This window comes from Pezoporus wallicus, unplaced genomic scaffold, assembly GCF_028554395.1.
Source record: "Pezoporus wallicus isolate ANWC-B61680 ecotype Strahan unplaced genomic scaffold, APGP_CSIRO_Pwel_v1 contig_5524, whole genome shotgun sequence".
NCBI classification, from domain to species: Eukaryota; Metazoa; Chordata; class Aves; order Psittaciformes; family Psittacidae; genus Pezoporus; species Pezoporus wallicus.
In genome coordinates, this window is record NW_026636622.1 from 246,048 (window position 1) to 364,545 (window position 118,498).

At 39.1% G+C, this 118,498-nt stretch overlaps 2 protein-coding genes across 6 annotated transcripts; one reads left to right on the plus strand and one right to left on the minus strand.

Annotated features, from left to right (window-relative positions):
- Nucleotides 1-22,151: 22,151 nt before the first annotated feature.
- Nucleotides 22,152-59,349, minus strand: KIF20B (kinesin family member 20B). Its single transcript, XM_057400999.1, has 33 exons — nt 59,291-59,349; nt 57,812-57,968; nt 57,230-57,316; nt 56,997-57,113; nt 56,665-56,803; nt 55,074-55,258; nt 52,915-52,963; nt 52,158-52,352; nt 51,925-52,036; nt 51,404-51,475; nt 50,825-50,971; nt 49,384-49,546; nt 48,327-48,563; nt 47,465-47,604; nt 46,767-46,911; nt 45,941-46,208; nt 45,149-45,210; nt 44,885-45,004; nt 43,253-43,415; nt 38,272-39,472; nt 36,812-36,950; nt 35,781-35,903; nt 35,351-35,411; nt 34,398-34,523; nt 33,998-34,134; nt 32,834-32,989; nt 31,700-31,879; nt 30,971-31,135; nt 28,264-28,467; nt 25,941-26,018; nt 25,069-25,213; nt 23,386-23,528; nt 22,152-22,363 (listed from the first exon to the last, which is right to left on the minus strand). The coding sequence occupies exons 2-33, from the start codon at nt 57,965-57,967 to the stop codon at nt 22,286-22,288; spliced, it is 5,493 nt and encodes a 1,830-aa protein (XP_057256982.1). The 5' UTR covers nt 57,968; nt 59,291-59,349; the 3' UTR covers nt 22,152-22,285.
- A 6,155-nt stretch (nt 59,350-65,504) lies between these two features.
- PANK1 (pantothenate kinase 1) lies at nt 65,505-108,414 on the plus strand. Of its 5 annotated transcripts, XM_057401002.1 has the most exons (9): nt 65,505-65,576; nt 69,187-69,282; nt 74,202-74,314; nt 89,375-89,727; nt 98,069-98,322; nt 100,544-100,720; nt 101,127-101,250; nt 106,153-106,278; nt 106,896-108,414. In XM_057401002.1, the coding sequence occupies exons 2-9, from the start codon at nt 69,278-69,280 to the stop codon at nt 106,953-106,955; spliced, it is 1,212 nt and encodes a 403-aa protein (XP_057256985.1). In that variant the 5' UTR covers nt 65,505-65,576; nt 69,187-69,277; the 3' UTR covers nt 106,956-108,414. The 5 variants fall into 5 exon arrangements, with proteins under 5 accessions (XP_057256985.1, XP_057256984.1, XP_057256983.1 ...); XM_057401001.1 differs by lacking the exons at nt 65,505-65,576; nt 69,187-69,282 and adding an exon at nt 70,327-70,588; XM_057401000.1 differs by lacking the exons at nt 65,505-65,576; nt 69,187-69,282; nt 74,202-74,314 and adding an exon at nt 80,022-80,432.
- The last annotated feature ends 10,084 nt before the right edge of the window (nt 108,415-118,498 follow it).

Consider the following 118,498-nt stretch of genomic DNA (forward strand, 5'->3'; position numbering starts at 1 on the left):
ATTCCTGGAGTGATATGTTAGAATGCTTAAACCTTAAACCGCGCTGTCTGTTGCAGTTGAAGTTTGAGCAGCTGCTGTACTTGCTGCTGGGGTAGCTGCGCAGTTCATTGCAGCCAAAGTTTGAGTAGCGACTGTCACTTTGCCCTCAAATCCGCTGACATTCTTTTCCTTTTGAAGGTGCTGGATAGTGTTGAACAAGGCCCTGTAAGCATAGGCCAAGCCCCAGCACGTTGCCGTGATTTGTCCATCTCTGGTATGGCCAGAATGACCACACACCTCATTTAAGTGTTTTACTAATTCTTCTGGATTTTGCAGTTGTTCGGTAGTGAAATTCCAAAGTACTGGAGGGGCCCACTGACCTAGATACTTGCCCATACTATCCCACACACCCTGCCACTCATGGCTGTCCAGCCTCAGGGAAAATCTCTCGGTCCTCCTACATTGTCGTTTGACCCCAGACAAGACCCAAACCTGAATCTGCTTAACTCTTGAAATCAGTAGTGGGCAAAACACACTCTGTATGCGCGTTAGCATGGTGATTCCCATCACCATCAGCAAACAAGTCTCAACAGCATTAAAAGGCCATTCAAAAAATTCAAAACTCTCAAATGTAAATGGTCTGGGGGGACGACTAGGAGGGTAAAAGGATGTTTCCTTCACAGGTTGAGCACCTGAGGAGGAGAAAAAAGATGTGTAATTGCTAAGCACCTCCATCATATACCTCCCAAAGTATAAAGGTGGTGACCACACTGGGAACATAAGCCAGATCAGTTTCATGATCAATGATTCTACTGTATTACAAGTCATTACCATAAAGTACAGTGGGATAAAAACCTTAGCCCAAGCCCCACACTTGAAAAACACTAATACAGCAAATACCGGATGGATGTAAGATATGATATACTCAAACTGTGAGATCAAGAGGAAAAACCTTGAGAGCCAATAAATCAGCATTGTGACAAGTGACTATCAATCCAGTCAGATCTGTTCTTATCTCAACCCCTCGTGCCCCACGTTGGGCGCCAAAAAGAACTGTCGTGGTTTAAACCCAGTCAGGTAACTTGTTCACTCACTCCCAGTGAGTGGTGCCGAGCTGACAACAATCGAGGTCCGTGTCCGTCTCCCCCCTCCCCGCACCGGGGCTCTCCCCTTCCCCGCTCCCGGAGGAACGGGGAGGAGGATCGAGAGAGTGCAACTCCTACGGGTTGAGACAAGAACAGTCCAGCAACAAATCACCACCGCTACTATCAGCTAAAACAATGATAAGGGAAAATAACAAGGGAAGAGAATACGATACCACCGGCCAAGAAAGTGAGTTCCACCCGGAAGCCCTGTCCTTCCGGGTAACTCCCAGTTACCCCCCACCCCGGGCATGACGTGCTGTGGTATGGAATACCTCCCTGGCTAGCACGGGTCAGGCGCCCCGTCTCTGCTTCCTCACAGCTTCCCCTCCTCCCTGGCAGAGCATGAGCCTCACAGAGTCCTTGGTCAGGGTAAACATCACTTAGCAACAACTGAAAACATCGGCTTCACCAACACTGTTCTCAAGCTAGAAGTCAAAACACAGCACTGCACCAGTTAACACAAAGGAAAAACATGACTGCTACTGCTGAACCCAGGACAAAGTCTAAAAATGGATGTCAGTTTCCCATTTCAACTGGCTTTGGCTCTGCACTCCTAAATACTGATTCAGGTCTTGCATTTTTCATTGAACTCAACATACCGTATCATGGTGTCTGATATGCAACCCTGCAAAGGTACTCAGAGGCACTATATTTCAGAAGCATTATTCCCTTCTTGTAAGTGTGACCTTGCATGCATTGCTGCTAGGTGCTGAAATTTGCAGCTAAAACACATTTCAGCTGAATGGGCTCAGCTTAGCTCTGACTTACCTCTGAAAGCAGCAACCTAAACCTTTGTCAAAGATTTCATATACCTTTGGTTTTTATAAAAAACATTGATCTGTATCAGACCTAACACTTGTTTTTACAGTTTCTTTGGAAATACTGCTGTTTAACACTGATTTTCAACTAACAAGGACTTCTGGGGATTTGCCAGTCCATACACCTTTCTCATAGGCTTTGATATTACAATGCTATTTCATTTTGGGTGGGTGGGTGGGTTTGAGTTTATTTTGTTTGAAAAGTGACACAGTGAAGCCCATGGATACTTAGAAATTGCTAGAATGCCCTTGAGAAACATTAGCTCTGTTTACCGTCCATAACAGAAAGTCTCTTTCTCAGGATATTCTCTCGCATAAAAGCATGTGGGTGTACTACGATGTCAAAATGAATAAACAAGGGGCATCTATAAACTCCCTCCTTAAAACATTTAGCATTTAAGTGCTGCTACCACTTGAACTGCTGCTTAGGGCTGAAATTATCATGTGAGTCCTGCAGGCACTTTAACAGAGGACTTTTCACCTGATGATTATTTGAGTTTCATGACAAAGGAAAACTAATCAGTGCAAAAGGATACAGTTGAATCTCTGTGCCTGACACACTGGCTCAAAAATCAGTGAGGTTTAGCCAAACACGGTGAGATCAGGCTGCTGTGGGAGAGATTAGACTTAGACACTATGAGATACTGAGCATGGGAACCCAGGGCTGGAGCACATCTGTAGGAAAGAAATCACATTGCTTCGTAAACAGACTAGGGTAGCTTTATCTGATATGATAATGTGCTCAGACATCCATGTTTGAAACATAGTTTGAGAGACTGTCTATCGACTGTAAAGAGAAACTGCTGACTGATCAGAGACTGAATTCACATGCAATTTTCCTCTAATAGGAGAACTTGTTTTATAATCACATATCAAATGGTATTAGATAAAAGATGCAAACTGTTTGGTAAATTGCCACCATATTTCCCCTATATTTGGTAGATTATGGTGTTAAGAAGTATAATAGCCCTCCAAAACTAATAATTCCTCAGTGTTCAGGATGGAGTCAAGAGTGTAATAGCCTTCTGCACCCTCAGCCCTGCTAGAGCTTCGGTAGACCAGAAAAAAACAGTTTGCAATAGGGCACCTTGGAGTGAATGAAAGAACTTTTGGTTTTGGCCAAACACTCCATAGTTCTGATAGCAAGGCCAGCAGAAGTCTGCATGAGCAATATAGTACCAGCATTCACCTATTCTCTCCCACAGGTGATTCATTTCTGTGGCAGGTTCAAATCTAATTATTTTCCAGGAAAAACATAGCTATACCTGGAATTGAGGATGTAAGACCAACTCAGTTCCAAAATTCTCAAATTCAGTAATAAACTGCCAAGTACCAGAAAGTGGGAATTTCAGTGGTTACCATAAAAAAAAAAAGGAACCCTAACCCAAACCAATAAAAAAACAAAACAAAGAAAGAAATTAATTTGGAAAAAATATGTAATTTTCAGACTCAATGTAAACTATAACTCGCAGTCATGCAGTTACATCCCCTTCCTAATCATCTGCCCCTGACTTTGAGTTCAGGCTGCTTCTTCCTATTCTCCATGTCACAGAAGGAAATACTCCTGAAGATCCAATTATTCCATACAGCGTAGTAGCTCTAATTAAGATGAAGCTTCATCTGTGCTCTGGATTGTTTAAAAGATTTGTGAGCAACTGGCTTAACCGAGAACAGCTGTAAAATTATGCTAACAAACCAGCCAGAGCAAAGATTTGGGTACTGTAATAGAATTTGAAGTTTAAGTCTTCTTCCCTAAATGCACAACCATGTACATTTAAGTTTACCTCTTTCTTAACGCTGAAACATTCTGAGAGGTAAAAATGAGTTTCATAAAGTCTGAATTTAAAGAAAATTCCAATAAACATATTCATAAACTGCCTCAGGTTAACTCCTTTTGACACATCAATATTTTACAAGAATCCTTTCTTCCAGTCACTAATGGAAATCAGGACGCTCAACTCTGTGAAGGAGAAACTTTGGCTTAGGGCTGGGATTCTCCTAGATTTTTCAAAAATAACCTCATATGGCTCCTATAGGAGTTTTATCATAGAATCACAGAATAGTTAGGGTTGGAAAGGACCTTAAGATCATCAAGTTCCAACCCCCCTGCCATGGGCAGGGATATCTCACACTAAACCATGTTACCCAAGGCTCTGTCCAACCTGGTCTTGAACAGTGCCAGGGATGGAGCATTCACAACCTCCCTGGGCAACCCATTCCAGTGCCTCACCACCCTTACAGTAAAGAACTTCTTCCTTATAACCAATCTAAACTTCCCCTGTTTAAGTTTTAACCCATTATCCCTTGTCCTATCACTACAGTCCCTAATGAAAAGTCCATCCCCAGCATCCCTGTAGCCCCCCTTCAGATACTGGAAGGCTGCTATGAGGTCTCCATGCAGCCTTCTCTTCTCCAGGCTGAACAGCCCCAACTTTCTCAGCCTGTCTTCATACAGGAGGTGCTCCTGTCCCCTGATCATCCTCGTGGTCCTTCTCTGGACTTGTTCCAACAGTTCCATGTCCTTTTTATGTTGAGGACACCAGAACTGCACACAATACTCCAAGTGAGGTCTCACAAGGGCAGAGTAGAGGGGCAGGATCACCTCCTTCGACCTGCTGGTCACACTCCTTTTGATGCAGCCCAGGATACGGTTGGCTTTCTGGGCTGCAAGCGCACACTGAAGCTGGCTCATGTTCATTCTCTCATCAACCAACACCCCCAAGTCCTTCTCCACAGGGCTGCTCTGAATCCCTTCTCTGCCCAACCTGTAGCTGTGCCTGGGATTGCTCTGACCCAGGTGTAGGACCTTGCACTTGGCATGGTTAAACTTCATGAGGCTGGCATCAGCCCACCTCACAAGAGTGTCAAGGTACCTCTGGATGGCATTCCTTCCCTCCAGGGTATCAACCGAACCACACAGCTTGGTGTCATTGGCAAACTTGCTGAGGGTGCACTCAATCCCAGTGTCCATGTCAGCGATGAAGATGTTGAACAAGACCGGTCCCAACACCGATCCCTGAGGGACACCACTCGTTACTGGTCTCCAGCTGGACATTGAGCCATTGACCACAACTCTTTGTGTGTGGCCATCCAGCCAGTTCTTTATCCACCGAGTGGTCCATCCATCAAATTGATATCTGTCCAAGTATGTCATGTGGGACACTGTCGAATGCTTTGCACAAATCTAGGTAGATGACATCAACTGCTCTACCCCTGTCCATCAGTTCTGTAGCCCCATCATAGAAGGCCACCAACTTGGTCAGGCAGGATTTCCCCTTAGTGAAGTGCATGTCACCAAGCACCTTGTTGATTTTCATGTGCCTTAGCATGCCTTCCAGGAGAATCTGCTCCAAGATTTTGCCAGGCACAGAGGTGAGACTGACTGGTCTGTAAGTCCCTGGGTCATCCATTTTCCCCTTCTTGAAAATGGGGGTTTTATTTCCCTTTTTCCAGTCGTCGGGATCTTCACCTGACTGCCATAATCTTTCAAATATGATGGCCAATGGCTTAGCAACTTCATTTGCCAGCTGCTTCAGGACCCACAGATGGATTTCATCAGGATCCACGGACTTGTGCACATTCAGATTTTTAAGATGGTCTTGAACCCAATCCTCTCCTACAGTGGGCGCAAGGTCTTCATTCTCACAGTCCCTGCATCTGCCTTCCAAGACTTGGGTGGTTTGGTCAGAGACTTTGACGTGAAGACCGAGGCAGAGAAGTCATGGAGAACCTCAGCCTTCTCCAAATGCAGGGTAGCCGGTTCTCCTGATAACTTCCAGAGGTGGCCTACATTGTCCCTACTCTGTCTGTTATTTGCTATATACCTATAGAATCCCTTCCTGTTATCCTTAACATCCCTAGCCAAGTTTAATTCTAACTGGGCCTTAGCTTTCCTAACCTGGTCCCTAGCTTCCTGGACAACATCCCTGTACTCTTCCCATGCCACCTGTCCTTGCTTCCACTTTTTATAAGCCTCTTTTTTCAATTGAATTTTCCTCAGGAGCTACTTATCCATCCAAGGAGGTCTCCTGGCCCTCCTGCTGCACTTCCTTCTGGTTGGGATGCAACACTCCTGAGCTTGTAGCAGGTGATCCTTGAATATCAACCAACAGTCTTGGGCCCCTCTGCCCTCTAGGGCTGTATCCCATGGAGCCTTCCTAAGCAGGTTCCTGAAGAGGTCAAAGCCTGCTCTCTTGAAGTCCAGGGCAGTGAGCTTGCTGCACGCTCTTCTCACTGTCCTGAGGATCTCAAATTCAACCATATCGTGGTCACTGCAACCAAGGCTGCCCTGGAGCGTCACATTTCCAACGAGCCCTTCCCTGTTGGTGAGCACGAGGTCGAGCATGGCACCTCTCCTTGTCGGCTCCTCTATTACTTGCAGAAGGAAGCTGTCTTCCACACAATCGAGGAACCTCCTGGATTGCTTGTGCCGGGCTGTACCGTCGCTCCAACAGATGTCAGGGTGGTTGAAGTCCTCCAGGAGAACAAGGGCCTGCAAGTTTGAGGCTGTTCCTATCTGTCTATAAGTTTCCAACAACCTTACACAAACAGCCCTTTTACTTAACAAAGTGGCCACAGAGCACAAGAGGAAAAGCTGCATTCTATGTTCTATGCAAGCAGTAGTGGAGGAGTCATTATGAGGACAGAAGCTTTTCTTTACAATTTGCATAAAATAAAACTTTTCTTTTACAAAATTGTATAGAAAGCAAAATAACTATATATTACTATTCCACCTGCCATTTGACATGTAACTGTCACTTTGATGTATACTTCGTCCCAAAAAGGCACATAAAGACAACTCCTGGATTGCTTGTGCCGGGCCGTACCGTCCTTCCGACAGATGTCAGGGTGGTTGAAGTCACCCATGAGAACAAGGGCCTGAGAGCGTGAGGCTTTTCCATCTTTCTATAGAGTGCCTCATCCACAGAGTCCTCTTGATCAGGCGGTCTGTAACAGATCCCCACAGTAATGTCTCCCATAGCTATTTTCCCTTTAACCCTGACCCACAAACTCTCTGTTAACTGCTCACCTGTCCCCAGACAGTTCCATACTCTCCAGCTTATCCCTAACATAAAGGGCAACTCCCCTTCCTCATCTGCCAGGCCTGGTATCAGATAGAAGATGCAAGCTGTTTTGGTAAATTGCCACCATATTTCCCCTATATTTGGGAGATTATAGTGTTAAGAAGTATAATACTCCTCCAAAACAGGTGATAATTCCTCAGTGTTCAGGATGGAGTCAAGAGTGTAATAGCCTTCTGCACCCTCAGCCCTGCTAGAGCTTCGGTAGAAGAAGGTACATCACCTCCCCATGTGGAAAGGTGTAAGCAGCACACAGGACACCTGCCATTTTGGGCATTTCCTCACCGACAGGAGTTGTGCAGACTTTCTGTGCCCTTAAAATAAAATCCAGATACTGCAAGGATAACAAATGGTGCTATATTACACCACACTTTTAATCTATTTTTGACTCAAAGATTGATTTTCTCCTATTTTTTTGTAAGTTTTCTAAGAGGAAGATATTTACCAAGGTTCACACCTTAGCACAGATCAGATTGCATGAAATTCAAGCCAAAAAATGTTTTGTACATAAACTGTGTGAAGAAAGAGATAAAGTAAGCTTCAAATCCTTCACCAATGCAGGGCTTTGCACCATAGTTTTATTTGTGTATCACCTAATGTCAGCTTCTAAAAGAGAGATCAAATGGACTAAGATGGAGGTAGAGTGTATGATCTCTTCTGGAGTACTTCTGCTTGCAGAGTTAAGATAAGCGGCTGAGGTCCACATTAGGGGCAGTTGTTCTACCCATGTGAGCCTTCAATTTAGCATTGCTCCTTGGGTGTTAATATATTTGCCTTTTAAGTCCTCAACTCAAGCAAACCAATAAACCAGCATCTGGGTAGAATAGGCAGTCCTTGGCTTAACCTCAGAGTAAGGCCATAGTAAGACACTTCAGCTGTCCTTTCCACTGCTCCAGCTACCTCTTGGTACAAGCAAGGAGAAGCAAAACCTGAAAACAGGTAGAAAAAGTAGTATATCTGTTCATCCCCAAACACTGTAACAGAACAACTTCTCAGCCCACTGTTATTAGGCAGTGTCAGCAGGAGCTTCCTTGCTTGTTTACGCTTTCAAATACCTCAACTAAAGCAAAAACTGCATTTGAAAGAAAGGCTTTTCTTTGCAGAGTTTAGTGCAATTTCTCCCTCCTTATGTATTGTTGTGAATAAGGTAGCTCAGGAGACAGCTCTTGATTTATGGTCAATATAAATTAAAGAAGGAGCCACTTCAGGGCTGCACACAAACTAATTTGTCTGTGATCCTCTAAAGAGTTTGCTAAACACTAGAAAATTAGCAGTTCTCACTTGCTGTAGTGACAAGAAAGAGCCTTCAGCACTGATAAATATTGAGAGGCTATCAGCTGCTGACTGCTTGCTGTGTTTCCACAGAACTGTACAGACTAACCCCATAGAGGGTCCAAGAGGGACACAAGCTTAAACTATATAAAATCTGGGATTTCAACAAAAATGTTTCAGTTTTTACATGAAACTTACTGAAATTCTTGTGTGAGTCAACTCAGATATCCAGATAGAGACACAGAGACAGGAAAATAAACACAGAGATGAAAATTAAACTCAGCCTGGCAAGTGGGAAAAGGGCACAGGCAGATCATGTAATAACTTTCCAGGGTAATACTATTTCCATTATGTTCAATATACCTGATCCACGCTAAGAGGAGACTTGTAACACTGTAGAGGGGAGCACTGGTTTTCACAACAAACATGGCTAGTACAGGGTAATCCCCATGTTCTTTCTCCCCTCTGGCTCTTTCATCCTCTTTAGATTTGAGGCCATTTGCTCCCTCACCAGACTAGATAAGGGTGGCTAGATGTGCCTCTGCTGCTGACTGTAATAGCTTTTTGAAACTGCAGCTTTAGTTCAGAAGCAAAGCTCAGTACTAATAAACAGGAAAAAATATCTTAACCTTCTTCCCCTGTGCTCCAGGCTAAGCCTCTCTGTTCTCTTATATCACATGCGGGGCCCTGTCACCAGCTAATCCTGCCCACTAAATCAGCAGAAAGCCATGCAACAGTGCCCACAGCAGACTATTAGCCAAAGCATCTTGAATCTCAGGCGTGACAAATCCAAGATTTGCTTTACAGGAGCACACTACAGCTGCCCAGGAACATCCATAGCCCACTGTATGTCCTGTTTGAAAGCAGAGGTGGGAAGTTTGTAATGCTCTCCCATCACTCATCCTCAGCTGAAGCTGTTCATTGAAGTGGAACCCTGTGGACCAAGACTTTGACATTTGTAAGACAAGTGACCAGAATTACAATTAATAGAATAAACTTTCTCTGTCTTAGAAGAGTCTGGAGACAGCATTTGCTGAGAACTAATTTTTTTTTTATGAAAAAAAATTCTTCAGTTTTATCTGCTTATATAGTTTATATTGGAGAACTATGGCTGGAACACATCTTGCAACAATTCTTTTTTATTCTCTCTACAGAGTAAAATTATGCTCTGGTTTACACAAAGAAAAATTCACCTCTTGATCAAAAGAATTATGTTCATTTATAGATTTTATTTACTGTTATGTATCCCAGGAGAGCCTGGAATCTTGTTGCTAAAAACAGATGAATATTACTTTCTTAGCTTTTTCTTTGCAAGCACATAAATCTCATTCCACGTAGCAATTATTTGTCTCTAGAGAAAACGCATTTAAACTTCCTTTGAGATTACAGAAGCTCCGCTAAAGCAAGAAGCTATTCTACCACATCCAAAATTGACATCTAAGTCCATCCCACTCCCCTGTGAAGTGGCCAATGCTTCCCACGCCCTCTGAGTTTGGCCAGAGCCCCTGATGCATCACAGGGCAAGACATCACCTCAAAGGCAAGACCTTGCCCCTACCCACAGTGTCAGGTAAGGGATTACAGTACCCTGTGAAGAAAGGTGCTGGCAGTCACCTCCAAATCAATTAGCAAGTGCCAGTAACAAGCTACCAACATCTGTTGCCATTAAGTATTTATGTCAGCTACTTTTGCTGAAGTTCAGGTTGAAAAAGAGCACAGATTAACTACTGTTCCCCAACAGAGCTGAGCTGATGGATAGGCTGAAGGCCACATGGACCACTACTCCCACCCCACATGGTCTCTGCATCCAGCTGCATCCTCCTGCTCCTGTGTGCTCCTTCTGCAGCTGTGTCAGTTGTCTGCACTCTTGCCAAGCTAATTCCCCCTCCTCAACCCACAGGAAGATCAATTTGCTTTGTTCCTGGGGCAGTTTTCTGTTGCCTGACTGGGTTTAAACCATGACACACCCCAAATTGTCTGTTGGGTGCTGGTATCAGCGCTAGAAATGGGAGCAAGAAGAGGGATGGAGGGGGCATAGGACTTGTGTGTCTGCCAGCAATGGGCCACTAGATGAACTCACCTTCATCACTGAATCCTGAGCTCTGTCATAGCGCAACTGTGAAGTGTGCATTGCGGTGTCAGCAGAGAAGTTGTAACCCTTTCTCACCCAAGGACTTGTTCAGCCTTTAAGGAATGAGAGCAGACACCTGGCCAGTGAAGAGACCTTTTCATTTCTGAGAAAGTGTCAGAGGCACTAATTCCCATATGAGGGAAAAACCTACAACCAGTTCCTGAATAATGGAGATTCAGCAGCTTCTGACCTTATCACAAGATGAGTGGATCAGGCCTGTCTTTTCTGTTTTGGTTGGATTTTTCACATTTTACCTTAACTTTGCCTGAGCTAAGAGTAATTTTATTGTAACTGAATAATAAGAAGCCATTCCACAACCATGGATCCGATAAATTTACGGAGTGGTCACAACTGGGCACAAAAGCTCTACATTTGAATGCAGGACAAGGTTTACAAACTGTCCTGCTTTCAGCAGTAGCAGTCATTTTTCTTCTTCTTAGTAGCTGGTGCAGTGCTATGGTTTTGACTTTCAGGCTGGGGACAGTGCTGATAACACCGATGTTTTTAGTTGCTTCTCAATAATGTTTACTCTAACCAAGGGCTTTGTGAGCCTCATGCTCTGCCAGGGAGGAGGGGAAGCCAGGAGGAAGCAGAAACAGAACACCTGACCCAAGCTAGCCAAAGAGGTATTCCATACCACAGCACGTCATGCCCAGGAGGTAACTGAGAGTTACACGGAAGGGCTGGTGCACTGCTTGGTCGGGCTGGGTATTATCGGTCCGTGGGTGGTGAGGTGTTGTATTCTCTTCCCTTGTTATTTCCTTTATCATTATTATTATTGGTGGCAGCAGCAGTGATTTGTGTTATACCTTAGTTACTAAACTGTTCTTATCTCAACCTGTGGGAGTTACATTCTTTTAAACCACGACACAAACAGAACAGATGTCACTTATTGGACTAACCTGTACAAAGGGAAGAATTAGACTGCCTTTGGACATTTAAGCCTTTCTTGATCCAATAAGGACAAGTACCTCAGACCACCATGGCTACCACAAATCTTGTATGTTATGTCTTGGATGGTATACATGAAATATATATTTTTTGCATATGGATATATATACATCTATGTATGTATCTCCATGCCATGATGTAGCATGAAAGATTAAAAAAAAAAAAAAAGCAGTATGAAGCAGTAACTAAAAGTAAGGCCTGAGTCTTTGTGTCTGATCTTCCCAGAAATACCTGTCAGTCTAAAAAATACACCAAAGGCATTGCCTCTATTTACAGATCTTGTACTGTCTGTGTCTTTGCTCCACCGTAGCTACAGGAAAATATCACAAGTTTTAGCACAGGCTCAATATCCCACAAACTATAACACGCCATGAGGACCTGAAACAGGTAGAGCTGGGGCAGGAGAGGGGGAGGCCTCTTTCCCCAGGTGAGAGCACTGGGTTGCAGCTACTGTTGAAGTTAAAAATTAACTTTATCTAGAGTTGAGTTGTACTATTCTTCTGCCCTTTTGTCATACCTCTCTAACAGAGGTGACACCTGACAGCCTGCAGACACCATTAATCTCTATTACAGACAAATTACATTACTGACTGTAGAAAGTCTTTTTGCTAACGGGCAATTTAAATAATACCACCTCAGAATTTTAGCCTCAAGTTCCTGCCTTGACTAGCTTCATGGATAAATTCACAGCTTTCAAGGAATGGCATTGACAGAATACAGATCAATCAGGGAGAATTCTGACATGCTGGTTTCTGTCCTTACCGGCCACTGACGATGCTCCGCAAGGTTCCTCTGACCCCAGAAGTGCTGACACCATTACCCTGAACAAGAGAAAGTTGATCTTAAGTTGTGAAGACAGATGTGCAGAACTGCTTTGTGACAAAAGGTTCGTGGTGTTCACTAAAGGCAGGAGACTTAAAAATATGGTAATTTAATTTTTTTCATCCCTTCACTGTTTGCAGTGGCACAAAGAACCACTGCAGAGACTAAGCACACACTGATAAAAAAACTATTTAAAATACCTGAGGTGGTCTAACCTTTATACCTCTGCTAATTTTGAGGCTATGGTCCCAGCAGCAGCTGCTAACAACTTCTCCAGCTCCTTTAAATAAAATCACCTTGTCAGCATTTGCCCGTCAGTGAATCTCTCATAACGTCACCAAGTAATTCAGTGCTTTAGGAGTTTTTGTTTGACCAGTGTCCACAGAATGGCAGCTCTTTGTTGTTTTAGCAAATTCTGTCAAAGATTTCTTACTTTTCATTCATAGCCCACAGGTTGCATCTCCCCCATGAAGCTAAATTCTGTTTGCAGGCAAATTTCCACTGAAGCCAACACAGCCATGTACAAATGCATTTATAGACAGTTTTTGACACACTTCAGTTAACAGTAAGGGCAGTTTGAATAATGCAGCAGCTAATACAGACATTCTATTTATCACACAAGCAATTTGTTCCAATTCAATTTACAAATTAAATCACCTTCCAAGCTGGGACAGGACACTGACAAAAAGGTAAGTATAATGATGTAGTCTTCTCTTTCTGTTTTAATACTTAGCATATAACTTTGAATCACAGCATTGGAAAGCAAAGCTGTGAGGTATGAAAAAAATAATTCCATTATCTAAAATTTTAAAATTGATACATTCGCATATCAGTATTCTCTGCAAACCCAGTGTGCCAGTCTCATAACCAAGTACGTGATGTTCTGCTATGTCTCAGTTCTGAATGTGGTTTGGGGGTTTTGTCCATCACTGCATCTGTCATGAGCTGTTCCAAGTCATCTGTAATTCACCTTACTATCACATGTACTCATGTTTCAACTGCCTTTAGCTAATGCAAGAAAAACTGACAGCAAGCAACAGAAAAACATGTCAAAAGAAAGAGTAAAAGGCAGTTTTCGAGTTCTCTGCCCACCACTAATTTAAGTCACTGTTGTCCCTCTGGTAATAAATTAATTCCTTTTTAGTCATTTAAGTGTGGATGCTAGAAAAAAAAAAATAGAAAGCTTTTAGTGACTCACAGCATCTGAAATCTGGTTTATTATTCAAACAGTAAGATTTTGTTAATGAATACAGTTTAAAACATCTGAAAAATTTTCTGTCAAGAAGATCATAGAATCATGTAGGTTGGAAAAGGCCTTTAAGATTGAGTCCAACTGAAAACCCATCGTTGCCAGGTCCACTACTAAACTATGTCCTTAAATTCCACATCTATACGTCTTTTTGATAGCTCTAGGGGTGGTGACTCCACACTTCCGTGGAAAGCCTGTTGCAATGCTTGACAACCCTTTTGATGAACAATCTAATCCTCCCCTAGCACAACAAGAGACTGTTGCTTCAACCAGCAAAAACCTGGTACCAGCTCTAAATCTAAGACTAGTCCAGATGAACAATTTGCAGACAGTGGACTCAGCAATGCTGACAAGCAAATCTCCCCACATGCTGAAACAGATTCCTTAATGCTGTTCCATCAGGTATTTGGAAATACTTGTTTTATGAATTTCTGTAAATATAAAACCACTACCGCTCACATCTTTAAAATGTTAGTGCAAAAAACAGGCCTTTACTGTCAGCACTAAGATAAAGTAACATTCAATAAGAGAAGCTCTCTGAAGATCCAGCTTCTGCTCCCCACATCAAAGACTGGCAAACAGACCTCAAGTTCCTACTGCTAGAAGCACAACTCCAGACATAAACTCAAGAACTATTAATATAGTCAAATTCAGAAGTCGTTGCACACTCCTATCAAGCTATAAAGCACCACAAGGTATTGTCATGCTTTTGACTAGGTCAGGCACTGCGTCCTTGAAGCCCACAGACAAGTTGCTCAGCTGGTTTAGAGTATGAGGAAGAATGAGAGTCAACCTGAATAAAACAGCACATAGCACACCACTTTTAATCTCTAGGAAAGGGACAACAAATGCAGTGATGGACATTAGAAAAATATATAAACATCAAGACTTAAAAGTTAACTATAAAAATGACATAAGAAGCAAAACAGAAACCAGAAGAATGAAAAGCAGTGAGACAGAGTAGATAGCAATACCTCTAAAAGGTGTTCAAAAGATAATATTTAATTCAAAATATAACCTTTATTAGAACATTCTTGGCTAGATTGAAGAGCCCTGGTTTTCCCCTAACTTAATCTGTTCACTGCAGAGGTTAAGGATTCCATAACCATACCAGTTAGTGTCCACCTTACTTTTTATCTGTAGAGCATTGACCTACAAACAACATATTTTCACAGTGGCTTTAACATTAAAGCAATGCAGGGATGAGGAAGGTAACTTCATGAGGTTTTTGTAAAGTAAAAATGAAATTTCAGCATCTTTGAGTTGTTGCATATTGCAAATGTGTTTGAATCAAGCGGAATATTTCATTTCTGCAAATCACAAATTATAAGCAAATATATGGCTTACAAAAAGCATATATATCTTCTACTGGAACATGGATTTCTCCCTCCCACAACACTGAAACGTTTAAGTTATGAAGCACTTAGTATTTTGGCAATATCTGTATAACAGAAATACCCTCTTTCATCAGTTATGTTTATTTCATTAGCAAATAGGAGTCACTCCTTAAATAAAATTCACCTTCAGGGTTTTTCTTTGAAAAGCTGTCATGAGAGAGCAAAGAGACTGACTGTACTTGCTACTTCATTTTTTTTATTACTCATTTGCATCACTAAAGTCTGACTATATTTATAAAGTTTAATTTACAAGAAAGGAAAACTTGCATTCGTGTGAGATTGTCCAAGAGATTTCCTGCTGGGAACTCAGTGTTCCAACTTGGTTCAAGCAGCATCTGCAGGAGTAAGCGCTTCACTGGGCCTGTTTTACATAAGAAGTTTAGCAGTCGATATTAATAACTAGAGCATCTACCTAATTATCTTAGCATTATTAATAAATGCTGGAGGAAATTAATGCCATGTGGCATTTCACACATCGATATCATATGCTTAAAACAACGACACAAATTAAGCTCAAAGCATTTTCTCCAGAGTTTGCTTCAAAATGGATGAAAACCTGGTTTGAAAAACAAGGATTACTCAAATTTATTACCTGGAAAGCTACCTGTTTTAGCTGGCTATACTACTTGGAAAGACAGACATCCAAAACATTTTGCATGTTGACTTTTCATGAAGAAAACGCTTCCCTGATTTCAGAATTATTCCAACCACTAAGACTAAACAAGCCAAGACTGTTTCTTAGTGGCTGTGGAGGGCCTAGTGCTCTGAAAACTGCCTACCAGGTAATTTACACGTCTTACGCGGAAAGTATAAACAGGTGACTGGAAAGTAGACTTTCTCTTGAGCTCCCATCACAGACAAGGAAAGATAGACTTTAAAGATAGAGAAGCCAGAATGTGTACAAGTGAAGCATTTCCTGGAACTTTCTTGTTGTGTATTTTCCTAGAAGGAATGCATCTTATTTGCATACCTTCACAAACCTCACAGTCAATGACATCAGATCAGGTCTAGTGACATTCCTCCCTGCCAGGAGAGGAATAAGTGACTTTTCCAAATTCCTATGAAGACAGAAGTGTATCTATAAAACCACTTTCCTTAGTAATTCCATCATAGCCTTTATTTCAACACCTACCACCTCAAAGCCACAAGATTGCTCCAAAGCCACTTTTCCAATGGTTTCCTGTTACAGAAGCAGCAGGCTGTTTCTGTGGGAACTAAAGGCCTCTTCTTTATCAGCATCATAAGTCTCAGACACAAAGATACAGATAAAACCTGTTCAAATGGGCACAGGTCATCAAGCTGGAGTTTCTTGTGAGAGGGAGGATATCAACCTGTGCAGAAGCATCTCAGCTGCCACTGAAATCTATCAGCTCTCACAGATGATCACAAAACCTTCCAATAAGGAAATACTCAGATCATGATTGTAATAGCTGTTTCAATGGAGGAATTTGTGACTTCATGTGTGTGGAGCAAAGTCTGAGACCTCCAAACACCTCCCACATTTAGAAATCAAAGAGCAGTTTTGATTTTCTGATTTTTTTTAAAGAAATTATATTCAAGTCACTGAAATCAATGACACGGTATAAATAATTCATCAAAAATGTGAAAAGTAACATTGTTAAATGCTGAGAGGCAGGTGTAACTAGCAGTGAGGGAAGGCAATTTCCTTCCATTATCACTGGACAACAGGGAGCTCAGAGATTTGCAGAAGTGACAAGCCAGCTAGTGTATCTGTTCCTTAGCTTGTTGTTATACAGTCATCCAAAGCCCAGCCATAGGCACAATGCTGTAGCATCCCAGAGAAGAGCCAGCACTTTCTAGCTTGCTAGGAACCGCTAGTAGGAAGAGAGCAGTGCTGAAAGGAAGTTGTGTAGTAATAACGTCTCTCTTGCCCTCATCACCCCACAAAGCCTCAGCTCATATAGAAACCACTGACAACATGGTGTTTTAAAAATGTTAATAGCTTTGTAAGATACCCTATTGAGTCCCAGTGTTTAAATGTCAGAGTTGTCAAAGTGATAAAATTGCTATGCTAAATGTTTCAATGATATATTTTTTAGGTGAAGCAACTTACTGCCCGTGCCTGCTGTGCATTATGAAAACTCACAGAAATAAGTCTGAGACTCACCAAACACTGTGACATTTTATAAAAGGTCAATTTCGTAGCAGGAAAGCACAAGACTAGCACAGTAAGTAAATCACTACAGTAAAAAGCGGTATAATATACTGGGTGGTTTTTTGTGCAGTGAAAGCTGGCAATTAGACAATTGTTCTCATGATAAAAATGATGTTTAAAAAAAAACAACCCTGTGCTTCTGTAATGCAATAGCGTATTATAAGGTATTTGATACAGATGAAGACTCCCATATCTTATTTACCCCTACTTGCCTTTACCTCTAATGTCACATGGTCAATAACCTGCACATTTCTGGGATACAAACATTTGCAAACATGCTGCCAGCCAAGAACCTTTCAACTAGCTTCTCTGGCTACACCTGGAGTTTTAAAGGCCACTGAGGGGAGAATTAATATTTGGGGTTTTGCACAGAGCCTGTGCAATCATTTCTGGTGTTGCTTTGAGGCATTAACACATGTCAAAACAGAAACACTATTTAAGGGCTATTGATGATAGATGGCATCTAAATCTTCCTTGATTAATAATGCACACAAAAATAGCCAGCTAGCTTTCTCCAAGCATGTAGTCAGAACTATCCACTTGAAGTGAGGCCTCCAAGATAAAGTATACCTGCCTATGAGGTAAGGCACTTTAAGGAGATCTAAAATACATGCAGTGTTTAATATACTGATTTTATCTACACATGCTGCCTTTCCTTTATCCACTTGTTTTAACTCAGAATTTTCTACTCTCTCTTACCTGACATGAAACAGCAATAGTGCAACAAATTAGCAATTTCTCTCTGATTAAAAGGACTCCTTTTTAAGAGCAAAGCACTTTGAACAGTTGAAAATGAACTGAAAGAGGTGCAAGCTCATTTTGCCTAAATCTTCTAGTCATTTAAAGAACTGGAAAAGCTGGTCTTTTGGTTCAACTCAAAAAACCTGTCTTTGTTCCCAGAGCAGATTTTCATAATTCATCTTTCAGCAGCAACCCAAGAGTGCATGGAGGCCTCAGTGCACAGCAGGAAAGGTACAATTTGGCATTTTTGTGCTGTAAAGTAAGCCACAGCTTGCTTCATAGAATATTCATTATTCTCATAAATTATCCAAAAATAAATCAATGTTATAGCACTTACAGCAAAATGCATTCTAAGTCCCTATGGCAGAATAGTGATTTTGTTTAATGTCAGCATCTCAGGAGTGAGGTGAGGGAACAATGGGGAAGTCCAACTTTATCCATCAGTGCAAAGAGCTATAAATACCTAGAAACTTTGGAAACAGCTCTTGGAAACAAACTCTTCCTTCACAAATCTGATCTCATGCTCCTAAGTCTTGGAGAAACCCCAGCTCTGCCTAGTAAATTGTTCAATGGGAATAGCTTTGATCTTTGTTAGAAAAGAAAAGCACACTCTTGTGAAATGTTAGCATGCGGAAATTTATGAACGGTTTACAGTAGACACCAGTGCATATAAACCAATACTACTTCTCAGAATCCTGATCTGAGAAACGAAACCATCTGTGACAGGGCTATATGCTGATTGCTCCTGTGCATGGGTGACATCACTGTAGCAGGAAAAAAGATCTGGAGAACTAGGTTTTTTCCAAGAGAATAGTCCAGCAATGCTCCATTCTGAACTTTTTATGAAGCTTGGCTAAATGGGATGAGAAGTGAATTAGTTTAAAACAAAGTAAAACACTTCAGTCCCTCCAAGCCTAGCAGCTGTAGTTCTCAGTGGTGAGACTCGAGATCTCGGGCAGTGTCTCAGCGCCATCTCCTGGGAGTTTTGCAGGCGCTGGCAGCACACCTTAACTGGCTTTGTAGAGACCAAAGCAAGCACGTTTCATTTTTCTTCTCCCACAGCACCAATCAAGTTTCAAGAACGTTCAAGTACTTGCATCATTTAGGGAAAAATCACCCCCAAAATATTCCGCTCCCTTTTCTCACTTCAACTCCCGAGTTACCCTTAATTCATGAGCTGTCTGATCAAATAGTGCCACTCTTCCTCTGTGTTTAGTTTTGCCAAAGAGAAAAGTTTGACCTGTATGAAGTAACGCCTTCTTGTTTTCCATCCAGAAGCCTTCATTAAGGTCTGTAGTTGGAGTGTCATGAGGATGACAAAAGAAAGCCTTCACCCCAAATGACCTGAAGTTGTGGAAGGAATAGTCTTTTCAAGATGAGCCTTAACCATTAGAAAAGTTGGGTTAGCTTGACACAAGTACAACACAGGCTATTTTCTAAGAATTATGCCTCACAGCATGACACATTCAAAATGAACTATTCGAAGACAATGGCATTGCTGTACAAGGCAGTTTGCAGGATTCAGGTGTTACACCAGAAATAAAATTGTTTCATATTACAAAAAAAGTCTCCTTCCTCATGTAAGAAAACAATACACTAGAGAAGCGAGGCCATATTTTAAAAGAAAGGAGGCCATGGCTTAAAAGTCTGTTATTAAAGTTATAAGGATCTAAGCTTATTCTCTTGGTGAAAAGGAAGCTTCATTTTTAAGTATCAGAAGTTTTCGATGTATAGACTAGATTGATACTTTCTGAAGAAGTGAAAGTAAATATGTTCCTTTCTTGGATTATTTTTTTATTCCCTTTCTGCTCAGGAAATAACTGGAAATCCTGACATGGAGAAAGGAGATACATAAAGTATGACCCATTCTCTAGGCTACCAGCATAGACAGGCTCAAACTTCAACTGTAGGAAGTACAGAAATCACAGTCCCTTGATCAAAACAAAAAGGAACATGCTTTATTTCTGTAGTAAAAATTTGTAACCATGGAGTCTGATAACCAAGCCTACACCTAAGAAGGAAGTTAATTCAGTATGGCTCTTCCAAATGCAAAGGCTAATTTTAAGGACAAAAAATGAACAAGGTAAATTTCGTGCATGTATATATAGCTACTCTCATGCTCAGGTTATAATGAAGACACCCATTCAAATGGCTTCCAGAAAAAACAGTTTTCATAGCCTTTAGATAGCTCAGCAACACTGATGAAATTTTAGTAAATATAAGAGCCTAGAAAAATTGGCAATACAGCTTAAGTGCAGTAGTATTCCTAAATGTCAGTGACTTGACTATACTGACTCTACTTCCTAGTTAGCTGCACAGATAAGTTGCAATTTACCAGAGTAATCAAAGTAATTTTGTCAGTTAACCATGAAATCAGGAAGAAGCATATATTAGTTGAAACTATGAAATTTTATATTTGATAAAGAGAATAAACACTATCAGCAATTTCAGTTAAATGAAATAGCTGAAGATATTTCTATTACTTTCCACACATTTAGATCAATAAAGAACTCATACAGGCAACAATTAAGTAATTCAGTGCTCTTTTAATCCTCCATTTACCTTGCATGTTTTCTTGTTAAACAAGAGCTGTAAGGCCATTTGGTGATTTAACGACAAGCAATCAACCTGTCATTCAAGGCAACATGATAACATGAATTTCACTGCAGGCAAGTGCAAGGTTGTACACAATGGAAGGATCAATCCAGCTAAACAGGCACACACTGATAGGTTCTAAAATTAACTGGAACTATTCAGGAAAAAAAAAAGGGTCAAGATTGAAGCTGACTGCAAAAGAACATCTGCTAAACAGACAAAATGTTAAGGCAAAGAATAAATATCCCAAGTACTGTCCCATTGTTTAAGACTGTTTTATCATAGAAGCACAGGATGGTTCGGGTTGGAAGGGATCTTAAAGATCAGCTAGTTCCAATCCTCCTGCAATGGCCAGGGTACCTTCACCTTGCACATTTCCTGCCTCCATCTATAAAAGACTTCTGTAAAATGAACAACTTGCATCTACATCAGGTAACAATCTTCACTGGTGTGCTCTAGAGCCCTGAAAGAGACCAGTCCAGGTATCTGGACTGCAGATAGCAGAAGACAGGAAATCTTGAGAAAGACAAAGTATAAAATCCTACCTGTGAAGAGATATTAAGTGACATCACATTTAGTTTTATTTAAAATGATCTGACCATACCTGCATTTTACATTTTTCTATTAGAATGAAAAGAGGGAAGAAAGAAAATGGCAATACCAAACATGAGCTAATGAAAAGGAAATCTGAGTTCACACTCACACAAACAGAAAATGAAACAAAAAGTTAAAGAAATGAAAGAGGTGAAAGATTTGTGAATCAGGCTCACTTTGTCACTGTCCAGTTAGAAAAAAAACAAACTATCAATCTTTCTTTAAGGACAAGACATGGAAGAGCGTAAGGGTACAACTCCATTTCCAAGTCAAGAAACTGGAAAAGCAACTTAGTATGAGAATCTGATCTTGCAAATCAGGATCTACAGAACTGAACTATGTGTTATCCTTACAATGAGACATTTCATGCTCAGACAATCTACTGGAGAAGAGTAAAGAAAGCCTGTCGTGGCTTAAACCCAGTCAGGTAACTCGCTCACTCACCCCCCCCTTCTTTCCCTCCCCCTACTCCCGGAGGGACGGAGAGGAGAATTGAAAACAATGTAACTCCCACGGGTTGAGATAAGAACAGTTTAGTAACTAAGGTATAACACAAATCACTACTGCTACCACCAATGATAATAATGATAAAGGAAATAACAAGGGAAGAGAATACAAACACCTCACCACCAGCTGACCGATAACTCGCCCCCCCAGCCCGACCAAGCACTGACCGATACCTCCTCCAACCCTGCAGTCTCCCCAGCCCTTCCGGCTAACTCCCAGTTACCTCCTGGGCATGACGTGCTGTGGTATGGAATACCTCTTTGGTCAGTTTGGGTCAGGTGTCCTGTCTCTGCTTCCTCCCGGCTTCCCCTCCTCCCTGGCAGAGCATGAGGCTCGCAAGTCCTTGGCCAAACCAAAACCTCCTTGTTATCACCTCTGTTCCCAGGCCGAAAATCAAAACACTGCACTGCATCAGCTACCAAGAAGGGGAAAAATGACTGCTACTGCTGAACCCAGGACAAAGCCATATACAAGTTTTGATGTGTAGTCAATTTTTTTTTTCAATCGTAGGTATACTGGCCACCTGAAAAAGCGACTATTTCGAACAGGCATCGTACTTCCTTCATAATGGGTAAGTTATGAACACTTCCAAAGACACCATTCCTAAAAAAACATAAACAAAAATAAAATGGACTCAGACACAAGCTTTCTTGAGCAGCAATTCAGTTTTAATGAAGTCAAAAGTTAATAACATCAGAACAATTGTATACACCTATACACACACTTCAGAGCTTAATGAAATATCAATTACTTCCTATGTACAATCAACTGAAATAATATAATGGAAATATGACCTAAACAAGGAAATACAAACATGCTGTTGCAAGATTATTTAGCTTGTTTTGATCGAAGCCGTCGCTTGATGATTAGATGATCACTTTCCTTCGCTTTTTCTTCTATAAGAATCTGAAAGATTATATTTCAAGAGTTACTCAGCATTTCTTCAGAGACAAATTACAAGCACTTCTAGACGCATGTAACCAGTAACCTGTTCCCCCCCCCCCCCAGAAGTTGTTTTCAGAATGAAATTTCCTTATTATCTTTTAGCCAGAGGTCCCCACTACAGAAAATCTCTTGTTGCATCAGAATAAACGACAAATACCAGGGACATACAAAATCACTTTATTTTTTCCTGAAAGAAATACCAAGGTCCAAAGCAAAATGTGATTTGAAACCAGCTCTCACTTCTAAACTCTAATACTCATTTCATGAAACAGGAAGTGTGTTCAGAAAACATATTTTCATCTTAATTTCCTATAGCTATCTCTGCTATCCTGGGATTTGGTCTGTCACTTCCTCTTTTAATTCCAAGCTTCTTCTTTTGCTCTGCATTTGTTGTTTTCTTCACCCTTCTGTGAAAAACATTTTTGTTTCTGCTGTATTCATTCATACAATTTACAGAAAATTCAATAGCACATCTCACTATGGGCAACCATAGTTACTGTCAAAACCATCTACGTGGATTTCAGAAGTCATAAATCAAGCTCTGGCCTAGAAGACTTGTTCTAGGCTGACTTAGGGCGACAGAATTTAAGCACACACGAAGGCTATCTAAACTGTGCTTTGAAAAGCATGGATGTACCATCATCCTACAGTAACAGATATCAGCTGGGCATAAATGGAATTGGAAGTTACCTTTGGTGCTCACTTGCCCTGCAAAGTTAATTGTACTTGCAGACTTTTGTAGCTTTAGTATTTCAATTATGCTATTCCAAATCTATGGACAGGTGAGAAGACAGAGAAAGTAAAACAGCAGAAAGAAGAGGCCAAAAGCAATGGCTAGGTAGAATCAAGAAATAAGTATTTTCAAACTTCTTCTGCAACTTGATTAGACCGTCACATTTGTTCTGTCCCCCTAATAGTGCATTTTAAGTCACTATTACAGAAGTAGATCACAGTGGACAGAACAGTAACCTGTAATCACTTACCGAAGAAGCAGGAATATCTAGAGGGCAAGAAATGTCAGTTGAATACAGCTTTCTCTTAGCTCGTTTTGGCTTCGGCTCATTTTCTTTTATGCTTTCTGGTTCTGCAGAGTTAGGAGAGCTTATTGTTGCAATCAGCTTCTTTGCTAGATGAAAATATTTAATCATAAATTAATGTCTTACTGTGCTTGTAAACCTCAAAACTAATGAATAAAGCAAGCCTTATTAAAAACAATTTAAAAATTAAAGAGATATTGTCTGAAGTTTAAATATAAAAATTCAGATGTGGTATTTGACTACCACAGTTTTCTGTGGCTGGAAAAGTTTTTCCATAGCTTCAGGTGCAAAAGCTTTAATGTGCTATTTAAAGGTATCCTTTAAAATCAGTTAGGATTCAGATTTCACTGGAAAATAAATATTTAAAAAAGTTGAACAACAGGCTTAAAACTTCTTTGTGCTGACAGGAGCACAGGGTAGAGTCAATTTTCTCTATGTATTTCTGTAGTTTTACCAAGGCAGGACTAGCTCTCTAAAGAGATGACTGTATGCATATTATGAGCTAGAAAAGAAGACATCCTGAACAACAGCAAGTTACGTAAAAGACTAAAAATACAGGACATCATAATAAAGGTTACAAACTAGACCTCATTTGTCCAAATTATGTATTTTCAGGGTGAAATTCTGAGTACCCTGAATTTGGCTTACATTGATGACAATGCTGTCCTCATGGAGACAAATCTGACAAGGCTGGAATGTTTTAAAAATCCCACTATCTTCATCTAGACTGTCTTACAGCAGGTAAAGTGTACTCTGTAGCAAGTCAAGTTTTTCAGTTGGTATAGAGATCTTAATTTTAACCACCCACACCGAATAATGACTGATCTTGTTTTAACAATTGCATCTTTTAGAATTTAACACAGGCAATTCCTTGTGCTCACTGCTAATTTCATTTTTGTTTTAAACACAGTAACTCAGAAATTATGTTTTAATACAGGAAAGAATAACATGTTCTTTAGTAGAAAGTCCCAGCAGTTAATCTTCCCAAGGCTATGCTTAAACTTAGTGAAACCCATTAATCGCTTCATAGTCAGCTTATTGAAGTCTTCCAAATACTTTCATAAGACACCAGCTTTTGGGTTCTTTAGAACTCATTTTTTCTCCCACATGTGTACATAAAGAAAAGCATTAATACAGTTTCCACAGAAACAAAGTGGTGGAGAGGTGGGGTGTGGGTAAGGAGGGATCGCTTATAGAACAAGGTAAGATTTAGAATCTGGATTCAGCGCTTTTTCTCTTTAGAGCAGCAGGACAAGTCCCTGAAAGTGCCCTTAACTGTTTTACTGTAAGCAAAACGAAAGTAACTCCAACATGTTGAGCTTAAGTTATGTCTTTTATGATGAATTTATATGCATATATTCCACACTGCATCCTTTCATTCCATCCAGTTTACCTTTCACAACCTAAACTTCATAACCATGTGGTCTTTGCAGTCAAGACAGCCTTTTCTGCTCTGCAAGATTTAATATAGCAGGCCCCAGTTCAGATTCCTTTATTTCATAAACAAAACAGCAACTTAATGAAGCAGACTTATCATTTAATAGTATATGTATTAATAGGTTACAGTAGAAAAAAGCTATTCTGCAATGCCCAGAGAATATGCAATAAGACTATTTGCTCTGTACAAACCTTTAGACTGAATAATAGTAGGAGAACTTTGGAAGAAGTCTCCAATTTTTTGTAGTGTTCCACCATTCTTCTTAGCAGAGTTTTTACTTGAAGTGGATTCTTGCTTTCTTAAGGGGTATGGTTTTCTAGGTTGTATAGTAGACACCTGTACAAAAATACAAAAGTCAATTTGCAACTTAAGCAATGCTCATCTTAAAGTTTAATTCCATTTTATTTTACCTCAATGTTATTTTCAAGCTGACATTTTGAGCTTTCCTACTGACACCTCTGTTCACTGTACTAATGACACTACCACAACAAAAAAATATAAACAGCCTTGTTTTACACCCAGAATTAAAAAACATTGTCAAAGTTTCACAAAATACATTTAAGGGCATGAGAAATATAGAAAACAGTTCCTTAAAGAAAAAAAAAATTGGTTCAAAGTTGTAGGCAATTTCATTAGACCAGCTGTTCTAGTTATAACTAAAACAAGAGAAAACTGGTGGGGAAAATGAATCTACTACCCATCCTCTGAACCCACCCAGTTTACTACTAATGCCTAAAATAATTTTCCTGCATATAGATGAAATAAACCCTGCTTTTACTTCAAAGGCATTGCCTATAACATTATGTATATTAATAGTATGTTCAATATTCAATATGAAAGTTCATTCCCTATGAATGATTGTACAGTGCAGCTAGTACACATTATTGGTAAATACAGACTTACTCTTTTTGGTTAGTTTATTGAGTTTAGGAAGATAACATGTTTAGAATCCTATTCAAGTACATAGATAAAGATAAGATACTGCTGCATATCTCTGCTCCTTTCACAAGTCCACCTTTACAGAAAAGGCCAAACTAACTTCAAAAATAGAATAAAATCAAACCATTTTCTTGTTGCTTGTAGAAGGTGAATTAGTCATAGCAGGTCTTGCATTTTTTGCGTTCTCACTTTTCACAAAATCCTAAGAAAATAAATATGACAAATTTTACCTAGGGTTCTTCTGGAAAAAACAACAATTTTTTATATTACAGAAGCAGTCACTGTTTAAGTGCTGAGACCAACAGTAGGGAGCCACTGGCTAACACTGGATAGAAGTAATTATTCAAATGTGAATTGAATGCGAAACACTTGTGGAAGGGAACTAGAAATACCTGTTGTCAAAACATTCAGACATTTATTATTTTCTTCCTTCTATTGTTTCCTATACTTCTGGCTTTAAGACATTTGAGAAGCAGATACACAAATTTAAGTTAACTCAATACATCTAAATGAAAATTCAGATTTACAGTGACAATTATAAAAACGTGTCAGTGACATAGACAGCTTAACATGACAGCGTTAAGCTGCCATTAAAAGATGACTTTTATCTCATTAATTGGTGCCAAGAGATTTCAGGTAACCAATAGCCATACCAACTGATAACAGCGTTAGAAGAGAAAGAGAATTTTGTTCTTTGCCTAATTATAAAGAGTCTCAGCAAAAGATGTGGGTTTTTAAAAACCAAACCCAAACCCCCAAAAATTCCAACCCCAAACTACACCACTTTTTAAAAAAAAAAAAAAAAAGGGAGATGAGCAATATGTGGTTGAGCACCACAGGTTTCCCCCCAGCCCTTACTTTTACGGCTGACAACATGCTTTTCTGTTTCAGACGATTTAAAAAACAAATTGTGTCTTCAGTAGACTTGTGACATGTAAAGTTGCTGAATCCCTTTATAATATATTTAGCATACCAAATTAAGAGTCATATTTGGGTGAACAGAACAGCAAGATACTTTTAAATTTAGTTTCATGTTATTGAAAAATTACTTAGCTAAATGTTCTCCCATAAGGATATGAACACAAACTACACTGAAAGGATTTAAATGAATAGGTAAAACAATCTCTAAAAACATGGAGGTCCTTTCCAACCCTAACTATTCTATGATTCTATAACTACATTAGATTAAATATCTGTAGAAAAAGTTTGGTACTTTTTCAGTGCCTTCAGAATGATGGTTATTTTTCACCTACTTTGCCAGCAAGCAGAAAAAAAACTACTCTCAAAAGAAAACTGTTTCAAGCCACAAGAGACTTAAATCAGCTCTGGACATGCTTCCAGAATGAAGTGTTGAATTCCAGATGAACTAACTTACACAGTTTTTAACAGATTTAGCAAAATGAGTTTATTGAAGCCCTGTTGCACAGTAATCATGGAAGTGATTATTTATCTTAGCTATTTTATTAAGAGATTAAAAAACATATCACTTAGGAATGATTGAGCAAGAAATGCTAGAAAAGCATCAGATGCTTCACTCTTCAGCTGAGACAAGTTCACTCACTAAGACATCACTTACTACCTATCATCCACAATCTCACAGTCACCTGTCAGCTTCAGAAGTCCTTAAAAGCATAGAGATTCATAAGCCCCACAAGTATGATTAAAGTACCACCACAATGTGGTCTTATGGTTTCAAGGCCTTCTTAAGTGTCTTGGAGAAAACTGTCTTGACACTGATAGAAGGCAGAGGGATGGAACATGCAGTTCAGGTAGGAGAAGTGAAGAAGTGAAGATTTTTACCACCTTGGACTGCTGTGAAGCCTTTGTCCCACATGTAAACACCACAGCACATTAAGAGGGCTGGAGTACATAATCTAGTACAACTGAAGAAATTAAAGAGGTATTAAGGCCTACAGAAAACAGGGAGGTTCAGGTGTTGGTACATAGTCCCTTCAAGTACAAAAAGATCAAAGAGAACACAAGCTGGAGGAAAAGTGGAAGGAAGTGGTATTGAAACTTTGAAATGCACTGATTAAGCTCACAGACTTAACTTGTAATTGACCATTAGAGGGGTTTATAATTGACATCAATAATTGTCTAAATCAAAAGAAAAAATTCTATAGAACTGGTCCACAATCCCACATATATCACAGCTGGAGGCAGAAGCAAACGGTGCTTGTAGGGAGAGAGAAATGTAAAAGGTGAAGAGAAAGTGCAAACCAGAGACAAGGGGCCAGAGTCTGGATAAACTGAAGTCTATCACCTTATTCATCACAGGCCAGAGATTCATTCACTTGACTGGGGGGAGGACAGGATGATGTTTGAAGAAGCTTAAATATACCCTACATATATCTTTTGGGTCTCAGTGAGAATCAGGAAGATAGGATTTTAACAGAGTACTAGAGAAAAGCTGCACAACATAATATGTCAGCTGGTCTAGGTCATACCTCATCCATCTCTTCACTTTTTCTTTTCTTTCTTGGCTTGAGCATTTTAACTGTAACTGGTATGGAGCTACCCTGGTGCTTCACCTCCATCTTACTGGGTTGCAAAGGTGTGAACTGGATTTCCATCTCTGGTTTTGGGAACCGATCAGTTTTTCCATTTTCTGTAGACACTTCAGACGAGTCAAGCACAATTTCAGAATGGTCCTGCAAGCATAGGAACATTTTAAGAAAACAAACTTTAAAATAACTATGACTTAAATGATATAATACATATCCTTCTCCAGTGGATTGCAAAGCAAGCATTCCTTTTTCTAGCAGTCAGCTTTTGGAACACTTCCAATAAAAGCAAAGAAATCTACTTCAACTACAGCAGAATTCAACTCTTATTTTCTAAAACTTTTGTTAAATTTTAAAAAGTTATCACTTCCATACATGATCACAGAACTTAGTCTTGCTTGCTGAACTCAGCCTGACACTTTGTTTGCAAGTCATTTTCCTCAAGGGCAGACAACTAGTCAGTTTTCACAGCTAGCAGTAGTAGCATTGACATGATTTTACTCATGTTAACTCTGCTGCTCTTTAGGAACTGGGCAGTAATAGGAGCTTGAGAGAAAAGTATAGTCTTTTTCTAGCTTGTTTTCAGGGAGCTTTCCCTCCCCCTTCTACACTTAGAGAAGTTAATTGTGCAAGTAACAAAGTTCGACTGATTCAAGCCAAATTAAACCGATGAGGACTTCCTCACTCTGCTTAACAATCCGCCACTTTATAAGTCTCAGCAACAGGTAAGTTTTCAAGAACATATGATTCAGGTCAGATATATTCACATGATTATGTGATACAGCTTTTATTGCTACCAAGAGCAACAAAACTAGGTGATCTGATCATCAAGAAAGATTTACAGAAGAAAAAAAAAACAACCAAAAACCAAACCAAAAAAAAACCATGAAAAAACCAACCCCAAAACCTTTTAGAATTGTTTTGGCAACAGGAAACAGGACATTTTGAATCACTAAAAATCTATTCATGCTAAGAGATTATAAGAAATGTCCTGCTGGGTTTCACCAGCAGTCCATCTAGTTCAGTATTCTGCCTCCAACGGTGGGAAAGGGAGATGCTGTTATTGAGGGATAAGATGTGTGATCCTGGCCACCTTGTCATCTGTTCTCTCCATACTCACCCAGCACTCTCAATTGTTGCATTACAGGGGTCAAAGGATATACCTTTGCCTAATCCTCAGAGTACCCATTTGTGAATATAGTTATGAATTTCAAATACAAATTTTTCTACTCCCTGTTGATAGTACCTGTTTTCAGAAGATCATTACTGGCTTCAGATAGGAATAAGTTACTTTAATTGTTAACAGCTGCCCAGTTCTTGCAGGATTTTAGGAAAGACAGTTTTGGCTTTTGCTTACCCACCGCAACCATGATTTTGTAAACCTCAGCTCCATAATTCTCCAGTAGCCTTAACCTGTCCTAATCAGAGTGCCATCTTCTTCGCCTCTTCTCAAATGGCAGGAAACATATCCCCTTGAATGCTTTAGTTTTTATTCTTTATCATCATAATGTGTATCCCAGGAATTATTTGACTTCTCCCCCCAAAACTTTACCCCATTCACTTCAACATCAACAGAAGTTTCTCACATGATAATCCTCCTAGACAGCTCCACTTACCCATAGGAGCAAGTATTGTCTCTACTTCCTTGAGGTAAATATGTCAGCCCCAAGTGTTCACAACAATTCTTCAATAACTACTTTAATAGCAAAAAAAAAAAAAAATTATGGTGCTCTCTTACCTGTTATTACAAAGCTGTGTAAAGCAGTAGCCCTTCTGAGAGCTACTCTGTCCTCCCTCATTCATCACAAGCTTTATCTATATGGCACTAGCTGAACTGATGAACTAGCAAGAATCTAGCCAGACAGTCTTATTTGGCAGTAGACAGGAAAGAGATGAAGAGATGAGTTTTGTCATTCATTCCAGTTCTGTAGCAAGAGGAGAAATGCATGTTCTAGCAGCCAGAGGAGGGATTGCTAGGAAATCCACTTTCAGCCTTGTTAACTATTAATTAGCAATAGAGCCACACAGAATTAATTCAGTTTAGCAGGAGAACTATATCATTAAATACTGTTCAAGTTAACATGCAAGGGTTCAGTCAGAATTGGAAGTCTCAGTATAGCTGCAAGCCTTTCAATTTTTCCTTCCAGAAATAAACAAAGTTGATATTTTCTTTGCATAAACATCAAATATTGTTTTGGTTTTGTGTGGGATGCAAGATACTGTTTTATTCTTCTTTATTCTTCTGAACCTCCATATAGGTTGGAAGCTCCTATTACAGAAACATCTCTATTACCACAGTAGAGGCAATATCACAAAAGTTTTGAGCCGAAATTCCCTGAGCATAATCAAACTAAAATGGCACTACAATGTCTTCAAATCTCTAGAACCTGGATTAGTTAACTACTTTTCCCCTCAGGTATGTAAGTTCTACAACATATCGAGAGATGGTATTCTATTAATGTAAGTACCCTATTTCTGATAGCAAAAGTGGGAGATGGAAAGAATGAACAAGAACTCAGAACTGAAGACAAAGTATGAAGAACTATGAGCAATAAGTTTTGTCAGATTCCCAATGTGCTGAAATATAGAGAAAACAACAAAAGTTATTAAAAACTTATAATTAGTACATACTTTCCATAACAAACCATACCTCTTTGTTTACAGACTGATCTATTTCATCTTGTCCTTCTTCAGGTATAGGTACTTTTGCCATAGACGGAAGACTTCCATGGTTAACGTGCCGTTTCAGTTCCTTTATAAAGTCATCTTTCTCAGCCAGCTGTTTCCTTAGTTCTTCTATATCAGTTTCCTCATCCTAAAAAACATAGCAAAAAATGCCACAAATTGCAGGATTGGCAAAAGAAAATATACACACAAGCATCATTACTTGGAAGCATCAGGTTTAGAACTGCAAGCTAAACCAGTCAGCTATCCAACAAAAAGCCAACAATTTCATGTATGAGTGGTCACTATTTAAAGTGAAGGGAAGTCATGTAACACCCAGGGAAGATGTAATGTAAATTTTTTTTACTCTACTTATGTGGGGTTATAAATAGTTCACCTCCCATTTGCTCATTAAGCCCCTGGGGCTGCGAAAAAAGCAGCAGCTATGATAACTGTTTAAGATCTCCAGTCCAACTTTGCAATCAAAGGATCAAAAAGACTTTAAATATACCACTAAATGTTTTGAAACTTTGGTTACTGTTATAAATTCAGTTTCAAACAAAGCTTCTATTTTTAATGAGCTGCTAATGGCTTCAATATGACAGTAAGAAGAAAAAATAGAGCCAAAACACAGAAAGTATTGTGTTTTGTAGAATTAATGAATAACAAAGTAAAAAAGAAAAAATAAATCCCACAAGAACAAGAGAGAGAGAACCTTTCTCAAATCCTTTAGTGCAGCCTGTTTCAGTTCCACTATTTCTTTATCTTTTTGTGTGGTGTTAGAAACCAAAGTCTTGAGCTGCATTTCCAAAGCTTCTACTAATTTATCTCTTTCTTCACGCCACTTTTGAAGATTGTTGTCCTTTTCTATCAGCTGTGCAGCAGCAAGTCTTTCCTAAACAGGGAAAAAAAAATAAAAGATCAGAATTGAATGCCAGTTCTACACACTATCTGAACTGCTCTGATAGTTTGGTTTCACATAGTATTACTATTTTATGGCCCAAGTAAACTTGAAAGCCTCTATTGATCTTACAAAGCTCACATAGAACTTTTTTTACAAAAAATATACAAAAGCAAACTACACTTCAATTAGAAAATATGCATCTATATTTATACTCTTTGTTACTAATAAAATCAGAGCGAGCAAGTCTCAGGCAAGCAAAGTCACAGATAATGTTAAAGTAATCTTAAGCTCCTAATACCCTCCTGTACTGATTGCAGGTCCAGAAAGTCATTGCCAACTATATCTGGATACAAATACAGTTTTAGATTGGACAGATTCATTTAATAATCTTATATACTCAAGAAATACAACCATGATGCAGTCTGGTGAACAGGTAAGGTATTTACCTTGCTATTAATTCTCAGTTGAAGCTGATACAGGAAAAAAAAAACACTAGCATTTTAATCAAGTATTTTTATTCTAAATCTCAAAAGAAGATTTTTTGTTAACTTCTGCTTTTAGGAAAAAAAGCCAAACAAACAATCCTATTTTTCAAAGTATGTTTTCTTAGCTTCAATTAAGCAGCAATTCATGTAAGTGTAGGTTACCGATTAGTGTTTTACACACAAAATAATGTTTGAAGAATTCAGTGAGGTGGTGATAGGATAGAAAGGAACAGGCACGGTAACTTCTATTACATATTAAGCTCTTTCATTTTGTGACCCTCCTATTCTTCCCTTTTCTTAACAAGATGGTCTCATCTAGGTTTCACCATGTGATAAAGTGAGGGGATTTTGACAAAGGTCAGCTACCCTCAAGCATCCACACTGTTAACACTTCACATGAGATTTGCTCTGTACTAAAGACACTAGAAGATTCAATATACTAAGACCTCCAGTCACTTACAATTTCTGCTTGTTTCTTTATGTGGTGCTCTCTTTCCTCCTCAAATTTTCTCATTTCCCTGTTGTGAAGGATCTCAGCTTCTTTTACTTGATGTACGAGTGCCATTTTTTCCTCCAGCCACTTCTTTCTATCATTTTGATACTTTGCCTCATTTTCCTATTTTAATTAAACCAGAAATAAAACCATAGGTAGAGCTTAAGAAATAAAAATCTCAAAATCCGGATTACCATTAAACGGATTTCTTTCAAAAAGATAAAAATCCTAACACAGTTTTACTCTAGCATATTCCCAAGTGCAAGTATTACACTCTCATATGTTCCTCAGTATTAAAAAAAAAAATGAACGATTTTCAGCAAGTTTTATTCAGACTGACACATCTTCATGGAACCTTTTTTTTTTCCTCATCTAAAAATGTGCTGAGTGAGCACACTATAAAAGTTACACCAAAAGTAAACAGACTCTAACTTACAAATTCCCAATCTTTTACACTGCCTTGCAGGACATGTTAGAAAACTTACTTCTACTTCAAGACTGAAAGGCAAAGAGTACAGTACGGTTTGAATAGTAGGCAGAGATAGGGCATACCAAAGAATGTTGCTTCAATCCACAGCAACTTTGCCTCCTTTCCTATCACAATCAAAGCTCTTGTCAGACATCCATCCACATAAAACAGAAGGCACTCAAATAGCCGCTTGTGGGGAGAGAAGGAAAATCTCTCTAATCCAGTGAGAATTAAGTTTAAATTCTCAGCCTAACAAGAAGGGGTTACAGGTCATACAGCAAGTGCAAGATCTTGAAAGAGTTTGATTTAGTTGCAAAAGCAACTGACAGAAATGAGGTTTGGAATAGCTATCATAAGTTAGATTAGCTAAGACAACTGTAAGAAGCCTAGCTATGAAAAGACATCTATGGTAGCATAACATAAGGACGAGTGCAGTTCCTTACAGGGCATCAGTGATGCTGTATGTTACAAAGATATTGCATCCAGACTTTGCTGTACTGGTGCACAACAGTTTATAGAGGAGGTTTCCTTTACTAGTGTAACAGCTTGCCATATGATGCCCTAGCTCTTGAAGACAGTGACACAGAAAAAAAAAAAAAGTAGATTTCTAAATGAAAGTTACGGCTTTAAAACTAAGTATGAATGACGTCACCATATTTTACCTTCAGTTCTTTTTGCAGCTTCATTATTTCCTCATTTTCACTTATGTTTTTCTCCTCATTTTTGCTCATCTTTTGCTGCCAGTCACTATCGCTCTGGTTATTCAGCTCTCCAAATTTCTGCTTCCATACTTCCAGTTCTAGTCAGTACACAAAATGAGGTTATATAATATAGAGTTTAAATGCATATTTGAGCACATTCACATCCTTATTCTAAAGTTGCTTGAATTTATCAGCTGTGACTGCAAAGGGACAAAAGAGCCTTTAACTGTTAGAAGTTTGTTATGTACTACATAAAATTAATGCCTAAATAGCAGTCAACAAATAAAATCATAAATTTAAAGTATCTAATCACAATAGATCCAATATAATTTTGCCTCCCTGCTCCCTTTCCATAGATTACCCCAGACTAATCTGTTGTTCTCTTCTAGTTTGGCTTCAATCACTTCTTCTTGTTCAATCTGCGTCTGTTCTTGTTCTTCTAATGTCATCCGCATATTTTCAATTATTTTTTCCTTTGCACACAGATCTGAAGATTTGAAAAATATTTACAATGAGCCCTATCATGTTTTAACTTAGTTCAGGTCAGCTGTCCTGGATGTGCTCCCTCCCAGCTTCTTGCGCTCCTCATCACTAACTGAGCATGAGAAACCACTACTTAACACACCAATGTTTTAATTGTTGCTTTCAACATTAATCTTATACTAAAGCCAAAACACAGCACTGTAGCAGCTACTAGGAAGACAATTTTATCCCAGCAGAAAACCAGGACAGGCCCTCTCCTTGTTCCCACCATTCTCTCCCAAAGGGCCTTTATTAGAAGTCATTTCCCCATTTCCCAAGATCAAAAGCTCTATTAGAAACAGTGCAACTCTACTGAACTATCTGCATCCAAAATTCTTAAGTGACTCTCATGAGCTTGATTTAGGCAAGCATTTCAGTTTAACATCAGACTGTGGCTTGTATTATATGGGAAACTAATAATTATTCAACTGCTAGATGTTTGTCAAGCCTGCAGAAACTGTTACTGTGCTAGTTAGTGTTTCAGTGTTCCAATTTGTTAAAATGACTAATAAATACCAACATTTAATAACCTGACACTGATATCAGCAAATTCACACTTACTCTGAGCGCATATTTCTTAATGAGACTGACTGCTTTCAAATGTGCCTGCAAATAATGCCTTAATAAAATTTAGTTCTTGACTGTATAATTTTAATGCCCTGTTTGAAGTTCCTAGTTTTTTTTTAAATATAAATATACAAAACTGTCCCAAGTTCATTAACAATATGACAACTCATTATGTTGTCATTCCACACCAAAGGGGGGGAAGTAATAAAACTGTCTTTTTCTGACCTTTACATGTTTTCTCATACTCTTTGGAGATTTCTTCCAGTTTCTCATTATTCAACTGCTCCTAAAGCATTTAAGAAAAACAGTCCAGCATAAATTTTTTATGTGGTGTTAAGGACCATTCAAGTTGACTAAAACCCAAAAAGGTTTAGAGGAAAACATTAGTGACACATAGACGTGTTAGTAGTAATCAGAATATCTGCAAGTATTAAGTGTGTATTAATTAGGCAGATTGTTTAAAAACAATTTGACAGTGGCATGCAGTGAGAAATTCTTTAAACATCTCTTATCCACCTATTAATTTCAAACTGTCTACTCTTATCTTTACTCCAGTTTCTGTAAGCTTTTTCCTCCTGCTTGCCCCATTTAAGGATTCATCAAAAAAATATTAAGAGCAGTAAAAAAAAAAAAAAAAAAAATCAAAAAAACCAACCTTTTTAAGTTGCAGAATTGTGCGCTGTTTGATCCCTAATTCTTCACTAAGCTGGTTTTTAATTTTCTGAAGTTCATTAACCTTGTTCCTCAGTGATTTCTCCTCAGATCGCATTGTACCCACCTGTAACAACGCACAAAGACATCAAGGAAAGCTAGCATTTTGTATAAGCCTCTTACAACCTAATTTAGTTACCTAAATAACTAATTATTTTAATTAAGAGTTAAATATCTGCAAACAGCTAAATTTCAGGGGCAGAGGGTTAAAACAACAAAAAAAAAAACAAACACAAAAGAAAAAAAAAACTACCAGGAAATAACCTAATCAAGCTACAAATTCAATTCCTTGCTATTTCTCAAACAGGGGATTATACACTGAAAATTTAGTAGGTATAGGTCCTCAAATTATAGGCTGCTGGGGAAGACATTAATACTTCAAGTCTTAATTTTCAAGCCAAACTCTTGCAACACTCTTTTGGATTTTAAGTTCTTGTAACATCTCATGAGGTCCTAGTGCTTGATAAGCAAATACTAACAATTAACATTAAAGCGATTCCATGCTTTCATTTCTTCTCCACACCTTAATAGGAAACGTAACTCAAATTTTTAAAAGTTGATTTTTCTGAAAAACCCATCTCCTCCTTCCAGATATCAGTGTTTTCCCCCTGAAACATCAGCCTTTGAAGTCAGAGCAAATAACATAAGGCTACTGTTGTCATAAAGATTATGTTTATAATTTACTTCTCCATAACCAGATTAGCCATAGTTTTTACAAACCTTTTTCAAATACATTAACAAAATTTACATCCCCCCTTCAGTATCTGTATTAATCTGTGTTTTGACGTCTGGTATTATCTTTAGCTTACAACTTTAATGGTAATTTAATTTAAGATTCACTATTATGCTAAACGCATCACTTGAAACAGCTTTATTATTAATCACGTAACATTCATAGCTTGAAATTTGTGAAAACAGGTTTTAATAACAGAACCACAAACAAACTTGAAGAAACATTTGGCCTATATTACCAACCTCTTCTTGTACTTGCTGAATTTGTTTCTTGGCATCAGAAAATTTCTCTTTCAAATCTATATATTCATCCTCTTTCCTCTGCAAGTCTTCTTTCAAACTCCGTACAAGGGCAGAACTCTCAGAAAGATCATTACGTAGCCTTGTGTTCAAAATTAAGAAATGTAAATGACATTAGTATTACATATCTCAGAGAAACAGCTTTTCCACATTAACTCAGGCTCTATGCTGGTTTTATTCATTAAAAAAAAAATCTTAGATTTATCAGATTGATGCCAAGCCTTACAATTTTACTTTTGAATTTCAGCCTATTATATGATCCTGAAGTAATAAACTGATCAGATTCACTTCCGAGCACTGCAATTTATTTTTAAGCAGACCAGAGCAACCATTTTTATCATTAGGTGTCCTTACAAAGTAAGAAAAGGAACAAGATTAATATCAAGTAAGTTTAAACTTGATACCTTGATACCAGACCTTATAAGGATCAAAATATGTAAAAAGAAGAATGTGGAAAAAGTAATAATATTGCAACAAGTACTGCTATTACAAGGGCTACAAAATAATTTAGAAGTTTGAGTTAATTTTTAAATGATCATATTTATTTTTAAAAGTTTACAGTAAGACACCTTGGATTTTTACTTTAAAACTAACAGAAGTTTTTTTAGATTCTATAACTGAAGATACAAAACAAGGCCACACAACAGGAGAAACACCTTTCAAGGTGGGGGATCCCCAGACCTTCATGTTAAGTTGTGCATCAGAGTATATGCAGGTACCTACAAATATGGCACAAAAGAAACCCTAGTAAGAAGAAGGGCTACACAATATCTTGAAGCCATTTTTGTCTTGCAATTGCCTTAGCATATAGCAAATATAGTCTGTCAGATACATTTAATCTCTTATTTCTTAAAGATTTAAAAAGTAGAAGGGGCTGGGGAAAGTTCTATCCTTCTAAACCTGTTATTCCTTCAAGTTCTTATAGTAGGCTCTGTTCACCTAGAATAGCTATAAACAAAACCAGCTGTTTCCCTAAGCTCTTTTCTTGTTTTTAACTTTCTTCTTTTCCTTTTTAACATTCAGTCCTTTCCAAAAGAAAACATTACCTGCTTTTAGACAAGTTACAGGATATAACATTAAACTATGTTATTTCCTCCAGAAAGCGTATGCAATATAACAATATTAGAGATCCCCAAAGAATTCTTTATTTTCTTGCATGCTCTTGTTTCCCCCTACAGTAGTTCCACACTATTTAGATGTGTATTTATGAAGAATATACAAACAGGTGAGGAAAACATAGGCAGCAGAATATGCAACTGTAAAATAGTGTATTAAAATTTCTTAATTAGTTTGGTTAAAAAAGTTGATACACATGCAAGTGTTATGTCAAAATAAATTTATGTTCACAGAAAGTAGCTTTGAGTCTATTCTCAAAGGTCTAGAAGTTCTCAGTATTTACTTACAATTCTATAGATTGTATTTGCTCATCCTCATTTTTCTCTTTCGCCTGAAGACAGCATTTCATATTCTCCAAACTGCTCATCAACTGCACAATTTCCTCCTTCAGATTTACTTCTTTATCATTTAGCTCTTTAATGGTTAGGTCTGAATTAGCACATTTCTCTTGCAGAGCTACTGTATTAGTTTCTAGATTTAAAATAATAGATTCTTTTTCTTTGAGTACTTCTTCTAACTTTTCTATGCTGTCATCTTTAGCTTTAAAAGCCTCCAATAGGCATTCAAGCTCTCTTATTTTTTCCTTGTAGGTGGTAACTTCCTCCTCGAACTCAGCAATTACTCTGCGATCTTCTGCAGCCTGTTTTTCAAAATCCTGTGTTTTCTTCTGAATTTGCTCTTCTAACTGACTCATAAGTTCCTTTTCCTTTAAGGACTGATGATCTTGATTTGCAATTTCATTTAATTTTATTTTTAGTTGATTATTACAATTCTCAGAGTCATCAAGTCCTTTCTTTAAGTCTTCAACTTGTTGAAGTAGTTCTTGAATCCGCTGACTTTTTTCTGAAGAAACCCTTATAATATTTTTGCATTCTTCCCAGATGCTTTCAACACTGCTGTGAAAGAAGCCCTCCCATTTCTGATCTTCCGTAGCAGTAGTTTGGGACTGCATGTATACAGAACTTACTTGAGCTCTCTCTAGTTCACCTTTTTGAAAGTCTAATGAAGCTTTTAGATTAACAAAATCAATATCCATAGCATAAGACTCAGCTAGTGAGTGACATTCATACAACTCATCTACTTTAGACAGCACTGCTTTAATTTGTGACAATTTATCAATTAACATTTGTTTTGCACTTTCTACTTCATTATTCAGCTCAATAATCTTTCCTTCTTGTTCCTTATTTATAGTTTTCTGTTTGTCCAATTCAGAAGCAATCTTCTGATAATCAGCTTGACACTGCTTAAGTTCTTCACTTAAGCAAAAAGCCCTTTCTTCAGAAGCAGAAAGCTTGAGATGCAAGTTGGTTATCTGCTCGCTAAACTCTTTTTTATTCTTTTCTTCAAGTGCAGCTAGCTGACCTTCCAAGGTTTCAGTTCTTTCCCTCAGCGCTAATATTTCTGGAAGGTTCTCATAAGTATTTGCTTTCAAATATTCAGCTCCTTTTTGCTCTAGAGGGTCATATTCCCAACTCTCCTTTGTATCTCCTAAGCAAGAAAAATAACATAAAGGTCAGGCTGGTTAAAACAGATAGTACAAGTCACTAAGCAACACCATATGGCAATTACTATAGAGAAAGCAGTCACCATCTGAAAGCCACACCCTTATAGAATGGTTAAGGTTGGAAAGGACCTTAAGATCATCTAGTTCCAACCTACCCTGCCATGGGCAGGGACACCTCACCCTAGACCCTATCACCCAAGACTGTCCAACCTGGCTTTGAACATTGCCAGGGATAGAGCATCTGCCCATATCATTGGACATATTTTTGTCTTGAAGTAGTTAAAGCCCTCTGATTAATTTAAAATGCAGTAGGTGCCTGTTAGGCTTCTAAAAAGTTTGCAGCATGAGAAATCTTAACACTTTTCCATGGCTCTATTCCAGCCTCCTACTCTGTACCACTAGTAGAAAGGCCTTTCTAGTTTGACTAATATGTAGCGATACCTGTGAGCTACATACCATTCACAGTCATATCTAGTTTCCACCTTCGCCAGTTCAACAGTCTTTAATACAACTAGCAACCATTCATACCATGTTTAGAAAAGCTATGTCATATACATTTCTGAGAAGTTTCATTCATACTTGCTATCCCCTTAACTTTAAAAGTTAAGCTAAATATCCAGCATGAGTTTTTTTTGCTTAGTGTTGGGACCTTCCTTTCTTTTCAATTGGTTTCTAAACGACATATAAGGATAACTATTTACACATGCACTTAATATGTTGCACGTAAAGTTCTCCCAGAAAGATGGGAGAAATGTTCCACCCCAACCACAAGTTTTCATAAATATTAGCTTAAGCCAGTTTTTTTTTCCCCTTAAGTAATGAGCAATTCTAACTAAACTAACACACATTTCACCACCTTCAAAATTGACTCCAGCCATGCTTCACAGAATCATTTTAGAATCCAGCAGTGTCCATTTAGTAGCATGCATTCTATGTTTTAGTATTAAAATCAAGCCTGACAGAGGGTTCTTGCAAGTAACTGCAGCAAGGTGGAATTTGGCTGTCATCTTACTTTGGAAGGATTAAGTAAATAGGCACCGCACAGAAGCATCCTCCAAACAGATCCAACAAGTTTTATAGAGTTAGTAACAATAAATCATACTGAAACATTAGCAACAGTGTTCTCCATCTCAAATGAGGTTCTGATTTCAGTTTGTTGGGGTTTTTTTTTAATTATTTTTAGAGTGATCAAATTCCACAGGACATTTTGCCTTCCTGCTTTTCTGTACTTTTCTGTTCTAGGTAGACATATATCAAGTGCTCCTGCTAGGTCAGACACAACAGCAGCTTTACTTTGGCTTGTAAAGCCATGCTTTTGAATTTTACAAGATGAAAAATTCCAGGTAGGGATATAATTTCCTCCCTATCCAAATGCTACATATTTTCACATTGGACATGAGTTTTACACAGTTCACACTAAAAGGGAAAGGTGCCAAGGTACCTTAAGATACATTTTTGTGATGTAAGGTGGCAAGATGAAAAAAGTGGCAGATCATAGCCCAACATTTACAGTAGGGTATGATCATTCACAATAAGATTTAGAAATTATTTAGATGCATGGTACTGACAATCACAACCAAGCAGCAAAGTAAAATACTAGTGCAAGAAAACACAATATTCAGTCCAGAAGGTTTTTATGTAGGAAGTACTTAAAAAGAAAAAGCCCCACCCCAAAATATGGAAGGTAAGTTTTAAAGATGAATACAAAACCAGAAAGTTCAAGACAAGATAAAACTTATCTACTCCCAAAGTAAACTTCAGTCTTAGGCCATTAGTATATCTAAATACTATGAGAAAATGATCACAGTGTAGCTGCACAAATTGTTCTATTGCACATTTAACAAGAATGGTTAAATGTAAGCATATATTAATAAATGTCATAATTTTGGAGCTTCAAACAACTCAGTTTTAAAATCAGATGCCTTCTATTCTCAACACCCACAAAAGAAACATGTTTAACATGTCTGAATAGCCTGTTCTTTAAACAGAAAAATCTCGGTGCTTATATTAATTAGCACTGATAGTCAATTTTTTGTTTGAGTACTATCCCTTTTCTATTTTTGTTTGTTTAGATGAGCTTCAGTCATGAGATAACAAACCTACTACTATCTAGTATATCAATAAGTCTAAATGAGCTTCATTTCCCACCCTTATATAGACAGCACCATCAAATGGCCATGCTATGATCTAATATTCATCCTAATCAAAGATAGCAGAGCTGAATTAGACATGCATCTGGTACAGAGACAGAAATTTTCTGTAAGTGTGACGTTTATACACCTTCAAATAAGAGACTTCAAATGACAAATGCCCTACTGCATCACACACTATAAGTTGACATAGCCTAATATTTTACCACCTTTTTCTACTGTTGTTAGGTCCAGCCACTTCCTACAGACCTTCCCTAATACAGAACAATTGGGAGGGTTGAAAGAATATGGGACAGTATAACTCTGCTTAACCATTTCAGTATCTGTGTGTGGACCTATTGGCTGTTAGCTTGTCTAATCATTCCCGGAATCTGAGAATCACCTGCCTCTCCTACCTTCTAGTGCCGGAAATACTAGAAGTTCATTACCCACTGCATGAAGTGCTTTTTTCCATAAACTTAAACCGATCTTCTACTCGATCTAATGTTCCCTTGTTCTTTCACTGCAGGGTGTGATACATGACAGTCCAGCATTTGGTTTACTCACTATCTCTATCCACAGTTTTCTGTGAGCATGTGAATTTAACAAGTCTCCTTTTAACATGTTTTATCTCCTCTTTATGGACATGTTTTTTGCTTCCTATTTTTTTAAATCTTATTTCTACTTTTCGAGTCTATCCTCGCCTGGAACATTTTCTTGCTTGCATCTGTTCTCCAGGAGGAAGGCAAGAAAGTAAGGGACACAAAGGGAAGACACTTCATTCTGCTTTTCTATGTACTTTTCTGTAATTCTGAGAAACTGAAGGCCACCCCTGTCATCAAGTCACTTAGATGCAGGCAGATCTTACATATACCATTTGTACAATATCTGTCCCATAGCTCAACTCTCACTGATTAATAGATCTTAATGAAATAGATAATTTAAGTGCAGTGTCCTTTTAAGTTTCACGCTTACACTTGAAGGTCTTCCACTGTAGTTAGTTTATTCGCCTCATTCTAAGAGAACTAGTAAGCTCACAGATGAAGGAAGGAAAGTGAAAAGATTTAAGTGCAGACATGAGCTGCACACAATATGCTATCTGTGGACTTGAAATAATTTTACTTCCATTTAAACGGAAAGTTTCTCTACTTTGCCAGCACTGTCACGGTGACGAAAGCTGGTGTGTTCACAGCATGCATTTAGAATGAAACAAAGTTTAACAGCACATGCTGTATGACTGAAAACAGTCATTGACCCCTTTGATGATTGCTTAGAATACTTTAAAGCAACTTGAGTGGGAGTTGCTACTTTCCCAGAAGTCCATCAACAGCAAGTTCTGTACAAAACCAGCTGTTAAGAAATTTCTTAAGGACTACAGCTGAGTGTGCAAGTCCATAAAAAGATGAAAAAAAAGTCTAAAAACTAACGTTTATTTTAAACATTTAGGAGTGCACAGTATAGGATCTGCTGCACGACATGAAATTTACACAAGTTACTTCCATTTACAGTTTAAGACAGTAGATTTTCTCTTCATAACGCAATGTTTACGCTTCACAACTTTTAGTTTCTGTTCTAGGCTACTAATCAAGTTTTTTTGGGAGGCCCCCCTCCCTTGAGTGATGGTAGAAATTTTACCTTTCTTTGTAGGTGGCTCTTCTTCCACAGTAGGCCTATTTTCAAAGCAGCGTTTTCTTCCCAATCCCAATACAGTATCTTCACAATCCTTGAACTGACTGCTTTCAATCACCTGGTTAGAGCTCTTTTCTGCCATTCTTTTAAGGCTAGTTACAGTGTTGTCCTGTGTTAAAATAAAATCAATTACTTTTAAGTTTTACAAAGTGAGCACTTAAAAAGCTTATTAATCTTCTATAACCAAGTATTTTTACAAAATTATCTAATATGTTTAGGGGTTGTGAGAGGAACAAATCAGTTATAGATCAGTTACTTAAATCAAAAGCAGGTGCGCTTTCAGATGCAGTGCAAAGCATTGTGCTTGTCTGAAGTACAGAAGCATAGCAAGAAACTAGGAGATTACAAAATACAAGACTTGCATGTAAGAGGAGTTTGCTTCCCATCTAAAGCAGTGTCCAGTGTCATTTGTACGAATGGCAAATAGTCAGCTCTGTAAATTCATCACTTCCTTGTCATACTTGGTAGTTGGAAATAACTTAAAAGCCCAGTTAGACTGCATGTTTGATTAAGAAAGAAGTTTTACTTTCAAGATGACAGAAGTAACAAGACATGCTGGTTGCCAAGGACCAATTACTTGTCTTAAAGTACTTCCAAGAAAAAAAAAAAAAAGGAAATTTATTCAGATATGAGGTTTGTGGTCGTTTTAAGTTTCGTACCACACACTCTCCAGAAACACTGGACAGATTAGAGTCATCAAAACTCTTACACTCAGAACATCCAGTTTTGAAAAGCTAGGTTGCTGTGGGGCAGTAAAGGGAGCAGAAGATTAAGTATATCAAAGTCTTAAGTTTATAGTAGAAGAGAGAAATAGGTCAGAGCCCTGGCTAAGTTTAATTTGAAGGGTTCTCAGAACTACTTCAGGTTACTGGACATTAGGCTCAAAAAAACAACCAACCTTAAATGCAGATTTCTTTTTTTTTTTTCTTAAACCAGTATACATTTAGCCAAGCTAGTCTTTTGATATTCAGCAGGTGGTAGTAGACTAGCCAGTTGCAAGCTTTATTAATCACATCATAAACAGAGATACCCTGGCCAACCACTCCCAGTTAAAACTTTGTTCAATATATTCATATGTCCACCCTTTAAAAGGGTGTGTGCATGGTGGTGATGGTGGTAGAAACACACTTGATTTTTCTTACTCATTTATGCAATCACTACCCTTCCCACATTAACTTTTTGACTTAAATAAAATTTTACTTTTTACTGCAAAAAAAACTCCTTTTCTTCCTCTTCCATTCAGGCAAAAGTAAGGACAGTGATATAACCCCTCTATTCCTACTGTTTAAGTCCTCCCACTTTGAGTTGTTTCCCCACCCCCGCCCCCTTTTCTTTAGAGGGCCTTTTCAAAGTCTCATCTCCTGTTGCCAATAACTCCAGATCACTGCTTCTGAAAGTTCCATTTCTCCACACCCCCCACACATTTCACTGTAACTTTACTTTCAATGCCAACTCGCCTGCTACCATTCAAACAAGTAGCAATTCCTTACAGAAAAATTCAATTTTCTGAAATAGTTAAGCCAATATTAAGATAGATTTAGATCTTTGTATAAGGAAAATTGAGAAGCCAAGACTTACATAGTCTTTTATGGTTTCTTCTAAAAGGGATATCAAATCTTGTAGTCTCGTAATAATATCATCTTTTTGCTCCACAATGTCCATTAGTTCTTGAATCCTTTTATTCTGTGTATTCATTTTCTTGGAAATGAAAGAACAGTAATTCAGTCAGTGTTAAATCATTCAATTACTTGGAAGCAATATCAGTCATAAAGGAATTTTAAGCTACTGGGATACTGTATTAAAACACATAATTTTGCACAACTTTTTCCTTGAGAAAGTTACCTCAGCTGCTTCTTTAAGCTGCTCAGATGACTCAGCTAATTTTATCATCTGTGTTTCAACATCTGTAACAAGAAAAGACTGTGTCAAATAAGCAGCCAATATGTAGTTTAGTTATTGGTCTATTTTTTCCAGGTCTTCTGGTAACTCAGTAGCTTTTGAATAGATTGATTTATTTCCATGTTGACATCTACACAAGACATTTCAGAAGTTGCTTAGTTTTTTTTTTTTAAAACAGAATTGAGCCTTGCAATCCATATAAAATATAGATCATGCCAAGAGACGTCTGTTGAAATTGTATTATAAGGTATTGTTACTTTTTCCTCTATGAACGTTCCACAGGGTACCTGAAAACACGGCATCAGCAAAATGTAAAGCGCTGGGACTACAATATCACGAAATCAAGATTCAATTTTATGTTTTACCCCAGGATTCAGAAGCCTGCAATTGATAAAATTAAGTAGTCTTAGAAATGGAATAACCAAGACCTGTGAAATTGTTCAACTTGAACATACATAAAACAATTGGTTACCACCTTGATACATATGATTTGGTTCCAAAATCCTGCTTAACTGGATCATTTGTTCTACTTAGAATCATAGAATAGTTTGGGTTGGAAAGGACCTACGATCATCTAGCTCCAACCCCCCTGCCATGGGCAGGGACACCTCACACTAAACCGTGTCACCCAAGGCTTCATCCAACCTGGCCTTGAGCACCACCAGGGATGGAGTACAGTCAGTAGTCAGTCCTTTCTTGGTTTTGCCTTTCACATCACAGTTACACCCAGCTCACCCTTGCTTTTCTTTGCCAGCTCTCTTTCAGCTTTGATTAGTTCCTTGGTTTTCATTGTCAGCTCTTCTTTGGTCTTAGTTAGCTCAGTGGTAGTTTTTCCCAGTTCTTTTTCAAGCCAAGCTGTAGCTTCCCGTGGGTCCTCTAGATTCCCAATGTACTTGTGTGCTTCTTCTGCTTGCTTTTTGATATCTGCAATATCATCCTGCAGGGAAGCAATAACGCCCTCAAGATCAGTGTAGGTACCAGGCCCAATGCTACGTTTTTCATCCTGAAAGATAATTTATACCCATTTAGAAATGGCAAATAATTACCCAATAGTCATTATTTCTACGGAAAAATTGGAAGACCATTATGAATTCAAACATATAAGTACAGCTAATTCTTGCTTCAAAACCATCTTGGGGTTTCATTTGTTTTGATTGCCAGTTTTTGTCTACCTTTACACATCACTCTCCAGTATCAAGTCATAGCTGTTTTTCTTTTTTAAAACATCTAATGACCCACCACATTCCCTTTCACATCACCACAAAAGCATCCCCTCCAAACTTAGTGTCAGAGCAGGTATTTTTTCTACCAGGAGAACATTGACTAAATACAGCAAAAGAACAGACAATGCAGAAAACCCCAAAGATGCCTAAATGCACACCCATCCAAGGCTCAATAACTGTTATTAAATTGGATAAATACATCTTGCTGAGGATACAGTTACACAGCACATAATCTTTGAAACCACTCTTCTAATTCCCAAGACATAATGGCCATAATGAGTAGTTAATAAAAAGAGATGTTGGGGTATGGGTTAGGGGGTGTACACAGGTAAAAGTACCAGAGGTCCAGCTTCCTCACTGCTAGGCCCGTCTTTATATCCTTCATCTGTGTTTTTAATATAACCATTTACAAGTTCCGTGAAGATTTCCAGACGTCTTTCAGTATTCTCTTCAAGTCGTTCTCGTTCCTGAGAAAGGCACTCTCTATATAACAGGGAAAATTAGTCAGATAAAAGCTAGCCAGTATGAGATGCTAAGAAGTTATTAGTACAGCTGCTTATAAACAAAGTTGTTTATTTTAGCACAAGAGAATGATACACAAAACAGTGCTGCTACACCAAAATACAAGTATATTTCCCATGCCGCACAGCCCCAGAGAATGAGGGGAGACTAATATATTCAAAGATTATGGATAGCACTTATTTTTTTAGTAAGCTTCTCAAGTCAATATATCTGTCTGGAGTATCCCCAAGACTGCAGTAACTAAAGAACATGAAAATGTCCCTCTTTTTAATAGAAATCCTATGAAAAAAGCCTTTCTTGTAGGGAAAGCGCTAAGGGAACAAGCATCACTTACAGATTAGACATTTTTCCTGAACTCATTGTCCAAATAGAAAACTCATGTATTAACAAATGCAGCAAGTCTATCAGAAGGGTGTGGATGGTTTCTTTTGGCTGAGAGACAGGTTTAAGAAACAAGTGAATTTTACTTTTTTTTAAAAAACAGTAACTTTAAAACCACTTAAAGCTATCTTACTTGAAATCTCTTTCCCGTTTAGCAAAAAACTGTGTAAATTCTTCTGTGACTTCTTCACGAATTTTTAGTTCCATCAGTAGCTTGCTACTCTTTTCAGCAATAAGTTTCTTCTTCAAATCTTCTATGAGATTCAGCAGTGTCTAGAATTACCATAAGATTTCAATAAAGAAACAGTTTCCCACAAGTGACATTTTTCCCCTTTCCTCAACCATTACAGCACTTTGAACTGGCAAAAGTTCTTACAGTTCTTTTACTAGCTCATTCATACAACAGGAGGATTCATGAGTAGATTGAACTATCTGCAATTTAGAAGTTCACACAGAGTAGACATCATCAAACAACAAGCTTATTACAAGAACCCTGGAAGCTGTCTTAAAAAGACAGGCTTAAGTGCCATAGGAATTGGTTCTTGTTTTCCAGATCCTCATTTTGGGGCAATATTAATGAAAACTCCACAGAAACCTCAAGTCCCCTGTTCCCTCACCCTTGTCTTCCCTAGTATTGACCAAAATGCTCTTCCTTAAAGAGCCGTTTTCAGATTTTTCCCAAACATAGAACACAAAGGAACAGTCTCCTGTATTGCTAGAAAACAGGTAATATTACTTGCTGTGCATTGACCATGCGTTACCAAAAGGAGAGAAATAAAAATCTGCAACTCTTACTTCTCAGTCTGTACAGTTTTCCCACAGTAGTCACTAAGTCATGAGTAATCCCACTTTTAGATCTCAAGACCATATTCAAGTTGAATAATGGTGATCAGAAAAAAAAAAACACCAGAAAACCATGAGATGGGAAAATGAGAATACCGCTTTGCTTCAAGACTCCATTCTACACTAATTCTTAAAGAAACCTTAGCACATACCATATAGTCTTCTTTTCTCATACAAACTTGATTTGCTTCATGTTGCTGCACTGCTTCTTCTTTTGACATGTGCTGTTCCTCATCATCTTCAATCACATCTTCTAAGCTCCTATCCCATAGCACAGTAGTTCTTTTCCTTGGGATTGGCATTTTAGTGTCAAGTAGCGATGATTCTTTTGCTGATTTCTGGCCAAATGACTGAACTTGAGGAAGAATAGATGCGTCCATAACAAAGACCTACCCAGAAAATAAAGAACAAAGCCACCAGTATTTTTTAAACCTTTACTGGCACTTCCAGGAGACAGCTGTTGGAACTTTCCTATAGGTCTGCTGAGACTATTCTCTGTTCAGACTCACTACTTAGACTAGTTCCCAGCTAGGGTACCAAAGAGTCACTTTATAATCTAACCCTTCTTCTGATCCTAGGAAAACCAAGTTTCACAAGCTGAACAACCTACAAGAGGGTTGGCACCTCACATACCGACATATTTCTATTTTTCCTATACTTGGAGTTTCTAGTTGCATTACATAAATGTCATCCTACAAATTATGTTTTTTTAATAATTGTATCACTCCTACAATCTGCTCCTTCTGGTGTTGTACTTAACCTGCTAAGACAAGCCCACATGCCAAAGGCCTGGACCCCCCTCCACCTACCCACTGAAACCTCTATGGTCATAAAGATGACCATTCAAACTCTGGTGCTCAACCTATTTTATCAATATTTCAGGTGAGCAATAATCAAATTTAGATGGCAGTAGTACATGGGGAGCTAGAATTGCTCCTAAGTGGGAGCATATCATGACCACAGAAAAAAGTTTACCTAGCTCTCAGGGAATTTCTTCCAAATACAGCAAGCGTCTTGTTAGGCTGGACATTTTATAGGAATTAATTACAGATTTTCAGCAAAGTAGTAAAGCCTGCCTAGGAGTAATTAGTAAATATGATTCAATGAGACAAAAATCCAGTAACTAAGTTTATTCTTACAAGTGAAAATACCTGTCCTTTAAATGCAAATCAGAAGTACTAATCACAAGATGAAACACTACACACTTACTTTTTGTGCAATGGCTGAGAACTTTAGCACACTGAGTGTTTCATCATATGCTGACGCACACTGGCTTATATTTACTATCATATAGATCTTCCCCTTTCCACTGAAGAATCCTTGGAAGTAGTGAGTTAACTTACTTTCCCGAAAGGGTATGTGCTGCTGTAACCTTCGAAGACAAAAGAACAGATGACCAGAAAGTTAATAATTTCCAGCTAGTGTCAGAGCTATGCAGTGCAAGACAAACACTTAAATATTTATAAAAGTAGCTTTTCAATCAATTAAGGTTATTTTGGACTAGATATAGCTATTTGTGAAAAGATTGTGCGGCTGATGTGAACTGCTGCTTTAGCCATTGTCTCAGATCAGCTATAGCAATACATTTGGAGGATACACTGCAACCAACAGCATACTCAACATATAGCATCAGGTAGGTCACATGACCTTATGCTACCTCAAGCTATAGTCCCACCTCTTTTCCTTTCCACATTCATGGAAAGCATATACTTAGTTCTAGGCATGCAGTATCCAACACTACCAGAGACCTCTTGTTCAGTATCCTGTCTCTGAAAACAGACAACTGCAAGAAAACAAGTATACATCAAACACATGGAGATACTTTTCAGAACTTTTCCTAATTCCCAGCAGTTTAGCATTTCAAAAATCAAAAGCTGTGACCCTGAACATAACAGCTGGTGATGTAGTTTTTTTATGGTAAGAATTTTTATGAGAATTCCTAAGATATGATTAAAGACACTTGCCACTGAATAAGTTACCTGCATTTTGGACACACAACAGCTATTCAGTTATATGAACAGTAACGTAGAACTCAAGATAGTGACGCTCCTGCCAGAATACATGTACAGCTCATAAGTAGCTTTGCTGCAGGACTGAAACAAAACTCCTTTAAGAAAGTTACTGCTTCCAATCCAGCTTGCAAAGGGGCACATATTAGCATTTTAAGAGATCATGCTTTAGAGTATTTCTTCTATATTGTTAAAATTCAAAGTTAAGATCAAAAAAAAAAAACAAACCACATTCTAAATAGACTAACAGCTTATGAGCAGCTGCCAATAGAAGTATGTAGAAAATAGAGTTAGCTCTAAGGAATAACAGAAGGCTGAAAATCTGACTCTAACACAAGTTTAAAACACTCTTTTGCAAAGTTTGTTGGATAAGCCAAGCTCAGAAGCAAGTTAATTTGATAAAATCCATAACAGCATATCTAAAGGATGTCAGAATTTGAATGAGATAAGGAACAAAACAAAGCAAGTTTAACAATAGCTTTCCTAGATCAACACAACTTTACAATATAGACTTTACAAGTCTATATATCTTTTCTACCAAAACCTTAGTGAGAGCATTGTCTATTTTAAACAATAGCTTTTAAATGTTCTAGGCAATATTTAAAATCCACAACCAGTATGCAATTCATAAGAGGACTTACTTTGACTGTTGACAGTTCTTGAGTGCGTTTATACACTTGCCTAGAATCAGAAGGGAGGTGTTTATATTTCCACTCTCTTTCAGTCTATCACCTTCATTACGGGTCTTGGTACATCTTTCTGAACCAGCAAGATCACACAATGACAATCTGAAAGCAGATAAAGAAATCCACTTTATCTACCTTTGAGCATGAAAAAATTACTTGCTTTTAAAAACATTTTTCTTAGAGAAAGATTTCTTGCTGTTTCCCTAAACAAGTTTCACACTACTGCCTGCCAAACTCTTTCCCAACAGGTTTCCCCTTCCACCTCAATTCCTTTTGAGGACTTACATGAGTTCAGGAGTACAGCAGGCTAACTGAACCCTGTGTTGAATAGAGGGTACAAGATACAGAACAGCATTGCCACCTGATGGCTTGTGATGGAGGACCAAGTACCATATGAATTTAGAAAGTGGGGAAAACTCTGTATGTGCATGAGGCTCTACCAGGGAGTTCTGAGTGTATAGTGCAATACTAGTACATCAACATGCAAGATAACTGACATCATAAAAGAAGAGGGAGACTCAGCTCTGAACTTACTCATTGACTCGAATCACTTGCGGTGCTCCTGAATCTTCAATTTTCAATACTTTAACTGTGAATATGCTGTGACTAAAAGAAATTTAAATCAGTAGAGAAGTGAAAATATTTTTAGACTCCATCACGTCTGTTTAAAACACTGTTGACTCTGCCAACATACTTAAGCATATACCCTATCAGATACAAACTTTTGAAGAGATACTTATGTAGCACTTATTTTGCTTTTTTTCCTCAGACATTTAGATTGAATAGGAGCCAAGTGCTTTTCCCTGAAGGAGACTATTTGATTAAAACACTGTTCGGTTTAGTGCATGTTCATCTTATTGAAGGACTGAATCTTTTTGGCTTAAAGCACTGCTAAAGGATGCCAAACCCTAAACCTAGATATCTAGACCTTCTTCCTAAGCCTAGATATCTAGGCCTTCTTAAAGCTTCTTCCCTAGACCTTCAAGACATACTTTTGTTGCATGCTCCGTCCCACACACCATCCTATGCCCAGTGTTATTCAATATGTTTCTCACCTCCTGCTGGAGTTAGCATTTAGTTTCGTGCTTGCAATACTCTGCTGTTTCAACCCCAGTTTTAGAAGTCGAAAAGCTTCTTTAGAATCAGAAATCTGTACCCACTGCAGACCTTTAGGAAGAACAAACATGATAAATTTGTAAATATCAACAAAAAGTAAGAAGGGCTTCAGAGATAACATATGCACACCAGGAGTAATACTATTTGGCAATTTGCAATGTATTCCAATCACCTTTTACATACGAACATCCCTTGATGTCTTGAGCAAGGCGTAGCGTCCTTCTCTTCTTGTCATTTGATACAGGAATCAGGAGATCATAAAAACATTCATTGTAAATCTCAAAAAATGAAACCCAAACAGAAAACTTCACGTAATTTTTCACAGTTGGGCTAGACTGTTCCGGGTCTTTTAAGAGCTGTTCCAAATCTGCCAAGAACAAAGTATTACAAGTCAATATAGGCCTAGTAAAGTGAATTTCATTTAAAAAAAAATTAGTAAGTGAAAACTGAGCCTTCTAGAACACATGTCATAGACAAAAACAACTAAGATCCCCTCCCCCTTTTATTAAGCATCACATGCTTGCCCTACATAATTGCAAGAGACACTCTACCACTTCCTTTTCCACTAGCAAATTCTATCAAACACACACAGCTTGCCTGGAATTATTCAAGTCTCTCCAGTATCTTTAGAAGATTGAATTAAATCAACAAGTACACTTCATCCTGACTTTTTAAAGCAAACCTAGGTAGTTTTTAAGTGCGAGAATTAGATTACATACAGTTACTCTAAAAGCCTGTCAGGACACAACTAGGGCCCACAGAATAAGTAGTACTGTTTTCTGCACAGATAAATTGCTTACTACCCAATTCATAGGCATATAAAAATGTCAAGTAGTCACTTTATTATTAACATAGTCCATAAGTCATTTATTGACCTGATGAAAACTTCTTTGTGAGCTTCAATTACAATTCCTTAATATTAAACATACCATTAGAATCAGCCGGAGCTTTGTTGGTGGTGCCATTTTGATGGTCTACCTATAAAAGAGAACAGACTTGAAGATATATTGTTGACTGTACTCCACCAGTTACTCCTGTAGTAGCTCTATTGTCCTACTAGATAGGAATGCAGCACAGTTGTAATGTATCAATACAAAAACTCTACCTACATATTATGCCTAGTGCACCAGTAGACTCCTGTTGAAAGGATTGTTCTTACTTTAATACTCATTCCTGACACTTCTGTTAGGCCTTATCACAGCATACAGCACTTCAGCTTGCTGAACCAGAAGAAAATGAGCCACAGAAAAAGAGGGAAGTGAGAGCCCACACAGAAACAGGATTATTTAAACAGGATGATTTGCAGGAGTCCAGTTGCAGTTTACAATTACTCTTATCACAGCAAATGTAGAATCCTGATTATTTTTTATTATTGGCATTTTGCTAATCCAGAATTCCTTATTTTGAAGCTTATTAGGTCAACTCTCAGAAACAGTTAAGTGTAGAACATATGTTCAACTTAAGAAATTAAGTGAGCAATTTATTGCTTCGTGATTCAATTGTGAAAGGTTTCTACAGCCTGTAATAAAGTCTAGGTCTTAGGAAGAGAACAAAAATCTTCCGCTGTGCTCTTCAATAAAAGAAAACCACAAGTCTAGAAAAGACCAAAAGAACAAATTAGAGCTTATGAGGTTCATACACATGTACTCCATTCCCAGTTTTAGTTTTGGTTGAATGATTTTTGTTTAGAAACAGAACTGCCTAAGAGAGAGGAAAATAGGTGTGGTTTAGGTCAGTTGGGTTTTGTTTGGGTGTTAGGGTTTTTTTTTTTGGTTGGTTTGTTTGGGTTTTTTTTAATATTTTGTCAAGGTTATATTTCATTTAAAGTTGGAATTCTATAAAGATATTCCTGAAATAGTTAAATAGTTAAGTAATCAAAACTTTTAGGTTTGAACTTTATACATAAAAAACAGCCATCAAAATCTCTTAATATAGACACAAACTTTGCCACCAAATTTATAAGCTGAAGTATTGTTCTTTTAAGCACAGTTTCAGAAGATAGAGGGAACATATACATGTATTCAATGCACATATAACAGGCTTTTCTGAAATTCTTAAAGACTCTTAGAGCAAGATTTAAGATGAGCCTAAGCTTTTGAAGTGAAGCTTGAAGAATTTTGCTGCCACCTGCCTTCCACACTGGAGAAGTCCAGTTAACTAAGATGAAAAAAAAAGAAAAAAAAAGTCACATATATTCCAAGACACAACAGCCAGAATACTTCATTATAACCTGACATACTACTAGGGAGATAAATTGAACATTTTCATTAAAGATTAAAAAAAAATTAAAAAAAAACAAAAACAAAAAACCACAAACAAAAAAAAAAAGCCACAATAATCCCTTCCTAGTTCAAATTGCTAGCATACACTCAGGTTTCTTATTTCATTCATTTCAGAATTAAAAACATCAAGAAAAAGGGTATCCTTACATAACATACAAATCCCCTGTAACTGTAATTAGACTAAACAGCTTCAGAATTCCAGACAGCTCGTGAAACTGAAGTGTATTTCTGGACTATTCAACAGTGATCTGTTTCAGAAGGAAGCCCAGCAGAAAGCCATTTTAATTCAAATCTTTAGAAGTCCACTGGCTTTATAGCTCTGCTGTTAAAAAAAAAAAAAAAGAAAAAGGAAAATGAAATAAAAATTGCTTCTTTTGAGGATACTTGCCAAACAAAGAGGGGAAGAACCTCAAAATCATTAATTTCAGTCAAGTATCCTGAAAGACAGTAATTCTTTAAAAGAGCAGACCTGACAGCATCTCCACAGATGGGGATACTGTTAGTGTACAGTCCTTTTTAAGTATCAGCAACCCTAGAGGATAAATTGTCAGGTGCCCAAACTACAGAAAAAACACACCCTTAAGTTTACATCCTACCAAGTATTCAGCTACAAGACAGAAATCCACAGGAGAACAGGGTTCATCAGCTCTACTGGCCACTTTACTGCTCATCTGAATAGCTGGCTGACAGCAAATAGATATGTCCATGCTTAAATACAGTGTCTTTCTAGTGAGAAATGAACAGGGTAACACTAAGTTATCTAAAGATGTGCATACTCATCAGTACAGGAAGAAGCGATTCTCTACCTCTTTTGTTAGGCGAAGTATTGAATTTTTAATAGCAATTTCTTCTCTCACTTGGTCTTTAGTCAGCTTTATATAATCTCTACAACGATGGGGTTTGAGATCCATTGCTGTATATAACTTTCCTTGAAAGCTTTTAAACAACATATCCATAGTCCTTGGCAGAATACCAACATCATCTTCTGTCCCTGAAGGCAACATACAAAAGAAAGATCCTAATTATTACTGGGACCAAGGTAATCAGATACATGAAGACAAAAACAAGCAATCCTAATCTCAAGGGATACATGAGGAATTTGGAGGCCACTTACAGCATCAAGCAGTAGAGTTTTGGATTTTTGTCATTGTTGTTTGTTTGTTTTCTCAATATAACAGAAACATCATTTTTTTTTTAAATATTATCAGCTTTCAACAACTGCTCATGCTCTACACTTCTGACAATAAGGGGTAAAACATGACAAAAAACTGCTGTGGTATTCTCATAAGCTTAGCCTTAAAGGAAAAAAAAAAACAACCCAAACAAAAATACTACAACCAACAAGACATTTAGAGAACTGCAGTTTTTGAGATTGCATTTCACAAGGTGCTTTCACTCACTCTCTCAAGGAAGTAATCCTGAAATACAAGTCATTACTGATCTCTCAGCTGTTGTCCTGTACTAACTCCACAGACCCAACAAAAGTAGTACTAGAAGCCTTGTGGAAAGACACAGGCCTTTCACTGTCCCAGACCCTTTTCTCAGAGCATACTACTTTTGCTCCTGAAAGGCAAAAAGGAGACAAAATTTTGTGCACATTTGATTTTTCTGAATCCAGATGCAAGTTTAAGAAGGGTTCACTTAACTGATTTCTAAACAGACAGAATGTGATAGACTAGAAGAGAAACTACTGTTCTATCTCAGACTCTGAAAATAATATCTTCCAGCCTCTGACAGTTTCTGCTACTCAAGACAGATGGGCTTCTAAGAGTTATAGCACTAGCTGCGCCACATAAATCAGAACTTATGTAAGATCTAGGTAGCACTTAAAAACCAAACCAGGAACTAAATAACATAGGAAATTAAAGTACTGTTGCCTTACTTTTATTTCTCATCATTGTCTCTCTTCTCTAATCATTTCTTGTTTATTGCGATGTCATTTGTTAGTCAACTTAACATGAACAAAGTAACACTCGCTGGCAAACAATAAACAGTCTTAAAAAAAAAAGACACAAAAACCCAAACACTAGTCTAGTGTAGAGTAACTTACACACCTTTCATATCCTGGTACATAGAAGGTATGTTTTCCTAACTCCCTCTCCTCCCTGACATTCTAGATACTTCAAGGGGAAAAGAAAAATCAAACAACTGGTTGAAATTATTGTAACCTTACAAATCACTATATGCTTACTTTAACTCTGGGAGGGACTCCATCTGTTGGCAGCTTAGTGATATTTGTTATGGAAGGGGACTTTGAAGGTTATTTATTAATATTCAAGATAAGCCAATGTCTAGGACCTACACTTTAAATAAAGGAAAAAGCTATAATATTTCTGCTAGAAACAATGAGCACTCAAAAGAGAAATTTCATTCAAGGAGCCTCATTTCTGCTTATACCTCGGAATGTGTAGGTTTTCCCAGCATTTGTAACACCATATGTAAAAATAAGGCGATTATATCCATCTAAGAAATCCTGCACAGGTTGCCTCATGGCACCTTCAAAGACTTCTTCTTGAGTTGTTTCAGGTCCAAACACCTGAGCATAAACAAAATAAAGATATCTCTTGGTAAAGCGATCATTAGAGGCTTCTAAAGAATCTTTTAAATATTATATATTTGTAAACTTAAAGACTATTGACAGTTTAAAAATCTAGTTTGCTTAATATTAAATAAGTTGAACCAAGTTTTCCCGTGAATAAATTAAAAACATTTAAAGACAATTAATTTACTCTTGAAAAAGTGAACTTCTGTATCATCTGTCCAGCATTCTTTTCACTTAGTCGACTCAAACAGTTTTGGGGAGCCTTCAGTATGATGCTTGTTGAGTCTTCAAGTGAAACACAGTCCTATTAAAAGGAAACATAATCAAAGCAGGCATGAAAAGAGTACAGAGAGCTCAACTTACAGGGGAAAAAACACCCCTATACATTTAAAGTATTTTTAAACTAATTAAGTTTCACACCTGGAATTCATTCTCTCTTTCCAATGACGTAAATGGCCTAATACGCAGACAAACTTGTATGTGTCCCTTAGACTCCAAACTGCTCCTCTTAAGTAAAAAAAGAAAAAAAAATTGTTAGAAATTTGTTAAGATTCTTTGATAAGCAATTTTATTTTCAACAGGCTATTTTGAACAAACTTATTTGAAGACATGGGAAGCAAAAGGAATTCATTACATCAGTTTTTACAAGTGCCTAGGCCACTGCAGAATGTCACTGTCATAACTTAGTTATTAATCTAGCAGCACATGTATATACACTACATACAGGCCAACTAGATATCAAGAATGAAACCCACAAAAACATTCAATGATTAAGCTGCTCTAAACTGGCAATTAGCCTCATTCACAGAGGACCGATGCACCCTGCAAGGTACTAGTGCAGTGCCACACTACTTAGTCTAATCCTATGCATCTTCTCCAAATTAAAGACATACTAAAGATGCTTTTCATCTTCTATGTAAAGTTCTGATTATTGTTATCAATGAAAGGTCTAAACTCCTTTAAGAAGATATCCAAACAATGCAAGCATCAAAATTTTCTTACCTGGCTTGTATCTGAGCTTGAAGAAACCAAAGAAAATTCAGTAGAGAGATCTGCTTTAATATCTTCCACATTTACTGGTCCTGTTCTTTGAGGTGGCTCAATACTAGCAATATAGGAGTGTCTGAAAAGTTGCTCATTATCCAGCATTGGTTCCATCCTGCAAGATAAAACAAAACTATTTTTTGCTCTTTGATCATACAATGTAGAGCTCATGAAGTCCCTTAGAATACAGTTTGAAGCCAATAGGTTCAATTTCTCCAAGGAGAAAGTTTTCTTTATTCTATATGTAATTTACATAGCCAGTTTCTGATAGCTGGGGAGAGAGTCTGCAGAGGAGTTAGCATCATGATGAAACAAGAACAGCCATGCTTCCATTCTTCTTTTAATGGAAAGTAACTGCTTACCAGGAAAGGCCTTACACATATACCACAACTTTGCTAAAAACCATGTCTGACAAGGAAGATAAAATAAAATAAAAAAAAAAACAAACAAATTAAATTGCTCCACATCCACTTGTCCATCATCCCATTATAGCATCCATTTTGAATACTCATTGCACGAGTAACCAAAACACATGGTTATTTCTGCAGGACCTGAGAAATTCCAAAGACTAAAAAATACCTTTAGCTATTAAGGGGACACTAGAAAATTAGAAGACCTCATGTCACAGCATAAGTTAAAGTATTGCCTTTTAGTATTTTTCAACCATTTTATGCATCAGCAATTCATTTATAAATCCGTAACTTAAAGACTTTTGTCCAGCTCAGAACCTGGGAATTGAAAATTTGCTATAGAAAATGAAATAAATTAATTCAATGTTGAGTAGACAGGTAAATTTTAAAATAACTTTTTAAAAGTGCATTTAAAAATATTAGTATATTTTGTTGGCATTTTACTCTCTTACTGCTTTTTCCTGTGGAGTTACAGATGTGACTTGTCAGCTTAATTACGGATTGAGTTTAAAATAACTAACTCATTGGGCAATTGCTCATAGAGGATGGCAGCAAGCATTGTAGCAATTGGACACCTACTATATGACCTCCTAGTTCTGAAATGCACATGCAGTGTTCATTAAAGCAATGGACAGATCAGAGCTGGTTCAAAGCCCCTTTGCTCAGGAAGAGTCATGCCTATAAAGCAGTTGTAACTTTTTTGCTCCCCCAGCATAAAATCTGAAACACATCTGCACTTCAGAGCCAAAAAACTTCGAGGCTTAGTCTTCCTACCCAGCCTGTAAAAGGCAGACACAGAACTTCATTAAGTTAGGTAAACGTCACCAAGCTACAAATGAGGTAGAGTTAGTTATAGGTAAACCAAGCAGCAACATTTACTTTGTTTCTTCTAACATATAGTTTTTTCTAAGATATAGTTTTATTTTGTCAGGCCTGGTAAGAAAGCGAGGAAAACTTGGCCTGAAATACTATCACAGCTTGAACAAACACTGACCTGTAACTAAGCTACTACAGGAAACAAACATACCTGCGCTATCACCACCTAGAAGTCTTACTGATCAGATACAGAAAGTCACACTGTAAAACTTTTATCAGGACTTGACAGGAAAAATATTTGTTAGATAACTGACACCTTAGTTGCTTTAAATATAAACTTAAAACATGATTTGTGAAGATTATGCTCTTATTCTATACCTTTTTATGCAATTCAAAAAACACTAAGCTACGTTTGCAAAGCTGGAACTCCAAGTGCTCATATGAGCCCAGCACTCAAACCAGTAAAGTTCGGCCAGATAACATGGAAGACCCAAGATGCAGACTGTCCACCTCCACAGCGTGTCATACAGCACAGTAATTACCACAGGTATTCTTATGTAAACAGGTATACTACCTGGCTGTAGGCATCAAAGTGCACTTACATACTGGGATATGTTATTGTAACTCTGCTTATAGTGACAGCAGAGTTTAGATCTGCAGGGACCCTAGCAGAAAGGGATCCAGAAAGACACACACAGCAAACTGCAAAGTACACACACAGGCTGTGTAGCTCTGTTAAGCAGCACAAGAAAGGATAGAAAAGGCTCCACACAGACTAGCAGCTTGACATCAGATATTACACGAAAACAAAGATTAAAAAAAAAAAATAACATTTTCCCTCTGCAAATATCAACCTTTCAGTTCAAGGCTTTGCACTATTCTCCCGGTTTTATGGGACACTGGCACATTGCCTTGTCAGCACCACGGCCCTGGCCCAAGCATCACCCGCGGCTTTCAAGTCCGGCAGCCGCACCGAGCTTTCAGACTCCTCCCACCCCAAGACTTCCCACCCACCATTCCCAACCGCAGGCGCCAGCCACGATGAGCAGAAGAGGCCTCAGCACCACCCTCCGGACGGGCACCCACACTGCTGCTTCTCAACTTCGCCACCCGCGGGCCGCGACCACTGCCTCCTTTCCTCCTCAGAGGAAAGCCCAGCAGGCCCGCCACCCGCAAGATTTACCTGAGAGCCGAGGCCACGCTGGGCGGGCGTAGCCGCCAGCTCCAGGCGCACGAAGGCAGCCCAGCGCTCCACTCTCCCGGACCACTTGCCGTTACCACCGGTACCAGGATACCGGCACGGCCGCGGCTTCTTTTCAAATCCCACCAATGGCAGTGAGCGGCGCCGCGCGGCCTGCTGGGAGTGGGCGTGACTGGGCGGGGTATTAGCCGCAGCGCTACGGCCTGACTGGGGTAGCGGTGCAGTATGTGATGTGTGCTCAGGGTGCGACTGGGCTTTGCTGTGGTGGAGGGCTATGAGGGGGTGCTTACTGGGCTTCAGCTCTGTCCTCACCCAGAGCCACCGGGACCTGGCTCCTCCGCGGCAGCAGGAGCTGGGCTGCCACGGGAAGGCGCCCTAGCCTCGCCGGGCCTACCTTTACCTGCTCTCCTCGCCGCTTGCAGAGTCCGTGCTGTGCCTCCCTCAGGCCTAGCAGAAGGATATATGTAAGTTCAAGCTTGTCGATTTTGTGGGTGATTGCAGGGATGCTGTTTCCACAGGCGTTTTGCAGTTTGTGTATCAAACAGGATAATCACTGTTTGCAAGCGGTAAAAGAGAAAAGGCCAGATGAGCCGCTCCAGCTGCACGTGTCTTTTATCAGAGGAAGGATCAGCAGAACTGGGAAACTCCAGTTTTAAGTTCAGGCTGTGCTTTTTCTTTACGTTGATTTACAATACTGACAGAGTGACAGCTGTGGAAAATGCTTAGTAAGGTGCTTTTGCTTAAAACTATCCCCAGGTGGACAACACCTGGTTTGCAAGATGGGGATTTAATTTCTTAAACAAGGATGAGAGAAATCATTTGGCTTTATTTTCAAAATAGTATCATAATGCTAAACAGATCATCCTTTCTTAGAATGGCAGGGTATGGAAATATACAGGATTTGGTAATGAAAATCATCTTAAGTTTCTCTTTAGGGAATTCAGAGAGGAATTCATTGAACTTTAATAAGGAATGTCTGCCTGCTTTAATTTGAAATTAAAGGAAAAGTAACTTGAACATAGCCAGTAACTACCAAAACCAAATGTTTGGTTTTCATTTGATGAAAAGAATACCAGCCAGTGCAAGCAATCCTATAAAAAGAATAATTCTACACAGATCTTGTATCAGCTGCTTTGATGAGGTTGTTAATTTTAATATCAAATCCCATCATTCTTTAAACAGAGGCTGTGTCATATCCAAAAAGATGTGTACTTAATCTCAGTTTGGGTGCAGGCTATGTTGCAAGAGTGGGTCTGTTCTAACAGCAGAATATGATGCAACACTGGATTTGAAATTGTTGCCAAAGAAAACTGACAAGCTCTTGTAGACATGCTTTAAGACTTAGGCTTTTTAAATAAAAAGTATCTCAGTTTCTGACTTGAACAGAACAGTAAATACCAACTGTTAAACTAAGCTAATGCCAAAACAGCTTTCTCATACCAGGAGGGGACTGAGAATGGCTGTCAAGGAAATGGAAAAAATAGCTGCTAGAAGCAAACCTGAAAGTTGTTCTCTTCAACTTGTTGGAGTATTTTACAAGGTATATTCCTAAAAAGGTTGGGATCTATTTCCTGCATAACTTTGTTCTTGCTACATTGGAGCATAATAAAGCTCATGGTACAAACAATATTTTGGTTTTATTTGAATATTAAATTTCTGAAACTGTTTTTATAATATTGCACATGCTGCATAATTTAAACTAGTATCTCATTAAACCAGTATCTCAAAGGACTGCTAGCAGCGTACTGAAAGAGCAAAGAAAAACACAACCTAACATGTGTTCCTAGCTTCACACGAGCCATGATAAAGAAAGCATTAGATTAGCATAAACAATCCAGCCTGCTTTGGAGTGGGAGATGAAACTCTGTCTATGTAAATAACCTTTATGGCTTTCCACCAATATCATCTCCTTAAAGTGGTTTGTGCAAGCACAGCCAGTTGCAACAAAAATATTTCCTGCCAAAACTGTTAACTCCTTCACCCCTGAAATTTGTTTGTTTCTTTTCAAATTCTCTATAACTTGTGGAGCAAGGCTGCCACTGCCCAAAGCGGAAAAGATATTCTATAAATTACTTGCTAGAACTCTCACCATTACCCTTAGAATCTTATGCTCCTAGTATTTGGGACAGCATTCCAAAGTTGTGGATGATCTACTCACCTGAATGATGAGATGATGCCCTATGAGACAGCATAACTCAGCTAGCTTTTAAATTGCTGTCAGAAGTAGAGACACAGCCAACACTCCTGGGACTTGGCCCAACATCCTTCAGCACATCTGAGCAGCAGCCAAACCAGGAGTAGCTTCAGCTTCTCTGTACTCAACTCACCTTTCCCAGGGAATTAACAAAGTACTTCAGTTTCTCCTCAGCCCTCCTGTTTCTGCTGTGCTTCATGCTCTGACTGTGCTGCTTTCCCATCCTGGTTGCAAAGTTCTGCAGGGTTTGCAGCCGACTGTCAAGAAAACCCCCATTCCTTGTGCCATAGGTGTCCTGAAGGAAAATGGTTTATTGTGTTATCTTCTTGGGAGTCTGCCACATCAGCCCTTTTTCACCCCTATCTTTCAGGGCAATGCTTGTCATTTATCTTGTTGCTTGCAGTCCTGTGGATGCATTTCACACTTCGTTTAATTTGAGCATGTATAGTGGTACCCTCACTGTCCCACACCTGTCGGTTGCTTTCATGTGCCATTATTTCTGATGCATAAACAACTGATTTTATGAACTCATGACTTTGTAGGCTGTTCATTTGCTTATTTTTCTTTGGTAATACAGACATGTTTTCCTTTATCATCTGTTTTATGAGCTACTTTTCAGTCTCACATTTCCCAGTTTGTTCAATATTGGTTTTCTGTGGTTGACTTTTGAATCTTTACCTATTTGTTTGTTTTCTGCTTATGCCTCCTAAAACATCTTTTGGTTTTCTCTAAAAGTTGGTATTACATTATCTGAAACAGCAAGACTAGTTTTAAGGTCACGAAGAGAAAAATGGCTTGGGTTTGTCAGTCTAATTTAGCCTGCTTTAGTGTTGCATATGTTCAAGTTTTCCCTTGAACCATGTGCACAGAGGCAGTCCACCTGAAAGCAAACAAATGTTCATGTTGCCATCCTGTGCAAGTTGAATAGCACTGCGTTTCTTGCTTCAAACAGATATGAACACACATCAGATTGATTACAGGAGATGAGGTGGCGTGTCCCTGAGTGTGAGGCTTGCAGTAGTGTCCAAGGTTACTGCCTCAGCCCCACCACAAAGGTCCTTCCAGCCCTGCTCACTACACTGCACTGGGGAAGCCTCCTTGGCTGGGACTGAGACCACAGCTTGCCCTCCACCACCCTGACCCTGGTTGGTTCTCAGGCTAGCCCCCAGCAGAAGACTCCCAGTCTAGCCTAGGGGAACCAAGAGCTTCCGCAGGTGTTCCCTGGCTCCTGAGATTTTGCCCCGGGGCGGGTAACGGCAGCAGGGGTGGAGGATGGCAGCAGGGCTGGGTGATGAAGGGCAGCTTTCCCCAGTAGGAGGGCAGGGGCTTTCTGCTAGCCACAAATGCTGCGGCTGTTTCATGTCTGATTTGGTTAACTAATTGTGGGATTTCAGCTGGGGTGGGAGGAGATCTTTACTGGAAGGAGCTTGTGGATGGTTGTGAGGTCATCTGGGAGCACAAAATACAGTTTGACAAATGAATCATAGACCCACTGACAGAAAGGTTTGATGAGGAATCGTAGACCCATTGGCTTGAGGAGCACAATGCAGTGTGGGATATGCAGGTAGGAGGCTGGGGAGGAAGGAGGGGATTGCTGATGAGCAAGCTGGAGGCAAGCTGGAGTGTCTGATGCTGGGCCTGGGGCTTGATTCCTGGCCTCTGGTTGATTCCCAGGACGAGGGCTGGTTGCTTCAAAAAGTAAGGTTATGGTTGTTTAAAAAGTCATTCACTGAGAGAAGAGACAGGGAGCTCACAGCTGGAGATGTGGTTGTGTTAAGAAGGCTTGTTTAGGTATTGCCACATGTGTGCTTCTTGTAGATGGTGTGAGGCCTCCTGGTCGCTTGCCAGTGTTTTGTGTAATGAAAGTGTGCTTCATGTGCCCAGCATACTGTTTTTATTTGAAAATCTGTGCATGGCAAGCATAGTATTACTCATATAATATAGTATTGAGCAGGAGCTATATTGTCTTAAGCAGGGAAGATCTGAAATAAATTTACTGACTTGTATTTTGTTCAGTTTGAATAACTCAAGGCTTAGTCTTTGGAGAGAGTACAAATGAGACAAAGTTATTGCTGTTCCGTTTGGATTCTCCTTCAACCTTCTGGTTATTTGTTCTGTCCCTCTTTTAATTATTGAATAATTCTCTGATGAGCTAAAGAGAACATTTCAGCTGTAACCAAACTTTCAATCTTGGAATTAAACTAAAAATTTCCAAAATCAATTACTCTCTGTAATGCAGTAATATAAATAATAACCATTTTGAAAGTGAGATCTAGCATTTTGAAATCAGAACCTTCTACCTCTCATCAACAGGTTTCAAACATACCTATAGACATAATCAGGTGCCTTGAATCATTATGCTTACCAAGTTTTTAGGTTTTCAGATTATTTGAACTTGAACAGCTCTTTAATAAGCATGTGTAACAATGTGTCTTAGTGATAGTATTCTATACTGTCTCTGGTGACTAAAGCATGTAAATGGCTTCGATATTCTGAGGAATTAGTAATGCAGTTAGGGTGGGTTTTTTTCAGTATTAATGTTGTATATTTTTCCACCCACACATATTTAAATCTTTTGTTATTATGAACGGGAAACTTTTCAAGACAGAATCACTAGGGCCTTTCATTACAGCAGCTATACTCGTTTTTTCCTAATATAGTGGGATTCTTAACCTCAGGGGTTTTTAACCATGATCACAGCATAAATGATGATAAAATATGTTTCTTAAATGTTTCTGTGATACACCCTACTCATTTGAACTGTCAATTTGGAGTAAAACTTTCTTAGACTGTCAAGATTAATAATAATTGAGAAATATTTTGGGTATGTGTGTGTATATATATGATTTTGTGTGTTTTATTCTAAAGGAAATTGAAGCTTTACTAACTGGAGGGAAAAAAAAAAAACAATTACTTCTATTTTTCTGCCTTTTCTAGGGTCTTTCTGCAACTCTGGCAATCAGTGCTATAAGACCACTAGTGATGGCTAAGTATTTGGGGTTTTTGTGCTGAAGCATAGACATGAGTCTGCTGATCAGGCTAAACAACACAATATCATGCTAGTCAATGTAACAGCAAAAGTGGCCTCTGTTGGAGAAAATGGTATGAACTGTTTTCAGGTTGTGACAGAAGCATTTGTCTTATAAATGTATCAGCTATCTGTCTGGTTCATAGTCATGTATGAAATAATGTAGTTAGTTATCAGGTGTTTAAGATACGTGGTGTGAATAGTATAACTATTGTTTAAAAATATACAGTCAAAGGATTCTTTTGTGAAAGTATATTTATATGAGAATAGATGATTTCTTTTAAATTGTATGCTGTCTTATTTTTTTAAAACCACTCTGCACAGATGACTTTTACGTACAACTGATTGCTGAATATAGTTTCTGGGGCATTTATGATGTGCCCCAGAAAGTTAACTCCATTATAACCAGATCCAGTACTCTGTGTCACTTTGGTTTGTCATTATGCTAAATCATGTAAACCAGGCATTTTTGATCTACTGATAATCGCGTAACTGGAAACCGTAACAGAAAATCCACAAGCAGGAAGACTGATGGTTGGTATTGACTGGGTGGGTAAAATATTCTTCCCTCCTAGTCGACATTATACTGATGTCTCAGGACATACTGTTAGAAATGGCTCTACAGCTGGAATACTAAATTGAATCCTGTATTTAGATAAGTCAGTATGAGTTTTGTCACTGATTACACATAGCCAGAGTCTTACATCTCAGTTTTCCTGTGGATTTCAAGTCTTTGTATCCTTTGGACATAAAAATGGAGAAGTATTGTTGATACAGAAGGATACATTCAGTCCAGAAGCATTGACTACTTCAGAAAATGTTTTTTTTTTTAATGTTGCTTATATTTCATGAAGGGTGTTGGAAGTATGTATCCAAATTTTGTTTGGTTTCCTAAACCAGTGCTTAATTATGCAAATATTTGCATAATATTTTTTTAGCTCCAACTCTAGGCCTAGACCTGTTGCCACTTTTTGCCATACCTGATGTTAATTATTTTCTTTGCAGAGCATGTTAGCTTGTAACCTCTAGGTTAAGGGCTGGGGGTGTATTCCAGATCTTATCAGTAAAACTTTATTTCTCTCCATGTCTTGCTGATTCCTTTTCCATCATCCACAGAGCTATATAAATACCAAGATGGGTAATCATGATTTAAAGGTAAAATCTCAGGGTAGACTTTCCTAAAATGAAACATGTGTTTCAGATTTATTTCAGTTCCAGGCTGCTTATGGAAATTCTCCATGGCGTAAGAAATTCAGGCTTTAATTCTTAGGATTACTTTGTTTTGAGAACACCGTTTCTTCTTTTGTAGTGTTACGTAAAATATGGGTTATAAATAGCTGTCTAATGGTCCCAGACCCCTCAGAACAGCTCCAGAAAAATTCACCAAGACATCCTGGTGATCATTGCATTCTCAACTTTTGCTGTGTCATCTTACTAAAAACAAGATAAATAAGTTGGAACATTAAGTCAGTAAGTATCTAGAAAGTCTGAAATAGGAAAACTGGACAAGATACTAAGATCTGTCAAATAGGTATGATATATATAGCTAATAGCTGAAGAAACTGAAAGATTTCCACTAAAGGGGTGTGTGTGTGTGTGTGTATTTGTGTGCACATATATATAGATACACAGACATAAGTTCTGTGTAGAAGCTGGAAGACTGGACAGTTCTGTATGTCAGAAATACAAGGTGCCTGAAAAAGATGTAGTTCAAGAGCAAGAAGCTTGCTGCTCATGTAACATGGGCTGAATCCAAGAAGCAGGATACATTACAGTGCAGCCATTACAATAATTCAGTGTAGTATTACTCATCCTTCTGGCTCTGACACCCAAGACTGATCTTTTGTTCTTGGCAAGTGTCAACTGTCTGCCTTGACCTCAGAAACTAGTGCTGTTCCCTGACATTATGTACCCTTCCTTGGAATGTCATCATGGCTTTGGACACTTGGAGCTTCTTGAACTCATGTGAGGATGTGATTGAAGTGGGACAGTCATACCACTGACCTTCAGATTTTTTTACCTTACGCTTCCTGTAGAGCTAGTGGCGAGAAATGCTTAGAATAGTTTCAGGTCTAAGTTAAATTTTTGTTCTGGAAGGGCAGTTATGCTACATGGTACAGGTAAGCAACAGAACTGTAACTGAACTACCCTCTGGAAGAAGTCAGGAATGAAGCCTTAGCTGTCTTCACTAGCCTATTATTCATTTATCAAAATGAATGTCTAATATTGGGTAACACAGTTATCCTACAGAATGATAAAAGAGCAAGGAATTAACATCTTTCTTTTTCTAAGCTTGTATTTTATTAGTATTTCAGTCTTGGCATTGACCAACCTATAGCAAACACAGAAGGCAGAGAGCTTAATACACACTAGACATCTGCCCTGCACAGAATGAAGTCATACTCCTGAAAAGAAGAGCCTATACTTCTGCCATGTAGTCAGACTACCTTGCTCTTTGCAGTCCTTGAAGAGAAACACAGTCTTCTTCCTTGAAAGTGGAGCAACAGATGGAAGATGATGAAAACTCATAAAGTCTCAGTTGCTTCTAAAGAGTGGATTAATGAGCAGCTAATTTTTTAATCACATTTTATACCAGTAGTTTCAGCCAAATCAGCAAGTAGACCTATTTGGTCAAACAGATGCTGGAATAGCGGAAGAACAGGCAGAAATGCTGGTGGGACAGAAGGGCAGGGCTGCTTCTCTTCTGTTAGGCAGTCTTAGATTGTCTAAATTGCTTGTGAAGTTGCACCTTTGGCAATTCTTCAGCAAGGAGTTAAACTGCAGGCAGCTGAATGGACTGCAGCCTTTGGGCATATTCAGACTTGCAGAGTTAAGAGTATTTCCAAACATAGTTCCACATACAGTTCTCAATTTTATGCTGCTTTGCCTGATGTCACACCATGCTGCAGCCAAGGAAAAGCAGCTTTTGAAACAGGCCAGGCTTCCTTAATGAAAGTTTGCTCACAGTTGATATCCGAAGAAATAGAAAGGTTTCCACTGAAGTTACTAAGCACCGTCTGATCTGACCTTCTGTAGTCAAAATAAACCCTACTGTGCAAAAACTGAGATGTAAACAGCAAAATTCCATTGTTTGTAATTCAGTTTTGTGCATCTGAATTTCCCTTTGCTATTTCAGCAGATAATAGGTTCTAACTGCAGTTCCAGTCAGGTGCTTTTGTGTGGTGCTGCCAGGTACTGTCATACTACTACACTTCATCGTAAATGTGGGTGCTCTAAAAAATACACACACATTTATAAAGCACCATAAGATCTCTGGGTGAATGGCATAATAAAAAGAAGATAATTATTCCGGCAGTTAATCCAGCTATTCTAAATAAAGCAGATTTTGGCATTGTGAAAAGAACTAAAATGTGCAACACTTTAAGGGTAAGGAAGGAATCCTTTTATTTTAAGGAGAATGTTAATAAAAGTTAAAATGAGTCATTCTTTAACTCATTTCTGAGTGACTCATGCTGTTGGCAAATTAATTATCCAAGATAAATGACTCAGAAGTAGATGCTATAGTTTTATTATTGTTTTAATCAGATGGCTATTCTGTTACACATAAACATGAGGCTTGATTTTATGTATAACAAATGTTGCTATACCCTGCAAATTACTCCAAAGTTCTTCTTGAGGGTGTGTTACACATGTCAGTTTTTTTATCTGACTCTTTTGTTCCAGTTTTAGGTGGATAATGTAGCTAGGTACTGGGCATCTAAAGCAGCCGTGGTCACCAGGAATCTCTGCAGTGAACTTAGACAAGGAAAATTTAATGTGGTATGTATTTCTTCCCATCCAGGAACTGTGATTTATTAAAGCCTCATCACATGAACATCGTATGAATAAACTTTCCATCTCAGAATTCTTAGTAAATTGTTTGATGTATATTGTTGAGAACATTGATAGGGGGATGATATGAAGATCTGTGCCGTCTTTACTTGGGGTGGATATAGTATTGTTGGCTTCAACGCTCTCTGTTGTGTTTCTGTTTCTCTCCCTGCCCTCCCTCCTCCTCCTTGGCTGCAGTTTGCAAGGTAGTATCATAATGTAGGGTTGATCTAATGAAACCACAACTAGTGCCAATGCCTGCCTATGATGGGAAGAGAACCCAGACCACAAACTTGGGATTTCTAGCCTCTTACTGGGCAAGTTTGTTGCTCATCTTCCCCTTTCCCCTCCAGTTTGCCCTGTTGCTTCCTCTGTATCATTAACTCACGTCAAAGTTCACTGTCACTGGTTGCTGGGAATGTAGTTCATGTGGCTGTACATGCACTCTTCCCTGAGGAAGTCAGATATTACCTCCATGTTGAACATTCATCATGCAATGAAAATATGGAACACAATTTTATTGTAACAGTTCTGAATGATTTTCAGTTGAAGTAAGAAAGAGGAACGTCTGGCACATTTTAGTGAGATGTTCATGTTTCTTAAATATGATTCTTAAATTGGGAGTTGAAGTAACATTAGAAATTACTAATTCTTCATTGTACATACCTCAACATCCTTATCCTTAAAAAGTAGGCTACTTACTAGTATAGCTGAAATTAATCCCAGTACTGTGACAGGAGAATGTCTTAAGAAAACTGCATTGAGTAGTAGTTTCTATTCTCTTTATTTTGTTCAGCTGTAAATATAGTAGACAACAGATGAAACTACTATTGACACAGAGAATAACACTGTCATGGTTTAAGCCACAATTATGTCAGACAAGGTCTTCAAACAGCGTGTTTTGAGGTCAATAACCTGTGTACCTAGAACCTTGATCACGGTGGTAACAGCCAAATGACACAACTTATGTGGATGTACCTACCTGCAAAGATAAATAGCTTTTCACTGAATTTTACAAGCAGAACAGCAAAATGACAGTGAAATGAAAATGTATGTATCTAAGAGGCTCAAGGAGCTTCAGCAAAGGAAGCTAATACTGATGAGTTAATTTGCTGAAACTGCAGGCAAGGGGTTTGTTTGTGTGTTTGTTTTTTAAACCTAAATGGATCCTGATTATAATAAGCAGCATGAAGGAGGAGTCTTTCCAGGGCCCTGACACATCAGATGGAAGACAGCATATTCTATCTGGTGAAATGTAAGTTTGACTGCTAATTGCTAGACTAATAGCTGATTTTGTTGAGAATAGAACTTCTGGGGATCTGAAGCTGTTCTTGGGTCTGTCACTGGTTGAGAAAAACAGGAATTCTTTTTAAGAAAATCAAGATATTCTGATTTTTTTCTAACAGAAATCTCAGATTTCCATTTCAGCACTCACCCTGCCTAGACAAATGAGTTAAAAATCTGAAAATGACTGGAATACTGCAACTAAATTTTCCAGTTGAGGGGCATGGGTATTGTAATTACCATTTTGGGTCAAACTGATCCAAATACAGATTTCATTTTGGAGGTGAGACCTGTCTGCAAGTCCTTTCTCAGCTGGCTCATTACTTTTTGGTTGTTTTTGTTTCTTTAGATGGGAGGTGAGAAGAGCAGTGAGTCACAGTTTGCAAAATGTCTGAAGATCTGTGGCTACAGAGAAGTGCAAAGTATTTGAATTCAGAACTATGTTATGTCTTCTTCCTTTTTCCTTATGCCACTCTGTGCTGTGACTGAAATCAGTCTGCTTGTAATCAAACTTAAACTTCATTGGTGAATAGGGGAGAAGTAGTGGTTTGGGTTCTTTTTGTTTGCTTTTTTTTTTTTTTAATCACAGGCTTTCTAGTTCACTGAAACTGGGGTTCCAGCCTGATTTCTCTCTGCAGGGAAGGGATCTTTATTTTTTAGTGTTTTCATTGATTATGCAGTCTTTATTAATGCAATGGAAACAGTCATGGTGTGTCGATCCAGTGCTGTTTGCCTCAGAATGTGGGAATTAATCTGCTCTAAAAATGATCTGGTTTATGTATGGTTTATATGTTCTGGGAGGTTCTTAAGGTATGGAAACTGGCAATAGTAAGGAGGTCATAAATCAGACAACTTTTCTTGGGTTAGGATTTTAGGTCAGACATATCAATTCCAGTTTATACTAGGTTACAGTTGTGCCTGTGAATGGAGACTAGATCATGTGGGGATTCTTCTATGTGCATGCCTCATAACTACTGTGGCAGTGTTTTCCTCGTATCTGCAGATGATGGAGTAGCGGTACCTCCGTTTCTGGCTTGTGTGCTTTTCCTTTTTAATTCTCCTTTCTTCTAAGAGGAAGTGGAATGAAGATAAGATACATGTCTCCTTTGATATTTTAAGTAAATTTCATAAATGGAGGAAAAGCAAATAAATTGGTTCTTGCTACATCTAGAGCAGTCAGGCAAAAAGTATGAGAAGTCCATGTCTTAGCCGTATCAGTTCTTTTTTCAGTGGATAAACAGAAGTTTTGTAAACAAAAAAGGTATCTGTTTTACAGGAGATGCACAATGCTTTTGGTTTCTCTTCCCATATGTGAAATTACTGGCACTAAAAGTAACTGTAGCTCCTTTATCTAACTTCCTTGTCAAAATCAAGGACAAATACAACAAATCAGGTTAGCACTGTTCATGAGACCAAGGAATCTGATTTGCCATACTGGGTTCAAAACAACAATAAATGTGGATAGTTAGGACTTTATACGTGAGTGTCAAAATAATGTTTTGATCCCAAGGTGTCCAGTCATATGTTACAAAATAATACAAAATTTTGTGCTCCGTGGTACTTGGCATATGTTTTTAAGATCCTTCCAGGTTAATCATTGATTCAAGGAACTTGTTTTGTGACCCAGGTGGTCTCTTTGCATCTTAAATTCCCATTAGACCAACTGTGGGTTTGTATTATTTATGTTTTATTACAAAAAACGAGTATTTTGGTGACACTAAGATTCCTGCACTGAAATGCAAGTTGCTTTCTGTGCAGGAGAGACGCTGGAACTTACTTCCTATTGGTTTTCTTTTGGTTCGGGGTTTTTTCTTCAATTTCTGTAATGAGAAAACAGAAGTCTATGATTTTAGTTCTGTTTTTCTTTTGGTTTGTGTGTACATAGTTTGTATTGACCTTGTGAATATCTGAAATCTCTAAACTGGCCTCTTGAACGAAACTAAATGCATTGCAAAGAACAGACTATTCACTGTAGTATTTACTCTGAAAGGTCACTAGTCCCAGAAATATCAGAGAATGTAACTATGGCAAACCAACCCAATGTTAGTATAATGTTTGGTTGTTTCCCTTCTTTGTTACTAGGTAGTTGGAGCCTTTAGGAACAAATTTGTCATTTATAGCACAGCCCCTTCCCACACAAGACTCTCATTCTTTGCAAACATGGATAAAAAGATATTTTTAAAAATAAGATTAGCATTTGAGTTTTATTGTCTGTGGTTTCAGCTTAGTCTCACAAGGACGTATTAAATATTCTTCTCAGCATCAAAAACCTAAACAAATCTTTGGCTTATCTATCTGAAAGCAAAGTCATATTGTTCAAGTTCTAAAATTTTAAGTCCAGATTAGTTGTGGTGGTTAGACTTAACCCTATGCTTAAATGCTCATTCAGACATACATTCCCCTGCTACTGAAGGTGGTCGAGGAGAAATACCAAAGGTGTGGTCTGTTTCTGTTTTACACTGATTCCCATCTGTGGACTAGTTTGGAAGAAGGAACATAGAAGTTCTGTGTCCTCTCTACCCTCTGACGGACACTGTGTTTTTTTCTGCATTAGAAGAGTAAGTCAGGTTTGTCTGCTTTGGAGGTATATGTGTTCAGCTAAAACAGTTCAGACAGAAGCCTTTTTTTATCCCTTCCCCATACAAATGTAGAAAGTCTGACCTGGTTTGTAATCATTAATATCCATGAGGATTTCATGTCAGCATGTAAAATCTGGGAATACAGACCAAGGCAAGTGAAAAATCACCATACAGCTGAGTATCGATAGGAGAACCTGTTTCTCCTCTTCAGATGTAGCAGTGATGAATGATGAAGAGATTATTTTGTAATTGTCAGCCTTTCTGTCATTGTCTTTCAAAGTACTGGTTCTGAAACTGTTACTTCCCTCCTGTTTGAGATTATGTAAGACCGCATAAAAATGCCAAGTTGAAAAAAGTAAAGACAGCCAAGCAAAGACAGTATGTAAACATACATCAGGGTAATTGTCTATGGGGAGCAGTCAGTAGCAAAGGCCTTTGTTTTCTCTACCAAATACTCTGCCACTTGTTGCAATTATTTTTTTTTTTTATGATGATGAACAGTATTTCTCAATCATCTGTGGGTTGTGAACTTTCATGTTTTCCAATTACCTTTTGTATATTTAAGTTTGATAAAGATAAGCAGCAATACACTGAGCCATAGTTAGGTACAAGATACAGTGGATAGGGTCAAAGGAAACTGTAATTGAAAAATCAGGTTTTTTACATACCTGATAATTTAAATCCATTACCTGGCCTTTTCTTTTTCACAAAATCACTTCAGAATAGAAACTGGCGTGAAAAAAAAGATGATTCACCTCCAACACCTACTTTATCTTCATAGACTAGATTTAAAACTGAACTGAAGGCACTGAAGGTTTTTGTCCCCTATAAAAGAAGGGCACCAACAGCTCTGCCAGGGTTCAGTTAAAGTTGTAGAGAGTAAATGCACCTGCAGTTTTTTTGTAGTTGTCTAGTTGGACACAGAGAAACAAAAGTACTGGCAGGGAAAGATTTAGAAGGAAAATATTTTCACTGTTTTGTGACTGCTGTGTGTTTTTTTTTCAGTTGGGATGAAAGACAGCAACCGCAGTCTCTAACCTCATCTCAAAACTGCCCAAGGATAACTACAGAAACCACTTGGGCCACTGCAAAATCTGCCCACAGGGATTGGCAGGCTGGTAAGACCAGACTACACCTATGTCTTCTTCTGACTGTTATTCTCTAGTCCCGGCTATTGTGTATATAGACAAGTCATGTCCTAGTCCAGACAACTTTATCCAGATAGCATTCTTACTGCCTTGCCTGGACACTCCTCTTGACCCTTGCACCAGGAGATCTATCTATGCCCCATTTGTCAACAATGAAGTGAAAGAAAGTTCCTCTTGAGGGCCATTCAGACTGCCAAAGCTAAGTTCCTACTTAGGCAGAGTGTCTTATCTTTTACTCCCTTGATTAAAGTGAAGGGGAGGTAGCCTCAACTCTTTGCAGGGGAGCAGGACTTTCCTTCATTAAATCTACAGGTTTTGTTTAAGTGTCACAGAAAGCGTAACTGCACCAGGAGGTGGGTGGGGAGGGAAGGAACTGATGGTCTCAATATAATCTTTCTTGGCTTCCATCTGGTAAAGATTTAGGTATATGACTATATTTATGCCCTTCATTTTCTCTGTCATCTGCAGTCAGGCCCCCTCTCTCAGAAGTGTTAGTGTTCAGGGAAAGCAGAATTCTCGTGCTAGCTGGCTGTTGTCATAGCAAGGCTGAATTTTCCTGTGATCACACTGACAATACTAGAGCCCTTTGGGTCCTTTTTTAAATACTCTGTCATTGCATTTTCCAGATAAGAATTTTACACAGTTTTAGAGCTGTTTTGTCCCATTTGATTTATACATCTATAATTTGTTATTATATACTTATGTTTGACTGTTGGTCTTCTAGCCCTGCAGTTTAAAGTAAGGGGAAAAGAGCATTGAAGTATATTTTAAACATGTGTCTACCAAAGAGACCTGCAGAGACCAAAAAAGTGTGGGTTTTTTCCCATTCTGAAAAGAAATTGGGAAGAAATACTGGACTTCTGGAGTTGGCACTTTTTTAATATGTGTAAAATGTGAATATACCTAAACCAAATCAACAGGATATTAATTTTTTTGCAAGGAATGTTCTTAATATTTTTATATTAGTATATTAAGCCATACAGTATTTGCTTTATTTTTAAAGGGAAAAATTTGAATAAGATCTAGTGTGATTGTCCTGTAATATAGAAACAGGATAACCGTAGAAGTAACCTGAATGGAAATAAAAACAGGAACGGCTGAGTGCCAGCAACCCCTTGAACATAAGTCTGCAGGCAGCTGTGCCAGAAGTCTGTTTCATTACACTTTTGCACTGCGTAATACAGTTTATGTAATTTGAGATGTGTAGATGCTCCTCATTACCACTTCTCTCCAAAATGTGACCAAAGCTTTGTAGCTGCCTGGCTTTGAATTAGAGTAACACCACTGGTGCTCTGTAATAATCTGTTTGGTTCTCGGGTGATGTATATACATGTGGACTGCACCTGTTTGATGGCTTTTTTTTAGCTTGTTCTCAGACCAGGAATATGTGAGCCCCACAGAATGAGGGAGGAAGAGCTAATCCTTGAAATTCTTTACTATAAGGGTGGTGAGGCACTGGAATGGGTTGCCCACGGAAGTTGCGAGTGCTCCATCCCTGGCAGTGTTCAAGGCCAGGTTGGACAGAGCCTTGGGTGACATGGTTTAGTGTGAGGTGTCCCTGCCCATGGCAGGAGGGTTGGAACTAGATGATCTTAAGGTCCTTTCCAACCCTAAATATTATATGTTCTATGATTCTATGATATATTCCAAAAAGTTTCAGGCCAAGGTGCCTGATAACATATCTGAAAGGGTGGGGTGTTTTGTTTTGGGTTGGTTTTGTTTTGTTTTCCAGTGCCATTGGTTTTGAAACAGTAAGGGCTGGAGCACAGCACTTTTGATCCCATGGCATAGTATCTTAATCACAAGGTAATTGTTAGTTTGTTGAAGCTGACTCATAGAAAATTGCAGCCTGGCTCTCCGTGTTTTCTAAAGAAATAAATAGAGGTAATAGAAAGCTTGATGTCTGAAGTGTAGGCAGGTATCGAATAGTCCATGAAGTGTTTGCCATGCAAATGTGCAATGTGCAGTGAGTCAGTACAGCAGACTTGTTCACTGTTCTGAGTCCATACATGTCCTGGATTCTTCAATATGCTATGTGTTTGTAGTCCTTTTCCCAGCAGATTTCTGTTTTACAGTGTTTTACAGTGAAGTATATCCTGTTCAGAAAGGAAGACAGAAATACTGAGTAAATTAATATTGAAAGAACGGGAAGCATCCTTGATTTTGTCAGTACTGCATCTCTACCTGGATTGTTGTCTTGCAAGCTAAGACTGAAACCTGAACTGACTCACAAAGTTTGTTTAGGAATTTGGAGTAAAAGGAAGAGGAAAAGTTGAGTTTGGTTGCACCAAAGTGTTAGAAACTGAACCTTTAATATATGCCATTACTTCACTGATTTATGTTCTACCTAGTCTTGATTTGCAACAACTTAAATATATATAAAATAAATTAATATAAAGGGATGTAGAGCAGGCAGTACCATACTGGGTGTGTATGCATGTGGTGTGAAGGCAAGAGAGTACAACACCCATTAAAAATAGTACCTGCTTTCAGCCAGTTGTGCTGTGATGCATTGTCTCATAAATAGTATGGATTAAAAAAAAACAGCAGACAGAAGGTCTTGAGCCTGCTGCTCAACTGTGAGAGTAGCAGGGCTGTTTATTTCTACTTTTTGTCCTGTTTTAAGGAGGTGACATTATCACTTCTGTCATACTTAATCTGCATCATGTTTTTTAAGACAATCCATATTTTGAAATACTGAGTATAATGCAAGACCATCAGGTCACCAGTTTAGCCCCTGTGCTGGGTATTAGAAGAGCACAGGCTGTCTGCATCACTGTATCAGGCAATGAGTTTGTGAAATCTGGTGCTACCAGATTTCCACCTGTGGCTCATAGATTTTCTACCTGTGGTTCACAGCTGATGCAGAACAGGATAAATGGTTCATCTGCTCCCAGTTTCAACTTGATTAATGCAAAAGGCTCAGGTCTTTTTCCCTGAATGCCAGATGATTGCACTGTAGTTTGCTGGTGCCCAAGATAAGCCAGGCTATATGCACTGGAGGACATGAGATTTCTTCATTTTAAACACAGGTGATCACATACTACATCACACATACTCTAATTTTATTCCCTTTGTCTAAGTTTACATTGTAGAAGAGCTGGAGAATTACGAAATCAAAACTAAAGAGGGTCTGTAAAACTTTTTGAAAAGCTCATTCCAAAATTAATCAAGTGTAAACAAAAATAATATGAAAAAGGTGGTATTTTGCAGTGCAGAAATCAGCTCATGTGAGACTCACCAGTACAAAAGTCTGAAATGGGTTTGATAAAGCAGCGTATTAGCTTGAAACTAAACCTTTAAACTCTTGAAGTTTGGAAAGCGTTTTCATCCATTTCTGCTGGACAGCTTACAAAATCAGGGAAAATTGCACACGTAGAATTGAATCTGTCCCTCTACATAAACCCCGTCAATTCACTTGGACAGTCTTTAACATTTCTCCATTTTTATATTTTCTCCAGCATTATTTGAGATGACATTTTTTGTTGTTACATGCTATTGGTCTACACTGCCCCTGACTTGTCAGTGATTTGAATCGTATCCCAACAGTATTTTCCTGACCTACTTCTTCTATTCAGCGAGTCTAATCCACTTCTACCCTTGGCATAGTTGTGCAGTATTTACAGTGAAATATTAGGGAAATATTTAATTAGAAATAAAATATTGGAAAGAACTTCAGAAAGGTGTTCAGGCCATGGCTTGTTCTTGCTCTAAGTCAGAATCAGCTCTACTGTTCCTCACAGATACTTACCTTTTCCTAAAAGCTTGCAGCAATGGACAACTGAGTCTGACAGTGCAGCCTGATACTTGTCTAACTTCATCCTAGGAAATGTCCACCTCAAGTCTAAAGTGAATTTCCCTTACTGCAGTTATTGATTATAGATCCTTTCTGGTTTCTCAGCAACTGTGATATATTTCCTTTGCTGTTACCTGTTCCAGAATTTAATATCCCTTCAAGTGCTTAATTTTCTAGACTAAAACTTGATGTTTTCATTTAATACTGTGTTAGTTATTACAGAAGTTTAGTGCCTAAAATTGAGCACAATACTTGAAACAACAGCATTCCATTGGAGAGTCAGTGGAAGGATGGCTATCTTACCACAAAGTAATGTAAGCATGCAGTTAAAGGTGGTCTTGTTTTTGTTGGAGTCAGGTAAAAAGTTGCCACCCTTAAGCTGAGATACCGTAACTGCCCATGTGTCTACTCCCTGTTAACACTGCAATTGCAGAGAAAAACGAGTTCATAGGACTGATCCTGTTCTACACTGGACTGGTTGGGTGTACAGTCAGTTTCTGTGTCAGGGATGGAGCGAGGGACAACCATTGCCACCTGGGGACAGTAGCAGTAAGGATTCCTCATGCCAGGAGAGGTATGAATTAACAAGGGAATTTCATAAAGCAGCCAGCTGCATAGAACTACCAACAAGTGTTGTGAAGGTCCCTCCAAATCCATGCAGCAGCCTTCTGGTTTTTAGGTTAAACATAATTCAGTAAGTTAGGGGGTCTTGAAAAATTTCAATTTTGGAAGCACTACAGTTCTAGCAGTAACTGTATGTAGCCTGCTTTCCTTCCTGCCCTCTTCAGGGCAGTTGCTTTTGGGCTGGTAATTACAGCAATTGTTTATTCTTCAGGATATGAGGAAAACAGCAAGTGTTTTGATCACCTTTGGAACATTGGTAGCTGGTTTTTAGGAAGAAAATTTTACTTGTTCGTTGTTCTCAAACACTTTCTTCATTTCCGCAACTTTGTGTACATTTTTTCCTGTGGCTTGCTCTTAGAAATCTTAACATAATGTTTTGGTCCAGCCAAAAAGGGGAGAATGTCATGTTACATCTCATGGAGCAGTTTCTTAACACAGTATCCCTTTCTGGAGGCAGTTAGTAGCTCTTCATTCTCTGTAGGTGTTTCACAGTGGAGGGCCTGTGTCCTGTACTAATTTTAGGTGTAGGGAGGGGCCATTATGTGACCTGGTTTTGCTTTAAGGACAATTGTCTGTAAGTGGCAGTATGTCTATAGGAATAACCTTCATGTGCAGGGCAAAATTCCGTTAGTGTTTCAGCTACACACATGACACACACTGCAGCACGCTTCACATTGTTTTATGTCCACTTGATATTTAATACATTTCATTCAGAAGATGTGTTTTTACACTTGGAGGTCTCAGTGGTCGGGGAGTAAATCACAGTCACAGGATTGCCAGTGTTGGGCAGGGAAAGCGAAGACACTAAAATAGCATGAGGTCAAACACCCTCAAGGTCACACTAGTCCCTCTACGCTGTGCAGGAAACACGTGATGATGTAGACAAACGTGAACGCTGATGCCCGAGTAGGTGTGTGAGAGGTATAGGGCACACCTGGGGTCACAGGCCCCCGAGACGTAGATACCCGAGTCACCTGAGAGACCCTGTGGACACCTTGAACCGAAAATGACAGTGTGCCGCACCGAGCCGGGCCGCGGGAGAGAAAGCGCACTGCAACCGTACCGCTGCCTCTGCCGGCCCGTATCGTGCGAGCGGGAACCACCCCGAGCCTCCCGCTCTCCCTGGCGCGCTCCTGGGCTGCGCGTTGCCCCGCAGGTGCCGGGCGCGGCGGCCGGGAGCGCGCACGTCACCCGGGGGATCGGGCTGGGAGGGTCGCCGCGTCCCCGACGGAGGGCGGTGGCCGCCCCACTGCAGCGCGCTGCGGGCAGGACGCCTGCGCCGTGCGCCGCGACCGGCGGGGGGGGCCTGGCGCTGCATCCCAGCGCACGGAGTTGCGGGCACGGGCGCCGGCATGAGCAGAGGCACTGCCGCGCCCAGCCGGAGCTGAGCCGGGAGACAAAGGGGAGAGGCTGCCGCCATGGGCGAGCAGCTCCGCGCACAGCCCGCCGCACCGGCGGGACCGCCACCGCCCACCGCCTCCTCGCTGCTCGGCGGGCTGCTGCAGAACGGCTTCCACCCCTCGAGCCAGCCCCTGAGCAACGGCGGCTGCGGAGAGGCTCCGCACACGCTGCTGCTGCGGGCGGAGCTACCGCCGCTCAGCCACGGCTCCCCGGCCAAGAAATGCAGGCTACGCAGGAGGATGGACTCGGGACGCCGGCACAGGCCACGTAAGTGATGAGCGCGGCGGCCCGGCCTCTTCTGTGCGGCGCTGCTGCAAGACCGGCCGGGGGGGGCCCTGTATCAGCCCGCTGTCAGGCGGCTGCGGATGCTGTGGCTCTCTCCCCTCTTTCCGCCCAGAGCACTGCCGGGCCGGGGCTGGCTGCCACCCGGCTGATCGCGCCGCGGGCGTTTCTCCTCCCTTCTCCGCGGACCGGGCGGGCGGAGCGAGGGTCCCTGGTGCCGTCCAATGCGGCGGCAGCTGCCGGGTACGGCCCCGCTGCCGCGTGGGCCGGGCCCGCCCTGCGCCAATGGGGCGGCGGCGGGCGGGGAGCGGCGGCCCGGCACGAAAGCGGGCGGGCGGCAGCAGCTTCGTGCTAGCGCCGAGCATCGCGTCGGGCGGTGCCCAGGGTCCTGCCGGTGGCTGCCGCTTCCCGGACGCACCCATGAAGCTCATAGTGCCCAAGCAGCGCTGTAAGTAATGCTCAAGCCGGGTCGGCATGAGAGCGCTGCTATGCTTTGAGTGGTGGGAAGGCTCTGCGGTCTTCATGTTCCTTCGCCTTCCCAACACGCTGTTAAGAGAAAAGAAGACCTAGGAGCTGAGTGCGAGTTTTTCTGACGGGGGGGGGGGGGGTGTATTGCCAACAGGGTAAAACTGTAATATGCTTCTTTTGAGCTTTGCCTGTGTCTTTTGGTTAGTTGATTTGGGAGGTGTTAGTGAATTGCCTTCCATGTTCTTTTCAGGCTGCAAGCCTCAAGCATCCGTATTTGTAATTTACTTAACTGTATGAAGTTTGTTGATTAATGACATCTTTTACTTTCTTGATCATAGCTAACTTCTGTGTAGGTGTGGCGCCATTGAATAGTTTGATGGTAAGCTCTGTAAGTAAAACAGTCCAATGGAGAAAGCACTCTGTTTCTTTGTACTCTCACTTCGGTAGCCCTTCCAATAAAGCCAGAAATGTTTGCTTCTTTGTTAAAAGTTCAGCATGTTCTGAAAGGGTAATCAGGAATAGTCAGGATCACAGCTACCCACTGCCAAAACTTAAAGATGTTTCTACTCAGTAGGAAGTAGTGTGCATTCAGCTGGTCTGAATCTCTTTCTTTCTTTCTTTCTTTCTTTTGAACTGAATACTTAAAAAACTTTTCTGTATAAGCAGAGCAAAATAGTTAGAAACAGCCTTGGAGAGCTGCAGCTTTCACAGGGCTACTTTAATAGCCAGTACCTTGTCCAGCTTTTTAAATGTTTTTTTGCTGAGCTACACATATCAGTTTCCCTTAGAATGTTCTCTGTGTTCATTAATCGTGTAGTGTACCTGTTGGAAATTAATTTACCAAATTTAACATGTTGATGACCAAATCATTCTCCATCACAAACCAGGTTAGCCTTTGTCCAGTTTCACACTTACGTTCAGCAACAAAACCTGCAGAACTTGGACTAACACATTTTGATTTGGTGTAGCTAGGAAGAGTCAGCACTTGCATATCAAACTCTTCATAACAGTAAAAAATACTTTGAAGCGAAGCTTAAGGCTTTTAGGATTCATGGAATCACTTGAGTAAAAAAGAATCTGGAGTTTGCAATTTCATTCCCATCTTGAAGGGATAAAAGAGCCCATCAGAGTGAAGAGCATCAGTGACTGGCTGTATTGCCAAGATGTGTGACAACCAGGTCTTCATTGTGGGGTTTTAACGAAATGAGGCTTTAGTGAAAACAGCAGATGAGGGAAATGCTTTGTAGAACTATTTTGTAGGCATTTTCTTTGCTAAATAAATGACATGAATTCTTGCTGCTATTGAACTTTTTAATTTATATAATTTGCAGTTATTAGTCCTGCAGGAAAATATGATAGCAGACTGTCACCAGCTTAAAAAAATAGTTAAATTATATTCAACTTCTCCTCTCTATCCATCTCCAGTGAATACTACACAGTCCCATTTTACTGGTTTTTGTATTTAATCCCAACCTTTGCAGATGTTTGTTCTGTGTTTAAGGATACATTGCAAAATGAAAAGCAGTTGCCACATGGCATGTAAGACTTCAGTATTGATTGTGGAGTTTGCTTTGTACTGTGGAAAAGATAATGAGGTAATTAGCATTTCAGCAAATGAAGCCTATCTTTCCACAACAATTATTTCTTTAAATCCTTATATGTTTTCTTGACTGCATTTACTTTCTGCCAGCATGAGGTAGAGTTCTGTATTCCTAGGTCTGTTTTCACTCTGAGAAAGGAAGATTCCCTGTGAAACCAGTGTGCTTTGCTGATTAGAGTACGGTGAGAATGGATCTGAGGACCAGTTTATATTCTTTTTGACTTGCCTTCTGCTGAAAAGCTTGTCTTTGCTTTGTGTTTTCCTTAGCTGAACTGGTGAGTTATCAGGGATTTTAGGCTTATTTCAGTTTTCTGGTTCAAATTACTAGTGCAGAACCTTTGTGAGACTAAGGTCTGCATTACCTTTCTGCAGCACGGCATAATGAACGCAGAAAAATACCTGTTATGATGCCTCACATTGTGAAGTGCTCCAGAAGGTAATAAAAGTGTAAACTCTGCAAATTTCAAAAGCCTCCTAAACTGTCATGTTGTTCAGTCTAAATGTGATCTTTGAACAGAAGAAAAAAAAAAAAAGAGCAGTTAAGTTCCTTCATTGATCCCTATTGAAACAGCACTGTAGCCAAGTGAGGACAAAGGATTTCAGAGCAGCAGTTAGACTGGTGCTTCACAGCGTTATTCTACATCAGACATAGAGAAGAAGCCAGCTGGGCATCTTAATGCTATTGCTTTTCTTAAATTAGTGTAAAGGTCAATTCCAATCAGTATCTTATTTCACCCTGAGTCAGGTGGTAACTGTTACATGTCAAAGAATGTGTGTTTTGAGGTAGTGTGACTGTTTCTAGTTATTATGAATTATAGTTGTTGTGGATAATTTCTGAACACTTAAAAAGTTGTAGCTTCACTGTAAAGAAGGCTTTTGACCAATATTGAGGTTGTTATTGTGATGTTTGGCTGCAGCATGCTTGTGTACCTTAAGGCCAGGTAGAAAAGAAAGAAAACCTAGGCTTTTTGATATGTTGTGATGTTACATATGGATTGCTATGATTATCTAGCCTGCTTTAGTGAAGACTACAGGTGGGAAAATGGTTTTGATCTTGCTACTGTTTGATGTGGTGAATAAATACAGTGTTATCAGTTACTGAAATTTTGTCCAAGGTATTGGAATATCCTGCAGTCTTTTTAATCTTAGGATGTGACCTGAAGCATGTGACCTGAAGGAATTCTTAAAGTTAGTCTCCAGCTGCTTTTAATGTAGTTGGAAGTGAGGGTTGCTGAAGGAATAGGACTGGTCATAAAGAACTAGTTGGTGTGTTGTGGTCCAACATCCCATGAGTTAAAACTGCATATCAACTAGATAATGCATTTCCAACAGGAATGGGAGAATTAAACTTATCACTTCCATTGGGTTGGGTGCTGTTAGATTAAAGAATGAGATTCTCCGTAGCTAATAATTTCTTCTTGTAGCTTTGCAAATTGGGGTTTTATTTTTCAGAGTTTTCTAATGAAGCTGTCTGTACAGGCTAGGTGTTGGCCTAGTCTCTTAGCGCTATCTTCAGAAATCAATCCATGATAATATGACTACTTGCATGTGATAGTCACACTTGTTTAACAAACAGCTCTGTGCTTCCAGGTTTGTTGGTTTCTGAGTTTGTTTTTGTGTGGGGTGTTTTTGGTTTCTTTCTTTCCTTTTCTGATGAGGAGGTAGACATTCCATAGGACCTTGCTGCTGAAAATCAACTGGAAGGCATCACCTCATATATGTGCATGATTTATTCAGCTCTAGCTTTGTAAGTCTTGAAGAAACTTCCATTACTAAGCAGATATAATTATTTTTTAAGATACGTACTCTATTTTTGTTCAAAGGAAACAAGTGCTTCCATTTTACAATTTATTTGGATTGCTCAAAACTGCTGTGAAAAATAGGAGAGAGTAATTAAAAAAAAAGTAGGCTATTATCAGCTTTTTTAATAAAAAGCAGCTAACAAGCTGCGAGAATGCTGTCTCATCTTATGTGTGTCTCTTGATCTCCCCTCCCCTCACTTTTTTTGGTGTTCTCTCGCCTCTTCCAATTAAAATGGGAAGTTCTTAGATCATCCAACTGTCAAGCAATGCAAATGAAATGTAAATGGAGCAATAGGATTTCATCATGTATGTGTCCAGGAAGAAAAGCAGCTGAACCTAAGGTATTTTAAGGTATTTTATCTGAGATATATATGACTAAGATATCAGAGTATTGATACCACCATTCAAATTATTGTTAAAAAAAAAAATAAATGGAGATACTGTACCTGTATTTGAGGAAATGCATATCTTGTAAGAGATGTGTAAGCTGAAACAGTTTTGGCAAAAGAATAAAACTGCTGCAAATTGGTCATGAGTAAATCTAGGAGCCAGATAGAGAGAAGAAAGTTCTAACCAGCAGGATTCAGGCACAGTCTTTGAGAGTTGAGAGGTAAAAAGATTCAGCCAACCTTATGTTGTGGTTGTTTGAACATACGAAAAGGATTACTCTTGGTTATCCTGTTTAATGGAGGGGAGATGTAACTTAGGGACTCAGGAGTTCCTCTTCATTCTCCCTTCTCCTGAGCTGTTGTCCATGTGGAGCAGGTTGTGATTTGGTATTTACCCCTCACCCCTCTCCTTACGTTGTGTGTTAAAGGCAGGGTTTTTAAAAATCAAATGTGTTCAATTGTGAATGTAATAATGCCTTATAGGAATAGCTCTGTAGGTTCATACCCTTCAAAGTTTGTACAGAAACTAGGTAAAATATGTCATGGAATTTCTCATGAGTGAACCTTTCCCCCAGATAGCACAGCTGTCGGTGTGCATCAGATTACCTAATTATGCAATGCTATTGATACCTTCTGTTTGCATTGTCACATGCTTGTGCAGCAGATTTTGGAGTAATGGAGATCTTTAACTCAAGATAACAAGCCAGTAAGTAGTTGGTGCAGCTTATTAGCATAAAGAGAATTAATTTTCTTAAGGTAAGTAAAGTCTTTGGTTTATGCTAGGCTTTTAAGAATGCATAATTCATCTTGACACTTTCTGTATCAGTTCCATGGGACTTAGATTTTATAGTGGTGTTACTTTTTATGACCTACTGCTATGTAGCAGTACAGAGTAATACAGTAGAATAGGTCTGTTTTTGCCACCGTAATAGGTTGCATTGATCCAGTACTGACAGCTGAAAAGAGAGAAATTGGCTCATAACAGTCTTGCCAGACAATTTTAGTTAAGTGCATTTTTTACACTGTGAAAGCATCTCTGCAGCATATCCCGTGTCTTAAGTCTTCATGGTAAATCACACAATTTTGAATAACTGTTATCAGCCTAAGATGTGGATATGATGGATTTCACTTTCCCCTCCTTGCTTTTCTGGCTTTTAAGAACTCAACAAATGTTGAGTTTTATTCAGTGTTTTGTCTGGTTATCAATCAAATGCTGAATTTCCAGTTTAAAACAAAAAATCTGAACAGCCCTAAAAAAAACTCCACAATTTTCCCTCAAGTCTATGGAGACTGTATCAACATAAATACCTTTCTTTCTTCATGTCCCCAGTTTGTAGTAGTGAGGGCCCTAATAATTTTGGTGGCCTCTGTATGGTCTTACTGCCTGTATTCAGGGAGGTGGCAGAACTCAGGAACACCTTGCAGCCTGCATGTATGCTTCCCTTACCACTGCATTCAGCAGTGTCAGGGAAGTTGAAGTGTGTATGTACCAGCTAAGGTGGGGTGTCTGAATATACCGAAGTGACAGAACTTCAGTGGGGCGTTTCATTTTGGCATGTGACAATAATAACAAAAGGTACAATGAAAAAATCTTTTAATCACTGTAATACAGAAGTGTTTCTACTGTCACTCCAGTTTTATGGAAGTTACATGAATTACAGTGGGACTTGTCATTAGCTTTGAGTCTTGGGTTTTGTCCTCATTGGTCAACCAGTCAAAATAGTTGTCTTTGCTGCAAGTGAGTTCAACAGACAGCTGGTGTGAAAAACTGTGAAGAAAATTAAGCTGTTGTTCTGTGTAACCAAAATACTGGTTGTCGTGGACTGATCTTGTGCTCTCTATTTGTGCTGAAGAAAACTGCAGTTCTAAGAGCAAAGTTCTTTTCTTTCTGCAGCTCTGTTTGGCTTGCAACAAAATGAAAGGAGCCTAGATTCACAGAGAGAAGAATCAACAACAACAAAAAAGAAAGTGTTTTGGTATTTCTGCTTGCTTTTTAAATGTGAGCATTATCTGTACCTCGGCCAAGAACTGTTTTCTACAGCACCTGTTCTTTGTTAATGATTTATTTATGATTCCTCAGAACGTTAAGATATAAAATAAATGTCTTGGCAGTCATTTATGGGCTCTCAGCTGTTAGTACTTAATGCTTTTATTGTTGGATGTGTGTTTGATAGGAGGCTGGAATGCTCCTTCCCTCTCTTAAAGAGTAAATCTACACTGTAGCTTTAAAGCAACTGTTGGTACAGGTAGATTTTATGCCCGTGATGTCGAATATTGGAAGTTGACTTACATCTAGCTGCAGGGTGGTTCTGTATCACATAGTCCAGCCATGCTACTTTTAAAATTCCTGCCTACATAGTTAAGGTACATCTGAGGAGGAGACTTACTGTTCCAGTGGGACAAGTAATTAAAGTTCTCAGCAGCTTAAATAAAGATTTGTGAAAATCACTAATGCAATTGGCATCCTGAGCTCTGCTGCATTATAGTGTTGGTAGTGTGGACCAGACCACTCTTGCTTAAATATTTACCTTGTACTTCCAGAAGTGCTTGAGTTACACCCCCACCCCCACCACCCCCCTCCCAAAAAAAAAAAAAGCAAGCACAACCTATTTTTAAAACACCTGGTTTACATTTTTCCTATTTCAGGGAGCTCTTGTTCATCTGCATAGTATGTATCTTCCCAAACATCAAATTAGACTTCACTTCAGTGCCTTAGTGTCTTTGTGTCTGGCAGCTTGCAGGATATGGAAAAAGAAATTAGATGTTAAAACAGATAAGAGTAGGTGCTTTTAGAAAAACTGAACAGTAAGCAAGCTACTTCGGGGAGTTTATGCTTTTTGTCTGCCTTGTCCTTGGGTAAAGAGGGAGAAACTGATTCAATTATTCGGCATACAGCAAAGGAGAAAAATTAACCTTTTTAAACCTCTGACATTTAAGGATTGGTTTAGGGGGTGGGGAATGTTCTGACAATTGTGAAATTGAAGTTTGAATTAGCCAGCCAGACAAGAGTGATGCTGAGACCTTTGTAAAAAGTAGAAGACTCTAAGCTCCTTTCAGCATAACGTTGAGTAACCTAATAGTAATCTGTGATGATGTGAGGAAAACTGTGATCATTACCTCCTATGCTAGTTAAAATCTTTGCCCCAGATTGCTTACATCTTGGTTCACTGGCAGAAAAATCAGTAATGTAAATGGTATTCATGGTTTGGAGTTTGTAGCAACACTAAGTTGAGATGCCCTAGCTGGTAGAATCTCACTTCTGGCAAGTCTGCCTGATTGTCCCTAAAAGCAGGAAAGTGACTATGTGACTCCTATTTTAGAAATATACCTTGGATGTTAAGCCACATGCTCAATACTTTTCATTTCATTTCTTTAGAAACATTACTAGCTGCCTTCCTTTGCAGTACCTGTATGTAGATTTTATATTCTCACCTCTTATTGCTTTATAAAGTTACTTGGCCTACGGTTTGAAACGTGTGCTTGTGTATACAAGCAGAGCAGGTACACCAATCAAGTTGAGTTAGTATTTTATGCCTGTGTGTTCTCCATACTCATTTTCTCTTGCTCTTAGCAGAACAAAGGCTTTGGTTGATCTAGGCTGGCTGTGGCAAATACGTATGAAGCTGTATGAAGATAGGCTGAGAAAGTTGGGGCTGTTCAGCCTGGAGAAGAGAAGGCTGCGTGGAGACCTCATAGCAGCCTTCCAGTATCTGAAGGGGGCCTATAGGGATTCTGGGGAGGGACTCTTCATTAGGGACTGTAGTGACAGGACAAGGGTTAACAGGTTAAAACTTAAACAGGGGCAGTTTAGATTGGATATAAGGAGGAAATTCTTTCCTGTTAGGGTGGTGAGACACTGGAATAGGTTGCCCAGGGAGGTTGTGAATGCTCCATCCCTGGCAGTGTTCAAGACCAGGTTGGACAAAGCCTTGGGTGACACAGTTTAGTGTGAGGTGTCCCTGGCCATGGCAGGGGGGTTGGAACTTGATGATCTTAAGGTCCTTTCCAACCCTAACTATTCTATGATTCTATATATGCTGAGAAGCAAATAGTGGCATTTCTTGTATAGTTGTATGATAGCCTAACACATACAGCAAAGGGTATGTTTCATATTTTCTCAAAACAATTGTCAGTGGTAAATATGGAACTTAAAATATCTTATTCTCTCTGCTAATATATACAAGCGGTGTAGTTCCAACAGAGCTGCTAGTTCTGGAGGGTTGAAGTCTGGAGACTCCCAGGATAATGGGAGTATTGCTGCTCAGACAGAGCCTTGTGACAGTGGAAATTCCATCTGGTCTTAGAAAGGCAGTTGTGGATGTTATGCAGTGGCAGTGTGACTTGAGAAATCTTGTTCTTCTGTTTGGTTGTTTCTTTCTCCTCTCCTCCTTAGTCTATTCTAACAGCTGGTGCCGGGAGTCAATTGGGTGAAATGCAATAAATGTACTCTGTCATAAGGTGCTGTCTGAGGAATAAATGTTTTCCTGGCAAAAATACTTTCATTTTATTAAAACCCACTTCTCCAGAGAAGAGTACCTTGAGGTTTTCTTTGTTCTTTTTCTTAACTGAGGTCATTGTGACTGCACTAAATTGTCCTTCAGCAAATGCTTCAAGTGATATGGGTAACCTCTATATTTATAGTGACTTTCTCTCTCCCCTCATCCTTAGCATTTCCATGGTTTGGAATGGATATCGGTGGAACATTGGTTAAACTGGTCTACTTTGAACCTAAGGACATTACTGCAGAAGAGGAGCAGGAAGAGGTGGAAAATCTGAAAAGCATTAGGAAATACTTGACCTCCAATACAGCATATGGTAAAACTGGCATTCGTGATGTCCATCTTGAACTGAAAAATTTGACTATGTGTGGACGGAAAGGAAACCTGCACTTCATCCGCTTTCCCAGCTCTGCCATGCACAGGTTCATACAGATGGGTAGCGAAAAGAATTTCTCCAGTTTGCACACTACGCTCTGTGCCACAGGAGGTGGAGCTTACAAGTTTGAGGAAGACTTTAGAACGGTATGTGAATGGTTCATATGGGTTCAGTGGGAAGTACTTTGGGAAAAAAAATTGTAGGAGTCCTGTAAAAATTTTCAGAGAAAACTTGTTTTGTAAGTCCATCCTAACTGGTTTAAGACTAACAGAATTAATTCACATTTGTTAATTAGTGGAATTGCTGAGATTTTGGAGGGGACAAGAAGAGGGTATTCTACTAAGTATTAACCATGCAAGATAGCTTTAGAAAATGAGGGTTGGTCTGCTGGTTGTTTTTTTTTCTTTTTAGAGTATAGCTGTGATGATCAGATGCTTCATAATCAACTGAGAGTGTGTTACAACAACCTAGAAGCTGAGATTACAGGTGTTGTAACCTGTAGTTACAGGAACCTGAGAGTACAGGTATCGGAAAACCAGAAATGAAGCCATGCAGGCTGGAGATTAGGTTGAGGTTCCCTTCCCCTTGTACTGATCGTTAAGCAGACATAAGTCAAGACCTGGAAGACCAAGCGTGGTCCAAGGTTTACCTAACAGTAAACCTCACAGAAAACAGAAAAGGTGAAACCAAACATTAAACAGAAACTTGACCAAACGTGAAACCGAACTTAAACAGAAAACCATGCTTACTTAACAGTAGCAGCTAGCTTTTGATTTCAGTTCTGGGAGTGCATTATGAAGAAAAGCAGTTCATGAGATGATGGGGTCCCAGATCTTCTAGAAGTTAAAAATAACCTCTGTAGGCACTCCAGAAGGTGATGTAAATCTGATGTATTGGGATGCTGCTGTTTGTACAAACTTCGGCAGTAGTCTTAACTCCCAGATGACTTCACTGAGTGCACTGCAGAAATTGATTGTGGTGACAGAGGCATAGAGAGCCATTGTACAAACTGTATTAGAACTAGTCATTTGAAAGACGATTGCCTGTTGTGTATGTGTCTCAACTGGAGCATGTCTCCATTTATTTTCTGTAAAAGAATGACTAATCTGCCTGCACCAGAGCAATCTCACTAAGATTAATGTGAATGATTTACTTGACAGACAGATCTGATATTTATGTCCCTAACTTTTGACCTGATCTTGGGGGCGAGGGATGGCTGCTGGGAATGACAGATTACATCAGTTCCTTTTCTCTCTCCGCTTCAGTCTAGGGAGCTATCATACTGATTCAGAAACTGCAATTGAGTGCAGTCCTTGGCTTTGTGTGCTTCATGTTTAACTCCAAGCATCTATTCCTGCAGTGCAAGAGGTTTTTTCTTTGTGAATACCCCTCACCTAACAAATGACAGGATCCTAAGGAGGAGAGAGAATGCTGAAGATCAACAAGAATCCCAGCTGTTATAGTGTTGTATAATCACCCTCAGTAAATTTTTGACATGGAAGCAGTTAGTCTTACGAAGTACTAGCAAGTTTCTGAATTGCTGTAGTAGTCCACTGCTAGTTACAAATTTCTTGTCCTTTAGGCTGGTTGCAAGTCCCTCATGTTAGGGTCTGCTGATGATTAGTCCTCCAAAGTTTTAGTTTGTCTCACAATGTGTAAGGATGTTGGCACCACATTAAGGAGGTTAATTCTAGTGTTAGTCAGTGTGGTATCAGTTCAGGTTTCCAAGCATCCTTCCACGTGTCTGGGGAATGATTCAGGTCATGTTCTGTAGTAACAATGAGAGGTCACTTTGAGACTTTCTGAAGAGGCTGACTATCCCTTTGGAATGGTCAGTCTTCCCAAATTCCTCTCTCCTATATATTGTACTAGGAGCTAGAGTTGCTTACTTGACAAGCAAGTTCATGACCCTTGCTCCCCCAGCAGTAGAACTGAACTGGAAGTTACCTGGTGGCTATCACAGCTTGGCATTTCTCTCCATAGCTTTGGCTTTATCTGGTATAAATATGCAGCTTACAGTGAGGGACAACTCTCTGTAATCTCTGTTGCAATATAATTAATGTAGCACTGGAAGCCATAACTGAAGTTGGAGCTGTTTTGCTAGTTGTTGTGCAAAGATATGAGGTCATGTAGCAAATTACTGGCAGACTTAAGCATGAATCCCATATCACTGCAGTGTTGGTTAACATTCTGTGTGCTGCAACACTTAAGAGGTAGTTTAAGAAAAACACCATAAAATCTGGCTGTGATGTTTTGTAGCAGTCAGTGAAGTGCACTCGCAACTATGTGAGTGCTTTGGACATCTCTTCTTACAGCTACCTAGATCCACACCTTCCTTTATAGGAAGTATTTGTTGGCTCACTGTAATACCCATAGAGTATCACAGAAGCACAATACTATCCATTACATGAAGGCTTGCTTGCTTAATCTGTCTCAAAGGGCTGAGTGTCCTGGGTACTAGCACTTAAATTGTCATACTCCATTAGCCATTGTAACAGCACCTGGCTATCTCAGTGTGTTCTGCTGACTGTAAATTGACATTGGACAACAGCTTCAGGATTGCTCTTTCAAAGCATTGAAATGTCTGTTTCAAATATTTGATCACTCTAATGCACCTGCTGAAGTGGAGAGTACGTGCCAAGTCCTTCTGTTGCAGGATTCAATATTGTATAATGCCTTATATGGAAGAGACTTTAAATATTCCTGTTTCTGTTACTTGGAAGTAACGTGGAAAAACTAAAGTACATTTGTGAATGTTGATAATTTCATGAGAAATTTTGACTAAATGTTATGAAACTCATGAAACTGATACAGATCACGTGCTTTTCTTCTGGCTTTTGATTTCTCCATGTACATGATTTTAAGTTATTTGTCTTTTATGGTATTTCTAAATGCTTATGGGACTTTCAGGATTGCATAAGTTTAGGACAAATCATCCAGCATATTGCAAAACAGCGTTCAAATCCCAAATAAGGAATCCTTCTAAAATAACAGCAACTTTTTCTCCTTAAAGTAGACAAACAAGCAAGCACCCTGTTGTTCCTCACCTGTCCCAGTGTCTAATTTCAAATCCCTAAATGAGTTAAATAGGTTTGGTCTAGACGTCTCTTTTGTGTATTACAAAATAAAATAGGGAGATGTTTTCTGTTTACCTTAAGCCTGTCTTATGTGCCATAGAAAGGCAACTAAATCTACAAAGATAGCTAGGTTTAGCTATCTGATCTCCCTCTTATGTGATCCACAGTGTTGAATAGTAGGAGACCTGGAGAATTCTCCATGAACTGCATGGTAACTGCCAGCAATAACAATCAGTAGCCTGGCAAATCATTTAATTCATTCTTAAGATCTGAATGCTTCCCCTAGAAGCACTCTATTCATTAAGCTGGACCACACAAATCATTTTTACCAACTAGAAGGTTATACTCATTGAACAACATCAGTAAGTAATGCACTGAAGGACTGTTTCCAGCTTAGAGCAGTTTTTTGGTTTGATTTGGTTTGTTTGTTGTTGGGTTTTGTTTGGTTTTTCTTCCTTTCTGAATAACTGGTTTTTATGTCTGGCTGACTTTACTTTCAGGTAACAGTGGTGTTAAAACATAGATGAATATGTTGATATGTCTCTAATTCTGATAATCTTTACCCAGTTACATACTGTTAACTGTAAATGCTTAAGTAACATCAGTTCTGTAAAAATAAGGAGTATATATGCTTATATACCTGTAATAAAAATCTCTTTATACTTTGTGACTCCTCTGTCACATTACTTGTGCAAAAGTATGCTGTTAATGTAATGAGGAATAAATTAATAAGCTGTCACTCAGTTTTTTAAAGCAGCTGAATGTAAAGGATACATGGAGGATGAGGGGAGAATGGACTAATCAGACTTTTGCCTAAACCTGCTCTGTTGCAAAATTCCTTTCTGTTGCAGTGGGATCTTTGTATCCCTTTACTGAACACCTATTGAAATTTTACTGTCCTGTGTTGTAGGATGAGTAAGCTGTGTAACTCTAGGTTAGTGTAACTCAGTCAAAAATCTCGTTGCACCTCACTTGCTTGGAGGAGGCTGAGTGCTGCTGCTCAGGCCATAGATGCTGGCTTGTAGTGTGTAGACTGGGCTGGAGTTGAAAGATGCATCTAAAGAATGAGTGAAATAAGTGTGGTTAACTTCTGTTACCACCACTGGACTTCCCACTGATTGCTGGAAGACTCTTCAGTAGGAGTGGGGAGAAGCAGTGTGCATCCGTTACCTGCCAAGAGAGGGAAGCTATTCTTACACCTAGCTGGGCAAGAGGGCAGATTCTCTGCAGAAGATCCCAGACTAGTTGGGTTTTTTATGCCTCAGCAAAGTTGGGCTTACCCTTTATTTGCATTATACTTTGTCTTGTTTGAATGTGAGTGGCTATTTCCCACCCTCAGGGTGTGGAATCAGCTGGGGGAGTGCCTCATTTGAGCTCAAAAAGAAGCAGGTTTGGCAGTTGAGGTAAAGACAATAAAAATCTAAAGGAAGAAAAGTACGTCTTTATGAAAGTGGAGGATCCGTAATGGGAGGGAGATAGAAGGAAAAGCTAGGCTGTAAGCTATTATAAGAAATAAAAACTGGCACAATGCCCAGAAGGCATATAAAAGCCCCAGTGGTATACTAAATGAGGCTGTTGTCATTGATAGTTAAAAACTTGCAAGATGTTAGTTCCTAACAATTTCTTACAGGAGAAAAAAAAAATCATGTGTCTGATTGAAAGTCCAAGAGACAGATGAACTCATTACTGCATATAGGTTTGGACATTTCTGTGCTCATCAGAACTTGGTACCTGAAAATTCAAACTGAGTGAAATCTTGGGCTGGAATTTCATGAAAAATGTCTGTACACCAGTGTTGATCTGTTAGGGTGCATAGATGTGTTCACTGCTTCCTTGCTGTCTTGCACTTGCTTGTGTTGAAGTCCCAAGTCCCTCCTTTTGATGGCGCTGAGGAATTTGGTGAGAGATTCAAAGTGTTTTGTTCTTTCCCTTACCTCAGTATTTAAAAAGCAGTCTAAAATAAAGAGGAATTTCTGCAGTGCGGAAAAATAGGTCTTGTAAGAAATGTACATATGGTTTCCCTGTAACCATCATAAATTTTCCCTCCAGGGTCTTGTATGCTGCTTTGTTCTTCAGCTTTTCCTTGCATAGCACAACTTTCTGACATAAATCTTTTCTGGATAGTCACATAGTTACAGGAGTACAGAGTAGGGTAAGTTGACCATCATGCTCTCTGCCCTCACATTAGGGTTTGTAAAGGGCTGGAAGCTATCTGCAAATGCATTTTGTAAAAAGTAAGAAAAAAAAACAACAACCCATAACATTAAAACATGCTTCTACACACAGCTCCTGGTTTTGCTCTGCGCTTTTGCGCCTTAAATTTTGTTCCCTCAAGAAGCAGCTGTTTGAACAACTGAAATATGAGGACTAGTAGGGTGTGGTAGGTCAGATCAGAAAACACCCTAACAATTTGCCTAATCACACAGCAGTTATCATCTTTACAGGCACATCTATTTTGTGGTACAGTTCTGCTGCTTGAGCAAGGACACAAATAAAGAAAAGGCAGTTATATATACAGGGAAAAGTCTTGGGAATTGTGACCCTTGTTTTATCATGACTTATTGTGCAAGACTGGGTTACTGCATTTCTTGCAACTGTGCCCTCATTTGTGTTTAGAAATAAGAGCAGTCGTAGCTCACTGGGCTGTTTGGAGCCTCAGAGGTCTAGTGGCTGCAGAGTTCATGGTTCTCTGAATGAAGGTGGGTTGACATGGAATACTGATGCCAGTCTTGCTCCTCCCAAAAATGAAAACCAGACTGCTGCAACAATGCAGGGAAATAGTTTTTCTGTCTATGGATATCATACATGAAAGAAAGCAATCGCAAGGCTTTTCTGCTTACAGTATATCAGCTGTTAAATATAGCACAGAGCTATAAAAAGCAGAACAGATTCTAGTATGTCTTTTTTACATGGATGGCTGGACCTAATAAAACTGCTATGCTTAGTGCTTGGAAACGAACCTTTGATTAGGGTTTTTTGTTCTGTCCTTACAGGATTGGTGGGTTTAGTGGAGACTTTGTAGAAACCAGGATTTTGTCTGTGTTTTTGCGCTGACACCAGAAGTGTTTTCCTCTTAGATTTATATTGCTGGCTTGTGTCTTGCAGGGTCTCTCACTGATGCTTAACCTATTTGTAAAGGTATAACATGGATGAGACAAAAGCAGCTTGTGGCTGTGTGTTTGGCTTATGAGAGAATGGAGATTTTGACAGTAGGGGCTGTAAATCTACTAATGACTTGTCTTTATATAGCAGGATTCTGGTTCATAGCATGTTTATGCATGCTGTATCTGTATTAGGTCATGTTTGGTCATGCTGCATCTAGCTTACACAGTAAGATGAGGAAATTGAATATACAGCACATAACCTAGAGAGAGATCATGATTAGTATAGAATCTTTCCTTATTTTTACTAGCTTTGTGCAATGTTTGTTGTGTTTTAATAAAACAAATCCTCTAACAAGTGATGACTCATTGGGCTCACAATGTTCACGGTGAAAGATAGTGCATGAAGTATTTATTTTATTAATGCCTCATAGTGTGTATCTCTTAATTGGAGCTTTTCCTCTCAGTCTAATAGCGAGAAATTACTGAAATACATGATATTTTCAAAGCAGCCTAAAGATTTTTGTAATGTTTCTTTAAAAACCTTTTCTTCCGGTTTGTGTTTATTCTTTTTATTTGTTGGCTAAGTGGTTTAAGTCTTTTATGCTGCACTTCTGGGCTTGTAATTTGTGTAGCCATGTGGTAATAAATGAAAATTATTTCATAATAAATGAAAATTATTTCAAGAAAAAAATACAAATGGATTTTAAAAGTTGCAGGAGGAAATACTTAAAAAGACATTGTCTCCACCTTCCTCTGTTGTCCTATGAAGAACTGGATCTATATATTGAGGTCTTTGAGACTGCTAGTTTGGGGTTTTTTGGTTTTACTTCTTTTCTGTGTTTCTAGGGTTTGAAGATTAACAAGTGTAACAAAAAGGCAGATGCAAAGAATAGAATGGCTTTCAGTTAAGGCAAGTTAGAACTATGTTCAAGTAGAGAAAAAACTTGGGAGAGATTTAAATAGCTCAAAAGAATGTAACCTATTGGCCATGCCCGTTCCACAGAAATATCTTGCTTCTCTGTAGTGACTTAATACAGCTTTCAGAATTAAAAATAGGAGGTAGTTAGCCTTGTAAATCTCTTCCATTAGCTGTTATAAAAACATTCTGAAATATGCAAATGTTTGAGAACAGCTTTCTACTTACAAATTCCTTTTGTTCCTAATAGCCTGTAGCTTTTTCTGCTAGAAAGTAGAGTTGGGTAAGACCTGCTTTTGGGGATGCAGACCGCAGGGTTTGGATGGACAGCTACTATTTTATTTTTTCCTCCCTCCCTCTCCTCTCCCTAACACAAGTCAAAACTCAATGTCATCTGGAAAGGAGACTTTCTAAACAGATTGTCACTGTATCCTATTTCAAGAAAGGGATGCGATTTCTAATTCTAGTAAACAGAATGCTATGGCAAGTAGGCACGTCTGCTTAAATACAATCACAGATGACCTGTGAGATCTCAGAGGGCATGTCCTTTGAAGCTCTTCTGATTGTTTTTCTGCCTTCTGTCACAGTTGTATTTCTGTTAACATTTTGCTGGGGGCATGGGCCTGACAGTATTTTTGGTTGGTTGTGGGTTTTTTTACATTGTTTTTCACCAAACATAGGGAATCCTCTTTTTTTTTTTTTTTTTTTTTTTTATAATTAATAAATCTTATAATTATTAAATAATTAATAAAATAATAAATGAAAATAATTAATAAAAATAGCTCTCTTAGATTACTGCTGATGCATACTGGGAAAACATCAGATCATATAAGCATAACCCACTGCATATTTAATGCATATTAACATAAATGTGCACTTCATAAGGCTTTATCTTCTTTAACCGGAGTTTCTTGCTCTTAAAGTTTCTATTAAAAATCTCATTGAATTGCTGGGAAATGTAGTTGGATGATAACTTGGATATAGCACTTTGCATCCTGTCCAAAAGCTGCAGAACACAGCTCCCCTTGGCATGGGATAAGGGGAGAAAGAAATTTATTGCTTCAGAATACTGGGGGGAACGACACGGACACACAACGGAGGGGAGGACAACGGAATGTTTCCTGCTTGCAGAGCAGGGAATGTCTCGAAGGCAAAGGAACTAGGCGATGTTACTGTGCAGCATGTCATTGTTTTGGGAGTTGTCCATTGTTGGGTGGATAACAAACTTTTTATTTTGGACTTCATGCTTACACAGATCTTTGTACTGTTTAAATAGCATAATGTGTACTATTAAAGTGATCAAAGTGCTTCAGCAGAGCCTTTTGTCCTTCTCAGTGTTGTATCATACTAGGAAGTGTTTGTTTATTAATTTCCTGTTGCTGTTTTCCAGATTGCTGATCTACAGCTTCATAAACTGGATGAATTGGACTGTTTGATCCAGGGCCTCCTTTATGTTGATTCTGTTGGTTTCAATGGCCAACCAGAGTGCTATTATTTTGAAAATCCTACAGATCCTGAACAGTGCCAGAAAAAACCTTACTGCCTTGATAATCCATATCCTATGCTGCTGGTTAACATAGGCTCAGGGGTCAGCATCCTAGCTGTTTATTCTAAGGACAACTATAAGAGAGTCACAGGATCCAGGTAAATTTAATTCCATGTTCTTTTAATTCTGTTTTCTCTACTAATTGAACAGATAGAACCAATCAGTGTGACTAGTAGGTGAAGACCCAAATTGTGCTTGTCTTTTTATTTCTTTTAAAAGCCTACCAGTACCAAGGCTGGAAATATCCTAGGATTCCTATGGGGGGGGAGGGGTCTTTATATCAGGAAATCATTGATCCATTCAACTTTAGAGCTGTCTTCGTCTCTTCTTGGTGTTCTTACCTACATTCTGTCTCTTGCTGTGAACTACCAAAATAAAGCTGTCCTGGTAAAGGAATCTTCTTTCCCCTGCTTTGATTCCCCCAGAACAGCCAGAGCAGTGAAAGAAAAGTTTTGGGGTTAAACAATAACCTCTTGCTTAGTAGTTAGGTTGAATCCAGGATATAGGAAAACTTTGCAGAATTACCCGGTACTACTGGATTTTGGCGGAGGGATCTCACTAGATCTCTTGTTTCCTTACTGATTGCACTAGTCTTTGGACCATGCTGCTAAATTAAGAAATGCCATCATGTAAAGACTAGAACCTGATTGTCTGTATTCTTACTTTGTTCTTAGCGTGATTTTAGCCTCCCTTAGCTAGTGCTCTCTAAAATGGCTTGTAAGGTACAGCTGAGTTGAAATTGTCTCTGGGCTACGTTCCGTAATAAATTTAGATGTGACTGCTCTGTTTAGGAATCCAGGATTTCAGTAGTGTGGATGCAGAATTTTGTTCTCGAGGCCAAAAATCAGCCTTAGGCATGTTTAAGTTCACACTATAGAGATGGCAACCATGCTTACTTATAGGAAACCACTTGGTTACAAATATGTCCAGACTAGTAGTAAAAGTATCTATAAATCTAACCCACTTTTTTTCATACATGCAAACTAAATTGATACACTTCATTTTTAGTAATCTTGTAATCTTAAAAACAAACCCCCAAAATGGAAACCTAAATAAAAAAATAAAAATCCCATTCCAAAACAACCACCGAAGAATCTTTTTGGGTTTGCTGTAGTCCCTTCCAAACTGCATTCTGTTCTTCAGTGCATGGTACATATAATAAAGCTTTTCCTATATAGTGCACAAGACTGCCTATGTGTCTTCTGTTGGCTTATCTAGGGCATATCTTTGCCGCCATGGTAGCCACGAGCTGTTTTCTGTTTACGATACAGATGAACACAAGTTGAATGGAAGAGGCATCAGTTTTCTTGCAATTCTGATTGTTTTTCAAGCATAGCACTTTTAGTATCTGTAGATGTGCTTTCCACCTTTCTACTACAAAAGGAAAAACATGACTGCAGTAGGTTGCTGACTTACTATAGATGATGAAATAAGTCCTGTCTTGTGGCTGGTGTACAGAGCTTGCTGCTGTTCAAATACTGAATATATTACAGTGCTGCTAGACTGTTGTGACTAAATGGTGTTCTATCTGACCACCCATACTTTCTTGTGAAGTGCACGTGTGTGTCTCACTGGTCCTCTCGTTTAAAGTGGCTACAGTTGGTGTGACTGCGATCAGTACAAATAAAGTAGCTTTCTCAAGGGTTACGAAAGAATGAGGAAGGATGTAGAGCTTAGTAAGTTGAAGTTCATGTCTGTTAAGACTAGAGAGTCCAAAGTAGAATTTTTATGAATGAGTTACCAATCTGCTAAATTTATGTAGTCAGTAAATACTGTAAGATATTAAAGTGACTGATTTCTTCTTGAAGAAGAGCTCTTCAGAGGGCCGAAATGTTAACAGCTGATACTAGCCTTACTCTGAACAGGAACCAACCAGACTGCTGCTGGCTAGGGGGGCAGGATCTGTCTTGGCTGCCTACCCCAGTGTAGATATTTAGGTTTGATCTCTATTTATTCTTTCATCACTGTCTTAAGTGATCTGCTGGCCAATTACTCTTGCGCAAGGGCAGCTTGCTAGAGTGCTACAAATAGCAAGCTGACATCTGCAGTGTTGGATTGGACTTTATTCTCAGCTAACCCTTTATTTAGTATCATTTCTCTGATTTAAATATTAAAGACTTAAGAGCAGTTCAGTTAAAACCATGCTGGATGACATTTGTTAAATAGAAACTTAATTCGGGGTGTCTGTCTTCACTGCTCTGAAGGAGGAGTTATAAGTTACAGTTGGTAGCTATCTAGACCATATTGCAAACAGGAGTCTGAAGGGCTGTGTTAAAAGTTGGTTCAAGCTGCTGGTCTGATGGAACTGTGCTTTTCTAGTCTTGGAGGAGGAACATTCCTGGGCCTGTGCTGTCTGCTGACTGGCTGTGAGACATTTGAAGAAGCATTAGAAATGGCTGCGAAAGGAGACAGTACCAATGTGGATAAGCTGGTGAAGGATATTTACGGAGGAGACTATGAGCGGTTTGGCCTTCAAGGGTCTGCTGTAGCCTCAAGGTATGTGTTAATTGAGCTGGTTTTAGTTGTTCCTTGGGAAACTTACTGTGCAGGCTGAGCTGAGTGCGTAATCCCTGAACTATGTACCAGGTCCATGTGGAAATGTCACTCTGAATGTATCATGTTGTTTGCCCTTAGATCTCTCACCTACTTCCTTCTTTTTTTTTTTTTTTTAAACAGGTGTAAGCAGTGCTTGGTGTAGTTTGCTTCAATTTAAATTACAGTTATTTTAGACATGTCTTTGCCCATTGTTGTGCCTTTCCAATGAGATCCCTTTTCACATTTCAGGTCTGTCTCAAATCAATGGATATCAAATCCAAGCAAAGCTTACTAAATGATAAAATTTATAAGGGCTTTAAGCACTCCTGAATAACTCATATTAAAAGGAATAATCTTCCTTACACAGCTTTGGTCATATGATGAGTAAGGAAAAGAGAGATTCCATCAGTAAAGAGGACTTGGCTAGAGCTACTTTGGTCACCATCACCAACAACATAGGTTCTATTGCTCGCATGTGCGCATTGAATGAGGTAAGAGTGCATATTTACTATGAGCTTAGAACCTTTACAAACAACATAGTAAGATTATCAGAATACGAAAATGCAAATTGGTGATATAGCAGGTATGTAGCTGGCCTTGGGAAATACGCATGTGTTTAACGTGATGTCCTAACTTTGTGTTATGTGTATGCTTTGATGCAAAGTGTAAGGTACTATGAGCTTCAGAGTTAGGGAGAAAAGAAGAAACATTGAATGTAAAGATCTCCTTGAGCCATTGATGCCTAGAGCTGTTCAGTTGCTCTCAAGCTGTATGTAATACGTAGTGTATTAACACTTTTGTAATCAAAATTAATACTCCCAATTACATTGTAATTATTAACAGTCTTACCTATGACAGATACTTTTTTTTTTTAATAGCATTTTGTTTGACTGCTTTCAATAGCATGATGGGTTTAAACTGCATATTGTTTTAAATGGTTAGATATGAGATCCATTGTATTGGGTCAGAAAGAAAAAAAGTATAGGTTATTATCCTGCCTCAAACTCCTATCAAATGCTATTGCATTATTTTCTTTAGAATGATAGCTAGAGATGGATTGTTCCATTCATACACCTTTCCAGCTTCTAGCAGTTTAAAAAACACCCCTCCCCCCAAAAAACCAAAACCCAGAAAATAACACCCCCCAGAAAAAATTCAAACCAAACTCAAAAAATCCCCACCAAACCCGAAAAACCACAACCAACCAAAGAAAGAAACCCCACCAAACCAAACAAAAAAAGCCCCAAGTGCTTTAGGCACTTGTTTTCAGCTGCAAATTACATCCTTTACTATTATGTGGTAATTAATCGTTATCTGCTCTCAATTAATTTATCAAATCTCTTTTTAATACTTAATATCTTGAGCTCCACAGCATTCTTTGTTTAGAAGAAAGTGCTTCTAGTTTGTTTTTTTTTTTAATCAACAATACACCCACACAGCCCTCCAAAACCCTAATAAAACTAACCCAGGAGACTCACCAAACTGCCATCTGATTACTTTATTGGGTCCTATCTAGCTTTTTGTTTTATGAGAAATAACAAATATTGCTTTTGGTGGGGTTTGGTTTTGTTTTTTAATAAACCTTTACCATGTCTCTCTCTAGGCCTTTTCACCTGCTATTTTATCTTTTTAATATTGTATGGTTCTGATTTGGAGATCGAATGATCAGATCTTCATGCAGTATTCAGAGTGTGTTTGCACAGTGAATTTGTGTGATGCCATACTGATAAATTCAGTATTCTGACTTCCTCTACTAACCGTTCTTAATATTTGATTTTTGTGACCATGGATATCACTTTTAGGAAACCATCCACAGTCCCTCCACAGTCTTGATTGGGGGTAGCTAATTTGGAGCCTGTCATTGTGTCTGAATACTGAAGTCTCTCTCCCCCCTTCTGTTTGTGTCATTTCACTTTTTTTTTAACTTAAACTTCATCTGGTATTTTATTCCTTGGCCACTGTGTGTCTCTTCAGCATTGCTGTGCTGTTAATTTTTTTATCCTGACTTTCCTGAATATCTGCCAGTGCTTGTTATGTTTGTTGCTGATACTCAATATATTGAACAGGACAAATCTTAGTGTCTGCCTCTATCAAATGCCACTGATAACCTCCCTTCTTCCTGAAGAGTGGCTACAGACATTATTTTTTTGGCAATTTGACTCTTTCAGTCAGGATGATTCTCTTTCAGTGTTCTCTTTGCTTTCAGCTTCTTTACAGTGTTGCCTTGTGGCATGGAGTTCAAGCAGCATTGTACAGGGCTATCAAAGCATGGAGAGTTGCAGCAGGGAGCTACATGTGATGCATTCAGAGGAGGAAATGGGCTGCTAATGAAACGAATGCTTCTGAGTCACTGTGAAAAAGTTCCTGACATCTTTGTTTTGTGGGCAGGCTTTACTTAAAAACTGAACATGATCCACAGAACTTTGTGGAGGAATGTAGATTGATATGTAAAGCATTCTTCATTTTGCAAACAATGTCAAAGTGTAATTTCTCCAACACATGTGCTAAGTTATTTTGTAGCTTTAGAGAATGAAACCTTCATTTAGTAGCTTTACATGCTATTAAAAAATTCAAACATGATATATCATTGCAAGTAAGCTGATCTCCAGAGAGCTTGCTCTCAGGGGCGGGGGGAAGTAATGCCATTGTTTTCTAAATAATCTAGACACCAAAACTACTTTTGGGTGATATGGCTCTTACTCTCACCAAGCTTGATGAATGAAATGCCTAAATAAGAGATTAAAAAAGCAGTCGAATATGATATATTCTTTTGTGGAGCTTTTCTGTATTAGATTAGGGTTACGGTAAAGCTCACTTTTAAGTTGTCAAAATCAATTTATGCCCTGAAGCATGAGTTTTGATAAGTTGGTTTTAGTTTGTTGTTTGGGGGTTGGTTTTCTGTTTTGGTTTTGGGTTGTTTGTTGGATGGGGGTTTTTGGGTGTGTGTTTTGGTTTTCAGGTTGTTTTTTTTTTCAATGCTTGCAGCTTTAATATTGTGTTGAAAATTACTTGCATATGTGCAGAAAAAAATGAGGCTGGGGAATAAATGAAATACTTTGTCTGCAGAACTTCAAAGCAAAGTTTGCTTGCACAAAGTTGGCAGTGGGGTAGAAAAATTCCATAGTCTGGAACCATTTGGCTGCACATCATTTGAAACAGTCTGTCTTAGGCACAGGAGAACTGCATAAAGGAAACCAGTCTCCCTGGTTTATACTTTCCTTACTAGCAGAACATGTAAGTTGCATCTGAATGAGGCTTCTTGCAAAAACATGTGTAGGAGGGTATTTTTTATTGCATCTTTGATACAGATTCCCCTATTCAATTATATTGGAAATATGTGTGTGTACTATATTGAAGCTATATTATAGCTTTCTTCTGTAGGGTAGTTGAACAAGTTAGCAAGACCCTACAAAGTGAAAGAGTCTTTTCCATGATGTTGTAATTTAGTTAGCTTAGTCATTTCATCACCATCAGTTCATCAGTTTAAGACTTCTTTCTTTCAGCTTTGAATGTTTCAGCAGTGAACAATTTAAAAGTAAATTGGCAAGACTCCCTTAAGAGATGAAAGTAGCATTTCTTCATTTTTTGACTCCTGAAATATGCCAAAGCTGGTTTTAGTTCAGTTCAAAACCCTAGAAAACTTTTAGCATAATTTTTAACCTAGTGAAGTCAAGCAATGTTGGAAAATGAAATTGATGCAAAATTTGCATGTTGATACATACTCTGCAATTCTAGTAGCTATGACAAGTATTTTTAAATTTGAAATTTTCGGTGATTTCTGTATGCAGTGGTAGGTATTCAGTGTTGGATTTTGGGTAACAGTAACTTGTGTGCATTCAGCAAAAAATACAAATTCATGAAAATGAAATCCAGATGTAGATTCTAATAAATTTGATGGCATTGCATTATAGGCAATTAATTAGTTACATGTCCCTTCTTTGTCGGAAATTACTTCAGAGACAAAACTGCCTTGTCAGAGGATGCAGAGTGCTCTCAGCCCTGTTTAATAGCAGCCTATTGAAAATTGAGAAGTTCTTATTTTCAGTCATAAAAGGTCCCATGAAGAAGTATGAATATGTTTTGTGTGGCTGCAGGGTCTATGGGGGTAGATGACTGAATTATTTAAAGTTTGTTGATGTTTGGTTTGAGGACAATCAGACATGTAACTCAGTCATCAGAGACTGAACGAATGGATGATTGATTACATCTGGCAATTAACACTCTCTAATACTGAGTATTCAAGTGAAGATGTTCTCTGTGGTATGTCACGTGCACAGTACCGGACATGACAAAACTGTGGTCTGCAGGGAGAGTAATTGCTGCAGAGCCGAGTGTTGGGCTTTATAGAGCTGAATGAACATGGAGAAGCAACACTTGGTAATTCTAGCCTGTGCAGATTTTTGATGGTGATTTTCAGCAGAGAACTCTTGAAGACACATTTGTAGAGCTCCTTCAGGACTCCTGTGAAAGCTTGTCTCCAAGATGGCCTTATGGCCTCCTACTGAGTCTTCTAGACAAATTTTACTGTATGGTGAACATCATATGGTACACCAATTCAAAATGCAAGTATGTTTTTGTGTATAGCTGGCAAAAGGTGGCTTGAGAAGATAGTTATGGGTATTGCTTAAGCACCAGAACTGTTGCTTACGTGTGCTGGTGTGTGTACAGGTAATGATAGTGTGTGGCTTTCTTAATGACAGTGTAGTGCTGAGTGTTCAAAAATCTTAAGCTTCTGTATGAAAACTGAGTACAAGTGAGCTTTGAAATAAAGGAATGCAATATATTCAAATATCATGTTGGCCATGTTTCACTTGCGTTTTGAAAATGGAACCAAAGTTGAGATAATAGATAACGAAAGATGCTTCTTCCCATCTGTAATGTAATCCTTCTTGGATACCCTTCAGAGGTTGTCCATCTGCATTTAATAATCATAGTGATCACTGAAAAGTTGCCTCATTTAACAAATGGGGGAAAGATGTCTTCAGTGCAGCCGAGTCATAGTCATATATGATTTAAAAATACCCCTCCTACACACACCCCCCGAAAAACCCAAACAGCCACAACCCCTCCACCCCCCAAAATACAGCAAGACAATCATAACCCTGTTCATGTTGGGATGGCCATGAGCTTTTAAGCAAACATTCACTGTATTCAGCATCTGTGGTATCAGCCTCTCACTTTCTTTGGATAACTCTTTTTTTTTTTTTTTTTTTTTTTTCCTCTTGCAAAATCTCGACTTAGCAGTCAGTAACTGTAATTAATTTTCAGTCTGGAGATTTTAAATGTTACCTAAAATTCCCATTTAACTTTATAGTGGAGGTAGAAGTACATGTTGGATGAGGCAAATAATGTAGCTGAATATAAATTTTCTGGTCTGGTTTTCAATTTTACAGAACATCGACAAGGTGGTTTTTGTTGGCAACTTTCTCAGAATTAATATGATTTCTATGAAGGTGCTAGCATATGCAATGGATTATTGGTCCAAGGGACAGCTGAAAGCTCTGTTTTTGGAACACGAGGTAAGCAAATGCATGTCAAACTTTTCTTTGTAATTCCAAAAATCTTGTGGTTCTTGGTGAAGTTAAAAGGGAGAGTTTCAGTGTTAACTGCTTTGAAGTGAATGCACAAACTTAAGTTCAGCATCAATATAATTACACATTCATTTGAGAATATCCCTTGTTAACTCCCTGGCTTGATCGCGTGCTAATCTCGTGGTATTTGTTGCTGAACATTGCACATCTCTTATTTTTGCTCTCTGACCTTAGTTACCAGCAATGTTCTTTTGCATGGTCTGGTATATAAATCTGAACTAGAACTAATTTTTTAAGCACAATTTTGAGATAAATATCAGATGGATGTGTTCATAATGGAAATTGCCCTATTTCAGTCCAGCATCATTACAGTGGTTCTGTAGTTCCTTCTTTTTTGGCGATTTTGGACAACTGTGTGAGATGTCTCATGGTATAAGGCCTTTTCTTGGACCTAAACAAGATCGTATTAAAGTAAATACTTGGCACAGCAGTCTTATAAGAAAGGTCTTTAAATTGCCTTAACAGAACTGAAGACTGTACATGTTCATGCTTATGTCTTATTTTGGGATTTGATTGGTTTTGGTTTCCCTTTGCCTTGTTTAAAGGGTTATTTTGGAGCTGTTGGGGCTCTTCTAGAATTGCTTAAAATGACAGATGATCAGTGATGAAGCTGTCTGAAGGAGATTCCTACTGCAGATGCTGCTGGATAAGAGTGAAAGCCACTACAAGGATGGAAATGAAGCCATTATGGTAGTTCTACCTGCTGGATTTGTAAATAATTTAAAATTCTTTTAGTGATCTTTAACTTCTGGGTTTTGAGCTTATACTTAAGAATTCATACTGGGAATAATGAGATTTTTTTTTCTGTAAACTGTATTTTTTAGGGGAAAAATGTGCAAAGCGGCCAAACATACAGATTTTATGGATTTATTTTAAAAAGCAGATACTGTTTAATATAGAAACTACAATATGAGGCATCTGCTTTTCTTCTGGGGTTTACTGATCAGTGTGGTAATTATAACTTCATTTAGTAATCACTCTAGGAGATTTTTTTATCTTATTTTCATGACGTTTCATGATTTGTTCTTGGTTTCAAATGAAACTACAAAGCTGATGCATTTTACTGTGAAAACTAGTCATTGATTTTGTTTGCCTTTCCTTTCCTCATTAGATGAGACACTTTCTTATTTAATATCTTCCCTGCTCCTCCCAGAAAATAGATTTACAAACTTTCTGTGGCTACATGGGTTTCTGGGCAAGACTGTGAAAAAACTTGGTGGGGCAGGGGGTTTAAGATTATAATGTTTTCAGTAGTCATGACTTGCAGCAGGAACAGAGTGCTAACTGTTTTTGCAGGACTAATTGTCCTCTATGTTAAAACTTTAAACAAGATGTAAACTAAAATCTTAATTATTTGCTTGACACTAAAATGAAATCCTGTTCCTGTTGAAAATCACTGATCTATACGAGGAGTACTGTAGTACAGATGTTATTTATATGGTACATACTTGGTGTTAGATGACAAAGGGAGGAGTTTGTGTTCATTTATTTGAAGAATTTTCTGTAGTCTGCAATTTTAAACTTGTTCTTAATCAAAAACAACTGATAATTGCATTATTCAAGGCCCAGTTTCTAAAATTAGCAAAATACTGACTAATGTATTTTCTGTTTTTAAACTGAGGTTAACTTTCCCTCCAGGACACTAAGACCTGAGTGGGTTTTCCAATACAGTATTTTCTACCTTTTTTGATTCGTAGACTTCTCTAGATTATTTTTTTCCCTGTTAAATAGAGACCCTTTTGAAACCTATGTTGTTAGGTTGCTGCATGGCATGTAGAAGCTTGCTGTTCTTGGACACCCTGAGGGCTCACAAATCAGAAGCTGAAAAACAGTCCATAAACTTTGTCTTGCAAAAACTGTATGTGATATCACATAACGTAAAGGGCTCATCAGATGAACAGTATAAAATTCAGACACATGTATTATCCAGTATATTTTTGGAAGAGGGTTTATTTCACTTTTTTTAATAGTCATTAATTTCTCCCAAATGCTGAAATAAATTAATATTGACAAAAGTGTTAACTTGTCTGATGGAAATAAAGACCACTACTGTTTTGACTGTTTTAGTGTTTCTGTGGTATTCATTTCTTGAAATCAGTGATGTGAAATACATAACACTGTTTTGTCACATAACTTGTTATTTCTATGATAATTTTTTGATTCTTGACTTTTTTTTTTACTCTTCGTTACATTGCTTTGGTCTATGAAGCTTTTTGCCTCCTTGAAGTTGACTCTTTCACAGACTGTAAACTACAACATGAGACTAATGGCACATTGTAGTTGATATTTCATCTAATATTGAGCTTGAGGTAAGTGGGGATAGTTCTGCTTAGTGCCTCCTTTATCTCCTGTTAAAAATGAAACTTTCATTAAGCTTACTTGGTGAGTCTTGCCTGCAACTGATTGGTTTATATATATGTTGGCGCTTTTTAAGGAAGACTTCAAAATGTTTAAGAGGTAACTGCATTTCTTAAGGTAAACAGTAGAGGGAAGCATAACATCGACAATGTAAATATGCTTTGCTAAAGCAGTGGAAGTCGGGGCAGTTTGTGGGGTTGGCTGGTTTGTTTCAGAGAAAGATTCCATCTTTTTCTGTAAGATTCCAGGGACTGTCAGGTAAGCTGATGACAGCAGCCCTAAGAGAAACACAGAATAAAACTTTAACTGCAAAATGCTGATTTGAAATTTAAAATGCTCAATAGGCAAGTTGCTGTAGTTAAAGAGCTGGGAAAATACTCTAAAATGCACAAATGAGTACATTTGTTTGGGGAAAATATTAGTAGGCTAACAGGATGAAGAGTTTTGAGAATTCACTAAGTAGGAGAAATTAGTCAAAAAAAAAAAAAAACCTCAGAAACAAAACCCATTTTAAGTTAAATTCTTCCTTTCCCAAAGGAGAAAAGCCCGCTGCAGCAGTATTTCTTTATTACCCTGTAATCTACAGTTGACTTTTTTTTCCTCCTTCCCCAGCAGCACCATCATTTGAATCTGCTGCTACTGTAATTTGCCTTTAGACTATCTGCCTGCCTTCCCCCCTCCCAACTTCATTTTCCTCCCATGTATCATAGTTAAGGTGGATGAATGACTGTGATTGATTTCTAGCCCTGTTCCAATGCTTTTGCTTTAGAGGAGCACCTTGGGGCTGTTCTGGGAGCGTCGCTGTTGTCTTGAATTTTTGTATCCAGTCACTATCTACAGTCATCTGACTGGGGGGGGGGGTCTTTGGCCCACTTAATCATCCAGAGGCATCTAAAGAGTCTGAAAACAGTTTTACTTGACCACATAGATGATCCTCTACTGTGACTGGTACAAACTAGAAATTTTGAGCAAGCAAAGCTCAATGGTACCACTATTGAAGGGTTGTATTGAGAATCTAGAAATACCCAGATCCTTGGGAATGGTGAGGGTGAAGGAGCAGGCCTCCCTAAGGAAGATCAGTGAGTCTGCAGATTTAGTATGTATTCAAAGCACTCATTTTGGTATAAATTGATGAGATATCTTAAGAAGTTAGGCCATATTAATCTGGCTTCTCTTCTGAAACAAGGTAAGTTGGAACAGAATGAGTGGGATTCCTGTGCCAATTTCTTGCTTCTTTTAGACTTGGAACATTTGTTTTTCGTGAAACACATGCTACTCTCCTCATTCTCTCACCCCTGCCAAGAAACCCTGATTTTTAATAGTTTTGACAAAAAGCTTAATTACATCCTGTAGGAAGAAATTCTATGTTTTAAAGTGAATTTGGGGACTAGATTATTTGGGAAAAGTTGCTAATGCAGGCTGAGGAGTGAGAGATGACTAAGATAAAAGTATTTGCTTGATCAGATTTGATGAAGACCACCATGGGGTGCATCAGGACAATTCAGAGAATCTAACTTCTAGGACAAGTGGGGTGTTTGCAGTGCATTCCAACCTCAGCAAAGCTGTCCTGGTGTTTCGCTGTTATCAGCGCTTAAGACTGTCACAAGATACTTGCAAGTGATTTTTGGCAGGACACAGCAGAATTTTAGAGATGGGAAACCATATGGGGTTGAACCGATGACAAAATAAACATACATGATTGTTTCCAGTTGGATGAGTTCTACTGGGATCTGTTTTTCAAGTACAAGGTGTCTTTGAATTTGGGATTAAATACAGGCTGTGAGAAAGACCACAGTCTGTCTTGTGTCTTGCTACCTCCCACTGCCTGAGAGGTAGAGGACGTCTCATCTCTAGGATGTCCTGAAAAAGAAGTGGTTGCTTAAGCCTAAAAATGAATGAAGTTTCTGATTCAGTATTCTGATGCTGATGGGAACTTACTAGCTGCATGATTACTAGTGTGATTGGAGAAAAAGAAATGTAGAGGCTGTGCAGTAAGAGTCTGTTCTTCAAACCTCCCCCTACCACCTACCCCAAAAATCCCAAGCAGCAAATAAAAATTGTGGTTCTAATTGTAAAAGTGGGAGAACCTGCCAACTGCCTTGGGAGCTGAGATTCACCTCGAGCAAGAGGAGGTACTAGCACTTGAGGAGTTGGAAGAGAAATGAGTGAGAAAAGTGAAGTCTCACAAGAGGGGAATCTGCTGTGCCTTGGAAAGGGGCATGGCAGCATCACCTTTGGACGTTTCTGGGGGTGATGTGAACAAGGTGAGAAGAGCACTGCAGGGTAAACAATGCACTAATTCTTTGTAAGTACAGCCAGTGAAAGATGGGCAGCAGAGATATGGAGGCCAGGTTGTTTGACAGAATAGCAGAGTTGTTCTAATTCAGCAGTTAATGGCTACTACTTGCATTGAGCATCCTGTGTAAAATACCGAGAGACTTGCGCCGAAGTGTTGGGTCTCTAGATGCAGATGTGCTCTCGTGTGTGGGGAAATGGCCTGGTCTCAATCATTGCTTGTCTCAGTACGTGAGACACACAGTGAGGAATGTACTGGCCTCCAAATGATTTTAATTATTTTTTTCCATCACAACCAGCTTTATTGTATTGGCAGAGACAGCTTGTTTCTGCTCGCCTTCAGCAGCTTGCTCTGCTGTGCGCAGCTGTGCAAAGCAGCTGGTTGCAGCAAGGGGTCAGCAGCCTCCTGCAGCTTCCCCCCAGACTGCTTTCCAATGGCAGCGTGGTGCAGGCAGCAGGGACCCCCAGCACAGCGCCTTGGTCCTGTCTGCTGGATTCCTAAACACTGTAGATGCAACTATGAAACACAAGTTAAAGGTATGATTTAAGGCAATGAAGGAGGGCAAGCAGCCTGAAACAGCATCATGTTGTACTTAAAACAGCAGTGTGTCACTCCCTGTTCTTAATTGGGTTCACTTATTTTGTTGTGAAGAGCAGAGCACTTCCAGCTTAAGAAGTGCTTTACCAAGTAGACAACTTCACTGTTTTCCAGCTTTTTGGCTGAATGACCCATCCAGTCTCATTGCAAACTTAAGTCTGAGCAAATCTGAACCCTGTATCTAGAACCCAGCAGAAGGTACCCTCTAACAAATGCTATGATATACCAAAGTAGCCGTGGTGATGTATGCAGAGTTGAGTTTACCCCTGTCACAGAGATCTCAGTTTATGCCCATCCATGCAGATGTGGCCTTGGCTAACCCTGTTGCCACGTTCCGACATAATATATTTTGAGTTATTTTTTCCAACTGGCATACTTTCTGGTTTTAAATTCTTTCATGAGAGGAACTTTCCCTTCTGAGGGAATACATATTCTCTGTTGCATTGAAAGCATCGAGGAACAATGCGTAGAGTAAGACAGAGCCTCAAGAACAGCCACTGGTTTGATAATGCAGAACGTTATCACAACGGAGACATCGGTGCTTCAAGCAGCAAGATGTTGTGGCCATTGGTATGTTTTAACTCCATCATGGGGGTTGTTTGGGATTTTAGTTTTCATTCATGTGTTAGCCAATTGCACAAAAAATAAAATAGCTGCTCTCAGCTTGTAGGAGTTCCTACTGCAAATGCTTGGCTGGGTGGAATAGGGAATACGTGTGTGCCAGTAAGGATGAGGAAATTAATGCATCAAGCTCATAGCAAAGATGTTCTGATGAAAATGTTCTTTCCTAGCAGTTTTTATGACAGTTGCATCAGTTGAGAGACTGCAATCAAAGTATTCTTGTGTAAGTCAGTAAATCATTACCAACTGGCAGATGTAATACCATGTTAAGATCTTCACATTTTTTACCTACTTTGCTGAATCTGCCCCCTCTATCCTCCCACTGGCATTACCCCATCAATATCCTGATTGGAAGCATACTATTAGCCCATGCAATGGAGGCAGCACAGTAAATGTTGTCTGTGAACTTCTGTCTTGTGAAATTTAGTAGTATAATGTGGGCAAGGCAACTGAAGCTGTGAGAAGCTTCTCCCCTGAGGAGGTCAATAGGCTTCACCTGGAGTTTGAAATAAGTTATTACTGGAACTGATTTGAACAGTGAGAATGCTCTCTGGTATTTGAAAATTATTATTACTATTTTTATATTTTAAAAATTTAATTGTAAAATAATGCATATTCAAAAGACTAAAATGAATTTCCTGTTTTCAAAGCTGGCTGGTTAAATGGGTTGCAAAATGCTGAATGTACTTAAAAGAAATTTTAGTTCCTTTTAGAAGAATTGTTTTGTTTTTTGAACAACCTCACCCCAGTGTTATTTGAATAAGTAAACAAATACGTGCTGTTCCTATGTCCTGAGCATGGACCATGCTGTTACCCAGCTAGCATCCAGCATATTGCACTTGGCTACAAAAGGCTGTGCATGAAAATATCCAGAAACATTTACAAGATAAGCCAAAACACTCCCAAATTTCCCACTGTTTTAGTAATTTATTCTTCAGCTTAGAAATTAAGTTATCTCTTCTCTTCAAATAGAAGAGGTTTGAAGTCAAGCAGATTTGCCTGTGTAGTGTGGCAGCTCCCTGCCTCTTCTCTGAAAGGGAAGAATACCGCAAGGAAAGCTATACCTGCTCTCTGATGATGCCTGTGAGCTGGCCCATAACCCATTTCATACTACAGCCACTTTTTTACAGGTAGGGCAGAAAGTATTCAGGAACTGAACTTCCACAAGGGTTTTCTGTCCCCTCTACTCTGTGCTCTCATCACATGAGAAATCTCATTTAAAAAAAAATAAAAAGATCACCAACCCCTGCAGATGAATTTACCTTTTATTGATGGGAAGAATCACCAAGGGCAGCTTAGTTTTTGTCAGGAGCACTTCCCTTTTTCAATTTCTAATTTTTTCTCCACTATTAGGAGGGGTTTTTTAACCTGCCATCCAACAACTCGCCTTGTTCTGGCTCTCTTACCTGTAAGAGTTCTAAAATGTTCTGTGTCAGATTTCCATGAACATCTGCTTCACAGCCTTACGGGATTTTTGAGTTTTGTTTTGCATGCATTACTATAAAGCTCCTGGATACCAACCCTGAAATTTTAAGTACCTTCATCAGTATAGGAGCAAAAGAGCTGTTACTGTGGAGTCCATTGACTACTGGTATCAAGACACTGTAGAAATCTGTCTTTCCTATGAATAGAGATTGTTAGGCTTGGCAACTGAAATCTCTTTATTCACAAGAATAAGAGAAGAACTGGCTTTTCCTTTTCTAGTCTATTTGCCTTGCAGACCTGTTGTAGGAAAGAAGATAACAGTCAGTTCCCTTTCAGTCCCTGACCTTTCCACTTTGCCTGATATACTAGGAAAGTGATGGTACCTGACTGGCAACTTGATGACGGAACGTCTGGCCACCCAAAAAAAAAAGGCTGATTACACATCAGAGAACTGCTTTTAAAGACAAACAGCAAAACTCTTCAATTAGTAGAATATTACTCAGGCTTGAATCAGAAATCTATGGCCAGCAGGACTAGCAAAGTAATAACCACCCTGTACTTGGCACTGGTGAGGCAGCATGTCAAATCCTGTGTTCGGTTCTGTGCCCCTCACTATAAGACATTGAGGTGCTGGAGCAAGTCCAGAGAAGGGCAGTGGAGCTGGTGAAGGGACTGGAGCACAAGTGTGATGAGGAGCGGATGAGGGAACTGGGGTTGCTTAGTCTGGAGGAGTCTTGGGGGACCTGGCAGCTCTACAGCTACCTGAAAGCAGTATCTATGCGGGTGAGCACCCCCACAAGTCAGCCTGCACCCGTGGCCCTATGACCACCTCTGGGCACCCCACAGCTCTGATGGACGCCTGTCTGACAGACATTTCTCATTTCAAGGGGCTGCTGAATTTCCATGCTGAAAAGACTGATGAAAACCCATGAGGCACCTTGCTTAGCTACTGCTGTGTGGCCCGGGGGAGCCAAACCCTCACAGCGTTAAAATGGCAGCAGTTTGGCTTTGCAGCTACATGGCTGGTACTGAAATGCAAGGCTGTGGACAATCAATGTCATGATATTTACCAAAATATCTTGCTGCACAGAGCAGATAGTTTCTGATGTGCTTTTAGCTAGCTCTGGTTTAGGTCTCTGTCCACACATGCTTAACTTGGAGAGGAAAAAAGCAAACAAATGGCAGGGGGGAAAACCCTTGCACACACACAAAGTAAAAAGAAAAATGAAGTTATCTGTAAGGTTTTGTGTTGCATAAGTGCCCTGGAAATAATCTGATACATCTCCAAATACAACAAGAATCTGTGATGCTTGTAACTGTCTCTGAGTGGAATGACAATAGTTCGTGTTTAATTCTGTAAATGTTTGCTGAAGATATTATCAATGGGCACGTTTTATTTAAAGGAGTGTATTAAAGCTTAAAGCAAAGAAATTCTTTCCCCAACCAGTGAACAAAACAGATGCAACGATTAGGTATAAAATCAGAACTGCAAGTATTCTTAGCTGTTAAGGTGTGTGTTTTACAGGTGAGCTGCAACGCAACCACATACAGAGGCACAGCAGACCCTGGGTTCAGTGAGGAGCTCTCCCTGAGAGCCCCATCAGTCAGCAAACGCCAGCTGGAGTTTGGTGGGAGGTACTGCCAAATCTTGACAAGTGACTGGTTTTCTGTGTTGTGCAGGTGTGGAGATCCAGGGGTAGCTCACGATCTTTTACTTGGTATTGTGTGACGACTGGGAGAATAGGATAAAGGTGATCTGCTCTGCCTTCCAGCTTCGAACCCTGGTTCAGCCTTCTTTGACTTGTGCTTTTCCCCGAGAGGTGGAATAGGCGAGGGTGCTGGTGATGAGCAGGAAAAACTGCTAACACGATCTCTGCAGAAGAGCACAGCAAGCCATACTCGTTATCCAGCAGGAAGAACAAAAACACAGTGCCAGGAAAGGTTGCAAAGCTGTGGAGATGGTTAGCTCTCCTCAGACTAGAGTGACATTACAGCCTATATTTGGTGTTGGATTCCTGTATGGACTGAAATAGCCCAACCCTCTTGTCCACAGTCAAGGGGATATGGAAGAGAGACTGGAATTGCTGTGCAAAGGCTTGCTTCCAAGCACAACTAATTCAAATTTATTATTCTCATGCTGTGAAAAATTCCAACATCCAATTAAGTTTTTCTTCTGATGTGAAATGAAATTCTGACATTTTGAAATTTCCCTTTTTTCCACCCAAAAAGCCTGCTAGCAGGAAGTCTAGCAGGCTGCCAAAACAATCATTTCACAGATAAGGGCCTATTTTAAAGCTCCTGCCTTTGTACAGCCAAAAGTTTTTAGAACCATAGGACTTTTTTTTTTTTTTTTATGTTATCTGTATTTTGTAGTGAAAAATTGTTGCACTGTAGAATTGGTGCATTGGCTAGCTGGAGTGCTGTTTTTTGTAAAACATGTGCATCAAAATGTGTCCAAAAAGCTTACAGTGTGTGCTTGGACCAAGGTTTTCAATGACAAACCAGAAGGGATACCCCAGAAAAAGGGCAGTGGCAGTACAGCATCCTCCTACAGAAGGAGGTTTGAAACGTGGAAGCTTGTAATCATCCTCTTGTTCAACTAGTAGTAAGTATTGATCTGCCTATGCTTACTTTATATCAAGAAAGAGAGGATATTTCTGCCCAAATTTCCAAAGGTTCTGGAAGATGAAACACTCAGGCAGCATAGGTTGCAAGACATACCTGCATGTAGTCTCACATTCCAAGAACTGCTATTATCCATGTAAAAGGGAGGAGGCCATGGAATAACAATTACGTATTTTCTCTTTTCTGACCCAGGTTCCATATAGGACTTATACGTATATTTATTTTGAGGAATTGACCACAGTCTTTTGATCTTCTGCTGAAGCCCCTTTATGTTGGTAAGAAACAGAGCTTTCCTTCACCTTTGGAAAGGAGCCTTTCGCAAGTGGAAAAGAGCTCGCAAGTGGTGAGTACTTCACCTTCTTGCTTTGGAGTTGGCAAGATTTGCTGCGGTGGGGGAAACTCAGGGAACCATAGGGACTACAGTTTCTCCAGCCTGTGATGTCTTTGGCTGAATTTTCAGGGTGTCAGGGTGTCCTCTTGGCTACAGGATGCCAAAGGTTGTAGAGCCACATGGTAGTGACCAGATTTGAGCATGATACTCTGAGCATGCCATTACAGCGTATCCCTGTGAAGTTGGCTGGCTGTAACAGCAAGGGGAGAGAAGAGGGCAGAGAAAGGAGGGTAGTGGGATTTTTAGTTTACGACAGGTATTTGTATGTAAAGGTTCCTTTAAAGAGCGCACGCACATTCATAGGAAAGCTGTTCATGTGTCATGGCACCTAACCATCCTCCAAACTGTCAAAGCATTTATTTTACCTGTTGAGTTCTATAGCGTTACAGTTCCTGATTATTTCTGTGGCTTGGAAAGTGTAAGAGAGAGCAAAGGTACTATTCTTGTTTGCATAGGGTCTAAACCAAAACAATCCCCTTGCCAGCTGTGTTGTCCTTTACCTGGTCAGGCACTCCAGGTGAGGGAATGTATTCATTTCATATCTTGGTTATAGCAGTTCTAGAGGAGCAGCATGCTTAGTCCTGCAGCCCTGGAAGGAATTCTTTACTGTAAGGGTGGTGAGGCACTGGAATGGGTTGCCCAGGGAGGCTGTGAATGCTCCGTCCCTGGCGGTGTTCAAGGCCAGGTTGGACAGAGCCTTGGGTGAGATGGTTTAGTGGGAGGTGTCCCTGCCCATGGCAGGGGGGTTGGAACTAGATGGTCTTAATGTTCTTTCCAACCCTAACTAATCTATGATTAAGGTCATTAGATCATTACAGGTAAGTAATAGTATGTTGCTTGTCAAACTGCTAGATGGAGCAGTGCAGCGACCATTTATCTGGTATTAGCAGTTGAAACTTGCATGAGAAAATCTGTTTTAGCAGTAACAAGAGGAAACCTGTCATGAATGTAAACCAAACCCTTGTATTTCTATTACAGTTACAACATTGCTCTAGAGATCCAAATGAAGTCATGCATATTGTTTTGGTGACACCTTCTTTGTGATGCTTCAGTGCTTAAAATGAATTTATATAAAAATCAAATAGCACAAAAGTATTTTAAAGCCATTGTGGTGCCAATGGCTAGATCAACAGCATATGAGCAATGTTACTGCCTCTCTGTGTATTGCTGGTATGTATAATGCACAATGTGGTTCTGTGGTGCTCTGACAATATCCTTTCCACACCACAGAGAAGAAAGCATTACCTGACACCAAAATGTCAGCAGCCTGCATAGATAACCATTGTGATTCCCACTGCTGATGGGAGTTGTCATAGAGATGCTGCCAACCAGATTTGCAGAGGAAGTTTGTTGCAATGCTTAGATCCCCAGTCTCTTAAGTGGTAGCTTAATGCACAGCCCATCTTATTCAGAGCTGTCTATTACCCTTGAAGCATTACACAGTACAAATAAACTCTCTTGCAATTGTGTTAGCAGTGTATTTTTGCAAGGAAAATCTTTCAACATGAAGCACAGTTTAATCCAGCTAAGGTTAGAAATCTTTCCAAATTGTAACAGAACTGTAAAAAGAGGAAAAAGTCAAAAACTCATCAAGAAAGTATGAGGAAGAAATTCTTAGCTAGCACAGGTTGCCCAGAGAAGCTGTGGCTGCCCCATCCCTGACAGTCTTCAAGGCCAGGTTGGATGGGATTTGAGCAGCCTGGTCTAGTGGAAGGTGTCCCTGCCTATGGCAGGGGGGGTGCAACTAGATTGTTTTTAAGGTCCCTTCCAAACCAAACAGATCTATGGTTCAATGGAAATAAGAGCTACATTTTTTTCTCATTCATGAAAAGTTT

Bases quoted from the DNA above. Each gene is read 5' to 3' on its own strand.
- KIF20B (XM_057400999.1), bottom strand. From the start codon at position 57,967: ATGGAACCAATGCTGGATAATGAGCAACTTTTCAGACACTCCTATATT. The intron at 49,547-50,824 runs GTAAGTCCTCTT...TTGTCTTCGAAG, and splicing joins AAGAACTGTCAACAGTCAAA to GTTACAGCAGCACATACCCT. The intron at 34,135-34,397 runs GTAATCTATGGA...TGTACTGACTAG, and splicing joins GAACAACAGATTAGTCTGGG to AACTGGAAGTATGGAAGCAG.
- PANK1 (XM_057401000.1), top strand. From the start codon at position 80,183: ATGGGCGAGCAGCTCCGCGCACAGCCCGCCGCACCGGCGGGACCGCCA. The intron at 100,721-101,126 runs GTATGTGTTAAT...TTCCTTACACAG, and splicing joins GGGTCTGCTGTAGCCTCAAG to CTTTGGTCATATGATGAGTA. The intron at 106,279-106,895 runs GTAAGCAAATGC...CCTTGTTTAAAG, and splicing joins CTCTGTTTTTGGAACACGAG to GGTTATTTTGGAGCTGTTGG.